This window comes from Stenella coeruleoalba (genome assembly GCF_951394435.1).
Source record: "Stenella coeruleoalba genome assembly, contig: scaffold_47, whole genome shotgun sequence".
In the NCBI taxonomy this organism is placed as follows: domain Eukaryota; kingdom Metazoa; phylum Chordata; class Mammalia; order Artiodactyla; family Delphinidae; genus Stenella; species Stenella coeruleoalba.
In genome coordinates, this window is record NW_027646269.1 from 5,783 (window position 1) to 149,961 (window position 144,179).

The window sequence follows — 144,179 nt, forward strand, 5'->3', positions numbered from 1 at the left end:
TATATATTCAGGTGTTTTACCTGGGACGGGTGGGAATAGTTCAGCAGCAACTGGCCTGGGGCTCAGCTCACGTTTACTCACAGATGCCTCGGCACGGTGCCCCAGCTTTGCAATGAGGACGCTTGTTGCGTGGGGGCTGCTGGCTGAATGGGAGACGATTCCCCACCACTGACCAACTTCAGAATTGTTTACAACTGGAGCAAGTGCCCTGATACGGTTTTCCTCTGTGTAACTGGTGGGTTCTGTGTTTTTTTTCTCTTTTTCGTTTTTGGTTCAAGGTAGATTTTATTCCTCTTTTTTGTATTTACAGATATAAGCATGGAAATAATTTATTCATATAAATACATGTATGTGCAGGGAATAATTGTTTTTTCTGTTTTATTTTTTAAATTTTACTTCTTTTTAATTTTGAATTTTATTTTATATTTTTATACAGCAGGTTCTTATTGGTTATCTATTTTATACATATAAATGTATACATGCCAATCCCAGTCTCTCAACTCCTCCCACCACCACCCCCCCAACAGCTTTCCCCCCTTGTTGTCCATACGTTTGTTGTCTACATCTGTTGCTCTATTTATGCCTTGCAAAATGGTTAATCTGTACAGTTTTTCTAGGTTCCACATATATGCATGAATATACAAGATTTGTTTTTCTCTTTCTGACTTACTTCACTCTGTATGACAGTCTCTAGATCCATCGACGTCTCTACAAATGACCCAATTTCATTCCTTTTCATGGCTTAGTAATATTCCATTTTATATATGTACCACAGCTTTATGCATTCGTCTGTCTGTGGGCATTTAGGTTGCTTCCATTACCTCGATATTGTAAATAGTGATGCAATGAACATTGCGGTGAATGACTCTTTTTGATTTATGGTTTTGTCTGGGTATATGTCCAGTACTGGGATTGCTGTATCATATGGTAATTCTATTGTTAGTTTCTTAAGAAATTCCATATTGTTCTCCATAATGACTGTATCAATTTATATTCCCAACAATAGTGGAAGAGGGTTCCTTTTCTCCACACCCTTTCCAGCATTTTTTGTTTGTAGATTTTCAATGATGCCTATTCTACCAGGTGTGAGGTGATACCTCATTGTTGAATCCATTTCGTTGAGCAAGGGGTAGCTCTTGTCTATTACATATTTGGCTTATGGAACGGTATCTGTGCTAATTTCAAACTCTGCTTTTATGCAGCACCGCAACTCACCTTCCCCCTTAAGCAGGCATAAGTTGGTTTTCTAAACTTGAGACCCTGTTCTGTTTTGTAATTCAGTTCATATGTAGCCAAGTTCACATTCGGTGTATTAGTGATACCTTATGATGTTTCTTTTTCTGTGTGACTTATTTCACTTACAATCATCGTGCCTCAATCCACTCATTATGCTGGTACGGGCCTGGTGACATAGATTTCATTGCTGAGTGGTATTCTGTTGTACAGAAGTACCGCAACTTCTTTATCCATTATTTGCTCTCTGGGATATTTAACTTGTGCCATAGAAGAGATTCCTGTAAAAAGAGCCGTCCCAAATTTTGGGGTTGCTGTGTCTTTTTGATATTAATTTCCCTAAGCTATAGGACCATAAGTGGAAGTGCCCTAGGCTCTGTTGCTTTGTTTTTTAGATGTTTCAGGAAACACCATACACTTCTCCCGAGTGTCTGTTGGCAATTTACATCCCGCCCATCAGCATAAGAAGGCTCCCAGTTCTCCATGGCCTGTCCTGCCTTTCTGGATTTTACACTTTATTCTGATGGCCCTTTTGACCGGGGGGAAGTGAGACTTCATTGTAGTGCAGATTTCCTTTGCAAGCTTGCTTGGTTGGCCAAAAAGGGCGTATGCGTTTTTTCCTGAATATATTCAGGAAAAAACGCATACGCCCTTTTTGGCCAAGTGCATCATTGTGGACGTTCTGCCTCTTTTCCTATGCTTTCAATGCAATTCCAGTCTACCTCCTGAAATCGGTTTCCTGCAATTCTGCCCCGCTTTCAAGTCCTCTTGGCAGCCTTACTTCAGTCTATTTTTGGACGATAGCTGTCATTTATAACTCTGCAGGTTTGTGAATTACAGTGCCCCTGAGCTCCTTTCTTCAACTCGCTTTCTTGTGAGCTGGCCGCAACACCGCAGGATGGCTTCAGGCCCTAATCTGGTTCCGGCCCGGCAAGCTGAGCCTTTGGTTAATTCCTCTTCCTGGTGGGAAATGAGAGTTAAATTTGCCCGTCCAGACACCTCCAGCTAGCCTCTCATTGGTTCTCGCTATTCCTGTTCATCTTCCGCAGAAATTGCAAACTGGGCCAAACAGGAGGTTAAAGGGACTGACTCTCCAAGTCGGGAGAGTGTTAGTAAAGCGTCTGGAATGTTGCACCCGAGTACCAGGGGAGGAAAACTGAGACATATTTGAACACGTCTCCCGATCACATGGTTGATCATACTCTAGGTTCCACATGCATGTTTTAGCTGAAGGAAGAATACCTTAAACCTGGGTAGTTAAAACCCGTGGAATGGGTACCATGCAATATGACTTCAATGGGTCTTCATTTGCTCACCGAATCTCTCCAATCCTATCACTGCTGCGTTTATGACCCTTGTACACACGCTTGATTCTCTTTTGGAGACATAGCAATCCATAAGTTTTAAGATACTTACTAGTCAGGTACATTCTTAGGCGTTTAATATGGGGTGTGGAGTCCATTTCGTTGAGCAAGGAGTAGCTCTTGTCTATTCCATATTTGGCTTAAGGAACTTTATCTGTGCTCATTTCAATCTCTGGTTTTATGGAGCACCCCAACTCACCTTTCCCCTTAAGCAAGCATAAGTTAGTTTTCAAAATTTGAGACCCTGTTCTCTTTTGTAATTCAGTTCCTCTGTAGCCAAGTTTAAATTCCATGTATTAGTGATATTTTTTGATGTTTCTTTTTCTGTGTGACTTATTTCAGTTAGAATCACCATACCTGAATCCACTCATAATGCGGCTATGGGCCTGGTGACATAGATTTCATTGCTGAGTGATATTGCATTGTACATGAGTACCACAACTTCTTTATCCATTTTTCACTTTCTGTGATATTGAACTTGTACGGTAAATGAGGTTCTTGTAAACAGAGGCGTCCCAAACTTTGGGGTGGATGTGTCTTTTTTATTTTAATTTCCCTAAGCTATAGGACCATAAGTGGAAGTGCCCTAGGCTCTGTTGCTTTGTTTTTTAGATGTTTCAGGAAACACCATACACTTCTCCCGAGTGGCTGTTGGCAATTTACATCCCGCCGATCAGCATAACAAGGCTCCCAGTTCTCCATGGCCTGTCCTGCCTTTCTGGATTTTACACTTTTTTCAGATGGCCCTTTTGACCGGGGGAAAGTGAGACTTCATTGTAGTGCAGATTTCCTTTGCAAGCTTGCTTGGTTGGCCAAAAAGTGCGTATGCGTTTTTTCCTGAATATATTAAGGAAAAAACGCATACGCCCTTTTTGGCCAAGTGCATCACTGTGGTCGTTCTGCCTCTTTTCCCATGCTTGAAATGCAATTCCTGTCTACCTCCTGAAATCGGTTTCCTGCAATTCTGCCCCGCTTTCAAGTCCTCTAGGCAACCTTACTTCAGTGTATTTTTGGACGATAGCTGTCATTTATAACTCTGCAGGTTTGTGAATTACAGTGCCCCTGAGCTCCTTTCTTCAACTCGCTTTCTTGTGATCTGGCCGCAACACCGCAGGATGGCTTCAGGCCCTAATGTGGTTCCGGCATGGCACGCTGAGCCTTTGTTTAATTCCTCTTCCTGGTGGGAAATGAGAGTTAAATTTGCCCGTTCAGACACCTCCAGGGAGTCTCTCATTGGTTCTCGCTATTCCTGTTCATCTTCCGCAGAAATTGCAAACTGGGGCAAACAGGAGGTTAAAGGCGCTGACTCTCCAAGTCGGGAGAGTGTTAGTAAAGCATCTGGAATGTTGCACCCGAGTACCAGGGGAGGAAAACTGAGACATATTTGAACACGTCTCCCGTTCACACGGTTGATCATACTCTGGGTTCCACATGCATGTTTTAGCTGAAGGAAGAATACCTTAAACCTGGAGAGTTGAGACCCGTGTAATGGGTACCATGCAATATGACTTCAAAGGGTCTTCATTTGCTCACCGAACCTCTCCAATCCTATCACTGCTGCGTTTATGCCCCTGTACACATGCTTGATTCTCTTTCAGAGACATAGCAATCCATAGGTTTTAAGATACTTACTAGTCAGGTACATTCTTCGGCGTTTAATATGCGGTGTTGAGTTCATTTCGTTGAGCAAGGAGTAGCTCTTGTCTATTCCATATTTGGCTTAAGGAACTTTATCTGTGCTCATTTCAATCTCTGATTTTATGCATCAACCCAACTCACCTTTCCCCTTAAGCAAGCATAAGTTGGTTTTCTAAATTTGAGACCCTGTTCTGTTCTGTAATTCAGTTCCTGTGTAGCCAAGTTTCCGTTCCGTGTATTACTGATATCTTTTAATGTTTCTTTTTCTGTGTGACTTATTTCAGTTAGAATCATCATACCTGAATCCACTCATTGTGCTGCTAAGGGCCTTGTGACACAGATTTCATTGCTGAGTGATGTTGCTTTGTAAGTAAATACCACCACTTCTTTATCCATTTTTCACTTTCTGCGATGTTGAACTTGTACTGTAAACGAGGTTCTTGTAAACAGAGCCGATCCAAACTTTGGGGTGGCTGTGTCTTTTTGATTTTAATTTCCCTAAGCTATAGGACCATAAGTGGAAGTGCCCTAGGTTCTGTTGCTTTGTTTTTTAGATGTTTCAGGAAACACCATACACTTCTCCCAAGTGGTTGTTGGCAATTTACATCCCGCCCATCAGCATAACAAGGCTCCCAGTTCTCCATGGCCTGTCCTGCCTTTCTGGATTTTACACTTTTTTCAGATGGCCCTTTTGACCGGGGGGAAGTGAGACTTCATTGTAGTGCAGATTTCCTTTGCAAGCTTGCTTGGTTGGCCAAAAAGTGTGTATGCGTTTTTTCCTGAATATATTCAGGAAAAAACGCATACGCCCTTTTTGGCCAAGTGCATCATTGTGGACGTTCTGCCTCTTTTCCTATGCTTTCAATGCAATTCCAGTCTACCTCCTGAAATCGGTTTCCTGCAATTCTGCCCCGCTTTCAAGTCCTCTTAGCAGCCTTACTTCAGTATATTTTTGGACGATAGCTGTCATTTATAACTCTGCAGGTTTGTGAATTACAGTGCCCCTGAGCTCCTTTCTTCAACTCGCTTTCTTTTGAGCTCACCGCAACACCGCAGGATGGCTTCAGGCCCTAATCTGGTTCTGGTACGGCACGCTGAGCCTTTGGTTATTTCCTCTTCCTTGTGGGAAATGAGAGTTAAATTTGCCCGTCCAGACACCTCCAGCTAGCCTCTCATTGGTCCTCGCTATTGCTGTTCAACTTCGGCAGAAATTGCAAACTGTGCCAAACAGGAGGTTAAAGGCGCTGACTCTCCAAGTGGGGAGAGTGTTAGTAAAGCGTCTGGAATGTTGCACCCGAGTACCAGGGGAGGAAAACTGAGACATATTTGAACACGTCTCCCGATCACATGGTTGATCATACTCTGGGTTCCACATGCATGTTTTAGCTGAAGGAAGAATACCTTAAACCTGGGTAGTTGAAACCCGTGGAATGGGTACCATGCAATATGACTTCAAAGGGTCTTCATTTGCTCACGAACCTCTCCAATCCTATCACTGCTGCGTTTATGCCCCTGTACACATGCTTGATTCTCTTTCGGAGACATAGCAATCCATAGGTTTTAAGATACTTACTAGTCAGGTACATTCTTAGGCGTTTAATATGCGGTGTTGAGTCCATTTCGTTGAGCAAGGAGTAGCTCTTGTCTATTCCATATTTGGCTTAAGGAACTTTATCTGTGCTCATTTCAATCTCTGGTTTTATGCAGCACCCCAACTCACCTTTCCCCTTAAGCAAGCATAAGTTGGTTTTCTAAATTTGAGACCCTGTTCTGTTCTGTAATTCAGTTCCTGTGTAGCCAAGTTTACATTCCGTGTATTACTGATATCTTATGATGTTTCTTTTTCTGTGTGACTTATTTCAGTTAGAATCATCATACCTGAATCCACTTGTGCTGCTAAGGGCCTGATGACACAGATTTCATTGCTGAGTGATATTGCTTTGTAAGTAAATACCACAACTTCTTTATCCATTTTTCACTTTCTGCGATGTTGAACTTGTACTGTAAACGAGGTTCTTGTAAACAGAGCTGTTCCAAACTTTGGGGTGGCTGTGTCTTTTTGATTTTAATTTCCCTAAGCTATAGGACCATAAGTGGAAGTGCCCTAGGCTCTGTTGCTTTGTTTTTTAGATGTTTCAGGAAACACCATACACTTCTCCCAAGTGTCTGTTGGCAATTTACATCCCGCCCATCAGCATAACAAGGCTCCCAGTTCTCAATGGCCTGTTGCCTTTCTGGATTTTACACTTTTTTCAGATGGCCCTTTTGACCGGGGGGAAGTGAGACTTCATTGTAGTGCAGATTTCCTTTGCAAGCTTGCTTGGTTGGCCAAAAAGGGCGTATGCGTTTTTACCTGAATATATTCAGGAAAAAACGCATACGCCCTTTTTGGCCAAGTGCATCATTGTGGACGTTCTGCCTCTTTTCCTATGCTTTCAATGCAATTCCAGTCTACCTCCTGAAATCGGTTTCCTGCAATTCTGCCCCGCTTTCAAGTCCTCTTGGCAGCCTTACTTCAGTCTATTTTTGGACGATAGCTGTCATTTATAACTCTGCAGGTTTGTGAATTACAGTGCCCCTGAGCTCCTTTCTTCAACTCGCTTTCTTGTGACCTGGCCGCAACACCGCAGTATGGCTTCAGGCCCTAATCTGGTTCCGGCCGGCACGCTGAGCCTTTGGTTATTTCCTCTTCCTGGTGGGAAATGAGAGTTAAATTTGCCCGTCCAGACACCTCCAGCTAGCCTCTCATTGGTTTACGCTATTACTGTTCATCTTCCGCAGAAATTGGAAACTGGGCCAAACATGAGGTTAAAGGGACTGACTCTCCAAGTCGGGAGAGTGTTAGTAAAGCGTCTGGAATGTTGCACCCGAGTACCAGGGTACGAAAACTGAGACATATTTGAACACATCTCCCGATCACATGGTTGATCATACTCTAGGTTCCACATGCATGTTTTAGCTGAAGGAAGAATACCTTAAACCTGGGTAGTTGAAACCCGTGGAATGGGTACCATGCAATATGACTTCAAAGGGTCTTCATTTGCTCACCAAACCTCTCCAATCCTATCACTGCTGCGTTTATGCCCCTGTACACATGCTTGATTCTCTTTCGGAGACATAGCAATCCATAGGTTTTAAGATACTTAGTAGTCAGGTACATTCTTAGGCGTTTAATATGCGGTGTTGAGTCCATTTCGTTGAGCAAGGAGTAGCTCTTGTCTATTCCATATTTGGCTTAAGGAACTTTATCTGTGCTCATTTCAATCTCTGGTTTTATGCAGCACCCCAATTCACCTTTCCCCTTAAGCAAGCATAAGTTGGTTTTCTAAATTTGAGACCCTGTTCTGTTCTGTAATTCAGTTCCTGTGTAGCCAAGTTTACATTCCGTGTATTACTGATATCTTATGATGTTTCTTTTTCTGTGTGACTTATTTCAGTTAGAATCATCATACCTGAATCCACTCATTGTGCTGCTAAGGGCCTGATGACACAGATTTCATTGCTGAGTGATATTGCTTTGTAAGTAAATACCACAACTTCTTTATCCATTTTTCACTTTCTGCGATGTTGAACTTGTACTGTAAATGAGGTTCTTGTAAACAAAGCCGTTCGAAACTTTGGGGTGGCTGTGTCTTTTTGATTTTAAATTCCCTAAGCTATAGGACCATAAGTGGAAGTGCCCTAGGCTCTGTTACTTTGTTTTTTAGATGTTTCAGGAAACACCATACACTTCTCCCAAGTGTCTGTTGGTAATTTACATCCCGCCCATCAGCATAACAAGGCTCCCAGTTCTCAATGGCCTGTTGCCTTTCTGGATTTTACACTTTTTTCAGATGGCCCTTTTGACCAGGGGGAAGTGAGACTTCATTGTAGTGCAGATTTCCTTTGCAAGCTTGCTTGGTTGGCCAAAAAGGGCGTATGCGTTTTTTCCTGAATATATTCAGGAAAAAACGCATATGCCCTTTTTGGCCAAGTGCATCATTGTGGACGTTCTGCCTCTTTTCCTATGCTTTCAATGAAATTCCAGTCTACCTCCTGAAATCGGTTTCCTGCAATTCTGCCCCGCTTTCAAGTCCTCTTGGCAGCCTTACTTCAGTCTATTTTTGGGCGATAGCTGTCATTTATAACTCTGCAGATTTGTGAATTACAGTGCCCCTGAGCTCCTTTCTTCAACTTGCTTTCTTGTGACCTGGCCGCAACACCGCAGGATGGCTTCAGGCCCTAATCTGGTTCCGGCCCGGCATGCTGAGCCTTTCGTTAATTCCTCTTCCTGGTGGGAAATGAGAGTTAAATTTGCCCGTCCAGACACCTCCAGCTAGCCTCTCATTGGTTCTCGCTATTCCTGTTCATCTACCGGAGAAATTGCAAACTGGGCCAAACAGGAAGTTAAAGGGACTGACTCTCCAAGTCGGGAGAGTGTTAGTAAAGCGTCTGGAATGTTGCACCCGAGTACCAGGGGAGGAAAACTGAGACATATTTGAACACATCTCCCGTTCACATGGTTGATCATACTCTGGGTTCCACATGCATGTTTTAGCTGAAGGAAGAATACCTTAAACCTGGAGAGTTGAGACCCGTGTAATGGGTACCATGCAATATGACTTCAAAGGGTCTTCATTTGCTCACCGAACCTCTCCAATCCTATCACTGCTGCGTTTATGCCCCTGTACACACGCTTGATTCTCTTTTGGAGACATAGCAATCCATAGGTTTTAAGATACTTACTAGTCAGGTACATTCTTAGGCGTTTAATATGGGGTTTTGAGTCCATTTCGTTGAGCAAGGAGTAGCTCTTGTCTATTCCATATTTGGCTTAAGGAACTTTATCTGTGCTCATTTCAATCTCTGGTTTTATGCAGCACCCCAACTCACCTTTCCCCTTAAGCAAGCATAAGGTGGTTTTCTAAATTTGAGACCCTGTTCTGTTTTGGAATGCAGTTCCTCTGTAGCCAAGTTTACATTCCGTGTATTAGTGATATCTTATGATGTTTCTTTTTCTGTGTGACTTATTTCAGTTAGAATCATCGTACCTGAATCCACTCATTATGCTGCTAGGGGCCTGATGACATAGATTTCATTGCTGAGTGATACTGCATTGTACGTAAGTACCACAAGTTCTTTATCCATTTTTCACTTTCTGTGATATTGAACTTGTACGGTAAACGAGGTTCTTGTAAACGGAGGCGTCCCAAACTTTGGGGTGGCTGTGTCTTTTTGATTTTAATTTCCCTAAGCTATAGGACCATAAGTGGAAGTGCCCTAGGCTCTGTTGCTTTGTTTTTTAGATGTTTCAGGAAACACCATACACTTCTCCCGAGTGTCTGTTGGCAATTTACATCCCGCCCATCAGCATAACAAGGCTCCCAGTTCTCCATGGCCTGTCCTGCCTTTCTGGATTTTACACTTTTTTCAGATGGCCCTTTTGACCGGGGAGAAGTGAGACTTCATTGTAGTGCAGATTTCCTTTGCAAGCTTGCTTGGTTGGCCAAAAAGGGCGTATGCGTTTTTACCTGAATATATTCAGGAAAAAACGCATACGCCCTTTTTGGCCAAGTGCATCATTGTGGACGTTCTGCCTCTTTTCCTATGCTTTCAATGCAATTCCAGTCTACCTCCTGAAATCGGTTTCCTGCAATTCTGCCCCGCTTTCAAGTCCTCTTGGCAGCCTTACTTCAGTCTACTTTTGGACGATAGCTGTCATTTATAACTCTGCAGGTTTGTGAATTACAGTGCCCCTGAGCCTCTTTCTTCAACTCGCTTTCTTGTGACCTGGCCGCAACACCGCAGTATGGCTTCAGGCCCTAATCTGGTTCCGGCCGGCACGCTGAGCCTTTGGTTATTTCCTCTTCCTGGTGGGAAATGAGAGTTAAATTTGCCCGTCCAGACACCTCCAGCTAGCCTCTCATTGGTTTACGCTATTCCTGTTCATCTTCCGCAGAAATTGGAAACTGGGCCAAACATGAGGTTAAAGGGACTGACTCTCCAAGTCGGGAGAGTGTTAGTAAAGCGTCTGGAATGTTGCACCCGAGTACCAGGGTACGAAAACTGAGATATATTTGAACACATCTCCCGATCACATGGTTGATCATACTCTAGGTTCCACATGCATGTTTTAGCTGAAGGAAGAATACCTTAAACCTGGGTAGTTGAAACCCGTGGAATGGGTACCATGCAATATGACTTCAAAGGGTCTTCATTTGCTCACCAAACCTCTCCAATCCTATCACTGCTGCGTTTATGCCCCTGTACACATGCTTGATTCTCTTTCGGAGACATAGCAATCCATAGGTTTTAAGATACTTACTAGTCAGGTACATTCTTAGGCGTTTAATATGCGGTGTTGAGTCCATTTCGTTGAGCAAGGAGTAGCTCTTGTCTATTCCATATTTGACTTAAGGAACTTTATCTGTGCTCATTTCAATCTCTGGTTTTATGCAGCACCCCAATTCACCTTTCCCCTTAAGCAAGCATAAGTTGGTTTTCTAAATTTGAGACCCTGTTCTGTTCTGTAATTCAGTTCCTGTGTAGCCAAGTTTACATTCCGTGTATTACTGATATCTTATGATGTTTCTTTTTCTGTGTGACTTATTTCAGTTAGAATCATCATACCTGAATCCACTCATTGTGCTGCTAAGGGCCTGATGACACAGATTTCATTGCTGAGTGATATTGCTTTGTAAGTAAATACCACAACTTCTTTATCCATTTTTCACTTTCTGCGATGTTGAACTTGTACTGTAAACGAGTTTCTTGTAAACAAAGCCGTTCGAAACTTTGGGGTGGCTGTGTCTTTTTGATTTTAAATTCCCTAAGCTATAGGACCATAAGTGGAAGTGCCCTAGGCTCTGTTGCTTTGTTTTTTAGATGTTTCAGGAAACACCATACACTTCTCCCGAGTGGTTGTTGGCAATTTACATCCCGCCCTTCAGCATAACAAGGCTCCCAGTTCTCCATGGCCTGTCCTGCCTTTCTGGATTTTACACTTTTTTCAGATGGCCCTTTTGACCGGGGGGAAGTGAGACTTCATTGTAGTGCAGATTTCCTTTGCAAGCTTGCTTGGTTGGCCAAAAAGGGCGTATGCGTTTTTTCCTGAATATATTCAGGAAAAAACGCATACGCCCTTTTTGGCCAAGTGCATCATTGTGGACGTTCTGCCTCTTTTCCTATGCTTTCAATGCAATTCCAGTCTACCTCCTGAAATCGGTTTCCTGCAATTCTGCCCCGCTTTCAAGTCCTCTTGGCAGCCTTACTTCAGTATATTTTTGGACGATAGCTGTCATTTATAACTCTGCAGGTTTGTGAATTACAGTGCCCCTGAGCTCCTTTCTTCAACTCGCTTTCTTTTGAGCTGCCCGCAACACCGCAGGATGGCTTCAGGCCCTAATCTGGTTCCGGTACGGCACGCTGAGCCTTTGGTTATTTCCTCTTCCTGGTGGGAAATGAGAGTTAAATTTGCCCGTCCAGACACCTCCAGCTAGCCTCTCATTGGTTCTCGCTATTCCTGTTCATCTTCTGCAGAAATTGCAAACTGGGCCAAACAGGAGGTTAAAGGCACTGACTCTCCAAGTCGGGAGAGTGTTAGTAAAGCGTCTGGAATGTTGCACCCGAGTACCAGGGTAGGAAAACTGAGACATATTTGAACACGTCTACCGATCACATGGTTGATCATACTCTGGGTTCCACATGCATGTTTTAGCTGAAGGAAGAATACCTAAAACCTGGGTAGTTGAAACCCGTGGAATGAGTACAATGCAATATGACTTCAAAGGGTCTTCATTTGCTCACCGAACCTCTCCAATCGTATCACTGCTGCGTTTATGGCCCTGTACACATGCTTGATTCTCTTTCGGAGACATAGCAATCTATAGGTTTTAAGATACTTACAAGTCAGGTACATTCTTAGGCGTTTAATATGCGGTGTTGAGTCCATTTCGTTGAGCAAGGAGTAGCTCTTGTCTATTCCATATTTGGCTTAAGGAACTTTATCTGTGCTCATTTCAATCTCTGGTTTTATGCAGCACCCCAACTCACCTTTCCCCTTAAGCAAGCATAAGTTGGTTTTCTAAATATGAGACCCTGTTCTGTTCTGTAATTCAGTTCCTGTGTAGCCAAGTTTACTTTCCGTGTATTACTGATATCTTATGATGTTTCTTTTTCTGTGTGACTTATTTCAGTTAGAATCATCATACCTGAATCCACTCATTGTGCTGCTAAGGGCCTGATGACACAGATTTCATTGCTGAGTGATATTGTTTTGTAATTAAATACCACAACTTCTTTCTCCATTTTTCACTTTCTGCGATGTTGAACTTGTACTGTAAACGAGGTTCTTGTAAACAGAGCCGTTCCAAACTTTGGGGTGGCTGTGTCTTTTTGATTTTAATCTCCCTAAGCTATAGGACCATAAGTGGAAGTGCCCTAGGTTCTGTTGCTTTGTTTTTTAGATGTTTCAGGAAACACCATACACTTCTCCAGAGTGGCTGTTGGCAATTTACATCCCGCCCATCAGCATAACAAGGCTCCCAGTTCTCCATGGCCTGTCCTGCCTTTCTGGATTTTACACTTTTTTCAGATGGCCCTTTTGACCGGGGGGAATTGAGACTTCATTGTAGTGCAGATTTCCTTTGCAAGCTTGCTTGGTTGGCCAAAAAGGGCGTATGCGTTTTTTTCCTGAATATATTCAGGAAAAAACGCATACGCCCTTTTGGGCCAAGTGCATCATTGTGGACGTTCTGCCTCTTTTCCTATGCTTTCAATGCAATTCCAGTCTACCTCCTGAAATCGGTTTCCTGCAATTCTGCCCCGCTTTCAAGTCCTCTTGGCAGCCTTACTTCAGTCTATTTTTGGACGATAGCTGTCATTTATAACTCTGCAGGTTTGTGAATTACAGTGCCCCTGAGCTCCTTTCTTCAACTCGCTTTCTTGTGACCTGGCCGCAACACCGCAGGAGGTCTTCAGGCCCTAATCTGGTTCTGGCACGGCACGCTGAGCCTTTGGTTAATTCCTCTTCCTGGTGGGAAATGAGAGTTAAATTTGCCCGTCCAGACACCTCCAGCTAGTCTCTCATTGGTTCTCGCTATTCCTGTTCATCTTCCGCAGAAATTGCAAACTTGGCCAAACAGGAGGTTAAAGGCGCTGACTCTCCAAGTGGGGAGAGTGTTAGTAAAGCGTCTGGAATGTTGCACCCGAGTACCAGGGGAGGAAAACTGAGACATATTTGAACACGTCTCCCGTTCACATGGTTGATCATACTTGGGTTCCACATGCATGTTTTAGCTGAAGGAAGAATACCTTAAACCTGGAGAGATAAGACCCGTGTAATGGGTACCATGCAATATGACTTCAAAGGGCCTTCATTTGCTCACCGAACCTCTCCAATCCTATCACTGCTGCTTTTATGCCCCTGTACACATGCTTGATTCTCTTTCAGAGACATAGGAATCCATAGGTTTTAAGATACTTACTAGTCAGGTACATTCTTAGGCGTTTAATATGCGGTGTTGAGTCCATTTCGTTGAGCAAGGAGTAGGTCTTGTCTATTCCATATTTGACTTAAGGAACTTTATCTGTGCTCATTTCAATCTCTGGTTTTATGCAGCACCCCACTCACCTTTACCCTTAAGCAAGCATAAGTTGGTTTTCTAATTTTGAGACCCTGTTCTGTTCTGTAATTCAGTTCCTGTGTAGGCAAGTTTACATTCCGTGTATTACTGATATCTTATGATGTTTCTTTTTCTGTGTGACTTATTTCAGTTAGAATCATCATACCTGAATCCACTCATTGTGCTGCTAAGGGCCTGATGACACAGATATCATTGCTGAGTGATATTGCTTTGTAAGTAAATACCACAACTTCTTTATCCATTTTTCACTTTCTGCGATGTTGAACTTGTACTGTAAACGAGGTTCTTGTAAACAGAGCCATTCGAAACTTTGGGGTGGCTGTGTCTTTTTGATTTTAATTTCCCTAAGCTATAGGACCATAAGTGGAAGTGTCCTAGGTTCTGTTGCTTTGTTTTTTAGATGTTTCAGGAAACACCATACACTTCTCCCGAGTGGTTGTTGGCAATTTACATCCCGCCCATCAGCATAACAAGGCTCCCAGTTCTCCATGGCCTGTCCTGCCTTTCTGGATTTTACACTTTTTTCAGATGGCCCTTTTGACCGGGGGGAAGTGAGACTTCATTGTAGTGCAGATTTCCTTTGCAAGCTTGCTTGGTTGGCCAAAAAGGGCGTATGCGTTTTTTCCTGAATATATTCAGGAAAAAACGCATACGCCCTTTTTGGCCAAGTGCATCATTGTGGACGTTCTGCCTCTTTTCCTATGCTTTCAATGCAATTCCAGTCTACCTCCTGAAATCGGTTTCCTGCAATTCTGCCCCGCTTTCAAGTCCTCTTGGCAGCCTTACTTCAGTCTATTTTTGGACGATAGCTGTCATTTATAACTCTGCAGGTTTGTGAATTACAGTGCCCCTGAGCTCCTTTCTTCAACTCGCTTTCTTGTGAGCTGGCCGCAACACCGCAGGAGGTCTTCAGGCCCTAATCTGGTTCTGGCACGGCACGATGAGCCTTTGGTTAATTCCTCTTCCTGGTGGGAAATGAGAGTTAAATTTGCCCATCCAGACACCTCCAGCTAGTCTCTCATTGGTTCTCGCTATTCCTGTTCATCTTCCGCAAAAATTGCAAACTGGGCCAAAGAGGAGGTTAAAGGCGCTGACTCTCCAAATGGGGAGAGTGTTAGTAAAGCGTCTGGAATGTTGCACCCGAGTACCAGGGGAGGAAAACTGAGACATATTTGAACACGTCTCCCGTTCACACGGTTGATCATACTCTGGGTTCCACATGCATGTTTTAGCTGAAGGAAGAATACCTTAAACCTGGAGAGTTGAGACCCGTGGAATGGGTACCATGCAATATGACTTCAAAGGGTCTTCATTTGCTCACCGAACCTCTCCAATCCTATCACTGCTGCGTTTATGCCCCTGTACACACGCTTGATTCTCTTTTGGAGACATAGCAATCCATAGGTTTTAAGATACTTACTAGTCAGGTACATTCTTAGGCGTTTAATATGGGGTGTTGAGTCCATTTCGTTGATCAAGGAGTAGCTCTTGTCTATTCCATATTTGGCTTAAGGAACTTTATCTGTGCTCATTTCAATCTCTGGTTTTATGCAGCACCACAACTCACCTTTACCCTTAAGCAAGCATAAGTTGGTTTTCTAAACTTGAGACACTGTTCTGTTTTGTAATTCAGTTCCTGTGTAGCCAAGTCGACATTCTGTGTATTAATGATACCTTATGATGTTTCTTTTCTGTGTGACTTATTTCAGTTCGAATCATCATACCTTAATCCACTCATTATGCTGCTACAGGCCTGATGACATAGATTTCATTGCTGAGTGATATTGCATTGTACGTAAGTACCACAAGTTCTTTATCCATTTTTCACTTTCTGCAATATTGAACTTGTACGGTAAACGAGGTTCTTGTAAACAGAGCCGTTCCAAACTTTGGGGTGGCTGTGTCTTTTTGATTTTAATTTCCCTAAGCTATAGGACCATAAGTGGAAGTGCCCTAGGCTCTGTTGCTTTGTTTTTTAGATGTTTCAGGAAACACCATACACTTCTCCAGAGTGGCTGTTGGCAATTTACATCCCGCCCATCAGCATAAGAAGGCTCCCAGTTCTCCATGGCCTGTCGTGCCTTTATGGATTTTACACTTTTTTCAGATGGCCCTTTTGACCAGGTGGAAGTGAGACTTCATTGTAGTGCAGATTTCCTTTGCAAGCTTGCTTGGTTGGCCAAAAAGGGCGTATGCGTTTTTTCCTGAATATATTCAGGAAAAAACGCATACGCCCTTTTTGGCCAAGTGCATCATTGTCGAGTTTCTGACTCTCTTCATATGTTTTCAATGCAATTCCAGTCTACCTCCTGAAATCGGTTTCCTGCAATTCTGCCTTGCTTTCAATGCCTCTTCATAGCCTTACCTCAATATATTTTTTAAAAATAGTTGGCCTTTATAACTCTGCAGGTTTTTGAATTGCAGTGGCCCTTAGCTCCATTTTTTAGCTCTTATTTTTGTGGTCTTGCCCCGTAACCACAGGATTCCTTGAAGCCCTATTTTTCTTCTGGGGCACCTTGCTGTGCCTTTGGTTAATTCTTCTTACTGATGTGATATTAGAGTGACATGTGCCCATTGAAACCGCTACAGCTAGTTTCTCACTGGTTCCCCCTATTCCCATTCATCCTCTGCACTAACTGCAGACTGTGCGATACCAGAACTTAAAGGCATTGACTCCATGTGGGGATGTTGTTAGTAAAGCGGCTGGAATGTCGATCCGGAGCCCCAGGAGAGGAAAAATGAGGTGCGTTTTAGAAACCTTACCCGATCATATGGTATACCAGTCGCTGGGTTTCCCAAGCATGGTTTAGCTGTAGGAAGATTCCCTTCAACCTGGAGTGTTGGGACCCTTGGACTGAGTAGCATGAAGTATTGCATTAAACTTTCGGCAGTTGCTCACCAAAGCTCACCAATCCTGTCAGCCCCAAGTGTCCAGCCTTATGTCTTATCCAGCTTTGGGTTTATATGTGGTCAATCCAGGTTGCATCACAGCCCCTGAGCGAATTTTGTAAGAATTTTTCTCTCTTTCATTGTTTCAGCGTTTTGTTTTTAAAATTTATTTCTATAATGGGGTTTAGCTCCTTTTCACTGCTGTGTTTGTGCCGCTCTGCACACACTTGATTCCCTTATGGAGATATATCAATACATGGGTTTTAAGATTCTTATTCCTCAGATATATTTCTCTGCGGTGTATAGGGTGTGTTGAGGCCAGTTCATTGAGCAAGGTGTAGATCTTGTCTAATACCTATTTGGTTTATTGAACGGTATCTGTGCTAATTTCAAACTCTGGTTTTATGCATCACCCCACCTCTCCTTTCCCCTTAAGCTGACATAAGTGTGTTTTCTAAATGTGAGACACTGTTCTGTTCTGTAATTCATTTCTTGTGCAGCCATATTTACCCTCCCTCTATAAGTGATATCTTATGATATGTTTCTTTTTCTGTTTGACTTATTTCAAGTAGTATTATCGGACCTAAATCCACTCTTTATCCTTCTACTAGCCTTATTACATTGATTTCATGGTGAAGAGATATTCCATTGTACATAAGTACCACATCTTCTTTATCCATTGTTCTCTTTCCTGGGATATTTAAGGTGTACTGAAGTTGAGGTTCTTGTAAACAGAGTAGCCCTAAACTGTGGTGTGCTTGTGTCTTGTTGATTTTTAGACTTCCCTAGATATACTCCCATGATTGGAAGTGTCCTATGCTCTGTAGCTCTGTTTTTTAGATGATTTAGGAACCACCATACACTTCTCCAGAGTGGCTCTCGGCAGTTCACACACTGCCCATCAGCGTATAAAGGCTCCCTGTTCTCCATGGCCTGTCCTGCATTTCTGGTTTTTACAATTTTTTAGGATGGCCCTTTTGACCGGTGGGAAGTGAGACTTCTTTGTTGTGCACATTTGCATTGCTTGCTTGCTTCGTTGCCCATAAAGTGCGTATGCGTTTTTTCCTGGATATAATCAGGAAAAAACGCATACGCCCTTTTGGGCCAACTGCATCATTGTCGAAATTCTGCCGCTTTTCATGTGCGTTAAAGACGAGTCCAATCTATCTCTTGAAATCTGTTTCTTGCAATTCTGTCTTGCATTCAGATCCTCTTCTTTGCCTTACCTCAACATATTTTTGGACGTTAGTTTTCATTTATAACTCTGCAGGTTTGTGAATTGCAGTGACCCTGAGCTCCATTTTTTAAGTTGCTCTTTTGTGAGCTGGCCTCAAACCCGCAGGATTGCTTCAGGCCCTATTTTGGCTCCGGCGAGGCAGGCTGAGCCTTTCTTTAATTCTTATTCTTAATGGGAAATTAGAGTGATATGTGCCCGTCCAAACCCCTACAACTCTTCTCTCATTGGTTCCCCCTCTTCCCGTTCATCCTCCTCACAATTTGCAAAATGTGTGAAACAGAAGTTTAAATGTGCTGATTCTCCAAGTGGGGAGATTCTAAGTAGCGTGGCTGGAATGGTGAACAGGAGCACCAGGAGAGGATAAATGAGGTGCATTTTAGACACATCTCCCGATCACATGGTGTACAGTCCTCTGGGTTTTCCATGCATGTTTTAGCTGTAGGAAGATCCCTTGAACCTGCAGATTTGGGACCCATTGAATGGGTACCAGGTAGTATTACTTTAAAGGGTGTGCATTTCCTCACCCAACCTCACATTTCTCTTAGCGCAAACAGTTTCCAGCCTTATGTCTCATCCTGCTGTGGGTCTAGATGTGTTCAATCCATGTTGCATCACCGTCCCTGAGGAAAAGTTGTAAGAGGTTTTCTCTGTCTCTCTGTCGTTTATTTTTTTCAATTTATTACTATATTGGTTACAGCTGATTTTCAAAGCTCTGTTTCTTGCTGCTGTACATCCACTTGATTCACGTACAGAGAGACATCAATAAATTCTTTTTCAGATTCTTACCAGTCGTATATATTCTTTTCCGGTGACTTGAGTGTGCTGAGTGCAGTTCTTTTAGCTACCGTGTAGGCCTTGTTGATTATCAGTTTGGTATTTGGAATGGTATCTTTGCTAATTTCAACCTCCTGGATGATGCCTCACCCCTCCCCACCTTTCCCGTTTAGCAGCCTTATGCGTGTTTTCTACATATTTGACTATGTTTTTGTTTTGTAATTTATTTCATGTGTAGCCATTTTGGATTCCACCTTTAAGTGATATCTTATGATATGTGTCTTTTTCTTTTTGAATTCTGTCACTTAGAATGATCATACGTAACTCCTCCGGAGTTGTTACAACTGGCCATATTTCATTGATTTCCAGGCTGAATAATATTCCACTCTACCTAAGTACCACATCTCTATCCATTTTTTCCCTCCAGAGACATTTAAGTTATATCCTAGTCGAGGATCTTTTAAACAGAGAGGGGGTAAACATTGGGGTGCCTGTGTCCTCTCGATTTTTGTTTTTCCCAAGATATACGCCCATGAGTGCAAGTGCCCTATGCTCTATAGCTCATTTTTTAGTTGCTTTAGTAAACACAATACACTTCTCCAGAATGGCCGTTGGCAATATACATTTCCACTATAAGTCTCACAGGGCTCCCTCTTCTCGTTGCCCTGTCCTGCATTTCTGTTGTTTACGCTTTATGAGGATGGCTCTTCTGACTGATGCGAAGTGATATCTTTTGTGGTATTGACTTCCAGTGCCCACCTGTTTGGTTGGCTAAAAAAGTGTATGCCCTTTTCTTGAATATATACAGAAAAGAACGCATACACCCTTTTTGGCCAACTGCAATGTTGGCAATGTTCAGCTCCTTTTCTTGTGCTTAATGGCGAGTCCTTTCTACCTCCTCAAATCCCTTTCCTGCCATTCTCCCTTGCTTACAAGTCCTTTTCTCTGACTCTCCTCAAGACATTTTTCAGTGATGGATATTTTCAACTCTGCAGTTTTGTGAATTTTACTGCCCCTGAGTTCCATTGTTCAACTCGTGTTTATGGGAACTGGCCACAAAGCAGCGGGATTTCCTCAAGCCCTATACTGTTTCCATGGGCAACCCTAGCCTTTGGTCAATTCGTCTTCCTGATTGGAAATTAGAGTGACATGTGCCTGTCTGAACACCTAGGACTTGTCTCTCATTGTTCCTCATCCTTCCGCTTCATCCTCTGGACAAATTCCAAACTGTACGCAACAGGATGTTGACAGTGCTGACATCTCCAAGTGGGGAGACTGTTAGTAAAGACGCTGGAGGGGTGAACCCGAGCACCAGGAGATGAGGAGATGAGATGCCTTTTCCAAACTCTTCCCGATCAGACGGTATACCATCCTCTGGGTGTGACAGACATGTTTTAGCAGTAGGAAGAGTCCCATTCATGTAAGGAGAACACCAGGGCTTTTTCAAAATCACTGTCTCCCCGAAACCCAAACTGGGGAATTTTTTAAGCTACGGCTACACATATGTTCATTAAGGGCCTTGGGAAGTAGGCAGAGTCCAAACTTTAGATGATTGAAGTCTTCAGGGTCAGGAGCACTCACCACCAGCTTCCCTTAGGCTACACTTTAACTGTCATTGATAGATGATGTCAATAAAAATATCTATTCTTTTTCAGATTATTTCCCCTTATAGGTTATTGCAAAATGTTGAGTGTAGTTCCCTGTGCTATACAGTAGTTCCTTGTTGATGATCTATTTTATACATAGCAGTGTGTATGTGTTCATTCCAAACTGTTAATTTATCCCTCCTCCCACCTTTCCCCTTTGGTAATAATAAATTATAAGATTTTATACTTCTCAGAAATGGGGGAGCTGAAAGAGAGGTATCATTTTCAATGGAAAAGCATTTAAAACAAGATTGAAGGTTTAACCAAGATTATTAGATGTACATCCTTGGAAAGAAATCACTTCGTTTCTCTGTTTCTCTAATATTGACCTGACAAATAAGACAAACCTTTTCACTGAACTTGCTTATAAAAAGTGATGGAAATATCAAATGGAAGTGTTAAAAACATCTTATTTTACCCGAGCCTTATACACTGTTCTATGTTAACTACAGTTTGGCTCACACATCTGTTCATTGAGGTTACAATAGTCTCAATTTCTGTTACTGATCCTCCAGAGTGGACCCCAACAAGTGTCCCCCTGCCCAGTGTCATTGGGGCCAACAGATCGAGACTGAGTTTGGTTCACAAGCAAAGGAAACTTTATATTTTGATCAGAGAATGGAGAGGTGAGAGCATGCACTACCCCGTGGGCTGTGGGCTGGGCTGCTGTGTAGAGATCCTGTCAGAGTCAGTGGGAGGGAGGGAGGCGGCGGAGCTCTCGAGGGCCGGGTTGGCTGTAGCTCAGGCTCTATATCGTGGAGTCTGCACTGGGCCCCAGGAGCTGAGGTGTCGACCCAGCCATTCTGCACTAGGAAATCTGGTCTGAAGTGCCGGGTGTGGAACCTCTGCATGCGGGACCCTAGGAGCACGTGAAATTAGACAAAGCACAAAGGATAAAAAAGGTTAGACTTGACTTTATTGCCCAGATTCTATTTTTATCTCCCAGGGATTTTTAATGGGCTTTGCTGGGGACAAACCCCTCCTCTGCCTTTTGTCCCGTTCCTCATTCTTGGAGTGCTGAGGGTGCAGACCCTTCTTCTGTAACTGCTGAGTGCTGAGTTGGGAGCCCTCATACCCTGGGGCGAGGGTCAGAGCTTCTCCCCAGCAGCCTCCCGGTGACGTTGATTGTCCCCAGGACCCCTGCCTCCCTGCTCGTCCACCTGAGCACCAGCATTGGAAGTGTTATAGATTCTAATGACCTTTAAGGGTCCAGGAAAGAGATGTGCAGAGACGCTGTGGGGGCCGGTTTCACCCCGCCCCACATTTGTTCGGCCACCTTAGGCTGACCGTCTCTGCCAGCCTAGATGCTCTGACCAGTAGTCTGCGCTTTCTTCAATTAGGCCCCTGAATTAACGTACAAACAGCACCAGGTGTCAGAGCCCTGCCCGCTCAACTCCCAGACAGTCCAGGGTCAGTGGTGATCAAGGACCATGATGGCTACTGAGTCAACAGCCTTTTGAAGTAAACAGGAGTCCAGCCGGTCTTATTGGCCACCATCATCACGGTGTCTGTAGGCTTTTCTATGGTGACAGTGTGGTATACTGTTCCCCCGCCAAGATTATTAGCTCCCCTCTGGGTGCAGTAAGTCCTGCAAGCAGTAGTCTACTCTTTTGGGACACACTCTTGTTGTTTTATGAGAGAAACTCCAGGTCAAGTGATGTTCACACGAGTCGTCATGGTGCCCTGTTGCCCCTGGTTATCTCTCTGGATGTTGGAGTTGGAGGGCCTCCTCACTCGAGGTCGGTGTGCCCACGGAGCGAACCCTGCAACTTCAGGGCATGGTTGGTGGTTAGGATCACCACGTGGGGTCCTTTTCCCTTAGGAGGGAGGTGGCCTTTTGGGCTGCTGATTTCCAGGTTTTTAGATACCGCCAGTATCTTGGCCAGATGTGGCAGTGGGCCAAGCCCCTTAGTGACCGTAGTTTATCCTACCTGGATGGCATTCTTGCATTGTTCCATTTCAAGTGGTCCCAGTTTTTGCACTAATTCTCCAATGGCGATTCACCTTTCACCGGGAATGTAAAGGTCAAAGGGTTTAGCTAAATTAGGGAGTTCCAGGGCAAGGGTCTGAATTGACTGCTCTTTCCATTCTTGAAAGGCCACTTCTGGATTCTATTCAAAAGGATCATCATCTTTTCCTTTCAGTGTTTCATATAGAGGCCCAGCTAGTAGACTGTAGTTAGGGATCCAGAAGCAGCAAACCCTGGCCTCCCCAGGAACCCCTAAGCTGTCTTCTAGTTTTAGAAAGGGGTAAGGCTGAAAATGGTTTCTTCCCTTTCCTGGGATGGGCTTCTCTGACCTTCTGTGAGAATGAAGCCCAGGCAGGTCACCGCAGTCTGTGATATTTGAGCTTTTTCTTGGACAACTTCTATCCTTTATTGGCTTGGTAGTTCAGAGGCCTCCTTAGTAGGGCTGGTGATCAGAATGTCGTCTGCATATTGAAGGAGGGTTTCCTTTTCCAGAGGTAGAACTTTTAGGTCTTTAGCTAAGCTTTCCCCAAAGATGGTGTGGGAATTTTTGCACCCTTGGGGCCAGACGGCCCGGAAGTATTGTTTTAGTTGTATGTTGAGTCCTGCCACTCACAAGCCAAAATTTCTTGTGACTCTGGGACTAATGGAATACAAAAGAAGGCATCATTGAAGACTAATACAGAATACCATGTCCTGGTGGTTGGTAGAATGACCAGCAGGGTGTAGGAATTAGGAGCAACTGGAGGTATATCCTCGGTGGCTTCACTGACTGTCCTGACATCCTTTACCAGGTCCCCAGCAGCCCATGGGGCTCTCGTGGTCAGACCAATCCCAGAATATGGAGCTCACCTGGGCAGGTACCCCACCCCCACCCCAGCCCACGGGGCTCTCGTGGTCAGGCCCCTCCCAGGATACAGAGCTACCCTTGCAGGTACCGTGGCAGGGCTGGGCACACAGGAACCGTGCACATAGCCCTCATTGCAGAGCACCCCCAGCTCACCTGTCGCTCAGAGCTGACACAGAGCACCTCAGAGCAGGACTGGAACTAACAAACAGCAGCTGTGACAGGTCTGTGACCCTGGGCATCACTCCGTGAGGCCTCCCTCCACCTGGTCTTCCAGAGACTTCCACTGCACCCGGGGCACCAGGCCTCTGTCTCCAACCACCACCCACCCCTCCTCTCCCTGACTCCTGGGTTCCTCTCATTAGGAGAGGGTTTTCTTGAAGTTGTCTCCCACTCATGGGCCAGACAAAATGATTAGAAAACAAGCCAAAGCTGCAGCCCCTTGTCTATCCTGACTCTCAGGAGCCCACACCTGTTCCTTGGACCTGGCCGGTTCAGCAAGTTCCATTTTCTGCAACTGTGAGCCCCTGAGGGGTGATGATTGGCTGACCTGGGCAGCCTTACCGTGCCGGCCAGCCCTCCCCAGGTGTGCCTGGGTTGAGATCAATATAAATACCACTCCAGGCAGCAAGAGCCCCTGCAGCCGTGCCTGACGCCATTTTCTCTGCCCTGTCAGCAGTCTCGGGGCTGGGCTGGTGGGAGGGAGTGAGAGGCCACGGCTTTGTGGGTGGCCCAGTGTGAGTGGGGCTCTGCTGGACTTTCTGCAGCAGTTGCCAGGCTGCCACCTGCTAAAGAAGAGGATGTGTCACCCATACCTGCTGCTGGAATTTCTCCCTGGGCAGAGGTGAGGAAGGAAAAAAGCAGTGGGGGCAGGGACAGGACGGGTATCTCAGGCAGGGAAATGGAAATCTTCCAGAAGAGCACCCAGGGCCAGGACCATCCTGGCTGGCCTGCAGGCACCAAGTCGGCCGGCATGCTGTCACTCGTGTGGCTCTATGGCCCTTCCTCTAGGCTTTCAAGTCCTTGTATATATTCAGGTGTTTTACCTGGGACGGGTGGGAATAGTTCAGCAGCAACTGGCCTGGGGCTCAGCTCACGTTTACTCACAGATGCCTCGGCACGGTGCCCCAGCTTTGCAATGAGGACGCTTGTTGCGTGGGGGCTGCTGGCTGAATGGGAGACGATTCCCCACCACTGACCAACTTCAGAATTGTTTACAACTGGAGCAAGTGCCCTGATACGGTTTTCCTCTGTGTAACTGGTGGGTTCTGTGTTTTTTTTCTCTTTTTCGTTTTTGGTTCAAGGTAGATTTTATTCCTCTTTTTTGTATTTACAGATATAAGCATGGAAATAATTTATTCATATAAATACATGTATGTGCAGGGAATAATTGTTTTTTCTGTTTTATTTTTTAAATTTTACTTCTTTTTAATTTTGAATTTTATTTTATATTTTTATACAGCAGGTTCTTATTGGTTATCTATTTTATACATATAAATGTATACATGCCAATCCCAGTCTCTCAACTCCTCCCACCACCACCCCCCCAACAGCTTTCCCCCCTTGTTGTCCATACGTTTGTTGTCTACATCTGTTGCTCTATTTATGCCTTGCAAAATGGTTAATCTGTACAGTTTTTCTAGGTTCCACATATATGCATGAATATACAAGATTTGTTTTTCTCTTTCTGACTTACTTCACTCTGTATGACAGTCTCTAGATCCATCGACGTCTCTACAAATGACCCAATTTCATTCCTTTTCATGGCTTAGTAATATTCCATTTTATATATGTACCACAGCTTTATGCATTCGTCTGTCTGTGGGCATTTAGGTTGCTTCCATTACCTCGATATTGTAAATAGTGATGCAATGAACATTGCGGTGAATGACTCTTTTTGATTTATGGTTTTGTCTGGGTATATGTCCAGTACTGGGATTGCTGTATCATATGGTAATTCTATTGTTAGTTTCCTAAGAAATTCCATATTGTTCTCCATAATGACTGTATCAATTTATATTCCCAACAATAGTGGAAGAGGGTTCCTTTTCTCCACACCCTTTCCAGCATTTTTTGTTTGTAGATTTTCAATGATGCCTATTCTACCAGGTGTGAGGTGATACCTCATTGTTGAATCCATTTCGTTGAGCAAGGGGTAGCTCTTGTCTATTACATATTTGGCTTATGGAACGGTATCTGTGCTAATTTCAAACTCTGCTTTTATGCAGCACCCCAACTCACCTTCCCCCTTAAGCAGGCATAAGTTGGTTTTCTAAACTTGAGACCCTGTTCTGTTTTGTAATTCAGTTCATGTGTAGCCAAGATCACATTCCGTGTATTAGTGATACCTTATGATGTTTCTTTTTCTGTGTGACTTATTTCACTTAGAATCATCGTGCCTCAATCCACTCATTATGCTGGTATGGGCCTGGTGACATAGATTTCATTGCTGAGTGGTATTCTGTTGTACATAAGTACCGCAACTTCTTTATCCATTATTTGCTCCCTGGGATATTTAACTTGTGCCGTAGAAGAGATTCCTGTAAAAAGAGCCGTCCCAAATTTTGGGGTTGCTGTGTCTTTTTGATATTAATTTCCCTAAGCTATAGGACCATAAGTGGAAGTGCCCTAGGCTCTGTTGCTTTGTTTTTTAGATGTTTCAGGAAACACCATACACTTCTCCCGAGTGTCTGTTGGCAATTTACATCCCACCCATCAGCATAACAAGGCTCCCAGTTCTCCATGGCCTGTCCTGCCTTTCTGGATTTTACACTTTATTCTGATGGCCCTTTTGACCGGGGGAAAGTGAGACTTCATTGTAGTGCAGATTTCCTTTGCAAGCTTGCTTGGTTGGCCAAAAAGGGCGTATGCGTTTTTTCCTGAATATATTCAGGAAAAAACGCATACGCCCTTTTTGGCCTAGTGCATCACTGTGGACGTTCTGCCTCATTTCCTATGCTTGAAATGCAATTCCTGTCTACCTCCTGAAATCGGTTTCCTGCAATTCTGCCCCGCTTTCAAGTCCTCTTGGCAGCCTTACTTCAGTCTATTTTTGGACGATAGCTGTCATTTATAACTCTGCAGGTTTGTGAATTACAGTGCCCCTGAGCTCCTTTCTTCAACTCGCTTTCTTGTGACCTGGCCGCAACACCGCAGGATGGCTTCAGGCCCTAATCTGGTTCCTGCACGGCACGCTGAGCCTTTGGTTAATTCCTCTTCCTGGTGGGAAATGAGAGTTAAATTTGCCCGTCCAGACACCTCCAGCTAGTCTCTCATTGGTTCTCGCTATTCCTGTTCATCTTCCGCAGAAATTGCAAACTGGGCCAAAGAGGAGGTTAAAGGCGCTGACTCTCCAAGTGGGGAGAGTGTTAGTAAAGCGTCTGGAATGTTGCACCCGAGTACCAGGGGAAGAAAACTGAGACATATTTGAACACGTCTCCCGTTCACATGGTTGATCATACTCTGGGTTCCACATGCATGTTTTAGCTGAAGGAAGAATACCTTAAACCTGGAGAGTTGAGACCCGTGGAATGGGTACCATGCAATATGTCTTCAAAGGGTCTTCATGTGCTCACCGAACTTCTCCAATCCTATCACTGCTGCGTTTATGCCCCTGTACACATGCTTGATTCTCTTTCGGAGACATAGCAATCCATAGGTTTTAAGATACTTACTAGTCAGGTACATTCTTAGACGTTTAATATGCGGTGTTGAGTCCATTTCGTTGAGCAAGGAGTAGCTCTTGTCTATTCCATATTTGGCTTAAGGAACTTTATCTGTGCTCATTTCAATCTCTGGTTTTATGCAGCACCCCAACTCACCTTTCCCCTTAAGCAAGCATAAGTTGGTTTTCTAAATTTGAGACCCTGTTCTGTTCTGTAATTCAGTTCCTGTGTAGCCAAGTTTCCATTCCGTTTATTAGTGAAATCTTATGATGTTTCTTTTTCTGTGTGACTTATTTCAGTTAGAATCATCGTACCTGAATCCACTCATTGCGCTGCTAATGGCCTGATGACATAGATTTCATTGCTGAGTGATATTGCTTTGTAAGTAAATACCACAACTTCTTTATCCATTTTTCACTTTCTGCGATGTTGAACTTGTACTGTAAACGAGGTTCTTGTAAACAGAGCCGTTCCAAACTTTGGGGTGGCTGTGTCTTTTTGATTTTAATTTCCCTAAGCTATAGGACCATAAGTGGAAGTGCCATAGGCTCTGTTGCTTTGTTTTTTAGATGTTTCAGGAAACACCATACACTTCTCCCGAGTGTCTGTTGGCAATTTACATGCCGCCCATCAGCATAACAAGGCTCCCAGTTCTCCATGGCCTGTCCTGCCTTTCTGGATTTTACACTTTTTTCAGATGGCCCTTTTGACCGGGGGGAAGTGAGACTTCATTGTAGTGCAGATTTCCTTTGCAAGCTTGCTTGGTTGGCCAAAAAGCGCGTATGTGTGTTTTCCTGAATATATTCAGGAAAAAACGCATATGCCCTTTTTGACGAAGTGCATCACTGTGGACGTTCTGCCTCTTTTCCTATGCTTGAAATGCAATTCCTGTCTACCTCCTGAAATCGGTTTCCTGCAATTCTGCCCCGCTTTCAAGTCCTCTTGGCAGCCTTACTTCAGTATATTTTTGGACGATAGCTGTCATTTATAACTCTGCAGGTTTGTGAATTACAGTGCCCCTGAGCTCCTTTCTTCAACTCGCTTTCTTGTGAGCTGGCCGCAACACCGCAAGATGTCTTCAGGCCCTAATGTGGTTCCGGCATGGCACGCTGAGCCTTTGGTTAATTCCTCTTCCTGGTGGGAAATGAGAGTTAAATTTGCCCGTCCAGACACCTCCAGGTAGTCTCTCATTGGTTCTCGCTATTCCTGTTCATCTTCCGCAGAAATTGCAAACTGGGGCAAACAGGAGGTAAAGGCACTGACTCTCCAAGTAGGGAGAGTGTTAGTAAAGCATCTGGAATGTTGCACCCGAGTACCAGGGGAGGACAACTGAGACATATTTGAACACGTCTCCCGTTCACACCGTTGATCATACTCTGGGTTCCACATGCATGTTTTAGCTGAAGGAAGAATACCTTAAACCTGGAGAGTTGAGACCCGTGTAATGGGTACCATGCAATATGACTTCAAAGGGTCTTCATTTGCTCACCGAACCTCTCCAATCCTATCACTGCTGCGTTTATGCCCCTGTACTCACACTTGATTCTCTTTTGGAGACATAGCAATCCATAGGTTTTAAGATACTTACTAGTCAGGTACATTCTTAGGCGTTTAATATGGGGTGTTGAGTCCATTTCGTTGAGCAAGGAGTAGCTCTTGTCTATTCCATATTTGGCTTAAGGAACTTTATCTGTGCTCATTTCAACCTCTGGTTTTATGCAGCACCCCAACTCACCTTCCCCGTTACGCAAGCATAAGCTGGTTTTCTAAACTTGAGACACTGTTCTGTTTTGTAATTCAGTTCATGTGTAGCCAAGTTCACATTCTGTGTATTAGTGATACCTTATGATGTTTCTTTTCTGTGTGACTTATTTCAGTTCGAATCATCATACCTGAATCCACTCATTATGCTGCTACGGGCCTGATGACATAGATTTCATTGCTTAGTGATATTGCATTGTACGTAAGTACCACAAGTTCTTTATCCATTTTTCACTTTCTGTGATATTGAACTTGTACGGTAAACGAGGTTCTTGTAAACAGAGGCGTCCCAAACTTTGGGGTGGCTGTGTCTTTTTGATTTTAATTTCCCTAAGCTATAGGACCATAAGTGGCAGTGCCCTAGGCTCTGTTGCTTTGTTTTTTAGATGTTTCAGGAAACACCATACACTTCTCCAGAGTGGCTGTTGGCAATTTACATCCCGCCCATCAGCATAAGAAGGCTCCCAGTTCTCCATGGCCTGTCGTGCCTTTATGGGTTTTACACTTTTTTCAGATGGCCCTTTTGACCAGGTGGAAGTGAGACTTCATTGTAGTGCAGATTTCCTTTGCAAGCTTGCTTGGTTGGCCAAAAAGAGCGTATGTGTTTTTTCCTGAATATATTCAGGAAAAAACACATACGCCCTTTTTGGCCAAGTGCATCATTGTCGAGTTTCTCACTCTCTTCATATGTTTTCAATGCAATTCCAGTCTACCTCCTGAAATCGGTTTCATGCAATTCTGCCTTGCTTTCAATGCCTCTTCATAGCCTTACCTCAATATATTTTTTAAAAATCGTTGGCCTTTATAACTCTGCAGGTTTTTGAATTGCAGTGGCCCTTAGCTCCATTTTTTAGCTCTTATTTTTGTGGTCTTGCCCCGTAACCACAGGATTCCTTGAAGCCCTATTTTTCTTCTGGGGCACCTGGCTGTGCCTTTGGTTAATTCTTCTTACTGATGTGATATTAGAGTGACATGTGCCCATTGAAACCGCTACAGCTAGTTTCTCACTGGTTCCCCCTATTCCCATTCATCCTCTGCACTAACTGCAGACTGTGCGATACCAGAACTTAAAGGCATTGACTCCATGTGGGGATGTTGTTAGTAAAGCGGCTGGAATGTCGATCCGGAGCCCCAGGAGAGGAAAAATGAGGTGCGTTTTAGAAACCTTTCCCGATCATATGGTATACCAGTCGCTGGGTTTCCCAAGCATGGTTTAGCTGTAGGAAGATTCCCTTCAACCTGGAGTGTTGGGACCCTTGGACTGAGTAGCATGAAGTATTGCATTAAACTTTCGGCAGTTGCTCACCAAAGCTCACCAATCCTGTCAGCCCCAAGTGTCCAGCCTTATGTCTTATCCAGCTGTGGGTTTATATGTGGTCAATCCAGGTTGCATCACAGCCCCTGAGCGAATTTTGTAAGAATTTTTCTCTCTTTCATTGTTTCAGCGTTTTGTTTTTAAAATTTATTTCTATAATGGGGTTTAGCTCATTTTCACTGCTGTGTTTGTGCCGCTCTGCACACACTTGATTCCCTTATGGAGATATATCAATACATGGGTTTTAAGATTCTTATTACTCAGATATATTTCTCTGCGGTGTATAGGGTGTGTTGAGGCCAGTTCATTGAGCAAGGTGTAGATCTTGTCTAATACCTATTTGGTTTATTGAACGGTATCTGTGCTAATTTCAAACTCTGGTTTTATGCATCACCCCACCTCTCCTTTCCCCTTAAGCTGACATAAGTGTGTTTTCTAAATGTGAGACACTGTTCTGTTCTGTAATTCATTTCTTGTGCAGCCATATTTACCCTCCCTCTATAAGTGATATCTTATGATATGTTTCTTTTTCTGTTTGACTTATTTCAAGTAGTATTATCGGACCTAAATCCACTCTTTATCCTTCTACTAGCCTTATTACATTGATTTCATGGTGAAGAGATATTCCATTGTACATAAGTACCACATCTTCTTTATCCGTTGTTCTCTTTCCTGGGATATTTAAGGTGTACTGAAGTTGAGGTTCTTGTAAACAGAGTAGCCCTAAACTGTGGTGTGCTTGTGTCTTGTTGATTTTTAGACTTCCCTAGATATACTCCCATGATTGGAAGTGTCCTATGCTCTGTAGCTCTGTTTTTTAGATGATTTAGGAACCACCATACACTTCTCCAGAGTGGCTCTCGGCAGTTCACACACTGCCCATCAGCGTATAAAGGCTCCCTGTTCTCCATGGCCTGTCCTGCATTTCTGGTTTTTACAATTTTTTAGGATGGCCCTTTTGACCGGTGGGAAGTGAGACTTCTTTGTTGTGCACATTTGTATTGCTTGCTTGCTTCGTTGCCCATAAAGTGCGTATGCGTTTTTTCCTGGATATAATCAGGAAAAAACGCATACGCCCTTTTGGGCCAACTGCATCATTGTCGAAATTCTGCCGCTTTTCATGTGCGTTAAAGACGAGTCCAATCTATCTCTTGAAATCTGTTTCTTGCAATTCTGTCTTGCATTCAGATCCTCTTCTTTGCCTTACCTCAACATATTTTTGGACGTTAGTTTTCATTTATAACTCTGCAGGTTTGTGAATTGCAGTGACCCTGAGCTCCATTTTTTAAGTTGCTCTTTTGTGAGCTGGCCTCAAACCCGCAGGATTGCTTCAGGCCCTATTTTGGCTCCGGTGAGGCAGGCTGAGCCTTTCTTTAATTCTTATTCTTAATGGGAAATTAGAGTGATATGTGCCCGTCCAAACCCCTACAACTCTTCTCTCATTGGTTCCCCCTCTTCCCGTTCATCCTCCTCACAATTTGCAAAATGTGTGAAACAGAAGTTTAAATGTGCTGATTCTCCAAGTGGGGAGATTCTAAGTAGCGTGGCTGGAATGGTGAACAGGAGCACCAGGAGAGGATAAATGAGGTGCATTTTAGACACATCTCCCGATCACATGGTGTACAGTCCTCTGGGTTTTCCATGCATGTTTTAGCTGTAGGAAGATCCCTTGAACCTGCAGATTTGGGACCCATTGAATGGGTACCAGGTAGTATTACTTTAAAGGGTGTGCATTTCCTCACCCAACCTCACATTTCTCTTAGCGCAAACAGTTTCCAGCCTTATGTCTCATCCTGCTGTGGGTCTAGATGTGTTCAATCCATGTTGCATCACCGTCCCTGAGGAAAAGTTGTAAGAGGTTTTCTCTGTCTCTCTGTCGTTTATTTTTTTCAATTTATTACTATATTGGTTACAGCTGATTTTCAAAGCTCTGTTTCTTGCTGCTGTACATCCACTTGATTCACGTACAGAGAGACATCAATAAATTCTTTTTCAGATTCTTACCAGTCGTATATATTCTTTTCCGGTGACTTGAGTGTGCTGAGTGCAGTTCTTTTAGCTACCGTGTAGGCCTTGTTGATTATCAGTTTGGTATTTGGAATGGTATCTTTGCTAATTTCAACCTCCTGGATGATGCCTCACCCCTCCCCACCTTTCCCGTTTAGCAGCCTTATGCGTGTTTTCTACATATTTGACTATGTTTTTGTTTTGTAATTTATTTCATGTGTAGCCATTTTGGATTCCACCTTTAAGTGACATCTTATGATATGTGTCTTTTTCTTTTTGAATTCTGTCACTTAGAATGATCATACGTAACTCCTCCGGAGTTGTTACAACTGGCCATATTTCATTGATTTCCAGGCTGAATAATATTCCACTCTACCTAAGTACCACATCTCTATCCATTTTTTCCCTCCAGAGACATTTAAGTTATATCCTAGTCGAGGATCTTTTAAACAGAGAGGGGGTAAACATTGGGGTGCCTGTGTCCTCTCGATTTTTGTTATTCCCAAGATATACGCCCATGAGTGCAAGTGCCCTATGCTCTGTAGCTCATTTTGTAGATGCTTTAGTAAACACAATACACTTCTCCAGAATGGCCGTTGGCAATATACATTTCCACTATAAGTCTCACAGGGCTCCCTCTTCTCGTTGCCCTGTCCTGCATTTCTGTTGTTTACGCTTTATGAGGATGGCTCTTCTGACTGATGCGAAGTGATATCTTTTGTGGTATTGACTTCCAGTGCCCACCTGTTTGGTTGGCTAAAAAAGTGTATGCCCTTTTCTTGAATATATACAGAAAAGAACGCATACACCCTTTTTGGCCAACTGCAATGTTGGCAATGTTCAGCTCCTTTTCTTGTGCTTAATGGCGAGTCCTTTCTACCTCCTCAAATCCCTTTCCTGCCATTCTCCCTTGCTTACAAGTCCTTTTCTCTGACTTTCCTCAAGACATTTTTCAGTGATGGATATTTTCAACTCTGCAGTTTTGTGAATTTTACTGCCCCTGAGTTCCATTGTTCAACTCGTGTTTATGGGAACTGGCCACAAAGCAGCGGGATTTCCTCAAGCCCTATACTGTTTCCATGGGCAACCCTAGCCTTTGGTCAATTCGTCTTCCTGATTGGAAATTAGAGTGACATGTGCCTGTCTGAACACCTAGGACTTGTCTCTCATTGTTCCTCATCCTTCCGCTTCATCCTCTGGACAAATTCCAAACTGTACGCAACAGGATGTTGACAGTGCTGACATCTCCAAGTGGGGAGACTGTTAGTAAAGACGCTGGAGGGGTGAACCCGAGCACCAGGAGATGAGGAGATGAGATGCCTTTTCCAAACTCTTCCCGATCAGACGGTATACCATCCTCTGGGTGTGACAGACATGTTTTAGCAGTAGGAAGAGCCCCATTCATGTAAGGAGAACACCAGGGCTTTTTCAAAATCAGTGTCTCCCCGAAACCCAAACTGGGGAATTTTTTAAGCTACGGCTACACATATGTTCATTAAGGGCCTTGGGAAGTAGGCAGAGTCCAAACTTTAGATGATTGAAGTCTTCAGGGTCAGAAGCACTCACCACCAGATTCCCTTAGGCTACACTTTAACTGTCATTGATAGATGATGTCAATAAAAATATCTATTCTTTTTCAGATTATTTCCCCTTATAGGTTATTGCAAAATGTTGAGTGTAGTTCCCTGTGCTATACAGTAGTTCCTTGTTGATGATCTATTTTATACATAGCAGTGTGTATGTGTTCATTCCAAACTGTTAATTTATCCCTCCTCCCACCTTTCCCCTTTGGTAATAATAAATTATAAGATTTTATACTTCTCAGAAATGGGGGAGCTGAAAGAGAGGTATCATTTTCAATGGAAAAGCATTTAAAACAAGATTGAAGGTTTAACCAAGATTATTAGATGTACATCCTTGGAAAGAAATCACTTCGTTTCTCTAATATTGACCTGACAAATAAGACAAACCTTTTCACTGAACTTGCTTATAAAAAGTGATGGAAATATCAAATGGAAGTGTTAAAAACATCTTATTTTACCCGAGCCTTATACACTGTTCTATGTTAACTACAGTTTGGCTCACACATCTGTTCATTGAGGTTACAATAGTCTCAATTTCTGTTACTGATCCTCCAGAGTGGACCCCAACAAGTGTCCCCCTGCCCAGTGTCATTGGGGCCAACAGATCGAGACTGAGTTTGGTTCACAAGCAAAGGAAACTTTATATTTTGATCAGAGAATGGAGAGGTGAGAGCATGCACTACCCCGTGGGCTGTGGGCTGGGCTGCTGTGTAGAGATCCTGTCAGAGTCAGTGGGAGGGAGGGAGGCGGCGGAGCTCTCGAGGGCCGGGTTGGCTGTAGCTCAGGCTCTATATCGTGGAGTCTGCACTGGGCCCCAGGAGCTGAGGTGTCGACCCAGCCATTCTGCACTAGGAAATCTGGTCTGAAGTGCCGGGTGTGGAACCTCTGCATGCGGGACCCTAGGAGCACGTGAAATTAGACAAAGCACAAAGGATAAAAAAGGTTAGACTTGACTTTATTGCCCAGATTCTATTTTTATCTCCCAGGGATTTTTAATGGGCTTTGCTGGGGACAAACCCCTCCTCTGCCTTTTGTCCCGTTCCTCATTCTTGGAGTGCTGAGGGTGCAGACCCTTCTTCTGTAACTGCTGAGTGCTGAGTTGGGAGCCCTCATACCCTGGGGCGAGGGTCAGAGCTTCTCCCCAGCAGCCTCCCGGTGACGTTGATTGTCCCCAGGACCCCTGCCTCCCTGCTCGTCCACCTGAGCACCAGCATTGGAAGTGTTATAGATTCTAATGACCTTTAAGGGTCCAGGAAAGAGATGTGCAGAGACGCTGTGGGAGCCGGTTTCACCCCGCCCCACATTTGTTCGGCCACCTTAGGCTGACCGTCTCTGCCAGCCTAGATGCTCTGACCAGTAGTCTGCGCTTTCTTCAGTTAGGCCCCTGAATTAACGTACAAACAGCACCAGGTGTCAGAGCCCTGCCCGCTCAACTCCCAGACAGTCCAGGGTCAGTGGTGACCAAGGACCATGATGGCTACTGAGTCAACAGCCTTTTGAAGTAAACAGGAGTCCAGCCGGTCTTATTGGCCACCATCATCACGGTGTCTGTAGGCTTTTCTATGGTGACAGTGTGGTATACTGTTCCCCCGCCAAGATTATTAGCTCCCCTCTGGGTGCAGTAAGTCCTGCAAGCAGTAGTCTACTCTTTTGGGACACACTCTTGTTGTTTTATGAGAGAAACTCCAGGTCAAGTGATGTTCACACGAGTCGTCATGGTGCCCTGTTGCCCCCGGTTATCTCTCTGGATGTTGGAGTTGGAGGGCCTCCTCACTCGAGGTCGGTGTGCCCACGGAGCGAACCCTGCAACTTCAGGGCATGGTTGGTGGTTAGGATCACCACGTGGGGTCCTTTTCCCTTAGGAGGGAGGTGGCCTTTTGGGCTGCTGATTTCCAGGTTTTTAGATACCGCCAGTATCTTGGCCAGATGTGGCAGTGGGCCAAGCCCCTTAGTGACCGTAGTTTATCCTACCTGGATGGCATTCTTGCATTGTTCCATTTCAAGTGGTCCCAGTTTTTGCACTAATTCTCCAATGGCGATTCACCTTTCACCGGGAATGTAAAGGTCAAAGGGTTTAGCTAAATTAGGGAGTTCCAGGGCAAGGGTCTGAATTGACTGCTCTTTCCATTCTTGAAAGGCCATTTATGGATTCTATTCAAAAGGATCATCATCTTTTCCTTTCAGTGTTTCATATAGAGGCCCAGCTAGTAGACTGTAGTTAGGGATCCAGAAGCAGCAAACCCTGGCGTCCCCAGGAACCCCTAAGCTGTCTTCTAGTTTTAGAAAGGGGTAAGGCTGAAAATGGTTTCTTCCCTTTCCTGGGATGGGCTTCTCTGACCTTCTGTGAGAATGAAGCCCAGGCAGGTCACCGCAGTCTGTGATATTTGAGCTTTTTCTTGGACAACTTCTATCCTTTATTGGCTTGGTAGTTCAGAGGCCTCCTTAGTAGGGCTGGTGATCAGAATGTCGTCTGCATATTGAAGGAGGGTTTCCTTTTCCAGAGGTAGAACTTTTAGGTCTTTAGCTAAGCTTTCCCCAAAGATGGTGTGGGAATTTTTGCACCCTTGGGGCCAGACGGCCCGGAAGTATTGTTTTAGTTGTATGTTGAGTCCTGCCACTCACAAGCCAAAATTTCTTGTGACTCTGGGACTAATGGAATACAAAAGAAGGCATCATTGAAGACTAATACAGAATACCATGTCCTGGTGGTTGGTAGAATGACCAGCAGGGTGTAGGAATTAGGAGCAACTGGAGGTATATCCTCAGTGGCTTCACTGACTGTCCTGACATCCTTTACCAGGTCCCCAGCGGCCCATGGGGCTCTCGTGGTCAGAACAATCCCAGAATATGGAGCTCACCTGGGCAGGTACCCCACCCCCACCCCAGCCCACGGGGCTCTCGTGGTCAGGCCCCTCCCAGGATACAGAGCTACCCTTGCAGGTACCGTGGCAGGGCTGGGCACACAGGAACTGTGCACATAGCCCTCATTGCAGAGCACCCCCAGCTCACCTGTCGCTCAGAGCTGACACAGAGCACCTCAGAGCAGGACTTGAACTAACAAACAGCAGCTGCGACAGGTCTGTGACCCTGGGCATCACTCCGTGAGGCCTCCCTCCACCTGGTCTTCCAGAGACTTCCACTGCACCCGGGGCACCAGGCCTCTGTCTCCAACCACCACCCACCCCTCCTCTCCCTGACTCCTGGGTTCCTCTCATTAGGAGAGGGTTTTCTTGAAGTTGTCTCCCACTCATGGGCCAGACAAAATGATTAGAAAACAAGCCAAAGCTGCAGCCCCTTGTCTATCCTGACTCTCAGGAGCCCACACCTGTTCCTTGGACCTGGCCGGTTCAGCAAGTTCCATTTTCTGCAACTGTGAGCCCCTGAGGGGTGATGATTGGCTGACCTGGGCAGCCTTACCGTGCCGGCCAGCCCTCCTCAGGTGTGCCTGGGTTGAGATCAATATAAATACCACTCCAGGCATCAAGAGCCCCTGCAGCCGTGCCTGACGCCATTTTCTCTGCCCTGTCACCAGTCTCGGGGCTGGGCTGGTGGGAGGGAGTGAGAGGCCACGGCTTTGTGGGTGGCCCAGTGTGAGTGGGGCTCTGCTGGACTTTCTGCAGCAGTTGCCAGGCTGCCACCTGCTAAAGGAGAGGGTGTGTCACCCATACCTGCTGCTGGAATTTCTCCCTGGGCAGAGGTGAGGAAGGAAAAAAGCAGTGGGGGCAGGGACAGGACGGGTATCTCAGGCAGGGAAATGGAAATCTTCCAGAAGAGCACCCAGGGCCAGGACCATCCTGGCTGGCCTGCAGGCACCAAGTCGGCCGGCATGCTGTCACTCGTGTGGCTCTATGGCCCTTCCTCTAGGCTTTCAAGTCCTTGTATATATTCAGGTGTTTTACCTGGGACGGGTGGGAATAGTTCAGCAGCAACTGGCCTGGGGCTCAGCTCACGTTTACTCACAGATGCCTCGGCACGGTGCCCCAGCTTTGCAATGAGGACGCTTGTTGCGTGGGGGCTGCTGGCTGAATGGGAGACGATTCCCCACCACTGACCAACTTCAGAATTGTTTACAACTGGAGCAAGTGCCCTGATACGGTTTTCCTCTGTGTAACTGGTGGGTTCTGTGTTTTTTTTCTCTTTTTCGTTTTTGGTTCAAGGTAGATTTTATTCCTCTTTTTTGTATTTACAGATATAAGCATGGAAATAATTTATTCATATAAATACATGTATGTGCAGGGAATAATTGTTTTTTCTGTTTTATTTTTTAAATTTTACTTCTTTTTAATTTTGAATTTTATTTTATATTTTTATACAGCAGGTTCTTATTGGTTATCTATTTTATACATATAAATGTATACATGCCAATCCCAGTCTCTCAACTCCTCCCACCACCACCCCCCCAACAGCTTTCCCCCCTTGTTGTCCATACGTTTGTTGTCTACATCTGTTGCTCTATTTATGCCTTGCAAAATGGTTAATCTGTACAGTTTTTCTAGGTTCCACATATATGCATGAATATACAAGATTTGTTTTTCTCTTTCTGACTTACTTCACTCTGTATGACAGTCTCTAGATCCATCGACGTCTCTACAAATGACCCAATTTCATTCCTTTTCATGGCTTAGTAATATTCCATTTTATATATGTACCACAGCTTTATGCATTCGTCTGTCTGTGGGCATTTAGGTTGCTTCCATTACCTCGATATTGTAAATAGTGATGCAATGAACATTGCGGTGAATGACTCTTTTTGATTTATGGTTTTGTCTGGGTATATGTCCAGTACTGGGATTGCTGTATCATATGGTAATTCTATTGTTAGTTTCTTAAGAAATTCCATATTGTTCTCCATAATGACTGTATCAATTTATATTCCCAACAATAGTGGAAGAGGGTTCCTTTTCTCCACACCCTTTCCAGCATTTTTTGTTTGTAGATTTTCAATGATGCCTATTCTACCAGGTGTGAGGTGATACCTCATTGTTGAATCCATTTCGTTGAGCAAGGGGTAGCTCTTGTCTATTACATATTTGGCTTATGGAACGGTATCTGTGCTAATTTCAAACTCTGCTTTTATGCAGCACCGCAACTCACCTTCCCCCTTAAGCAGGCATAAGTTGGTTTTCTAAACTTGAGACCCTGTTCTGTTTTGTAATTCAGTTCATATGTAGCCAAGTTCACATTCGGTGTATTAGTGATAACTTATGATGTTTCTTTTTCTGTGTGACTTATTTCACTTACAATCATCGTGCCTCAATCCACTCATTATGCTGGTACGGGCCGGGTGACATAGATTTCATTGCTGAGTGGTATTCTGTTGTACAGAAGTACCGCAACTTCTTTATCCATTATTTGCTCTCTGGGATATTTAACTTGTGCCGTAGAAGAGATTCCTGTAAAAAGAGCCGTCCCAAATTTTGGGGTTGCTGTGTCTTTTTGATATTAATTTCCCTAAGCTATAGGACCATACGTGGAAGTGCCCTAGGCTCTGTTGCTTTGTTTTTTAGATGTTTCAGGAAACACCATACACTTCTCCCGAGTGTCTGTTGGCAATTTACATCCCGCCCATCAGCATAACAAGGCTCCCAGTTCTCCATGGCCTGTCCTGCCTTTCTGGATTTTACACTTTATTCTGATGGCCCTTTTGACCGGGGGGAAGTGAGACTTCATTGTAGTGCAGATTTCCTTTGCAAGCTTGCTTGGTTGGCCAAAAAGGGCGTATGCGTTTTTTCCTGAATATATTCAGGAAAAAACGCATATTCCCTTTTGGCAAAGTGCATCATTGTGGACGTTCTGCCTCTTTTCCTATGCTTTCAATGCAAATCCAGTCTACCTCCTGAAATCGGTATCCTGCAATTCTGCCCCGCTTTCAAGTCCTCTTGGCAGCCTTCCTTCAGTATATTTTTGGACGATAGCTGTCATTTATAACTCTGCAGGTTTGTGAATTACAGAGCCCCTGAGCTCCTTTCTTCAACTCACTTTCTTGTGAGCTGGCCGCAACACCGCAGGATGGCTTCAGGCCCTAATCTGTTTCCGGCACGGCATGCTGAGCCTTTGGTTAATTCCTCTTCCTAGTGGGAAATGAGAGTTAAATTTGCCCGTTCAGACACCTCCAGCTAGTCTCTCATTGGTTCTCCCTATTCCTGTTCATCTTCCGCAGAAATTGCAAACTGTGTCAAACAGGAGGTTAAATACGCTGACTCTCCAAGTAGGAAGAGTGTTAGTAAAGCGTCTGGAATGTTGCACCCGAGTACCAGGGGAAGAAACCTGAGACATATTTGAACACGTCTCCCGATCACATGGTTGATCATACTCTAGGTTCCACATGCATATTTTAGCTGAAGGAAGAATACCTGAAACCTGGGTAGTTGAAACCCGTGGAATGGGTACCATGCAATATGCTTCAAAGGGTCTTCATTTGCTCACCGAACCTCTCCAATCCTATCACTGCTGCGTTTATGCCCCTGTACACATGCTTGATTCTCTTTCAGAGACATAGCAATCCATAGGTTTTAAGATACTTACTAGTCAGGTACATTCTTAGGCGTTTAATATGCGGTGTAGAGTCCATTTCGTTGAGCAAGGAGTAGCTCTTGTCTATTCCATATTTGGCTTAAGGAACTTTATCTGTGCTCATTTCAATCTCTGGTTTTATGCAGCACCCCAACTCACCTTTCCCCTTAAGCAAGCATAAGTTGGTTTTCTAAATTTGAGAACCTGTTCTGTTTTGGAATTCAGTTCCTGTGTAGCCAAGTTTACATTCCGTGTATTAGTGATATCTTATGATGTTTCTTTTTCTGTGTGACTTATTTCAGTTAGAATCATCGTACCTGAATCCACTCATTATGCTGCTACGGGCCTGATGACATAGATTTCATTGCTGAGTGATACTGCATTGTACGTAAGTACCACAAGTTCTTTATCCATTTTTCACTTTCTGTGATATTGAACTTGTACGGTAAACGAGGTTCTTGTAAACAGAGGCGTCCCAAACTTTGAGGTGGCTGTGTCTTTTTGATTTTAATTTCCCTAAGCTATAGGACCATAAGTGGAAGTGCCCTAGGCTCTGTTGCTTTGTTTTTTAGATGTTTCAGGAAACACCATACACTTCTCCCTAGTGTCTGTTGGCAATTTACATCCCGCCCATCAGCATAACAAGGCTCCCAGTTCTCCATGGCCTGTTGCCTTTCTGGATTTTACACTTTTTTCAGATGGCCCTTTTGACGGGGGGGAAGTGAGACTTCATTGTAGTGCAGATTTCCTTTGCAAGCTTGCTTGGTTGGCCAAAAAGGGCGTATGCGTTTTTTCCTGAATATATTCAGGAAAAAACGCATACGCCCTTTTTGGCCAAGTGCATCATTGTGGACGTTCTGCCTCTTTTCCTATGCTTTCAATGCAATTCCAGTCTACCTCCTGAAATCGGTTTCCTGCAATTCTGCCCCGCTTTCAAGTCCTCTTGGCAGCCTTACTTCAGTCTATTTTTGGACGATAGCTGTCATTTATAACTCTGCAGGTTTGTAAATTACAGTGCCCCTGAGCTCCTTTCTTCAACTCGCTTTCTTGTGACCTGGCTGCAACACCGCAGGATGGCTTCAGGCCCTAATCTGGTTCCGGCCCGGCAAGCTGAGCCTTTGGTTAATTCCTCTTCCTGGTGGGAAATGAGAGTTAAATTTGCCCGTGCAGACACCTCCAGCTAGCCTCTCATTGGTTCTCGCTATTCCTGTTCATCTTCCGCAGAAATTGCAAACTGGGCCAAACAGGAGGTTAAAGGGACTGACTCTCCAAGTCGGGAGAGTGTTAGTAAAGCGTCTGGAATGTTGCACCCGAGTACCAGGGTACGAAAACTGAGACATATTTGAACACGTCTCCCGATCACATGGTTGATCATACTCTAGGTTCCACATGCATGTTTTAGCTGAAGGAAGAATACCTTAAACCTGGGTAGTTAAAACCCGTGGAATGGGTACCATGCAATATGACTTCAATGGGTCTTCATTTGCTCACCGAATCTCTCCAATCCTATCACTGCTGCGTTTATGACCCTTGTACACACGCTTGATTCTCTTTTGGAGACATAGCAATCCATAGGTTTTAAGATACTTACTAGTCAGGTATATTCTTAGCCGTTTAATATGGGGTGTGGAGTCCATTTCTTTGAGCAAGGAGTAGCTCTTGTCTATTCCATATTTGGCTTAAGGAACTTTATCTGTGCTCATTTCAATCTCTGGTTTTATGCAGCACCCCAACTCACCTTTCCCCTTAAGCAAGCATAAGTTAGTTTTCAAAATTTGAGACCCTGTTCTGTTTTGTAATTCAGTTCCTCTGTAGCCAAGTTTAAATTCCATGTATTAGTAATATTTTTTGATGTTTCTTTTTCTGTGTGACTTATTTCAGTTAGAATCACCATACCTGAATCCACTCATTATGCGGCTATGGGCCTGGTGACATAGATTTCATTGCTGAGTGATATTGCATTGTACATGAGTACCACAACTTCTTTATACATTTTTCACTTTCTGTGATATTGAACTTGTACGGTAAACGAGGTTCTTGTAAACAGAGGCGTCCCAAACTTTGGGGTGGCTGTGTCTTTTTGATTTTAATTTCCCTAAGCTATAGGACCATAAGTGGAAGTGCACTAGGCTCTGTTGCTTTGTTTTTTAAATGTTTCAGGAAACACCATACACTTCTCCGGAGTGGCTGTTGGCAATTTACATCCCGCCCATCAGCATAACAAGGCTCCCAGTTCTCCATGTCCTGTCCTGCCTTTGTGGATTTTACACTTTTTTCAGATGGCCCTTTTGACCGGGGGAAAGTGAGACTTCATTGTAGTGCAGATTTCCTTTGCAAGCTTGTTTGGTTAGCCAAAAAGTGCGTATGCGTTTTTTCCTGAATATATTAAGGAAAAAACGCATACGCCCTTTTTGGCCAAGTGCATCATTGTGGACGTTCTGCCTCTTTTCCTATGCTTTCAATGCAATTCCTGTCTACCTCCTGAAATCGGTTTCCTGCAATTCTGCCCCGCTTTCAAGTCCTCTTGGCAACCTTACTTCAGTATATTTTTGGACGATAGCTGTCATTTATAACTCTGCAGGTTTGTGAATTACAGTGCCCCTGAGCTCCTTTCTTCAACTCGCTTTCTTGTGATCTGGCCGCAACACCGCAGGATGGCTTCAGGCCCTAATGTGGTTCCGGCATGGCACGCTGAGCCTTTGCTTAATTCCTCTTCCTGGTGGGAAATGAGAGTTAAATTTGCCCGTTCAGACACCTCCAGGTAGTCTCTCATTGGTTCTCGCTATTCCTGTTCATCTTCCGCAGAAATTGCAAACTGTGCCAAACAGGAGGTTAAAGGCGCTTACTCTCCAAGTCGGGAGAGTGTTAGTAAAGCATCTGGAATGTTGCACCCGAGTACCAGGGGAGGAAAACTGAGACATATTTGAACACGTCTCCCGTTCACACGGTTGATCATACTCTGGGTTCCACATGCATGTTTTAGCTGAAGGAAGAATACCTTAAACATGGAGAGTTGAGACCCGTGTAATGGGTACCATGCAATATGACTTCAAAGGGTCTTCATTTGCTCACCGAACCTCTCCAATCCTATCACTGCTGCGTTTATGCCCCTGTACACATGCTTGATTCTCTTTCAGAGACATAGCAATCCATAGGTTTTAAGATACTTACTAGTCAGGTACATTCTTAGGCGTTTAATATGCGGTGTTGAGTCCATTTCGTTGAGCAAGGAGTAGCTCTTGTCTATTCCATATTTGGCTTAAGGAACTTTATCTGTGCTCATTTCAATCTCTGATTTTATGCAGCAACCCAAATCACCTTTCCCCTTAAGCAAGCATAAGTTGGTTTTCTAAATTTGAGACCCTGTTCTGTTCTGTAATTCAGTTCCTGTGTAGCCAAGTTTCCGTTCCGTGTATTACTGATATCTTATGATGTTTCTTTTTCTGTGTGACTTATTTCAGTTAGAATCATCATACCTGAATCCACTCATTGTGCTGCTAAGGGCCTTGTGACACAGATTTCATTGCTGAGTGATGTTGCTTTGTAAGTAAATACCACAACTTCTTTATCCATTTTTCACTTTCTGCGATGTTGAACTTGTACTGTAAACGAGGTTCTTGTAAACAGAGCCGTTCCAAACTTTGGGGTGGCTGTGTCTTTTTGATTTTAATTTCCCTAAGCTATAGGACCATAAGTGGAAGTGCCCTAGGTTCTGTTGCTTTGTTTTTTAGATGTTTCAGGAAACACCATACACTTCTCCCAAGTGGTTGTTGGCAATTTACATCCCGCCCATCAGCATAACAAGGCTCCCAGTTCTCCATGGCCTGTCCTGCCTTTCTGGATTTTACACTTTTTTAAGATGGCCCTTTTGACCGGGGGGAAGTGAGACTTCATTGTAGTGCAGATTTCCTTTGCAAGCTTGCTTGGTTGGCCAAAAAGGGTGTATGCGTTTTTTCCTGAATATATTCAGGAAAAAACGCATACACCCTTTTTGGCCAAGTGCATCATTGTGGACGTTCTGCCTCTTTTCCTATGCTTTCAATGCAATTCCAGTCTACCTCCTGAAATCGGTTTCCTGCAATTCTGCCCCGCTTTCAAGTCCTCTTGGTAGCCTTACTTCAGTATATTTTTGGACGATAGCTGTCATTTATAACTCTGCACGTTTATAAATTACAGTGTCCCTGAGCTCCTTTCTTCAACTCGCTTTCTTTTGAGCTCGCCGCAACACCGCAGGATGGCTTCAGGCCCTAATCTGGTTCCGGTACGGCACGCTGTGCCTTTGGTTATTTCCTCTTCCTGGTGGGAAATGAGAGTTAAATTTGCCCGTCCAGACACCTCCAGCTAGCCTCTCGTTGGTTCTCGCTATTCCTGTTCAACTTCCGTAGAAATTGCAAACTGTGCCAAACAGGAGGTTAAAGGCGCTGACTCTTCAAGTGGGGAGAGTGTTAGTAAAGCGTCTGGAATGTTGCACCCGAGTACCAGGGGAGGTAACCTGAGACATATTTGAACACGTCTCCCGTTCACATGGTTTCTCATACTCTGGGTTCCACATGCATGTTTTAGCTGAAGGAAGAATACCTTAAACCTGGAGAGTTGAGACCCGTGTAATGGGTACCATGCAATATGACTTCAAAGGGTCTTCATTTGCTCACCGAACCTCTCCAATCCTATCACTGCTGTGTTTATGCCCCTGTACACACGCTTGATTCTCTTTTGGAGACATAGCAATCCATAGGTTTTAAGATACTTACTAGTCAGGTACATTCTTAGGCGTTTAATATGGGGTTTTGATTTTCCTGAATATATTCAGGAAAATCTGGAGAGTTAAGACCCGTGTAAAGGGTACCATGCAATATGACTTCAAAGCGTCTTCATTTGCTCACCGAACCTCTCCAATCCTATCACTGCTGCGTTTATGCCCCTGTACACACGCTTGATTCTCTTTTGGAGACATAGCAATCCATAGGTTTTATGATACTTATTAGTCAGGTACATTCTTAGGCGTTTAATATGGGGTTTTGAGTCCATTTCGTTGAGCAAGGAGTAGCTCTTGTCTATTCCATATTTGGCTTAAGGAACTTTATCTGTGCTCATTTCAATCTCTGGTTTTATGCAGCACCCCAACTCACCTTTACCCTTAAGCAAGCATAAGTTGGTTTTCTAAATTTGAGACCCTGTTCTGTTCTGTAATTCAGTTCCTGTGTAGCCAAGTTTACATTCCGTGTATTACTGATATCTTATGATGTTTCTTTTTCTGTGTGACTTATTTCAGTTAGAATCATCATACCTGAATCCACTCATTGTGATGCTAAGGGCCTGATGACACAGATTTCATTGCTGAGTGATATTGCTTTGTAAGTAAATACCACAACTTCTTTATCCATTTTTCACTTTCTGCGATGTTGAACTTGTACTGTAAACGAGGTTCTTGTAAACAGAGCCGTTCCAAACTTTGGGGTGGCTGTGTCTTTTTGATTTTAATTTCCCTAAGCTATAGGACCATAAGTGGAAGTGCCCTAGGTTCTGTTGCTTTGTTTTTTAGATGTTTCAGAAAACACCATACACTTCTCCCGAGTGGTTGTTGGCAATTTACATCCCGCCCATCAGTATAACAAGGCTCCCAGTTCTCAATGGCCTGTCCTGCCTTTCTGGATTTTACACTTTTTTCAGATGGCCCTTTTGACCGGGGGAAGTGAGACTTCATTGTAGTGCAGATTTCCTTTGCAAGCTTGCTTGGTTGGCCAAAAAGGGCGTATGCGTTTTTTCCTGAATATATTCAGGAAAAAACGCATACGCCCTTTTTGGCCAAGTGCATCATTGTGGACGTTCTGCCTCTTTTCCTATGCTTTCAATGCAATTCCAGTCTACCTCCTGAAATCGGTTTCCTGCAATTCTGCCCCGCTTTCAAGTCCTCTTGGCAGCCTTACTTCAGTCTATATTTGGACGATAGCTGTCATTTATAACTCTGCAGGTTTGTGAATTACAGTGCCCCTGAGCTCCTTTCTTCAACTCGCTTTCTTTTTAGCTGGCCGAAACACCGCAGGATGGCTTCAGGGCCTAATCTGGTTCCGGCACGAAACACTGAGCCTTTGGTTATTTCCTCTTCCTGGTGGGAAATGAGAGTTAAATTTGCCCGTCCAGACACCTCCAGCTAGTCTCTCATTGGTTCTCGCTATTCCTGTTCATCTTCCGCAGAAATTGCAAACTGGGCCAAACAGGAGGTTAAAGGTACTGACTCTCCAAGTCGGGAGAGTGTTAGTAAAGCGTCTGGAATGTTGCACCCGAATACCAGGGTACGAAAACTGAGACATATTTGAACACGTCTCCCGATCACATGGTTGATCATACTCTAGGTTCCACATGCATGTTTTAGCTGAAGGAAGAATACCTTAAACCTGGGTAGTTGAAACCCGTGGAATGGGTACCATGCAATATGACTTCAAAGGGTCTTCATTTGCTCACCGAACCTCTCCAATCCTATCACTGCTGCGTTTATGCCCCTGTACACATGCTTGATTCTCTTTCGGAGACATAGCAATCCATAGGTTTTAAGATACTTACAAGTCAGGTACATTCTTAGGCATTTAATATGCGGTGTTGAGTCCATTTCGTTGAGCAAGGAGTAGCTCTTGTCTATTCCATATTTGGCTTAAGGAACTTTATCTGTGCTCATTTCAATCTCTGGTTTTATGCAGCACCCCAACTCACCTTTACCCTTAAGCAAGCATAAGTTGTTTTTCTAAATTTGAAACCCTCTTCTGTTCTGTAATTCAGTTCCTGTGTAGCCAAGTCTACATTCCGTGTATTAGTGATATCTTATGATGTTTCTTTTTCTGTGTGACTTATTTCAGTTAGAATCATCATACCTGAATCCACTCATTGTGCTGCTAAGGGTCTGATGACACAGATTTCATTGCTGAGTGATATTGCTTTGTAAGTAAATACCACAACTTCTTTATCCATTTTTCACTTTCTGCGATGTTGAACTTGTACTGTAAACGAGGTTCTTGTAAACAGAGGCGTCCCAAACTTTGGGGTGGCTGTGTCTTTTTGATTTTAATTTCCCTAAGCTATAGGATCATAAGTGGAAGTGCCCTAGGCTCTGTTGCTTTGTTTTTTAGATGTTTCAGGAAACACCATACACTTCTCCTGAGTGTCTGTTGGCAATTTACATCCCGCCCATCAGCATAACAAGGCTCCCAGTTCTCCATGGCCTGTCCTGCCTTTCTGGATTTTACACTTTTTTCAGATGGCCCTTTTGACCGGGGAGAAGTGAGACTTCATTGTAGTGCAGATTTCCTTTGCAAGCTTGCTTGGTTGGCCAAAAAGGGCGTATGCGTTTTTTCCTGAATATATTCAGGAAAAAACGCATACGCCCTTTTTGGCCAAGTGCATCATTGTGGACGTTCTGCCTCTTTTCCTATGCTTTCAATGCAATTCCAGTCTACCTCCTGAAATCGGTTTCCTGCAATTCTGCCCCGCTTTCAAGTCCTCTTGGCAGCCTTACTTCAGTCTATTTTTGGACGATAGCTGTCATTTATAACTCTGCAGGTTTGTGAATTACAGTGCCCCTGAGCTCCTTTCTTCAACTCACTTTCTTTTGAGCTGCCCGCAACACCGCAGGATGGCTTCAGGCCCTAATCTGGTTCCGGCACGGCACGCTGAGCCTTTGGTTATTTCCTCTTCCTGGTGGGAAATGAGAGTTAAATTTGCCCGTCCAGACACCTCCAGCTAGCCTCTCATTGGTTCTCGCTATTTCTGTTCATCTTCCGCAGAAATTGCAAACTGTGCCAAACAGGAGGTTAAAGGCGCTGACTCTCCAAGTGGGGAGAGTGTTAGTAAAGCATCTGGAATGTTGCACCCGAGTACCAGGGGAGGAAAACTGAGACATATTTGAACACGTCTCCCGTTCACATGGTTGATCATACTTGGGTTCCACATGCATGTTTTAGCTGAAGGAAGAATACCTTAAACCTGGAGAGTTGAGACCCGTGGAATGGGTACCATGCAATATGACTTCAAAGGGTCTTCATTTGCTCACTGAACCTCTCCAATCCTATCACTGCTGTGTTTATGCCCCTGTACACATGCTTGATTCTCTTTTGGAGACATTGCAATCCATAGGTTTTACGATACTTACAAGTCAGGTACATTCTTAGGCGTTTAATATGCGGTGTTGAGTCCATTTCGTTGAGCACGGAGTAGCTCTTGTCTATTCCATATTTGACTTAAGGAACTTTATCTCTGCTCATTTCAATCTCTGGTTTTATGAAGCACCCCAAGTCACCTTTACCCTTAAGCAAGCATAAGTTGGTTTTCTAAATTTGAGACCCTGTTCTGTTCTGTAATTCAGTTCCTGTGTAGCCAAGTTTCCATTCCGTGTATTACTGATATCTTATGATGTTTCTTTTTCTGTGTGACTTATTTCAGTTAGAATCATCGTACCTGAATCTACTCATTATGCTGCTACGGGCCTGATGACATAGATTTCATTGCTGAGTGATATTGCTTTGTAAGTAAATACCACAACTTCTTTATCCATTTTTCACTTTCTGCGATGTTGAACTTGTACTGTAAACGAGGTTCTTGTAAACAGAGGCGTCCCAAACTTTGGGGTGGCTGTGTCTTTTTGATTTTAATTTCCCTAAGCTATAGGACCATAAGTGGCAGTGCACTAGGCTCTGTTGCTTTGTTTTTTAGATGTTTCAGGAAACACCATACACTTCTCCTGAGTGTCTGTTGGCAATTTACATCCCGCCCATCAGCATAACAAGGCTCCCAGTTCTCCATGGCCTGTCCTGCCTTTCTGGATTTTACACTTTTTTCAGATGGCCCTTTTGACCGGGGGGAAGTGAGACTTCATTGTAGTGCAGATTTCCTTTGCAAGCTTGCTTGGTTGGTCAAAAAGGGCGTATGCGTTTTTTCCTGAATATATTCAGGAAAAAACGCATACGCCCTTTTTGGCCAAGTGCATCATTGTGGACGTTCTGCCTCTTTTCCTATGCTTTCAATGCAATTCCAGTCTACCTCCTGAAATCGGTTTCCTGCAATTCTGCCCCACTTTCAAGTCCTCTTGGCAGCCTTACTTCAGTCTATTTTTGGACGATAGCTGTCATTTATAACTCTGCAGGTTTGTGAATTACAGTGCCCCTGAGCTCCTTTCTTCAACTCGCTTTCTTGTGACCTGGCCGCAACACCGCAGGATGGCTTCAGGCCCTAATCTGGTTCCGGCCCGGCATGCTGAGCCTTTGGTTAATTCCTCTTCCTGGTGGGAAATGAGAGTTAAATTTGCCCGTCCAGACACCTCCAGCTAGCCTCTCATTGGTTCTCGCGATTCCTGTTCATCTTCCGCAGAAATTGCAAACTGGGCCAAACAGGAGGTTAAAGGGACTGACTCTCCAAGTGGGGAGAGTGTTAGTAAAGCGTCTGGAATGTTGCACCCGAGTACCAGGGGAGGAAAACTGAGACATATTTGAACACGTCTCCCGATCACATGGTTGATCATACTCTAGGTTCCACATGCATGTTTTAGCTGAAGGAAGAATACCTTAAACCTGGGTATTTGAAACCCGTGGAATGGGTACCATGCAATATGACTTCAAAGGGTCTTCATTTGCTCACCGAACCTCTCCAATCCTATCACTGCTGCGTTTATGTCCCTGTACACATGCTTGATTCTCTTTCGGAGACATAGCAATCCATAGGTTTTAAGATACTTACTAGTCAGGTACATTCTTAGGCGTTTAATATTGGGTGTGGAGACCATTTCGTTGAGCAAGGAGTAGCTCTTGTCTATTCCATATTTGGCTTAAGGAACTTTATCTGTGCTCATTTCAATCTCTGGTTTTATGCAGCACCCCAACTCACCTTTCCCCTTAAGCAAGCATAAGTTGGTTTTCTAAATTTGAGACCCTGTTCTGTTCTGTAATTCAGTTCCTGTGTAGCCAAGTTTACATTCCGTGTATTACTGATATCTTATGATGTTTCTTTTTCTGTGTGACTTACTTCAGTTAGAATCATCATACCTGAATCCACTCATTGTGCTGCTAAGGGCCTGATGACACAGATTTCATTGCTGAGTGATATTGCTTTGTAAGTAAATACCACAACTTCTTTATCCATTTTTCACTTTCTGCGATGTTGAACTTGTACTGTAAACGAGGTTCTTGTAAACAGAGCCGTTCCAAACTTTGGGGTGGCTGTGTCTTTTTGATTTTAATTTCCCTAAGCTATAAGACCATAAGTGGAAGTGCCCTAGGTTCTGTTGCTTTGTTTTTTAGATGTTTCAGGAAACACCATACACTTCTCCCGAGTGGTTGTTGGCAATTTACATCCCGCCCATCAGCATAACAAGGCTCCCAGTTCTCCATGGCCTGTCCTGCCTTTCTGGATTTTACACTTTTTTCAGATGGCCCTTTTGACCGGGGGGAAGTGAAACTTCATTGTAGTGCAGATTTCCTTTGCAAGCTTGCTTGGTTGGCCAAAAAGGGCATATGCGTTTTTTCCTGAATATATTCAGGAAAAAACGCATACGCCCTTTTTGGCCAAGTGCATCATTGTGGACGTTCTGCCTCTTTTCCTATGCTTTCAATGCAATTCCAGTCTACCTCCTGAAATCGGTTTCCTGCAATTCTGCCCCACTTTCAAGTCCTCTTGGCAGCCTTACTTCAGTCTATTTTTGGACGATAGCTGTCATTTATAACTCTGCAGGTTTGTGAATTGCAGTGCCCCTGAGCTCCTTTCTTCAACTCGCTTTCTTTGGAGCTGGCCGCAACACCGCAGGATGGCTTCAGGCCCTAATCTGGTTCCGGCCCGGCACGCTGAGCCTTTGGTTATTTCCTCTTCCTGGTGGGAAATGAGAGTTAAATTTGCCCGTCCAGACACCTCCAGCTAGCCTCTCATTGGTTCTCGCTATTCCTGTTCATCTTCCGCAGAAATTGCAAACTGGGCCAAACAGGAGGTTAAAGGCGCTGACTCTCCAAGTGGGGAGAGTGTTAGTAAAGCGTCTGGAATGTTGCACCCGAGTACCAGGGTACGAAAACTGAGACATATTTGAACACGTCTCCCGTTCACATGGTTGATCATACTTGGGTTCCACATGCATGTTTTAGCTGAAGGAAGAATACCTTAAACCTGGAGAGTTGAGACCCGTGTAATGGGTACCATGCAATATGATTTCAAAGGGTCTTCATTTGCTCACCGAACCTCTGCAATCCTATCACTGCTGCGTTTATGCCCCTGTACACATGCTTGATTCTCTTTTGGAGACATAGCAATCCATAGGTTTTACGATACTTACTAGTCAGGTACATTCTTAGGCGTTTAATATGCGGTGTTGAGTCCATTTCGTTGAGCAAGGAGTAGCTCTTGTCTATTCCATATTTGACTTAAGGAACTTTATCTGTGCTCATTTCAATCTCTGGTTTTATGCAGCACCCCAACTCACCTTTACCCTTAAGCAAGCATAAGTTGGTTTTCTAAATTTGAGACCCTGTTCTGTTCTGTAATTCAGTTCCTGTGTAGCCAAGTTTACATTCCGTGTATTACTGATATCTTATGATGTTTCTTTTTCTGTGTGACTTACTTCAGTTAGGATCATCATACCTGAATCCACTCATTGTGCTGCTGAGGGCCTGATGACACAGATTTCATTGCTGAGTGATATTGCTTTGTAAGTAAATACCACAACTTCTTTATCCATTTTTCACTTTCTGCGATGTTGAACTTGTACTGTAAAGGAGGTTCTTGTAAACAGAGCCGTTCCAAACATTGGGGTGGCTGTGTCTTTTTGATTTTAATTTCCCTAAGCTATAGGACCATAAGTGGAAGTGCCCTAGGTTCTGTTGCTTTGTTTTTTAGATGTTTCAGGAAACACCATACACTTCTCCCGAGTGGTTGTTGGCAATTTACATCCCGCCCATCAGCATAACAAGGCTCCCAGTTCTCCATGACCTGTCCTGCCTTTCTGGATTTTACACTTTTTTCAGATGGCCCTTTTGACCGGGGGGAAGTGAGACTTCATTGTAGTGCAGATTTCCTTTGCAAGCTTGCTTGGTTGGCCAAAAAGGGCGTATGTGTTTTTTCCTGAATATATTCAGGAAAAAACGCATACGCCCTTTTTGGCCAAGTGCATCATTGTGGACGTTCTGCCTCTTTTCCTATGCTTTCAATGCAATTCCAGTCTACCTCCTGAAATCGGTTTCCTGCAATTCTGCCCCGCTTTCAAGTCCTCTTGGCAGCCTTACTTCAGTATATTTTTGGACGATAGCTGTCATTTATAACTCTGGAGTTTTGTGAATTACAGTGCCCCTGAGCTCCTTTCTTCAACTCGCTTTCTTTTGAGCTGGCCGCAACACCGCAGGATGGCTTCAGGCCTTAATCTGGTTCTGGTACGGCACGCTGAGCCTTTGGTTATTTCCTCTTCCTGGTGGGAAATGAGAGTTAAATTTGCCCGTCCAGACACCTCCAGCGAGCCTCTCATTGGTTCTCACTATTCCTGTTCATCTTCCGCAGAAATTGCAAACTGGGCCAAACAGGAGGTTAAAGGGACTGACTCTCCAAGTGGGGAGAGTGTTAGTAAAGCGTCTGGAATGTTGCACCCGAGTACCAGGGGAGGAAAACTGAGACATATTTGAACACGTCTCCCGTTCACATGGTTGATCATACTTGGGTTCCACATGCATGTTTTAGCTGAAGGAAGAATACCTTAAACCTGGAGAGTTGAGACCCGTGTAATGGGTACCATGCAATATGACTTCAAAGGGTCTTCATTTGCTCACCGAACCTCTCCAATCCTATCACTGCTGCGTTTATGCCCCTGTACACATGCTTGATTCTCTTTTGGAGACATAGCAATCCATAGGTTTTACGATACTTACTAGTCAGGTACATTCTTAGGCGTTTAATATGCGGTGTTGAGTCCATTTCGTTGAGCAAGGAGTAGCTCTTGTCTATTCCATATTTGACTTAAGGAACTTTATCTGTGCTCATTTCAATCTCTGGTTTTATGCAGCACCCCAACTCACCTTTCCCCTTAAGCAAGCATAAGTTGGTTTTCTAAATTTGAGACCCTGTTCTGTTCTGTAATTCAGTTCCTGTGTAGCCAAGTTTACATTCCGTGTATTACTGATATCTTATGATGTTTCTTTTTCTGTGTGACTTATTTCAGTTAGAATCATCATACCTGAATCCACTCATTGTGATGCTAAGGGCCTGATGACATAGATTTCATTGCTGAGTGATATTGCTTTGTAAGTAAATACCACAACTTCTTTATCCATTTTTCACTTTCTGCGATGTTGAACTTGTACTGTAAACGAGGTTCTTGTAAACAGAGCCGTTCCAAACTTTGGGGTGGCTGTGTCTTTTTGATTTTAATTTCCCTAAGCTATAGGAACATAAGTGGCAGTGCCCTAGGCTCTGTTGCTTTGTTTTTTAGATGTTTCAGGAAACACCATACACTTCTCCCGAGTGTCTGTTGGCAATTTACATCCCGCCCATCAGCATAACAAGGCTCCCAGTTCTCCATGGCCTGTCCTGCCTTTCTGGATTTTACACTTTTTTCAGATGGCCCTTTTGCCCGGGGGGAAGTGAGACTTCATTGTAGTGCAGATTTCCTTTGCAAGCTTGCTTGGTTGGCCAAAAAGGGCGTATGCGTTTTTTCCTGAATATATTCAGGAAAAAACGCATACGCCCTTTTTGGCCAAGTGCATCATTGTGGACGTTCTGCCTCTTTTCCTATGCTTTCAATGCAATTCCAGTCTACCTCCTGAAATCGGTTTCCTGCAATTCTGCCCCGCTTTCAAGTCCTCTTGGCAGCCTTACTTCAGTCTATTTTTGGACGATAGCTGTCATTTATAACTCTGCAGGTTTGTGAATTACAGTGCCCCTGAGCTCCTTTCTTCAACTCGCTTTCTTGTGACCTGGCCGCAACACCGCAGGATGGCTTCAGGCCCTAATCTGGTTCCGGCCCGGCATGCTGAGCCTTTGGTTAATTCCTCTTCCTGGTGGGAAATGAGAGTTAAATTTGCCCGTCCAGACACCTCCAGCTAGCCTCTCATTGGTTCTCGCTATTCCTGTTCATCTTCCGCAGAAATTGCAAACTGGGCCAAACAGGAGGTTAAAGGGACTGACTCTCCAAGTGGGGAGAGTGTTAGTAAAGCGTCTGGAATGTTGCACCCGAGTACCAGGGGAGGAAAACTGAGACATATTTGAACACGTCTCCCGATCACATGGTTGATCATACTCTAGGTTCCACATGCATGTTTTAGCTGAAGGAAGAATACCTTAAACCTGGGTATTTGAAACCCGTGGAATGGGTACCATGCAATATGACTTCAAAGGGTCTTCATTTGCTCACCGAACCTCTCCAATCCTATCACTGCTGCGTTTATGTCCCTGTACACATGCTTGATTCTCTTTCGGAGACATAGCAATCCATAGGTTTTAAGATACTTACTAGTCAGGTACATTCTTAGGCGTTTAATATTGGGTGTGGAGACCATTTCGTTGAGCAAGGAGTAGCTCTTGTCTATTCCATATTTGGCTTAAGGAACTTTATCTGTGCTCATTTCAATCTCTGGTTTTATGCAGCACCCCAACTCACCTTTCCCCTTAAGCAAGCATAAGTTGGTTTTCTAAATTTGAGACCCTGTTCTGTTCTGTAATTCAGTTCCTGTGTAGCCAAGTTTACATTCCGTGTATTACTGATATCTTATGATGTTTCTTTTTCTGTGTGACTTACTTCAGTTAGAATCATCATACCTGAATCCACTCATTGTGCTGCTAAGGGCCTGATGACACAGATTTCATTGCTGAGTGATATTGCTTTGTAAGTAAATACCACAACTTCTTTATCCATTTTTCACTTTCTGCGATGTTGAACTTGTACTGTAAACGAGGTTCTTGTAAACAGAGCCGTTCCAAACTTTGGGGTGGCTGTGTCTTTTTGATTTTAATTTCCCTAAGCTATAGGACCATAAGTGGAAGTGCCCTAGGTTCTGTTGCTTTGTTTTTTAGATGTTTCAGGAAACACCATACACTTCTCCCGAGTGGTTGTTGGCAATTTACATCCCGCCCATCAGCATAACAAGGCTCCCAGTTCTCCATGGCCTGTCCTGCCTTTCTGGATTTTACACTTTTTTCAGATGGCCCTTTTGACCGGGGGGAAGTGAGACTTCATTGTAGTGCAGATTTCCTTTGCAAGCTTGCTTGGTTGGCCAAAAAGGGCGTATGCGTTTTTTCCTGAATATATTCAGGAAAAAACGCATACGCCCTTTTTGGCCAAGTGCATCATTGTGGACGTTCTGCCTCTTTTCCTATGCTTTCAATGCAATTCCAGTCTACCTCCTGAAATCGGTTTCCTGCAATTCTGCCCCACTTTCAAGTCCTCTTGGCAGCCTTACTTCAGTCTATTTTTGGACGATAGCTGTCATTTATAACTCTGCAGGTTTGTGAATTGCAGTGCCCCTGAGCTCCTTTCTTCAACTCGCTTTCTTTGGAGCTGGCCGCAACACCGCAGGATGGCTTCAGGCCCTAATCTGGTTCCGGCCCGGCACGCTGAGCCTTTGGTTATTTCCTCTTCCTGGTGGGAAATGAGAGTTAAATTTGCCCGTCCAGACACCTCCAGCGAGCCTCTCATTGGTTCTCGCTATTCCTGTTCATCTTCCGCAGAAATTGCAAACTGGGCCAAACAGGAGGTTAAAGGGACTGACTCTCCAAGTGGGGAGAGTGTTAGTAAAGCGTCTGGAATGTTGCACCCGAGTACCAGGGGAGGAAAACTGAGACATATTTGAACACGTCTCCCGTTCACATGGTTGATCATACTTGGGTTCCACATGCATGTTTTAGCTGAAGGAAGAATACCTTAAACCTGGAGAGTTGAGACCCGTGTAATGGGTACCATGCAATATGACTTCAAAGGGTCTTCATTTGCTCACCGAACCTCTCCAATCCTATCACTGCTGCGTTTATGCCCCTGTACACATGCTTGATTCTCTTTTGGAGACATAGCAATCCATAGGTTTTACGATACTTACTAGTCAGGTACATTCTTAGGCGTTTAATATGCGGTGTTGAGTCCATTTCGTTGAGCAAGGAGTAGCTCTTGTCTATTCCATATTTGACTTAAGGAACTTTATCTGTGCTCATTTCAATCTCTGGTTTTATGCAGCACCCCAACTCACCTTTCCCCTTAAGCAAGCATAAGTTGGTTTTCTAAATTTGAGACCCTGTTCTGTTCTGTAATTCAGTTCCTGTGTAGCCAAGTTTACATTCCGTGTATTACTGATATCTTATGATGTTTCTTTTTCTGTGTGACTTACTTCAGTTAGAATCATCATACCTGAATCCACTCATTGTGCTGCTAAGGGCCTGATGACACAGATTTCATTGCTGAGTGATATTGCTTTGTAAGTAAATACCACAACTTCTTTATCCATTTTTCACTTTCTGCGATGTTGAACTTGTACTGTAAACGAGGTTCTTGTAAACAGAGCCGTTCCAAACTTTGGGGTGGCTGTGTCTTTTTGATTTTAATTTCCCTAAGCTATAAGACCATAAGTGGAAGTGCCCTAGGTTCTGTTGCTTTGTTTTTTAGATGTTTCAGGAAACACCATACACTTCTCCCGAGTGGTTGTTGGCAATTTACATCCCGCCCATCAGCATAACAAGGCTCCCAGTTCTCCATGGCCTGTCCTGCCTTTCTGGATTTTACACTTTTTTCAGATGGCCCTTTTGACCGGGGGGAAGTGAAACTTCATTGTAGTGCAGATTTCCTTTGCAAGCTTGCTTGGTTGGCCAAAAAGGGCATATGCGTTTTTTCCTGAATATATTCAGGAAAAAACGCATACGCCCTTTTTGGCCAAGTGCATCATTGTGGACGTTCTGCCTCTTTTCCTATGCTTTCAATGCAATTCCAGTCTACCTCCTGAAATCGGTTTCCTGCAATTCTGCCCCACTTTCAAGTCCTCTTGGCAGCCTTACTTCAGTCTATTTTTGGACGATAGCTGTCATTTATAACTCTGCAGGTTTGTGAATTGCAGTGCCCCTGAGCTCCTTTCTTCAACTCGCTTTCTTTGGAGCTGGCCGCAACACCGCAGGATGGCTTCAGGCCCTAATCTGGTTCCGGCCCGGCACGCTGAGCCTTTGGTTATTTCCTCTTCCTGGTGGGAAATGAGAGTTAAATTTGCCCGTCCAGACACCTCCAGCTAGCCTCTCATTGGTTCTCGCTATTCCTGTTCATCTTCCGCAGAAATTGCAAACTGGGCCAAACAGGAGGTTAAAGGCGCTGACTCTCCAAGTGGGGAGAGTGTTAGTAAAGCGTCTGGAATGTTGCACCCGAGTACCAGGGTACGAAAACTGAGACATATTTGAACACGTCTCCCGTTCACATGGTTGATCATACTTGGGTTCCACATGCATGTTTTAGCTGAAGGAAGAATACCTTAAACCTGGAGAGTTGAGACCCGTGTAATGGGTACCATGCAATATGATTTCAAAGGGTCTTCATTTGCTCACCGAACCTCTCCAATCCTATCACTGCTGCGTTTATGCCCCTGTACACATGCTTGATTCTCTTTTGGAGACATAGCAATCCATAGGTTTTACGATACTTACTAGTCAGGTACATTCTTAGGCGTTTAATATGCGGTGTTGAGTCCATTTCGTTGAGCAAGGAGTAGCTCTTGTCTATTCCATATTTGACTTAAGGAACTTTATCTGTGCTCATTTCAATCTCTGGTTTTATGCAGCACCCCAACTCACCTTTACCCTTAAGCAAGCATAAGTTGGTTTTCTAAATTTGAGACCCTGTTCTGTTCTGTAATTCAGTTCCTGTGTAGCCAAGTTTACATTCCGTGTATTACTGATATCTTATGATGTTTCTTTTTCTGTGTGACTTACTTCAGTTAGGATCATCATACCTGAATCCACTCATTGTGCTGCTGAGGGCCTGATGACACAGATTTCATTGCTGAGTGATATTGCTTTGTAAGTAAATACCACAACTTCTTTATCCATTTTTCACTTTCTGCGATGTTGAACTTGTACTGTAAAGGAGGTTCTTGTAAACAGAGCCGTTCCAAACATTGGGGTGGCTGTGTCTTTTTGATTTTAATTTCCCTAAGCTATAGGACCATAAGTGGAAGTGCCCTAGGTTCTGTTGCTTTGTTTTTTAGATGTTTCAGGAAACACCATACACTTCTCCCGAGTGGTTGTTGGCAATTTACATCCCGCCCATCAGCATAACAAGGCTCCCAGTTCTCCATGACCTGTCCTGCCTTTCTGGATTTTACACTTTTTTCAGATGGCCCTTTTGACCGGGGGGAAGTGAGACTTCATTGTAGTGCAGATTTCCTTTGCAAGCTTGCTTGGTTGGCCAAAAAGGGCGTATGTGTTTTTTCCTGAATATATTCAGGAAAAAACGCATACGCCCTTTTTGGCCAAGTGCATCATTGTGGACGTTCTGCCTCTTTTCCTATGCTTTCAATGCAATTCCAGTCTACCTCCTGAAATCGGTTTCCTGCAATTCTGCCCCGCTTTCAAGTCCTCTTGGCAGCCTTACTTCAGTATATTTTTGGACGATAGCTGTCATTTATAACTCTGGAGTTTTGTGAATTACAGTGCCCCTGAGCTCCTTTCTTCAACTCGCTTTCTTTTGAGCTGGCCGCAACACCGCAGGATGGCTTCAGGCCTTAATCTGGTTCTGGTACGGCACGCTGAGCCTTTGGTTATTTCCTCTTCCTGGTGGGAAATGAGAGTTAAATTTGCCCGTCCAGACACCTCCAGCGAGCCTCTCATTGGTTCTCACTATTCCTGTTCATCTTCCGCAGAAATTGCAAACTGGGCCAAACAGGAGGTTAAAGGGACTGACTCTCCAAGTGGGGAGAGTGTTAGTAAAGCGTCTGGAATGTTGCACCCGAGTACCAGGGGAGGAAAACTGAGACATATTTGAACACGTCTCCCGTTCACATGGTTGATCATACTTGGGTTCCACATGCATGTTTTAGCTGAAGGAAGAATACCTTAAACCTGGAGAGTTGAGACCCGTGTAATGGGTACCATGCAATATGACTTCAAAGGGTCTTCATTTGCTCACCGAACCTCTCCAATCCTATCACTGCTGCGTTTATGCCCCTGTACACATGCTTGATTCTCTTTTGGAGACATAGCAATCCATAGGTTTTACGATACTTACTAGTCAGGTACATTCTTAGGCGTTTAATATGCGGTGTTGAGTCCATTTCGTTGAGCAAGGAGTAGCTCTTGTCTATTCCATATTTGACTTAAGGAACTTTATCTGTGCTCATTTCAATCTCTGGTTTTATGCAGCACCCCAACTCACCTTTCCCCTTAAGCAAGCATAAGTTGGTTTTCTAAATTTGAGACCCTGTTCTGTTCTGTAATTCAGTTCCTGTGTAGCCAAGTTTACATTCCGTGTATTACTGATATCTTATGATGTTTCTTTTTCTGTGTGACTTATTTCAGTTAGAATCATCATACCTGAATCCACTCATTGTGATGCTAAGGGCCTGATGACATAGATTTCATTGCTGAGTGATATTGCTTTGTAAGTAAATACCACAACTTCTTTATCCATTTTTCACTTTCTGCGATGTTGAACTTGTACTGTAAACGAGGTTCTTGTAAACAGAGCCGTTCCAAACTTTGGGGTGGCTGTGTCTTTTTGATTTTAATTTCCCTAAGCTATAGGAACATAAGTGGCAGTGCCCTAGGCTCTGTTGCTTTGTTTTTTAGATGTTTCAGGAAACACCATACACTTCTCCCGAGTGTCTGTTGGCAATTTACATCCCGCCCATCAGCATAACAAGGCTCCCAGTTCTCCATGGCCTGTCCTGCCTTTCTGGATTTTACACTTTTTTCAGATGGCCCTTTTGACCGGGGGGAAGTGAGACTTCATTGTAGTGCAGATTTCCTTTGCAAGCTTGCTTGGTTGGCCAAAAAGGGCGTATGCGTTTTTTCCTGAATATATTCAGGAAAAAACGCATACGCCCTTTTTGGCCAAGTGCATCATTGTGGACGTTCTGCCTCTTTTCCTATGCTTTCAATGCAATTCCAGTCTACCTCCTGAAATCGGTTTCCTGCAATTCTGCCCCGCTTTCAAGTCCTCTTGGCAGCCTTACTTCAGTCTATTTTTGGACGATAGCTGTCATTTATAACTCTGCAGGTTTGTGAATTACAGTGCCCCTGAGCTCCTTTCTTCAACTCGCTTTCTTGTGACCTGGCCGCAACACCGCAGGATGGCTTCAGGCCCTAATCTGGTTCCGGCCCGGCATGCTGAGCCTTTGGTTAATTCCTCTTCCTGGTGGGAAATGAGAGTTAAATTTGCCCGTCCAGACACCTCCAGCTAGCCTCTCATTGGTTCTCGCTATTCCTGTTCATCTTCCGCAGAAATTGCAAACTGGGCCAAACAGGAGGTTAAAGGGACTGACTCTCCAAGTGGGGAGAGTGTTAGTAAAGCGTCTGGAATGTTGCACCCGAGTACCAGGGGAGGAAAACTGAGACATATTTGAACACGTCTCCCGATCACATGGTTGATCATACTCTAGGTTCCACATGCATGTTTTAGCTGAAGGAAGAATACCTTAAACCTGGGTATTTGAAACCCGTGGAATGGGTACCATGCAATATGACTTCAAAGGGTCTTCATTTGCTCACCGAACCTCTCCAATCCTATCACTGCTGCGTTTATGTCCCTGTACACATGCTTGATTCTCTTTCGGAGACATAGCAATCCATAGGTTTTAAGATACTTACTAGTCAGGTACATTCTTAGGCGTTTAATATTGGGTGTGGAGACCATTTCGTTGAGCAAGGAGTAGCTCTTGTCTATTCCATATTTGGCTTAAGGAACTTTATCTGTGCTCATTTCAATCTCTGGTTTTATGCAGCACCCCAACTCACCTTTCCCCTTAAGCAAGCATAAGTTGGTTTTCTAAATTTGAGACCCTGTTCTGTTCTGTAATTCAGTTCCTGTGTAGCCAAGTTTACATTCCGTGTATTACTGATATCTTATGATGTTTCTTTTTCTGTGTGACTTACTTCAGTTAGAATCATCATACCTGAATCCACTCATTGTGCTGCTAAGGGCCTGATGACACAGATTTCATTGCTGAGTGATATTGCTTTGTAAGTAAATACCACAACTTCTTTATCCATTTTTCACTTTCTGCGATGTTGAACTTGTACTGTAAACGAGGTTCTTGTAAACAGAGCCGTTCCAAACTTTGGGGTGGCTGTGTCTTTTTGATTTTAATTTCCCTAAGCTATAGGACCATAAGTGGAAGTGCCCTAGGTTCTGTTGCTTTGTTTTTTAGATGTTTCAGGAAACACCATACACTTCTCCCGAGTGGTTGTTGGCAATTTACATCCCGCCCATCAGCATAACAAGGCTCCCAGTTCTCCATGGCCTGTCCTGCCTTTCTGGATTTTACACTTTTTTCAGATGGCCCTTTTGACCGGGGGGAAGTGAGACTTCATTGTAGTGCAGATTTCCTTTGCAAGCTTGCTTGGTTGGCCAAAAAGGGCGTATGCGTTTTTTCCTGAATATATTCAGGAAAAAACGCATACGCCCTTTTTGGCCAAGTGCATCATTGTGGACGTTCTGCCTCTTTTCCTATGCTTTCAATGCAATTCCAGTCTACCTCCTGAAATCGGTTTCCTGCAATTCTGCCCCACTTTCAAGTCCTCTTGGCAGCCTTACTTCAGTCTATTTTTGGACGATAGCTGTCATTTATAACTCTGCAGGTTTGTGAATTGCAGTGCCCCTGAGCTCCTTTCTTCAACTCGCTTTCTTTGGAGCTGGCCGCAACACCGCAGGATGGCTTCAGGCCCTAATCTGGTTCCGGCCCGGCACGCTGAGCCTTTGGTTATTTCCTCTTCCTGGTGGGAAATGAGAGTTAAATTTGCCCGTCCAGACACCTCCAGCTAGCCTCTCATTGGTTCTCGCTATTCCTGTTCATCTTCCGCAGAAATTGCAAACTGGGCCAAACAGGAGGTTAAAGGCGCTGACTCTCCAAGTGGGGAGAGTGTTAGTAAAGCGTCTGGAATGTTGCACCCGAGTACCAGGGTACGAAAACTGAGACATATTTGAACACGTCTCCCGTTCACATGGTTGATCATACTTGGGTTCCACATGCATGTTTTAGCTGAAGGAAGAATACCTTAAACCTGGAGAGTTGAGACCCGTGTAATGGGTACCATGCAATATGATTTCAAAGGGTCTTCATTTGCTCACCGAACCTCTCCAATCCTATCACTGCTGCGTTTATGCCCCTGTACACATGCTTGATTCTCTTTTGGAGACATAGCAATCCATAGGTTTTACGATACTTACTAGTCAGGTACATTCTTAGGCGTTTAATATGCGGTGTTGAGTCCATTTCGTTGAGCAAGGAGTAGCTCTTGTCTATTCCATATTTGACTTAAGGAACTTTATCTGTGCTCATTTCAATCTCTGGTTTTATGCAGCACCCCAACTCACCTTTAACCTTAAGCAAGCATAAGTTGGTTTTCTAAATTTGAGACCCTGTTCTGTTCTGTAATTCAGTTCCTGTGTAGCCAAGTTTACATTCCGTGTATTACTGATATCTTATGATGTTTCTTTTTCTGTGTGACTTACTTCAGTTAGGATCATCATACCTGAATCCACTCATTGTGCTGCTGAGGGCCTGATGACACAGATTTCATTGCTGAGTGATATTGCTTTGTAAGTAAATACCACAACTTCTTTATCCATTTTTCACTTTCTGCGATGTTGAACTTGTACTGTAAAGGAGGTTCTTGTAAACAGAGCCGTTCCAAACATTGGGGTGGCTGTGTCTTTTTGATTTTAATTTCCCTAAGCTATAGGACCATAAGTGGAAGTGCCCTAGGTTCTGTTGCTTTGTTTTTTAGATGTTTCAGGAAACACCATACACTTCTCCCGAGTGGTTGTTGGCAATTTACATCCCGCCCATCAGCATAACAAGGCTCCCAGTTCTCCATGACCTGTCCTGCCTTTCTGGATTTTACACTTTTTTCAGATGGCCCTTTTGACCGGGGGGAAGTGAGACTTCATTGTAGTGCAGATTTCCTTTGCAAGCTTGCTTGGTTGGCCAAAAAGGGCGTATGTGTTTTTTCCTGAATATATTCAGGAAAAAACGCATACGCCCTTTTTGGCCAAGTGCATCATTGTGGACGTTCTGCCTCTTTTCCTATGCTTTCAATGCAATTCCAGTCTACCTCCTGAAATCGGTTTCCTGCAATTCTGCCCCGCTTTCAAGTCCTCTTGGCAGCCTTACTTCAGTATATTTTTGGACGATAGCTGTCATTTATAACTCTGGAGTTTTGTGAATTACAGTGCCCCTGAGCTCCTTTCTTCAACTCGCTTTCTTTTGAGCTGGCCGCAACACCGCAGGATGGCTTCAGGCCTTAATCTGGTTCTGGTACGGCACGCTGAGCCTTTGGTTATTTCCTCTTCCTGGTGGGAAATGAGAGTTAAATTTGCCCGTCCAGACACCTCCAGCGAGCCTCTCATTGGTTCTCGCTATTCCTGTTCATCTTCCGCAGAAATTGCAAACTGGGCCAAACAGGAGGTTAAAGGGACTGACTCTCCAAGTGGGGAGAGTGTTAGTAAAGCGTCTGGAATGTTGCACCCGAGTACCAGGGGAGGAAAACTGAGACATATTTGAACACGTCTCCCGTTCACATGGTTGATCATACTTGGGTTCCACATGCATGTTTTAGCTGAAGGAAGAATACCTTAAACCTGGAGAGTTGAGACCCGTGTAATGGGTACCATGCAATATGACTTCAAAGGGTCTTCATTTGCTCACCGAACCTCTCCAATCCTATCACTGCTGCGTTTATGCCCCTGTACACATGCTTGATTCTCTTTTGGAGACATAGCAATCCATAGGTTTTACGATACTTACTAGTCAGGTACATTCTTAGGCGTTTAATATGCGGTGTTGAGTCCATTTCGTTGAGCAAGGAGTAGCTCTTGTCTATTCCATATTTGACTTAAGGAACTTTATCTGTGCTCATTTCAATCTCTGGTTTTATGCAGCACCCCAACTCACCTTTCCCCTTAAGCAAGCATAAGTTGGTTTTCTAAATTTGAGACCCTGTTCTGTTCTGTAATTCAGTTCCTGTGTAGCCAAGTTTACATTCCGTGTATTACTGATATCTTATGATGTTTCTTTTTCTGTGTGACTTATTTCAGTTAGAATCATCATACCTGAATCCACTCATTGTGATGCTAAGGGCCTGATGACATAGATTTCATTGCTGAGTGATATTGCTTTGTAAGTAAATACCACAACTTCTTTATCCATTTTTCACTTTCTGCGATGTTGAACTTGTACTGTAAACGAGGTTCTTGTAAACAGAGCCGTTCCAAACTTTGGGGTGGCTGTGTCTTTTTGATTTTAATTTCCCTAAGCTATAGGAACATAAGTGGCAGTGCCCTAGGCTCTGTTGCTTTGTTTTTTAGATGTTTCAGGAAACACCATACACTTCTCCCGAGTGTCTGTTGGCAATTTACATCCCGCCCATCAGCATAACAAGGCTCCCAGTTCTCCATGGCCTGTCCTGCCTTTCTGGATTTTACACTTTTTTCAGATGGCCCTTTTGACCGGAGGGAAGTGAGACTTCATTGTAGTGCAGATTTCCTTTGCAAGCTTGCTTGGTTGGCCAAAAAAGGCGTATGCGTTTTTTCCTGAATATATTCAGGAAAAAACGCATACACACTTTTTGGCCAAGTCCATCATTGTGGACGTTCTGCCTCTTTTCCTATGCTTTCAATGCAATTCCAGTCTACCTCCTGAAATCGGTTTCCTGCAATTCTGCCCCGCTTTCAAGTCCTCTTGGCAGCCTTACTTCAGTCTATTTTTGGACGATAGCTGTCATTTATAACTCTGCAGGTTTGTGAATTACATTGCCCCTGAGCTCCTTTCTTCAACTCGCTTTCTTGTGACCTGGCCGCAACACCGCAGGATGGCTTCAGGCCCTAATCTGGTTCCGGACCGGCATGCTGAGCCTTTGGTTAATTCCTCTTCCTGGTGGGAAATGAGAGTTAAATTTGCCCGTCCAGACACCTCCAGCGAGCCTCTCATTGGTTCTCGCTATTCCTGTTCATCTTCCGCAGAAATTGCAAACTGGGCCAAACAGGAGGTTAAAGGGACTGACTCTCCAAGTGGGGAGAGTGTTAGTAAAGCGTCTGGAATGTTGCACCCGAGTACCAGGGGAGGAAAACTGAGACATATTTGAACACATCTCCCGTTCACGTGGTTGATCATACTCTGGGTTCCACATGCATGTTTTAGCTGAAGGAAGAATACCTAAAACCTGGGTAGTTGAAACCCGTGGAATGGGTACCATGCAATATGACTTCAAAGGGTCTTCATTTGCTCACCGAACCTCTCCAATCCTATCACTGCTGCGTTTATGCCCCTGTACACATGCTTGATTCTCTTTCGGAGACATAGCAATCTATAGGTTTTAAGATACTTACTAGTCAGGTACATTCTTAGGCGTTTAATATGCGGTGTTGAGTCCATTTCGTTGAGCAAGGAGTAGCTCTTGTCTATTCCATATTTGGCTTAAGGAACTTTATCTGTGCTCATTTCAATCTCTGGTTTTATGCAGCACCCCAACTCACCTTTCCCCTTAAGCAAGCATAAGTTGGTTTTCTAAATTTGAGACCCTGTTCTGTTCTGTAATTCAGTTCCTGTGTAGCCAAGTTTACATTCCGTGTATTACTGATATCTTATGATGTTTCTTTTTCTGTGTGACTTATTTCAGTTAGAATCATCATACCTGAATCCACTCATTGTGATGCTAAGGGCCTGATGACACAGATTTCATTGCTGAGTGATATTGCTTTGTAAGTAAATACCACAACTTCTTTATCCATTTTTCACTTTCTGCGATGTTGAACTTGTACTGTAAACGAGGTTCTTGTAAACAGAGCCGTTCCAAACTTTGGGGTGGCTGTGTCTTTTTGATTTTAATTTCCCTAAGCTATAGGACCATAAGTGGAAGTGCCCTAGGTTCTGTTGCTTTGTTTTTTAGATGTTTCAGGAAACACCATACACTTCTCCCGAGTGGTTGTTGGCAATTTACATCCCGCCCATCAGCATAACAAGGCTCCCAGTTCTCCATGGCCTGTCCTGCCTTTCTGGATTTTACACTTTTTTCAGATGGCCCTTTTGACCGGGGGGAAATGAGACTTCATTGTAGTGCAGATTTCCTTTGCAAGCTTGCTTGGTTGGCCAAAAAGGGCGTATGCGTTTTTTCCTGAATATATTCAGGAAAAAACTCATACGCCCTTTTTGGCCAAGTGCATCATTGTGGACGTTCTGCCTCTTTTCCTATGCTTTCAATGCAATTCCAGTCTACCTCCTGAAATCGGTTTCCTGCAATTCTGCCCCGCTTTCAAGTCCTCTTGGCAGCCTTACTTCAGTCTATTTTTGGACGATAGCTGTCATTTATAACTCTGCAGTTTTGTCAATTACAGTGCCCCTGAGCTCCTTTCTTCAACTCGCTTTCTTTTGAGCTGGCCGCAACACCGCAGGATGGCTTCAGGCCCTAATCTGGTTCCGGCACGGCACGCTGAGCCTTTGGTTATTTCCTCTTCCTGGTGGGAAATGAGAGTTAAATTTGCCCGTCCAGACACCTCCAGCTAGCCTCTCATTGGTTCTCGCTATTCCTGTTCATCTTCCGCAGAAATTGCAAACTGTGCCAAACAGGAGGTTAAAGGCGCTGACTCTCCAAGTGGGGAGAGTGTTAGTAAAGCGTCTGGAATGTTGCACCCGAGTACCAGGGGAGGAAAACTGAGACATATTTGAACACGTCTCCCGTTCACATGGTTGATCATACTTGGGTTCCACATGCATGTTTTAGCTGAAGGAAGAATACCTTAAACCTGGAGAGTTGAGACCCGTGTAATGGGTACCATGCAATATGACTTCAAAGGGTCTTCATTTGCTCACCGAACCTCTCCAATCCTATCACTGCTGCGTTTATGCCCCTGTACACATGCTTGATTCTCTTTCGGAGACATAGCAATCCATAGGTTTTAAGATACTTACTAGTCAGGTACATTCTTAGGCGTTTAATATGCGGTGTTGAGTCCATTTCGTTGAGCAAGGAGTAGCTCTTGTCTATTCCATATTTGACTTAAGGAACTTTATCTGTGCTCATTTCAATCTCTGGTTTTATGCAGCACCCCAACTCACCTTTACCCTTAAGCAAGCATAAGTTGGTTTTCTAAATTTGAGACCCTGTTCTGTTCTGTAATTCAGTTCCTGTGTAGCCAAGTTTACATTCCATGTATTACTGATATCTTATGATGTTTCTTTTTCTGTGTGACTTATTTCAGTTAGAATCATCATACCTGAATCCACTCATTGTGATGCTAAGGGCCTGTTGACATAGATTTCATTGCTGAGTGATATTGCTTTGTAAGTAAATACCACAACTTCTTTATCCATTTTTCACTTTCTGCGATGTTGAACTTGTACTGTAAACGAGGTTCTTGTAAACAGAGGCGTCCCAAATTTTGGGGTGGCTGTGTCTTTTTGATTTTAATTTCCCTAAGCTATAGGACCATAAGTGGCAGTGCCCTAGGCTCTGTTGCTTTGTTTTTTAGATGTTTCAGGAAACACCATACACTTCTCCCGAGTGTCTGTTGGCAATTTACATCCCGCCCATCAGCATAACAAGGCTCCCAGTTCTCCATGGCCTGTCCTGCCTTTCTGGATTTTACACTTTTTTCAGATGGCCCTTTTGACCGGGGGGAAGTGAGACTTCATTGTAGTGCAGATTTCCTTTGCAAGCTTGCTTGGTTGGCCAAAAAGGGCGTATGCGTTTTTTCCTGAATATATTCAGGAAAAAACGCATACGCCCTTTTTGGCCAAGTGCATCATTGTGGACGTTCTGCCTCTTTTCCTATGCTTTCAATGCAATTCCAGTCTACCTCTTGAAATCGGTTTCCTGCAATTCTGCCCTGCTTTCAAGTCCTCTTGGCGGCCTTACTTCAGTCTATTTTTGGACGATAGCTGTCATTTATAACTCTGCAGGTTTGTGAATTACAGTGTCCCTGAGCTCCTTTCTTCAACTCGCTTTCTTGGGACCTAGCCGCAACACCGCAGGATGGCTTCAGGCCCTAATCTGGTTCCGGCCCGGCATGATGAGCCTTTGGTTAATTCCTCTTCCTGGTGGGAAATGAGAGTTAAATTTGCCCGTCCAGACACCTCCAGCTAGCCTCTCATTGGTTCTCGCTATTCCTGTTCATCTTCCGCAGAAATTGCAAACTGGGCCAAACAGGAGGTTAAAGGGACTGACTCTCCAAGTGGGGAGAGTGTTAGTAAAGCGTCTGGAATGTTGCACCCGAGTACCAGGGGAGGAAAACTGAGACATATTTGAACACGTCTCCCGATCACATGGTTGATCATACTCTAGGTTCCACATGCATATTTTAGCTGAAGGAAGAATACCTTAAACCTGGGTAGTTGAAACCCGTGGAATGGGTACCATGCAATATGACTTCAAAGGGTCTTCATTTGCTCACCGAACCTCTCCAATCCTATCACTGCTGCATTTATTCCCCTGTACACATGCTTGATTCTCTTTCGGAGACATAGCAATCCATAGGTTTTAAGATACTTACTAGTCAGGTACATTCTTAGGCGTTTAATATGGGGTGTTGAGTCCATTTCGTTGAGCAAGGAGTAGCTCTTGTCTATTCCATATTTGGCTTAAGGAACTTTATCTGTGCTCATTTCAATCTCTGGTTTTATGCAGCACCCCAACTCACCTTTACCCTTAAGCAAGAATAAGTTGGTTTTCTAAATTTGAGACCCTGTTCTGTTCTGTAATTCAGTTCCTGTGTAGCCAAGTTTACATTCCGTGTATTACTGATATCTTATGATGTTTCTTTTTCTGTGTGACTTATTTCAGTTAGAATCATCATACCTAAATCCACTCATTGTGCTGCTAAGGGCCTGATGACACAGATTTCATTGCTGAGTGATATTGCTTTGTAAGTAAATACCACAACTTCTTTATCCATTTTTCACTTTCTGTGATGTTGAACTTGTACTGTAAACGAGGTTCTTGTAAACAGAGCCGTTCCAAACTTTGGGGTGGCTGTGTCTTTTTGATTTTAATTTCCCTAAGCTATAGGACCATAAGTGGAAGTGCCCTAGGTTCTGTTGCTTTGTTTTTTAGATGTTTCAGGAAACAACATACACTTCTCCCGAGTGGTTGTTGGCAATTTACATCCCGCCCATCAGCATAACAAGGCTCCCAGTTCTCCATGGCCTGTCCTGCCTTTCTGGATTTTACACTTTTTTCAGATGGCCCTTTTGACCGGGGGGAAGTGAGACTTCATTGTAGTGCAGATTTCCTTTGCAAGCTTGCTTGGTTGGCCAAAAAGGGCGTATGCGTTTTTTCCTGAATATATTCAGGAAAAAACGCATACGCCCTTTTTGGCCAAGTGCATCATTGTGGACGTTCTGCCTCTTTTCCTATGCTTTCAATGCAATTCCAGTCTACCTCTTGAAATCGGTTTCCTGCAATTCTGCCCTGCTTTCAAGTCCTCTTGGCGGCCTTACTTCAGTCTATTTTTGGACGATAGCTGTCATTTATAACTCTGCAGGTTTGTGAATTACAGTGTCCCTAAGCTCCTTTCTTCAACTCGCTTTCTTGTGACCTAGCCGCAACACCGCAGGATGGCTTCAGGCCCTAATCTGGTTCCGGCCCGGCATGCTGAGCCTTTGGTTAATTCCTCTTCCTGGTGGGAAATGAGAGTTAAATTTGCCCGTCCAGACACCTCCAGCTACCCTCTCATTGGTTCTCGCTATTCCTGTTCATCTTCCGCAGAAATTGCAAACTGGGCCAAACAGGAGGTTAAAGGGACTGACTCTCCAAGTGGGGAGAGTGTTAGTAAAGCGTCTGGAATGTTGCACCCGAGTACCAGGGGAGGAAAACTGAGACATATTTGAACACGTCTCCCGATCACATGGTTGATCATACTGTAGGTTCCACATGCATATTTTAGCTGAAGGAAGAATACCTTAAACCTGGGTAGTTGAAACCCGTGGAATGGGTACCATGCAATATGACCTCAAAGGGTCTTCATTTGCTCACCGAACCTCTCCAATCCTATCACTGCTGCGTTTATGCCCCTGTACACATGCTTGATTCTCTTTCGGAGACATAGCAATCCATAGGTTTTAAGGTACTTACTAGTCAGGTACATTCTTAGGCGTTTAATATGGGGTGTTGAGTCCATTTCGTTGAGCAAGGAGTAGCTCTTGTCTATTCCATATTTGGCTTAAGGAACTTTATCTGTGCTCATTTAAATCTCTGGTTTTATGCAGCACCCCAACTCACCTTTACCCTTAAGCAAGAATAAGTTGGTTTTCTAAATTTGAGACCCTGTTCTGTTCTGTAATTCAGTTCCTGTGTAGCCAAGTTTCCATTCCGTGTATTACTGATATCTTATGATGTTTCTTTTTCTGTGTGACTTATTTCAGTTAGAACCATCATACCTGAATCCACTCATTGTGCTGCTAAGGGCCTGATGACACAGATTTCATTGCTGAGTGATATTGCTTTGTAAGTAAATACCACAACTTCTTTATCCATTTTTCACTTTCTGCGATGTTGAACTTGTACTGTAAACGAGGTTCTTGTAAACAGAGCAGTTCCAAATTTTGGGGTGGCTGTGTCTTTTTGATTTTAATTTCCCTAAGCTATAGGACCATAAGTGGAAGTGCCCTAGGTTCTGTTGCTTTGTTTTTTAGATGTTTCAGGAAACACCGTACACTTCTCCCGAGTGGTTGTTGGCAATTTACATCCCGCCCATCAGCATAACAAGGCTCCCAGTTCTCCATGGCCTGTCCTGCCTTTCTGGATTTTACACTTTTTTCAGATGGCCCTTTTGACCGGGGGGAAGTGAGACTTCATTGTAGTGCAGATTTCCTTTGCAAGCTTGCTTGGTTGGCCAAAAAGGGCGTATGCGTTTTTTCCTGAATATATTCAGGAAAAAACGCATACGCCCTTTTTGGCCAAGTGCATCATTGTGGACGTTCTGCCTCTTTTCCTATGCTTTCAATGCAATTCCAGTCTACCTCTTGAAATCGGTTTCCTGCAATTCTGCCCTGCTTTCAAGTCCTCTTGGCGGCCTTACTTCAGTCTATTTTTGGACGATAGCTGTCATTTATAACTCTGCAGGTTTGTGAATTACAGTGTACCTGAGCTCCTTTCTTCAACTCGCTTTCTTGTGACCTAGCCGCAACACCGCAGGATGGCTTCAGGCCCTAATCTGGTTCCGGCCCGGCATGCTGAGCCTTTGGTTAATTCCTCTTCCTGGTGGGAAATGAGAGTTAAATTTGCCCGTCCAGACACCTCCAGCTAGCCTCTCATTGGTTCTCGCTATTCCTGTTCATCTTCCGCAGAAATTGCAAACTGGGCCAAACAGGAGGTTAAAGGGACTGACTCTCCAAGTGGGGAGAGTGTTAGTAAAGCGTCTGGAATGTTGCACCCGAGTACCAGGGGAGGAAAACTGAGACATATTTGAACACGTCTCCCGATCACATGGTTGATCATACTCTAGGTTCCACATGCATATTTTAGCTGAAGGAAGAATACCTTAAACCTGGGTAGTTGAAACCCGTGGAATGGGTACCATGCAATATGACTTCAAAGGGTCTTCATTTGCTCACCGAACCTCTCCAATCCTATCACTGCTGCGTTTATACCCCTGTACACATGCTTGATTCTCTTTCGGAGACATAGCAATCCATAGGTTTTAAGATACTTACTAGTCAGGTACATTCTTAGGCGTTTAATATGGGGTGTTGAGTCCATTTCGTTGAGCAAGGAGTAGCTCTTGTCTATTCCATATTTGGCTTAAGGAACTTTATCTGTGCTCATTTAAATCTCTGGTTTTATGCAGCACCCCAACTCACCTTTACCCTTAAGCAAGAATAAGTTGGTTTTCTAAATTTGAGACCCTGTTCTGTTCTGTAATTCAGTTCCTGTGTAGCCAAGTTTACATTCCGTGTATTACTGATATCTTATGATGTTTCTTTTTCTATGTGACTTATTTCAGTTAGAACCATCATACCTGAATCCACTCATTGTGCTGCTAAGGGCCTGATGACACAGATTTCATTGCTGAGTGATATTGCTTTGTAAGTAAATACCACAACTTCTTTATCCATTTTTCACTTTCTGCGATGTTGAACTTGTACTGTAAACGAGGTTCTTGTAAACAGAGCAGTTCCAAACTTTGGGGTGGCTGTGTCTTTTTGATTTTAATTTCCCTAAGCTATAGGACCATAAGTGGAAGTGCCCTAGGTTCTGTTGCTTTGTTTTTTAGATGTTTCAGGAAACACCATACACTTCTCCCGAGTGATTGTTGGCAATTTACATCCCGCCCATCAGCATAACAAGGCTCCCAGTTCTCCATGGCCTGTCCTGCCTTTCTGGATTTTACACTTTTTTCAGATGGCCCTTTTGACCGGGGGGAAGTGAGACTTCATTGTAGTGCAGATTTCCTTTGCAAGCTTGCTTGGTTGGCCAAAAAGGGCGTATGCGTTTTTTCCTGAATATATTCAGGAAAAAACGCATACGCCCTTTTTGGCCAAGTGCATCATTGTGGACGTTCTGCCTCTTTTCCTATGCTTTCAATGCAATTCCAGTCTACCTCCTGAAATCGGTTTCCTGCAATTCTGCCCCGCTTTCAAGTCCTCTTGGCAGCCTTACTTCAGTCTATTTTTGGACGATAGCTGTCATTTATAACTCTGCAGGTTTGTGAATTACAGTGCCCCTGAGCTCCTTTCTTCAACTCGCTTTCTTGTGACCTGGCCGCAACACCGCAGGATGGCTTCAGGCCCTAATCTGGTTCCGGCCCGGCATGCTGAGCCTTTGGTTAATTCCTCTTCCTGGTGGGAAATGAGAGTTAAATTTGCCCGTCCAGACACCTCCAGCTAGCCTCTCATTGGTTCTCGCTATTCCTGTTCATCTTCCGCAGAAATTGCAAACTGGGCCAAACAGGAGGTTAAAGGGACTGACTCTCCAAGTGGGGAGAGTGTTAGTAAAGCGTCTGGAATGTTGCACCCGAGTACCAGGGGAGGAAAACTGAGACATATTTGAACACGTCTCCCATTCACATGGTTGATCATACTCTGGGTTCCACATGCATGTTTTAGCTGAAGGAAGAATACCTTAAACATGGAGAGTTGAGACCCGTGGAATGGGTACCATGCAATATGACTTCAAAGGGTCTTCATTTGCTCACCGAACCTCTCCAATCCTATCACTGCTGCATTTATACCCCTGTACACATGCTTGATTCTCTTTTGGAGACATAGCAATCCATAAGTTTTTAGATACTTACTAGTCAGGTACATACTTAGGCGTTTAATATGGGGTGTTGAGTCCATTTCGTTGAGCAAGGAGTAGCTCTTGTCTATTCCATATTTGGCTTAAGGAACTTTATCTGTGCTCATTTCAATCTCTGGTTTTATGCAGCACCCCAACTCACCTTTCCCTTTAAGCAAGCATAAGTTGGTTTTCTAAATTTGAGACCCTGTTCTGTTTTGGAATGCAGTTCCTGTGTAGCCAAGTTTACATTCCGTGTATTAGTGATATCTTATGATGTTTCTTTTTCTGTGTGACTTATTTCAGTTAGAATCATCGTACCTAAATCCACTCATTATGCTGCTACGGGCCTGATGACATAGATTTCATTGCTGAGTGATACTGCATTGTACGTAAGTACCACAAGTTCTTTATCCATTTTTCACTTTCTGTGATGTTGAACTTGTACTGTAAACGAGGTTCTTGTAAACAGAGGCGTCCCAAACTTTGGGGTGGCTGTGTCTTTTTGATTTTAATTTCCCTAAGCTATAGGACCATAAGTGGAAGTGCCCTAGGTTCTGTTGCTTTGTTTTTTAGATGTTTCAGGAAACACCATACACTTCTCCCGAGTGGTTGTTGGCAATTTACATCCCGCCCATCAGCATAACAAGGCTCCCAGTTCTCAATGGCCTGTCCTGCCTTTCTGGATTTTACACTTTTTTCAGATGGCCCTTTTGACCGGGGGGAAGTGAGACTTCATTGTAGTGCAGAGTTCCTTTGCAAGCTTGCTGGTAGGCCAAAAAGGGCGTATGCGTTTTTTCCTGAATATATTCAGGAAAAAACGCATACGCCCTTTTTGGCCAAGTGCATCATTGTGGACGTTCTGCCTCTTTTCCTATGCTTTCAATGCAATTCCAGTCTACCTCCTGAAATCGGTTTCCTGCAGTTCTGCCGTGCTTTCAAGTCCTCTTGGCGGCCTTACTTCAGTCTATTTTTGGACGATAGCTGTCATTTATAACTCTGCAGGTTTGTGAATTACAGTGCCCCTGAGCTCCTTTCTTCAACTTGCTTTCTTGTGACCTGGCCGCAACACCGCAGGATGGCTTCAGGCCCTAATCTGGTTCTGGCACGGCACGCTGAGCCTTTGGTTATTTCCTCTTCCTGGTGGGAAATGAGAGTTAAATTTGCCCGTCCAGACACCTCCAGCTACTCTCTCATTGGTTCTCGCTATTCCTGTTCATCTTCCGCAGAAATTGCAAACTGGGCCAAACAGTAGGTTAAAGGCGCTGACTCTCCAAGTGGGGAGAGTGTTAGTAAAGCGTCTGGAATGTTGCACCCGAGTACCAGGGGAGGAAAACTGAGACATATTTGAACACGTCTCCCGTTCACATGGTTGATCATACTTGGGTTCCACATGCATGTTTTAGCTGAAGGAAGAATACCTTAAACCTGGAGAGTTAAGACCCGTGTAATGGGTACCATGCAATATGACTTCAAAGGGTCTTCATTTGCTCACCGAACCTCTCCAATCCTATCACTGCTGCGTTTATGCCCCTGTACACATGCTTGATTCTCTTTCGGAGACATAGCAATCCATAGGTTTTAAGATACTTACTAGTCAGGTACATTCTTAGGCGTTTAATATGCGGTGTTGAGTCCATTTCGTTGAGCAAGGAGTAGCTCTTGTCTATTCCATATTTGACTTAAGGAACTTTATCTGTGCTCATTTCAATCTCTGGTTTTATGCAGCACCCCTACTCACCTTTACCCTTAAGCAAGCATATGTTGGTTTTCTAAATTTGAGACCCTGTTCTGTTCTGTAATTCAGTTCCTGTGTAGCCAAGTTTACATTCCGTGTATTACTGATATCTTATGATGTTTCTTTTTCTGTGTGACTTACTTCAGTTAGAATCATCATACCTGAATCCACTCATTGTGCTGCTAAGGGCCTGATGACACAGATTTCATTGCTGAGTGATATTGCTTTGTAAGTAAATACCACAACTTCTTTATCCATTTTTCACTTTCTGCGATGTTGAACTTGTACTGTAAACGAGGTTCTTGTAAACAGAGCCATTCCAAACTTTGGGGTGGCTGTGTCTTTTTGATTTTAATTTCCCTAAGCTATAGGACCATAAGTGGAAGTGCCCTAGGTTCTGTTGCTTTGTTTTTTAGATGTTTCAGGAAACACCATACACTTCTCCCGAGTGGTTGTTGGCAATTTACATCCCACCCATCAGCATAACAAGGCTCCCAGTTCTCCATGGCCTGTCCTGCCTTTCTGGATTTTACACTTTTTTCAGATGGCCCTTTTGACCGGGGGGAAGTGAGACTTCATTGTAGTGCAGATTTCCTTTGCAAGCTTGCTTGGTTGGCCAAAAAGGGTGTATGCGTTTTTTCCTGAATATATTCAGGAAAAAACGCATACGCCCTTTTTGGCCAAGTGCATCATTGTGGACGTTCTGCCTCTTTTCCTATGCTTTCAATGCAATTCCAGTCTACCTCCTGAAATCGGTTTCCTGCAATTCTGCCCCGCTTTCAAGTCCTCTTGGCGGCCTTACTTCAGTCTATTTTTGGACGATAGCTGTCATTTATAACTCTGCAGGTTTGTGAATTACAGTGCCCCTGAGCTCCTTTCTTCAACTCGCTTTCTTTTGAGCTGGCCGCAACACCGCAGGATGGCTTCAGGCCCTAATCTGGTTCCGGTACGGCATGCTGAGCCTTTGGGTATTTCCTCTTCCTGGTGGGAAATGAGAGTTAAATTTGCCCGTCCAGACACCTCCAGCTAGCCTCTCATTGGTTCTCACTATTCCTGTTCATCTTCCGCAGAAATTGCAAACTGGGCCAAACAGGAGGTTAAAGGCGCTGACTCTCCAAGTGGGGAGAGTGTTAGTAAAGCGTCTGGAATGTTGCACCCGAGTACCAGGGGAGGAAAACTGAGACATATTTGAACACGTCTCCCGTTCACATGGTTGATCATACTTGGGTTCCACATGCATGTTTTAGCTGAAGGAAGAATACCTTAAACCTGGAGAGTTGAGACCCGTGTAATGGGTACCATGCAATATGACTTCAAAGGGTATTCATTTGCTCACCGAACCTCTCCAATCCTATCACTGCTGTGTTTATGCCCCTGTACACATGCTTGATTCTCTTTCGGAGACATAGCAATCCATAGGTTTTAAGATACTTACTAGTCAGGTACATTCTTAGGCGTTTAATATGCGGTGTTGAGTCCATTTCGTTGAGCAAGGAGTAGCTCTTGTCTATTCCATATTTGACTTAAGGAACTTTATCTGTGCTCATTTCAATCTCTGGTTTTATGCAGCACCCCAACTCACCTTTACCCTTAAGCAAGCATAAGTTAGTTTTCTAAATTTGAGACCCTGTTCTGTTCTGTAATTCAGTTCCTGTGTAGCCAAGTTTACATTCCGTGTATTAGTGATATCTTATGATGTTTCTTTTTCTGTGTGACTTATTTCAGTTAGAATCATCATACCTGAATCCACTCATTGTGATGCTAAGGGCCTGATGACATAGATTTCATTGCTGAGTGATATTGCTTTGTAAGTAAATACCACAAGTTCTTTATCCATTTTTCACTTTCTGCGATGTTGAACTTGTACTGTAAACGAGGTTCTTGTAAACAGAGGCGTCCCAAACTTTGGGGTGGCTGTGTCTTTTTGATTTTAATTTCCCTAAGCTATAGGACCATAAGTGGAAGTGCCCTAGGTTCTGTTGCTTTGTTTTTTAGATGTTTCAGGAAACACCATACACTTCTCCGGAGTGGTTGTTGGCAATTTACATCCCGCCCATCAGCATAACAAGGCTCCCAGTTCTCCATGGCCTGTCCTGCCTTTCTGGATTTTACACTTTTTTCAGATGGCCCTTTTGACCGGGGGGAAGTGAGACTTCATTGTAGTGCAGATTTCCTTTGCAAGCTTGCTTGGTTGGCCAAAAAGTGTGTATGCGTTTTTTCCTGAATATATTCAGGAAAAAACGCATACGCCCTTTTTGGCCAAGTGCATCATTGTGGACGTTCTGCCTCTTTTCCTATGCTTTCAATGCAATTCCAGTCTACCTCCTGAAATCGGTTTCCTGCAATTCTGCCCCGCTTTCAAGTCCTCTTGGCAGCCTTACTTCAGTCTATTTTTGGACGATAGCTGTCATTTATAACTCTGCAGGTTTGTGAATTACAGTGCCCCTGAGCTCCTTTCTTCAACTCGCTTTCTTTTGAGCTGGCCGCAACACCGCAGGATGGCTTCAGGCCCTAATCTGGTTCCGGTACGGGATGCTGAGCCTTTGGTTATTTCCTCTTCCTGGTGGGAAATGAGAGTTAAATTTGCCCGTCCAGACACCTCCAGCTAGCCTCTCATTGGTTCTCACTATTCCTGTTCATCTTCCGCAGAAATTGCAAACTGGGCCAAACAGGAGTTTAAAGGCGGTGACTCTCCAAGTGGGGAGAGTGTTAGTAAAGCGTCTGGAATGTTGCACCCGAGTACCAGGGGAGGAAAACTGAGACATATTTGAACACGTCTCCCATTCACATGGTTGATCATACTCTGGGTTCCACATGCATGTTTTAGCTGAAGGAAGAATACCTTAAACATGGAGAGTTGAGACCCGTGGAATGGGTACCATGCAATATGACTTCAAAGGGTCTTCATTTGCTCACCGAACCTCTCCAATCCTATCACTGCTGCGTTTATGCCCCTGTACACATGCTTGATTCTCTTTCGGAGACATAGCAATCCATAGGTTTTAAGATACTTACTAGTCAGGTACATTCTTAGGCGTTTAATATGGGGTGTTGAGTCCATTTCGTTGAGCAAGGAGTAGCTCTTGTCTATTCCATATTTGACTTAAGGAACTTTATCTGTGCTCATTTCAATCTCTGGTTTTATGCAGCACCCCAACTCACCTTTACCCTTAAGCAAGCATAAGTTGGTTTTCTAAATTTGAGACCCTGTTCTGTTTTGGAATGCAGTTCCTGTGTAGCCAAGTTTACATTCCGTGTATTAGTGATATCTTATGATGTTTCTTTTTCTGTGTGACTTATTTCAGTTAGAATCATCATACCTGAATCCACTCATTGTGCTGCTAAGGGCCTGATGACACAGATTTCATTGCTGAGTGATATTGCTTTGTAAGTAAATACCACAACTTCTTTATCCATTTTTCACTTTCTGCGATGTTGAACTTGTACTGTAAACGAGGTTCTTGTAAACAGAGCCATTCCAAACTTTGGGGTGGCTGTGTCTTTTTGATTTTAATTTCCCTAAGCTATAGGACCATAAGTGGAAGTGCCCTAGGTTCTGTTGCTTTGTTTTTTAGATGTTTCAGGAAACACCATACACTTCTCCCGAGTGGTTGTTGGCAATTTACATCCCGCCCATCAGCATAACAAGGCTCCCAGTTCTCCATGGCCTGTCCTGCCTTTCTGGATTTTACACTTTTTTCAGATGGCCCTTTTGACCAGGGGGAAGTGAGACTTCATTGTAGTGCAGATTTCCTTTGCAAGCTTGCTTGGTTGGCCAAAAAGGGCGTATGCGTTTTTTCCTGAATATATTCAGGAAAAAACGCATACGCCCTTTTTGGCCAAGTGCATCATTGTGGACGTTCTGCCTCTTTTCCTATGCTTTCAATGCAATTCCAGTCTACCTCCTGAAATCGGTTTCCTGCAATTCTGCCCCGCTTTCAAGTCCTCTTGGCAGCCTTACTTCAGTCTATTTTTGGACGATAGCTGTCACTTATAACTCTGCAGGTTTGTGAATTACAGTGCCCCTGAGCTCCTTTCTTCAACTCGCTTTCTTGTGACCTGGCCGCAACACCGCAGGATGGCTTCAGGCCCTAATCTGGTTCCGGCCCGGCATGCTGAGCCTTTGGTTAATTCCTCTTCCTGGTGGGAAATGAGAGTTAAATTTGCCCGTCCAGACACCTCCAGCTAGCCTCTCATTGGTTCTCGCTATTCCTGTTCATCTTCCGCAGAAATTGCAAACTGGGCCAAACAGGAGGTTAAAGGGACTGACTCTCCAAGTGGGGAGAGTGTTAGTAAAGCGTCTGGAATGTTGCACCCGAGTACCAGGGGAGGAAAACTGAGACATATTTGAACACGTCTCCCATTCACATGGTTGATCATACTCTGGGTTCCACATGCATGTTTTAGCTGAAGGAAGAATACCTTAAACATGGAGAGTTGAGACCCGTGGAATGGGTACCATGCAATATGACTTCAAAGGGTCTTCATTTGCTCACCGAACCTCTCCAATCCTATCACTGCTGCATTTATACCCCTGTACACATGCTTGATTCTCTTTTGGAGACATAGCAATCCATAAGTTTTTAGATACTTACTAGTCAGGTACATACTTAGGCGTTTAATATGGGGTGTTGAGTCCATTTCGTTGAGCAAGGAGTAGCTCTTGTCTATTCCATATTTGGCTTAAGGAACTTTATCTGTGCTCATTTCAATCTCTGGTTTTATGCAGCACCCCAACTCACCTTTCCCTTTAAGCAAGCATAAGTTGGTTTTCTAAATTTGAGACCCTGTTCTGTTTTGGAATGCAGTTCCTGTGTAGCCAAGTTTACATTCCGTGTATTAGTGATATCTTATGATGTTTCTTTTTCTGTGTGACTTATTTCAGTTAGAATCATCGTACCTAAATCCACTCATTATGCTGCTACGGGCCTGATGACATAGATTTCATTGCTGAGTGATACTGCATTGTACGTAAGTACCACAAGTTCTTTATCCATTTTTCACTTTCTGTGATGTTGAACTTGTACTGTAAACGAGGTTCTTGTAAACAGAGGCGTCCCAAACTTTGGGGTGGCTGTGTCTTTTTGATTTTAATTTCCCTAAGCTATAGGACCATAAGTGGAAGTGCCCTAGGTTCTGTTGCTTTGTTTTTTAGATGTTTCAGGAAACACCATACACTTCTCCCGAGTGGTTGTTGGCAATTTACATCCCGCCCATCAGCATAACAAGGCTCCCAGTTCTCAATGGCCTGTCCTGCCTTTCTGGATTTTACACTTTTTTCAGATGGCCCTTTTGACCGGGGGGAAGTGAGACTTCATTGTAGTGCAGAGTTCCTTTGCAAGCTTGCTGGTAGGCCAAAAAGGGCGTATGCGTTTTTTCCTGAATATATTCAGGAAAAAACGCATACGCCCTTTTTGGCCAAGTGCATCATTGTGGACGTTCTGCCTCTTTTCCTATGCTTTCAATGCAATTCCAGTCTACCTCCTGAAATCGGTTTCCTGCAGTTCTGCCGTGCTTTCAAGTCCTCTTGGCGGCCTTACTTCAGTCTATTTTTGGACGATAGCTGTCATTTATAACTCTGCAGGTTTGTGAATTACAGTGCCCCTGAGCTCCTTTCTTCAACTTGCTTTCTTGTGACCTGGCCGCAACACCGCAGGATGGCTTCAGGCCCTAATCTGGTTCTGGCACGGCACGCTGAGCCTTTGGTTATTTCCTCTTCCTGGTGGGAAATGAGAGTTAAATTTGCCCGTCCAGACACCTCCAGCTACTCTCTCATTGGTTCTCGCTATTCCTGTTCATCTTCCGCAGAAATTGCAAACTGGGCCAAACAGTAGGTTAAAGGCGCTGACTCTCCAAGTGGGGAGAGTGTTAGTAAAGCGTCTGGAATGTTGCACCCGAGTACCAGGGGAGGAAAACTGAGACATATTTGAACACGTCTCCCGTTCACATGGTTGATCATACTTGGGTTCCACATGCATGTTTTAGCTGAAGGAAGAATACCTTAAACCTGGAGAGTTAAGACCCGTGTAATGGGTACCATGCAATATGACTTCAAAGGGTCTTCATTTGCTCACCGAACCTCTCCAATCCTATCACTGCTGCGTTTATGCCCCTGTACACATGCTTGATTCTCTTTCGGAGACATAGCAATCCATAGGTTTTAAGATACTTACTAGTCAGGTACATTCTTAGGCGTTTAATATGGGGTGTTGAGTCCATTTCGTTGAGCAAGGAGTAGCTCTTGTCTATTCCATATTTGACTTAAGGAACTTTATCTGTGCTCATTTCAATCTCTGGTTTTATGCAGCACCCCTACTCACCTTTACCCTTAAGCAAGCATATGTTGGTTTTCTAAATTTGAGACCCTGTTCTGTTCTGTAATTCAGTTCCTGTGTAGCCAAGTTTACATTCCGTGTATTACTGATATCTTATGATGTTTCTTTTTCTGTGTGACTTACTTCAGTTAGAATCATCATACCTGAATCCACTCATTGTGCTGCTAAGGGCCTGATGACACAGATTTCATTGCTGAGTGATATTGCTTTGTAAGTAAATACCACAACTTCTTTATCCATTTTTCACTTTCTGCGATGTTGAACTTGTACTGTAAACGAGGTTCTTGTAAACAGAGCCATTCCAAACTTTGGGGTGGCTGTGTCTTTTTGATTTTAATTTCCCTAAGCTATAGGACCATAAGTGGAAGTGCCCTAGGTTCTGTTGCTTTGTTTTTTAGATGTTTCAGGAAACACCATACACTTCTCCCGAGTGGTTGTTGGCAATTTACATCCCACCCATCAGCATAACAAGGCTCCCAGTTCTCCATGGCCTGTCCTGCCTTTCTGGATTTTACACTTTTTTCAGATGGCCCTTTTGACCGGGGGGAAGTGAGACTTCATTGTAGTGCAGATTTCCTTTGCAAGCTTGCTTGGTTGGCCAAAAAGGGTGTATGCGTTTTTTCCTGAATATATTCAGGAAAAAACGCATACGCCCTTTTTGGCCAAGTGCATCATTGTGGACGTTCTGCCTCTTTTCCTATGCTTTCAATGCAATTCCAGTCTACCTCCTGAAATCGGTTTCCTGCAATTCTGCCCCGCTTTCAAGTCCTCTTGGCGGCCTTACTTCAGTCTATTTTTGGACGATAGCTGTCATTTATAACTCTGCAGGTTTGTGAATTACAGTGCCCCTGAGCTCCTTTCTTCAACTCGCTTTCTTTTGAGCTGGCCGCAACACCGCAGGATGGCTTCAGGCCCTAATCTGGTTCCGGTACGGCATGCTGAGCCTTTGGGTATTTCCTCTTCCTGGTGGGAAATGAGAGTTAAATTTGCCCGTCCAGACACCTCCAGCTAGCCTCTCATTGGTTCTCACTATTCCTGTTCATCTTCCGCAGAAATTGCAAACTGGGCCAAACAGGAGGTTAAAGGCGCTGACTCTCCAAGTGGGGAGAGTGTTAGTAAAGCGTCTGGAATGTTGCACCCGAGTACCAGGGGAGGAAAACTGAGACATATTTGAACACGTCTCCCGTTCACATGGTTGATCATACTTGGGTTCCACATGCATGTTTTAGCTGAAGGAAGAATACCTTAAACCTGGAGAGTTGAGACCCGTGTAATGGGTACCATGCAATATGACTTCAAAGGGTATTCATTTGCTCACCGAACCTCTCCAATCCTATCACTGCTGTGTTTATGCCCCTGTACACATGCTTGATTCTCTTTCGGAGACATAGCAATCCATAGGTTTTAAGATACTTACTAGTCAGGTACATTCTTAGGCGTTTAATATGCGGTGTTGAGTCCATTTCGTTGAGCAAGGAGTAGCTCTTGTCTATTCCATATTTGACTTAAGGAACTTTATCTGTGCTCATTTCAATCTCTGGTTTTATGCAGCACCCCAACTCACCTTTACCCTTAAGCAAGCATAAGTTAGTTTTCTAAATTTGAGACCCTGTTCTGTTCTGTAATTCAGTTCCTGTGTAGCCAAGTTTACATTCCGTGTATTAGTGATATCTTATGATGTTTCTTTTTCTGTGTGACTTATTTCAGTTAGAATCATCATACCTGAATCCACTCATTGTGATGCTAAGGGCCTGATGACATAGATTTCATTGCTGAGTGATATTGCTTTGTAAGTAAATACCACAAGTTCTTTATCCATTTTTCACTTTCTGCGATGTTGAACTTGTACTGTAAACGAGGTTCTTGTAAACAGAGGCGTCCCAAACTTTGGGGTGGCTGTGTCTTTTTGATTTTAATTTCCCTAAGCTATAGGACCATAAGTGGAAGTGCCCTAGGTTCTGTTGCTTTGTTTTTTAGATGTTTCAGGAAACACCATACACTTCTCCGGAGTGGTTGTTGGCAATTTACATCCCGCCCATCAGCATAACAAGGCTCCCAGTTCTCCATGGCCTGTCCTGCCTTTCTGGATTTTACACTTTTTTCAGATGGCCCTTTTGACCGGGGGGAAGTGAGACTTCATTGTAGTGCAGATTTCCTTTGCAAGCTTGCTTGGTTGGCCAAAAAGTGTGTATGCGTTTTTTCCTGAATATATTCAGGAAAAAACGCATACGCCCTTTTTGGCCAAGTGCATCATTGTGGACGTTCTGCCTCTTTTCCTATGCTTTCAATGCAATTCCAGTCTACCTCCTGAAATCGGTTTCCTGCAATTCTGCCCCGCTTTCAAGTCCTCTTGGCAGCCTTACTTCAGTCTATTTTTGGACGATAGCTGTCATTTATAACTCTGCAGGTTTGTGAATTACAGTGCCCCTGAGCTCCTTTCTTCAACTCGCTTTCTTTTGAGCTGGCCGCAACACCGCAGGATGGCTTCAGGCCCTAATCTGGTTCCGGTACGGGATGCTGAGCCTTTGGTTATTTCCTCTTCCTGGTGGGAAATGAGAGTTAAATTTGCCCGTCCAGACACCTCCAGCTAGCCTCTCATTGGTTCTCACTATTCCTGTTCATCTTCCGCAGAAATTGCAAACTGGGCCAAACAGGAGTTTAAAGGCGGTGACTCTCCAAGTGGGGAGAGTGTTAGTAAAGCGTCTGGAATGTTGCACCCGAGTACCAGGGGAGGAAAACTGAGACATATTTGAACACGTCTCCCATTCACATGGTTGATCATACTCTGGGTTCCACATGCATGTTTTAGCTGAAGGAAGAATACCTTAAACATGGAGAGTTGAGACCCGTGGAATGGGTACCATGCAATATGACTTCAAAGGGTCTTCATTTGCTCACCGAACCTCTCCAATCCTATCACTGCTGCGTTTATGCCCCTGTACACATGCTTGATTCTCTTTCGGAGACATAGCAATCCATAGGTTTTAAGATACTTACTAGTCAGGTACATTCTTAGGCGTTTAATATGGGGTGTTGAGTCCATTTCGTTGAGCAAGGAGTAGCTCTTGTCTATTCCATATTTGACTTAAGGAACTTTATCTGTGCTCATTTCAATCTCTGGTTTTATGCAGCACCCCAACTCACCTTTACCCTTAAGCAAGCATAAGTTGGTTTTCTAAATTTGAGACCCTGTTCTGTTTTGGAATGCAGTTCCTGTGTAGCCAAGTTTACATTCCGTGTATTAGTGATATCTTATGATGTTTCTTTTTCTGTGTGACTTATTTCAGTTAGAATCATCATACCTGAATCCACTCATTGTGCTGCTAAGGGCCTGATGACACAGATTTCATTGCTGAGTGATATTGCTTTGTAAGTAAATACCACAACTTCTTTATCCATTTTTCACTTTCTGCGATGTTGAACTTGTACTGTAAACGAGGTTCTTGTAAACAGAGCCATTCCAAACTTTGGGGTGGCTGTGTCTTTTTGATTTTAATTTCCCTAAGCTATAGGACCATAAGTGGAAGTGCCCTAGGTTCTGTTGCTTTGTTTTTTAGATGTTTCAGGAAACACCATACACTTCTCCCGAGTGGTTGTTGGCAATTTACATCCCGCCCATCAGCATAACAAGGCTCCCAGTTCTCCATGGCCTGTCCTGCCTTTCTGGATTTTACACTTTTTTCAGATGGCCCTTTTGACCAGGGGGAAGTGAGACTTCATTGTAGTGCAGATTTCCTTTGCAAGCTTGCTTGGTTGGCCAAAAAGGGCGTATGCGTTTTTTCCTGAATATATTCAGGAAAAAACGCATACGCCCTTTTTGGCCAAGTGCATCATTGTGGACGTTCTGCCTCTTTTCCTATGCTTTCAATGCAATTCCAGTCTACCTCCTGAAATCGGTTTCCTGCAATTCTGCCCCGCTTTCAAGTCCTCTTGGCAGCCTTACTTCAGTCTATTTTTGGACGATAGCTGTCACTTATAACTCTGCAGGTTTGTGAATTACAGTGCCCCTGAGCTCCTTTCTTCAACTCGCTTTCTTTTGAGCTGGCCGCAACACCGCAGGATGGCTTCAGGCCCTAATCTGGTTCCGGTATGGCACGCTGAGCCTTTGGTTATTTCCTCTTCCTGGTGGGAAATGAGAGTTAAATTTGCCCGTCCAGACACCTCCAGCTAGCCTCTCATTGGTTCTCGCTATTCCTGTTCATCTTCCGCAGAAATTGCAAACTGGGCCAAACAGGAGGTTAAACGCGCTGACTCTCCAATTGGGGAGAGTGTTAGTAAAGCGTCTGGAATGTTGCACCCGAGTACCAGGGGAGGAAAACTGAGACATATTTGAACACGTCTCCCGTTCACATGGTTGATCATACTTGGGTTCCACATGCATGTTTTAGCTGAAGGAAGAATACCTTAAACCTGGAGAGTTGAGACCCGTGTAATGGGTACCATGCAATATGACTTCAAAGGGTATTCATTTGCTCACCGAACCTCTCCAATCCTATCACTGCTGTGTTTATGCCCCTGTACACATGCTTGATTCTCTTTCGGAGACATAGCAATCCATAGGTTTTAAGATACTTACTAGTCAGGTACATTCTTAGGCGTTTAATATGCGGTGTTGAGTCCATTTCGTTGAGCAAGGAGTAGCTCTTGTCTATTCCATATTTGACTTAAGGAACTTTATCTGTGCTCATTTCAATCTCTGGTTTTATGCAGCACCCCAACTCACCTTTACCCTTAAGCAAGCATAAGTTAGTTTTCTAAATTTGAGACCCTGTTCTGTTCTGTAATTCAGTTCCTGTGTAGCCAAGTTTACATTCCGTGTATTACTGATATCTTATGATGTTTCTTTTTCTGTGTGACTTATTTCAGTTAGAATCATCATACCTGAATCCACTCATTGTGATGCTAAGGGCCTGATGACATAGATTTCATTGCTGAGTGATATTGCTTTGTAAGTAAATACCACAAGTTCTTTATCCATTTTTCACTTTCTGCGATGTTGAACTTGTACTGTAAACGAGGTTCTTGTAAACAGAGGCGTCCCAAACTTTGGGGTGGCTGTGTCTTTTTGATTTTAATTTCCCTAAGCTATAGGACCATAAGTGGAAGTGCCCTAGGTTCTGTTGCTTTGTTTTTTAGATGTTTCAGGAAACACCATACACTTCTCCGGAGTGGTTGTTGGCAATTTACATCCCGCCCATCAGCATAACAAGCCTCCCAGTTCTCCATGGCCTGTCCTGCCTTTCTGGATTTTACACTTTTTTCAGATGGCCCTTTTGACCGGGGGGAAGTGAGACTTCATTGTAGTGCAGATTTCCTTTGCAAGCTTGCTTGGTTGGCCAAAAAGTGCGTATGCGTTTTTTCCTGAATATATTCAGGAAAAAACGCATACGCCCTTTTTGGCCAAGTGCATCATTGTGGACGTTCTGCCTCTTTTCCTATGCTTTCAATGCAATTCCAGTCTAACTCCTGAAATCGGTTTCCTGCAATTCTGCCCCGCTTTCAAGTCCTCTTGGCAGCCTTACTTCAGTCTATTTTTGGACGATAGCTGTCACTTATAACTCTGCAGGTTTGTGAATTACAGTGCCCCTGAGCTCCTTTCTTCAACTCGCTTTCTTTTGAGCTGGCCGCAACACCGCAGGATGGCTTCAGGCCCTAATCTGGTTCCGGTATGGCACGCTGAGCCTTTGGTTATTTCCTCTTCCTGGTGGGAAATGAGAGTTAAATTTGCCCGTCCAGACACCTCCAGCTAGCCTCTCATTGGTTCTCGCTATTCCTGTTCATCTTCCGCAGAAATTGCAAACTGGGCCAAACAGGAGGTTAAACGCGCTGACTCTCCAATTGGGGAGAGTGTTAGTAAAGCGTCTGGAATGTTGCACCTGAGTACCAGGGGAGGAAAACTGAGACATATTTGAACACGTCTCCCGTTCACATGGTTGATCATACTTGGGTTCCACATGCATGTTTTAGCTGAAGGAAGAATACCTTAAACCTGGAGAGTTGAGACCCGTGTAATGGGTACCATGCAATATGACTTCAAAGGGTCTTCATTTGCTCACCGAACCTCTCCAATCCTATCACTGCTGTGTTTATGCCCCTGTACACATGCTTGATTCTCTTTCGGAGACATAGCAATCCATAGGTTTTAAGATACTTACTAGTCAGGTACATTCTTAGGCGTTTAATATGCGGTGTTGAGTCCATTTCGTTGAGCAAGGAGTAGCTCTTGTCTATTCCATATTTGACTTAAGGAACTTTATCTGTGCTCATTTCAATCTCTGGTTTTATGCAGCACCCCAACTCACCTTTACCCTTAAGCAAGCATAAGTTGTTTTTCTAAATTTGAAACCCTCTTCTGTTCTGTAATTCAGTTCCTGTGTAGCCAAGTTTACATTCCGTGTATTACTGATATCTTATGATGTTTCTTTTTCTGTGTGACTTACTTCAGGTAGAATCATCATACCTGAATCCACTCATTGTGCTGCTAAGGGCCTGATGACACAGATTTCATTGCTGAGTGATATTGCTTTGTAAGTAAATACCACAACTTCTTTATCCATTTTTCACTTTCTGCGATGTTGAACTTGTACTGTAAACGAGGTTCTTGTAAACAGAGCCGTTCCAAACTTTGGGGTGGCTGTGTCTTTTTGATTTTAATTTCCCTAAGCTATAGGACCATAAGTGGAAGTGCCCTAGGTTCTGTTGCTTTGTTTTTTAGATGTTTCAGGAAACACCATACACTTCTCCCGAGTGGTTGTTGGCAATTTACATCCCGCCCATCAGCATAACAAGGCTCCCAGTTCTCCATGGCCTGTCCTGCCTTTCTGGATTTTACACTTTTTTCAGATGGCCCTTTTGACCGGGGGAAGTGAGACTTCATTGTAGTGCAGATTTCCTTTGCAAGCTTGCTTGGTTGGCCAAAAAGGGCGTATGCGTTTTTTCCTGAATATATTCAGGAAAAAACGCATACGCCCTTTTTGGCCAAGTGCATCATTGTGGACGTTCTGCCTCTTTTCCTATGCTTTCAATGCAATTCCAGTCTACCTCCTGAAATCGGTTTCCTGCAATTCTGCCCCGCTTTCAAGTCCTCTTGGCAGCCTTACTTCAGTCTATTTTTGGACGATAGCTGTCATTTATAACTCTGCAGGTTTGTGAATTACAGTGCCCCTGAGCTCCTTTCTTCAACTCGCTTTCTTGTGACCTGGCCGCAACACTGCAGGATGGCTTCAGGCCCTAATCTGGTTCCGGCCCGGCATGCTGAGCCTTTGGTTAATTCCTCTTCCTGGTGGGAAATGAGAGTTAAATTTGCCCGTCCAGACACCTCCAGCTAGCCTCTCATTGGTTCTCGCTATTCCTGTTCATCTTCCGCAGAAATTGCAAACTGGGCCAAACAGGAGGTTAAAGGGACTGACTCTCCAAGTGGGGAGAGTGTTAGTAAAGCGTCTGGAATGTTGCACCCGAGTACCAGGGGAGGAAAACTGAGACATATTTGAACACGTCTCCCGATCACATGGTTGATCATACTCTAGGTTTCACATGCATGTTTTAGCTGAAGGAAGAATACCTTAAACCTGGGTAGTTGAAACCCGTGGAATGGGTACCATGCAATATGACTTCAAAGGGTCTTCATTTGCTCACCGAACCTCTCCAATCCTATCACTGCTGCGTTTATGCCCCTGTACACATGCTTGATTCTCTTTCGGAGACATAGCAATCCATAGGTTTTAAGATACTTACTAGTCAGGTACATTCTTAGGTGTTTAATATGCGGTGTTGAGTCCATTTCATTGAGCAAGGAGTAGCTCTTGTCTATTCCATATTTGACTTAAGGAACTTTATCTGTGCTCATTTCAATCTCTGGTTTTATGCAGCACCCCAACTCACCTTTACCCTTAAGCAAGCATAAGTTAGTTTTCTAAATTTGAGACCCTGTTCTGTTCTGTAATTCAGTTCCTGTGTAGCCAAGTTTCCATTCCGTGTATTACTGATATCTTATGATGTTTCTTTTTCTGTGTGACTTATTTCAGTTAGAATCATCATACCTGAATCCACTCATTGTGATGCTAAGGGCCTGATGACATAGATTTCATTGCTGAGTGATATTGCTTTGTAAGTAAATACCACAAGTTCTTTATCCATTTTTCACTTTCTGCGATGTTGAACTTGTACTGTAAACGAGGTTCTTGTAAACAGAGGCGTCCCAAACTTTGGGGTGGCTGTGTCTTTTTGATTTTAATTTCCCTAAGCTATAGGACCATAAGTGGAAGTGCCCTAGGTTCTGTTGCTTTGTTTTTTAGATGTTTCAGGAAACACCATACACTTCTCCGGAGTGGTTGTTGGCAATTTACATCCCGCCCATCAGCATAACAAGCCTCCCAGTTCTCCATGGCCTGTCCTGCCTTTCTGGATTTTACACTTTTTTCAGATGGCCCTTTTGACCGGGGGGAAGTGAGACTTCATTGTAGTGCAGATTTCCTTTGCAAGCTTGCTTGGTTGGCCAAAAAGGGCGTATGCGTTTTTTCCTGAATATATTCAGGAAAAAACGCATACGCCCTTTTTGGCCAAGTGCATCATTGTGGACGTTCTGCCTCTTTTCCTATGCTTTCAATGCAATTCCAGTCTACCTCCTGAAATCGGTTTCCTGCAATTCTGCCCCGCTTTCAAGTCCTCTTGGCAGCCTTACTTCAGTCTATTTTTGGACGATAGCTGTCACTTATAACTCTGCAGGTTTGTGAATTACAGTGCCCCTGAGCTCCTTTCTTCAACTCGCTTTCTTTTGAGCTGGCCGCAACACCGCAGGATGGCTTCAGGCCCTAATCTGGTTCCGGTATGGCACGCTGAGCCTTTGGTTATTTCCTCTTCCTGGTGGGAAATGAGAGTTAAATTTGCCCGTCCAGACACCTCCAGCTAGCCTCTCATTGGTTCTCGCTATTCCTGTTCATCTTCCGCAGAAATTGCAAACTGGGCCAAACAGGAGGTTAAACGCGCTGACTCTCCAATTGGGGAGAGTGTTAGTAAAGCGTCTGGAATGTTGCACCTGAGTACCAGGGGAGGAAAACTGAGACATATTTGAACACGTCTCCCGTTCACATGGTTGATCATACTTGGGTTCCACATGCATGTTTTAGCTGAAGGAAGAATACCTTAAACCTGGAGAGTTGAGACCCGTGTAATGGGTACCATGCAATATGACTTCAAAGGGTCTTCATTTGCTCACCGAACCTCTCCAATCCTATCACTGCTGTGTTTATGCCCCTGTACACATGCTTGATTCTCTTTCGGAGACATAGCAATCCATAGGTTTTAAGATACTTACTAGTCAGGTACATTCTTAGGCGTTTAATATGCGGTGTTGAGTCCATTTCGTTGAGCAAGGAGTAGCTCTTGTCTATTCCATATTTGACTTAAGGAACTTTATCTGTGCTCATTTCAATCTCTGGTTTTATGCAGCACCCCAACTCACCTTTACCCTTAAGCAAGCATAAGTTGTTTTTCTAAATTTGAAACCCTCTTCTGTTCTGTAATTCAGTTCCTGTGTAGCCAAGTTTACATTCCGTGTATTACTGATATCTTATGATGTTTCTTTTTCTGTGTGACTTACTTCAGGTAGAATCATCATACCTGAATCCACTCATTGTGCTGCTAAGGGCCTGATGACACAGATTTCATTGCTGAGTGATATTGCTTTGTAAGTAAATACCACAACTTCTTTATCCATTTTTCACTTTCTGCGATGTTGAACTTGTACTGTAAACGAGGTTCTTGTAAACAGAGCCGTTCCAAACTTTGGGGTGGCTGTGTCTTTTTGATTTTAATTTCCCTAAGCTATAGGACCATAAGTGGAAGTGCCCTAGGTTCTGTTGCTTTGTTTTTTAGATGTTTCAGGAAACACCATACACTTCTCCCGAGTGGTTGTTGGCAATTTACATCCCGCCCATCAGCATAACAAGGCTCCCAGTTCTCCATGGCCTGTCCTGCCTTTCTGGATTTTACACTTTTTTCAGATGGCCCTTTTGACCGGGGGAAGTGAGACTTCATTGTAGTGCAGATTTCCTTTGCAAGCTTGCTTGGTTGGCCAAAAAGGGCGTATGCGTTTTTTCCTGAATATATTCAGGAAAAAACGCATACGCCCTTTTTGGCCAAGTGCATCATTGTGGACGTTCTGCCTCTTTTCCTATGCTTTCAATGCAATTCCAGTCTACCTCCTGAAATCGGTTTCCTGCAATTCTGCCCCGCTTTCAAGTCCTCTTGGCAGCCTTACTTCAGTCTATTTTTGGACGATAGCTGTCATTTATAACTCTGCAGGTTTGTGAATTACAGTGCCCCTGAGCTCCTTTCTTCAACTCGCTTTCTTGTGACCTGGCCGCAACACTGCAGGATGGCTTCAGGCCCTAATCTGGTTCCGGCCCGGCATGCTGAGCCTTTGGTTAATTCCTCTTCCTGGTGGGAAATGAGAGTTAAATTTGCCCGTCCAGACACCTCCAGCTAGCCTCTCATTGGTTCTCGCTATTCCTGTTCATCTTCCGCAGAAATTGCAAACTGGGCCAAACAGGAGGTTAAAGGGACTGACTCTCCAAGTGGGGAGAGTGTTAGTAAAGCGTCTGGAATGTTGCACCCGAGTACCAGGGGAGGAAAACTGAGACATATTTGAACACGTCTCCCGATCACATGGTTGATCATACTCTAGGTTTCACATGCATGTTTTAGCTGAAGGAAGAATACCTTAAACCTGGGTAGTTGAAACCCGTGGAATGGGTACCATGCAATATGACTTCAAAGGGTCTTCATTTGCTCACCGAACCTCTCCAATCCTATCACTGCTGCGTTTATGCCCCTGTACACATGCTTGATTCTCTTTCGGAGACATAGCAATCCATAGGTTTTAAGATACTTACTAGTCAGGTACATTCTTAGGTGTTTAATATGCGGTGTTGAGTCCATTTCGTTGAGCAAGGAGTAGCTCTTGTCTATTCCATATTTGACTTAAGGAACTTTATCTGTGCTCATTTCAATCTCTGGTTTTATGCAGCACCCCAACTCACCTTTACCCTTAAGCAAGCATAAGTTAGTTTTCTAAATTTGAGACCCTGTTCTGTTCTGTAATTCAGTTCCTGTGTAGCCAAGTTTACATTCCGTGTATTACTGATATCTTATGATGTTTCTTTTTCTGTGTGACTTATTTCAGTTAGAATCATCATACCTGAATCCACTCATTGTGATGCTAAGGGCCTGATGACATAGATTTCATTGCTGAGTGATATTGCTTTGTAAGTAAATACCACAAGTTCTTTATCCATTTTTCACTTTCTGCGATGTTGAACTTGTACTGTAAACGAGGTTCTTGTAAACAGAGGCGTCCCAAACTTTGGGGTGGCTGTGTCTTTTTGATTTTAATTTCCCTAAGCTATAGGACCATAAGTGGAAGTGCCCTAGGTTCTGTTGCTTTGTTTTTTAGATGTTTCAGGAAACACCATACACTTCTCCGGAGTGGTTGTTGGCAATTTACATCCCGCCCATCAGCATAACAAGGCTCCCAGTTCTCCATGGCCTGTCCTGCCTTTCTGGATTTTACACTTTTTTCAGATGGCCCTTTTGACCGGGGGGAAGTGAGACTTCATTGTAGTGCAGATTTCCTTTGCAAGCTTGCTTGGTTGGCCAAAAAGTGCGTATGCGTTTTTTCCTGAATATATTCAGGAAAAAACGCATACGCCCTTTTTGGCCAAGTGCATCATTGTGGACGTTCTGCCTCTTTTCCTATGCTTTCAATGCAATTCCAGTCTACCTCCTGAAATCGGTTTCCTGCAATTCTGCCCCGCTTTCAAGTCCTCTTGGCAGCCTTACTTCAGTCTATTTTTGGACGATAGCTGTCATTTATAACTCTGCAGGTTTGTGAATTACAGTGCCCCTGAGCTCCTTTCTTCAACTCGCTTTCTTTTGAGCTGGCCGCAACACCGCAGGATGGCTTCAGGCCCTAATCTGGTTCCGGTACGGCATGCTGAGCCTTTGGTTATTTCCTCTTCCTGGTGGGAAATGAGAGTTAAATTTGCCCGTCCAGACACCTCCAGCTAGCCTCTCATTGGTTCTCACTATTCCTGTTCATCTTCCACAGAAATTGCAAACTGGGCCAAACAGGAGTTTAAAGGCGGTGACTCTCCAAGTGGGGAGAGTGTTAGTAAAGCGTCTGGAATGTTGCACCCGAGTACCAGGGGAGGAAAACTGAGACATATTTGAACACGTCTCCCATTCACATGGTTGATCATACTCTGGGTTCCACATGCATGTTTTAGCTGAAGGAAGAATACCTTAAACATGGAGAGTTGAGACCCGTGGAATGGGTACCATGCAATATGACTTCAAAGGGTCTTCATTTGCTCACCGAACCTCTCCAATCCTATCACTGCTGCGTTTATGCCCCTGTACACATGCTTGATTCTCTTTCGGAGACATAGCAATCCATAGGTTTTAAGATACTTACTAGTCAGGTACATTCTTAGGCGTTTAATATGGGGTGTTGAGTCCATTTCGTTGAGCAAGGAGTAGCTCTTGTCTATTCCATATTTGACTTAAGGAACTTTATCTGTGCTCATTTCAATCTCTGGTTTTATGCAGCACCCCAACTCACCTTTACCCTTAAGCAAGCATAAGTTGGTTTTCTAAATTTGAGACCCTGTTCTGTTTTGGAATGCAGTTCCTGTGTAGCCAAGTTTACATTCCGTGTATTAGTGATATCTTATGATGTTTCTTTTTCTGTGTGACTTATTTCAGTTAGAATCATCATACCTGAATCCACTCATTGTGCTGTTAAGGGCCTGATGACACAGATTTCATTGCTGAGTGATATTGCTTTGTAAGTAAATACCACAACTTCTTTATCCATTTTTCACTTTCTGCGATGTTGAACTTGTACTGTAAACGAGGTTCTTGTAAACAGAGCCATTCCAAACTTTGGGGTGGCTGTGTCTTTTTGATTTTAATTTCCCTAAGCTATAGGACCATAAGTGGAAGTGCCCTAGGTTCTGTTGCTTTGTTTTTTAGATGTTTCAGGAAACATCATACACTTCTCCCGAGTGGTTGTTCGCAATTTACATCCCGCCCATCAGCATAACAAGGCTCCCAGTTCTCCATGGCCTGTCCTGCCTTTCTGGATTTTACACTTTTTTCAGATGGCCCTTTTGACCGGGGGGAAGTGAGACTTCATTGTAGTGCAGATTTCCTTTGCAAGCTTGCTTGGTTGGCCAAAAAGGGCGTATGCGTTTTTTCCTGAATATATTCAGGAAAAAACGCATACGCCCTTTTTGGCCAAGTGCATCATTGTGGACGTTCTGCCTCTTTTCCTATGCTTTCAATGCAATTCCAGTCTACCTCCTGAAATCGGTTTCCTGCAATTCTGCCCCGCTTTCAAGTCCTCTTGGCAGCCTTACTTCAGTCTATTTTTGGACGATAGCTGTCATTTATAACTCTGCAGGTTTGTGAATTACAGTGCCCCTGAGCTCCTTTCTTCAACTCGCTTTCTTTTGAGCTGGCCGCAACACCGCAGGATGGCTTCAGGCCCTAATCTGGTTCCGGTATGACACGCTGAGCCTTTGGTTATTTCCTCTTCCTGGTGGGAAATGAGAGTTAAATTTGCCCGTCCAGACACCTCCAGCTAGCCTCTCATTGGTTCTCGCTATTCCTGTTCATCTTCCGCAGAAATTGCAAACTGGGCCAAACAGGAGGTTAAACGCGCTGACTCTCCAATTGGGGAGAGTGTTAGTAAAGCGTCTGGAATGTTGCACCCGAGTACCAGGGGAGGAAAACTGAGACATATTTGAACACGTCTCCCGTTCACATGGTTGATCATACTTGGGTTCCACATGCATGTTTTAGCTGAAGGAAGAATACCTTAAACCTGAAGAGTTGAGACCCGTGTAATGGGTACCATGCAATATGACTTCAAAGGGTCTTCATTTGCTCACCGAACCTCTCCAATCCTATCACTGCTGTGTTTATGCCCCTGTACACATGCTTGATTCTCTTTCGGAGACATAGCAATCCATAGGTTTTAAGATACTTACTAGTCAGGTACATTCTTAGGCGTTTAATATGCGGTGTTGAGTCCATTTCGTTGAGCAAGGAGTAGCTCTTGTCTATTCCATATTTGACTTAAGGAACTTTATCTGTGCTCATTTCAATCTCTGGTTTTATGCAGCACCCCAACTCACCTTTACCCTTAAGCAAGCATAAGTTGGTTTTCTAAATTTGAGACCCTGTTCTGTTCTGTAATTCAGTTCCTGTGTAGCCAAGTTTACATTCCGTGTATTACTGATATCTTATGATGTTTCTTTTTCTGTGTGACTTACTTCAGGTAGAATCATCATACCTGAATCCACTCATTGTGCTGCTAAGGGCCTGATGACACAGATTTCATTGCTGAGTGATATTGCTTTGTAAGTAAATACCACAACTTCTTTATCCATTTTTCACTTTCTGCGATGTTGAACTTGTACTGTAAACGAGGTTCTTGTAAACAGAGCCGTTCCAAACTTTGGGGTGGCTGTGTCTTTTTGATTTTAATTTCCCTAAGCTATAGGACCATAAGTGGAAGTGCCCTAGGTTCTGTTGCTTTGTTTTTTAGATGTTTCAGGAAACACCATACACTTCTCCCGAGTGGTTGTTGGCAATTTACATCCCGCCCATCAGCATAACAAGGCTCCCAGTTCTCCATGGCCTGTCCTGCCTTTCTGGATTTTACACTTTTTTCAGATGGCCCTTTTGACCGGGGGAAGTGAGACTTCATTGTAGTGCAGATTTCCTTTGCAAGCTTGCTTGGTTGGCCAAAAAGGGCGTATGCGTTTTTTCCTGAATATATTCAGGAAAAAACGCATACGCCCTTTTTGGCCAAGTGCATCATTGTGGACGTTCTGCCTCTTTTCCTATGCTTTCAATGCAATTCCAGTCTACCTCCTGAAATCGGTTTCCTGCAATTCTGCCCCGCTTTCAAGTCCTCTTGGCAGCCTTACTTCAGTCTATTTTTGGACGATAGCTGTCATTTATAACTCTGCAGGTTTGTGAATTACAGTGCCCCTGAGCTCCTTTCTTCAACTCGCTTTCTTGTGACCTGGCCGCAACACTGCAGGATGGCTTCAGGCCCTAATCTGGTTCCGGCCCGGCATGCTGAGCCTTTGGTTAACTCCTCTTCCTGGTGGGAAATGAGAGTTAAATTTGCCCGTCCAGACACCTCCAGCTAGCCTCTCATTGGTTCTCGCTATTCCTGTTCATCTTCCGCAGAAATTGCAAACTGGGCCAAACAGGAGGTTAAAGGGACTGACTCTCCAAGTGGGGAGAGTGTTAGTAAAGCGTCTGGAATGTTGCACCCGAGTACCAGGGGAGGAAAACTGAGACATATTTGAACACGTCTCCCGATCACATGGTTGATCATACTCTAGGTTTCACATGCATGTTTTAGCTGAAGGAAGAATACCTTAAACCTGGGTAGTTGAAACCCGTGGAATGGGTACCATGCAATATGACTTCAAAGGGTCTTCATTTGCTCACCGAACCTCTCCAATCCTATCACTGCTGCGTTTATGCCCCTGTACACATGCTTGATTCTCTTTCGGAGACATAGCAATCCATAGGTTTTAAGATACTTACTAGTCAGGTACATTCTTAGGTGTTTAATATGCGGTGTTGAGTCCATTTCGTTGAGCAAGGAGTAGCTCTTGTCTATTCCATATTTGACTTAAGGAACTTTATCTGTGCTCATTTCAATCTCTGGTTTTATGCAGCACCCCAACTCACCTTTACCCTTAAGCAAGCATAAGTTGGTTTTCTAAATTTGACACCCTGTCCTGTTCTGTAATTCAGTTCCTGTGTAGCCAAGTTTACATTCCGTGTATTACTGATATCTTATGATGTTTCTTTTTCTGTGTGACTTACTTCAGTTAGAATCATCATACCTGAATCCACTCATTGTGCTGCTAAGGGCCTGATGACACAGATTTCATTGCTGAGTGATATTGCTTTGTAAGTAAATACCACAACTTCTTTATCCATTTTTCACTTTCTGCGATGTTGAACTTGTACTGTAAACGAGGTTCTTGTAAACAGAGCCGTTCCAAACTTTGGGGTGGCTGTGTCTTTTTGATTTTAATTTCCCTAAGCTATAGGACCATAAGTGGAAGTGCCCTAGGTTCTGTTGCTTTGTTTTTTAGATGTTTCAGGAAACACCATACACTTCTCCCGAGTGGTTGTTGGCAATTTACATCTCGCCCATCAGCATAACAAGGCTCCCAGTTCTCCATGGCCTGTCCTGCCTTTCTGGATTTTACACTTTTTTCAGATGGCCCTTTTGACCGGGGGGAAGTGAGACTTCATTGTAGTGCAGATTTCCTTTGCAAGCTTGCTTGGTTGGCCAAAAAGGGCGTATGCGTTTTTTCCTGAATATATTCAGGAAAAAACGCATACGCCCTTTTTGGCCAAGTGCATCATTGTGGACGTTCTGCCTCTTTTCCTATGCTTTCAATGCAATTCCAGTCTACCTCCTGAAATCGGTTTCCTGCAATTCTGCCCCGCTTTCAAGTCCTCTTGGCAGCCTTACTTCAGTCTATTTTTGGACGATAGCTGTCATTTATAACTCTGCAGGTTTGTGAATTACAGTGCCCCTGAGCTCCTTTCTTCAACTCGCTTTCTTTTGAGCTGGCCGCAACTCCGCAGGATGGCTTCAGGCCCTAATCTGGTTCCGCTACGGCACGCTGAGCATTTGGTTATTTCCTCTTCCTGGTGGGAAATGAGAGTTAAATTTGCCCGTCCAGACACCTCCAGCTAGACTCTCATTGGTTCTCGCTATTCCTGTTCATCTTCCGCAGAAATTGCAAAATGGGCCAAACAGGAGGTTAAAGGGACTGACTCTCCAAGTGGGGAGAGTGTTAGTAAAGCGTCTGGAATGTTGCACCCGAGTACCAGGGGAGGACAACTGAGACATATTTGAACACGTCTCCCGTTCACATGGTTGATCATACTTGGGTTCCACATGCATGTTTTAGCTGAATGAAGAATACCTTAAACCTGGAGAGTTAAGACCCGTGTAATGGGTACCATGCAATATGACTTCAAAGGGTCTTCATTTGCTCACCGAACCTCTCCAATCCTATCACTGCTGCGTTTATGCCCCTGTACACATGCTTGATTCTCTTTCGGAGACATAGCAATCCATAGGTTTTAAGATACTTACTAGTCAGGTACATTCTTAGGCGTTTAATATGCGGTGTTGAGTCGATTTCGTTGAGCAAGGAGTAGCTCTTGTCTATTCCATATTTGACTTAAGGAACTTTATCTGTGCTCATTTCAATCTCTGGTTTTATGCAGCACCCCAACTCACCTTTACCCTTAAGCAAGCATAAGTTGGTTTTCTAAATTTGAGACCCTGTCCTGTTCTGTAATTCAGTTCCTGTGTAGCCAAGTTTACATTCCGTGTATTACTGATATCTTATGATGTTTCTTTTTCTGTGTGACTTACTTCAGTTAGAATCATCATACCTGAATCCACTCATTGTGCTGCTAAGGGCCTGATGACACAGATTTCATTGCTGAGTGATATTGCTTTGTAAGTAAATACCACAACTTCTTTATCCATTTTTCACTTTCTGCGATGTTGAACTTGTACTGTAAACGAGGTTCTTGTAAACAGAGCCGTTCCAAACTTTGGGGTGGCTGTGTCTTTTTGATTTTAATTTCCCTAAGCTATAGGACCATAAGTGGAAGTGCCCTAGGTTCTGTTGCTTTGTTTTTTAGATGTTTCAGGAAACACCATACACTTCTCCCGAGTGGTTGTTGGCAATTTACATCCCGCCCATCAGCATAACAAGGCTCCCAGTTCTCCATGGCCTGTCCTGCCTTTCTGGATTTTACACTTTTTTCAGATGGCCCTTTTGACCGGGGGAAGTGAGACTTCATTGTAGTGCAGATTTCCTTTGCAAGCTTGCTTGGTTGGCCAAAAAGGGCGTATGCGTTTTTTCCTGAATATATTCAGGAAAAAACGCATACGCCCTTTTTGGCCAAGTGCATCATTGTGGACGTTCTGCCTCTTTTCCTATGCTTTCAATGCAATTCCAGTCTACCTCCTGAAATCGGTTTCCTGCAATTCTGCCCCGCTTTCAAGTCCTCTTGGCAGCCTTACTTCAGTCTATTTTTGGACGATAGCTGTCATTTATAACTCTGCAGGTTTGTGAATTACAGTGCCCCTGAGCTCCTTTCTTCAACTCGCTTTCTTGTGACCTGGCCGCAACACTGCAGGATGGCTTCAGGCCCTAATCTGGTTCCGGCCCGGCATGCTGAGCCTTTGGTTAACTCCTCTTCCTGGTGGGAAATGAGAGTTAAATTTGCCCGTCCAGACACCTCCAGCTAGCCTCTCATTGGTTCTCGCTATTCCTGTTCATCTTCCGCAGAAATTGCAAACTGGGCCAAACAGGAGGTTAAAGGGACTGACTCTCCAAGTGGGGAGAGTGTTAGTAAAGCGTCTGGAATGTTGCACCCGAGTACCAGGGGAGGAAAACTGAGACATATTTGAACACGTCTCCCGATCACATGGTTGATCATACTCTAGGTTTCACATGCATGTTTTAGCTGAAGGAAGAATACCTTAAACCTGGGTAGTTGAAACCCGTGGAATGGGTACCATGCAATATGACTTCAAAGGGTCTTCATTTGCTCACCGAACCTCTCCAATCCTATCACTGCTGCGTTTATGCCCCTGTACACATGCTTGATTCTCTTTCGGAGACATAGCAATCCATAGGTTTTAAGATACTTACTAGTCAGGTACATTCTTAGGTGTTTAATATGCGGTGTTGAGTCCATTTCGTTGAGCAAGGAGTAGCTCTTGTCTATTCCATATTTGACTTAAGGAACTTTATCTGTGCTCATTTCAATCTCTGGTTTTATGCAGCACCCCAACTCACCTTTACCCTTAAGCAAGCATAAGTTAGTTTTCTAAATTTGAGACCCTGTTCTGTTCTGTAATTCAGTTCCTGTGTAGCCAAGTTTACATTCCGTGTATTACTGATATCTTATGATGTTTCTTTTTCTGTGTGACTTACTTCAGTTAGAATCATCATACCTGAATCCACTCATTGTGCTGCTAAGGGCCTGATGACACAGATTTCATTGCTGAGTGATATTGCTTTGTAAGTAAATACCACAACTTCTTTATCCATTTTTCACTTTCTGCGATGTTGAACTTGTACTGTAAACGAGGTTCTTGTAAACAGAGCCGTTCCAAACTTTGGGGTGGCTGTGTCTTTTTGATTTTAATTTCCCTAAGCTATAGGACCATAAGTGGAAGTGCCCTAGGTTCTGTTGCTTTGTTTTTTAGATGTTTCAGGAAACACCATACACTTCTCCCGAGTGGTTGTTGGCAATTTACATCCCGCCCATCAGCATAACAAGGCTCCCAGTTCTCCATGGCCTGTCCTGCCTTTCTGGATTTTACACTTTTTTCAGATGGCCCTTTTGACCGGGGGGAAGTGAGACTTCATTGTAGTGCAGATTTCCTTTGCAAGCTTGCTTGGTTGGCCAAAAAGGGCGTATGCGTTTTTTCCTGAATATATTCAGGAAAAAACGCATACGCCCTTTTTGGCCAAGTGCATCATTGTGGACGTTCTGCCTCTTTTCCTATGCTTTCAATGCAATTCCAGTCTACCTCCTGAAATCGGTTTCCTGCAATTCTGCCCCGCTTTCAAGTCCTCTTGGCAGCCTTACTTCAGTCTATTTTTGGACGATAGCTGTCATTTATAACTCTGCAGGTTTGTGAATTACAGTGCCCCTGAGCTCCTTTCTTCAACTCGCTTTCTTGTGACCTGGCCGCAACACCGCAGGATGGCTTCAGGCCCTAATCTGCTTCCGGCCCGGCATGCTTAGCCTTTGGTTAATTCCTCTTCCTGGTGGGAAATGAGAGTTAAATTTGCCCGTCCAGACACCTCCAGCTAGCCTCTCATTGGTTCTCGCTATTCCTGTTCATCTTCCGCAGAAATTGCAAACTGGGCCAAACAGGAGGTTAAAGGGACTGACTCTCCAAGTGGGGAGAGTGTTAGTAAAGCGTCTGGAATGTTGCACCCGAGTACCAGGGGAGGAAAACTGAGACATATTTGAACACGTCTCCCGGTCACATGGTTGATCATACTTGGGTTCCACATGCATGTTTTAGCTGAATGAAGAATACCTTAAACCTGGAGAGTTAAGACCCGTGTAATGGGTACCATGCAATATGACTTCAAAGGGTCTTCATTTGCTCACCGAACCTCTCCAATCCTATCACTGCTGCGTTTATGCCCCTGTACACATGCTTGATTCTCTTTCGGAGACATAGCAATCCATAGGTTTTAAGATACTTACTAGTCAGGTACATTCTTAGGTGTTTAATATGCGGTGTTGAGTCCATTTCGTTGAGCAAGGAGTAGCTCTTGTCTATTCCATATTTGACTTAAGGAACTTTATCTGTGCTCATTTCAATCTCTGGTTTTATGCAGCACCCCAACTCACCTTTACCCTTAAGCAAGCATAAGTTGGTTTTCTAAATTTGAGACCCTGTCCTGTTCTGTAATTCAGTTCCTGTGTAGCCAAGTTTACATTCCGTGTATTACTGATATCTTATGATGTTTCTTTTTCTGTGTGACTTACTTCAGTTAGAATCATCATACCTGAATCCACTCATTGTGCTGCTAAGGGCCTGATGACACAGATTTCATTGCTGAGTGATATTGCTTTGTAAGTAAATACCACAACTTCTTTATCCATTTTTCACTTTCTGCAATGTTGAACTTGTATTGTAAACGAGGTTCTTGTAAACAGAGCCGTTCCAAACTTTGGGGTGGCTGTGTCTTTTTGATTTTAATTTCCCTAAGCTATAGGACCATAAGTGGAAGTGCCCTAGGTTCTGTTGCTTTGTTTTTTAGATGTTTCAGGAAACACCATACACTTCTCCCGAGTGGTTGTTGGCAATTTACATCCCGCCCATCAGCATAACAAGGCTCCCAGTTCTCCATGGCCTGTCCTGCCTTTCTGGATTTTACACTTTTTTCAGATGGCCCTTTTGACCGGGGGGAAGTGAGACTTCATTGTAGCGCAGATTTCCTTTGCAAGCTTGCTTGGTTGGCCAAAAAGGGCGTATGCGTTTTTTCCTGAATATATTCAGGAAAAAACGCATACGCCCTTTTTGGCCAAGTGCATCATTGTGGACGTTCTGCCTCTTTTCCTATGCTTTCAATGCAATTCCAGTCTACCTCCTGAAATCGGTTTCCTGCAATTCTGCCCCGCTTTCAAGTCCTCTTGGCAGCCTTACTTCAGTCTATTTTTGGACGATAGCTGTCATTTATAACTCTGCAGGTTTGTGAATTACAGTGCCCCTGAGCTCCTTTCTTCAACTCGCTTTCTTGTGACCTGGCCGCAACACCGCAGGATGGCTTCAGGCCCTAATCTGGTTCCAGTACGGCACGCTGAGCCTTTGGTTATTTCCTCTTCCTGGTGGGAAATGAGAGTTAAATTTGCCCGTCCAGACACCTCCAGCTAGCCTCTCATTGGTTCTCGCTATTCCTGTTCATCTTCCGCAGAAATTGCAAACTGGGCCAAACAGGAGGTTAAAGGCGCTGACTCTCCAAGTGGGGAGAGTGTTAGTAAAGCGTCTGGAATGTTGCACCTGAGTACCAGGGGAGGAAAACTGAGACATATTTGAACACGTCTCTCGTTCACATGGTTGATCATCCTTGGGTTCCACATGCATGTTTTAGCTGAAGGAAGAATACCTTAAACCTGGAGAGTTAAGACCCATGTAATGGGTACCATGCAATATGACTTCAAAGGGTCTTCATTTGCTCACCGAACCTCTCCAATCCTATCACTGCTGCGTTTATGCCCCTGTACACATGCTTGATTCTCTTTCGGAGACATAGCAATCCATAGGTTTTAAGATACTTACTAGTCAGGTACATTCTTAGGCGTTTAATATGCGGTGTTGAGTCCATTTCGTTGAGCAAGGAGTAGCTCTTGTCTATTCCATATTTGACTTAAGGAACTTTATCTGTGCTCATTTCAATCTCTGGTTTTATGCAGCACCCCAACTCACCTTTACCCTTAAGCAAGCATAAGTTGGTTTTCTAAATTTGAGACCCTGTCCTGTTCTGTAATTCAGTTCCTGTGTAGCCAAGTTTACATTCCGTGTATTACTGATATCTTATGATGTTTCTTTTTCTGTGTGACTTACTTCAGTTAGAATCATCATACCTGAATCCACTCATTGTGCTGCTAAGGGCCTGATGACACAGATTTCATTGCTGAGTGATATTGCTTTGTAAGTAAATACCACAACTTCTTTATCCATTTTTCACTTTCTGCAATGTTGAACTTGTACTGTAAACGAGGTTCTTGTAAACAGAGCCGTTCCAAACTTTGGGGTGGCTGTGTCTTTTTGATTTTAATTTCCCTAAGCTATAGGACCATAAGTGGAAGTGCCTTAGGTTCTGTTGCTTTGTTTTTTAGATGTTTCAGGAAACACCATACACTTCTCCGGAGTGGTTGTTGGCAATTTACATCCCGCCCATCAGCATAACAAGGCTCCCAGTTCTCCATGGCCTGTCCTGCCTTTCTGGATTTTACACTTTTTTCAGATGGCCCTTTTGACCGGGGGGAAGTGAGACTTCATTGTAGTGCAGATTTCCTTTGCAAGCTTGCTTGGTTGGCCAAAAAGGGCGTATGCGTTTTTTCCTGAATATATTCAGGAAAAAACGCATACGCCCTTTTTGGCCAAGTGCATCATTGTGGACGTTCTGCCTCTTTTCCTATGCTTTCAATGCAATTCCAGTCTACCTCCTGAAATCGGTTTCCTGCAATTCTGCCCCGCTTTCAAGTCCTCTTGGCAGCCTTACTTCAGTCTATTTTTGGACGATAGCTGTCATTTACAACTCTGCAGGTTTGTGAATTACAGTGCCCCTGAGCTCCTTTCTTCAACTCGCTTTCTTTTGAGCTGGCCGCAACACCGCAGGATGGCTTCAGGCCCTAATCTGGTTCCGGTACGGCATGCTGAGCCTTTGGTTATTTCCTCTTCCTGGTGGGAAATGAGAGTTAAATTTGCCCGTCCAGACACCTCCAGCTAGCCTCTCATTGGTTCTCACTATTCCTGTTCATCTTCCGCAGAAATTGCAAACTGGGCCAAACAGGAGTTTAAAGGCGGTGACTCTCCAAGTGGGGAGAGTGTTAGTAAAGCGTCTGGAATGTTGCACCCGAGTACCAGGGGAGGAAAACTGAGACATATTTGAACACGTCTCCCATTCACATGGTTGATCATACTCTGGGTTCCACATGCATGTTTTAGCTGAAGGAAGAATACCTTAAACATGGAGAGTTGAGACCCGTGGAATGGGTACCATGCAATATGACTTCAAAGGGTCTTCATTTGCTCACCGAACCTCTCCAATCCTATCACTGCTGCGTTTATGCCCCTGTACACATGCTTGATTCTCTTTCGGAGACATAGCAATCCATAGGTTTTAAGATACTTACTAGTCAGGTACATTCTTAGGCGTTTAATATGGGGTGTTGAGTCCATTTCGTTGAGCAAGGAGTAGCTCTTGTCTATTCCATATTTGACTTAAGGAACTTTATCTGTGCTCATTTCAATCTCTGGTTTTATGCAGCACCCCAACTCACCTTTACCCTTAAGCAAGCATAAGTTGGTTTTCTAAATTTGAGACCCTGTTCTGTTTTGGAATGCAGTTCCTGTGTAGCCAAGTTTACATTCCGTGTATTAGTGATATCTTATGATGTTTCTTTTTCTGTGTGACTTATTTCAGTTAGAATCATCATACCTGAATCCACTCATTGTGCTGCTAAGGGCCTGATGACACAGATTTCATTGCTGAGTGATATTGCTTTGTAAGTAAATACCACAACTTCTTTATCCATTTTTCACTTTCTGCGATGTTGAACTTGTACTGTAAACGAGGTTCTTGTAAACAGAGCCATTCCAAACTTTGGGGTGGCTGTGTCTTTTTGATTTTAATTTCCCTAAGCTATAGGACCATAAGTGGAAGTGCCCTAGGTTCTGTTGCTTTGTTTTTTAGATGTTTCAGGAAACACCATACACTTCTCCCGAGTGGTTGTTGGCAATTTACATCCCGCCCATCAGCATAACAAGGCTCCCAGTTCTCCATGGCCTGTCCTGCCTTTCTGGATTTTACACTTTTTTCAGATGGCCCTTTTGACCGGGGGGAAGTGAGACTTCATTGTAGTGCAGATTTCCTTTGCAAGCTTGCTTGGTTGGCCAAAAAGGGCGTATGCGTTTTTTCCTGAATATATTCAGGAAAAAACGCATACGCCCTTTTTGGCCAAGTGCATCATTGTGGACGTTCTGCCTCTTTTCCTATGCTTTCAATGCAATTCCAGTCTACCTCCTGAAATCGGTTTCCTGCAATTCTGCCCCGCTTTCAAGTCCTCTTGGCAGCCTTACTTCAGTCTATTTTTGGACGATAGCTGTCATTTATAACTCTGCAGGTTTGTGAATTACAGTGCCCCTGAGCTCCTTTCTTCAACTCGCTTTCTTTTGAGCTGGCCGCAACACCGCAGGATGGCTTCAGGCCCTAATCTGGTTCCGGTACGGCACGCTGAGCCTTTGGTTATTTCCTCTTCCTGGTGGGAAATGAGAGTTAAATTTGCCCGTCCAGACACCTCCAGCTAGCCTCTCATTGGTTCTCGCTATTCCTGTTCATCTTCCGCAGAAATTGCAAACTGGGCCAAACAGGAGGTTAAAGGGACTGACTCTCCAAGTGGGGAGAGTGTTAGTAAAGCGTCTGGAATGTTGCACCCGAGTACCAGGGGAGGAAAACTGAGACATATTTGAACATGTCTCCCGATCACATGGTTGATCATACTCTAGGTTCCACATGCATGTTTTAGCTGAAGGAAGAATACCTTAAACCTGGGTATTTGAAACCCGTGGAATGGGTACCATGCAATATGACTTCAAAGGGTCTTCATTTGCTCACCGAACCTCTCCAATCCTATCACTGCTGCGTTTATGCCCCTGTACACATGCTTGATTCTCTTTTGGAGACATAGCAATCCATAGGTTTTAAGATACTTACTAGTCAGGTACATTCTTAGGTGTTTAATATGCGGTGTTGAGTCCATTTCGTTGAGCAAGGAGTAGCTCTTGTCTATTCCATATTTGACTTAAGGAACTTTATCTGTGCTCATTTCAATCTCTGGTTTTATGCAGCACCCCAACTCACCTTTACCCTTAAGCAAGCATAAGTTGGTTTTCTAAATTTGAGACACTGTTCTGTTCTGTAATTCAGTTCCTGTGTAGCCAAGTTTACATTCCGTGTATTACTGATATCTTATGATGTTTCTTTTTCTGTGTGACTTACTTCAGTTAGAATCATCATACCTGAATCCACTTATTGTGCTGCTAAGGGCCTGATGACACAGATTTCATTGCTGAGTGATATTGCTTTGTAAGTAAATACCACAACTACTTTATCCATTTTTCACTTTCTGCGATGTTGAACTTGTACTGTAAACTAGGTTCTTGTAAACAGAGGCGTCCCAAACTTTGGGGTGGCTGTGTCTTTTTGATTTTAATTTCCCTAAGCTATAGGACCATAAGTGGAAGTGCCCTAGGTTCTGTTGCTTTGTTTTTTAGATGTTTCAGGAAACACCATACACTTCTCCGGAGTGGTTGTTGGCAATTTACATCCCGCCCATCAGCATAACAAGGCTCCCAGTTCTCCATGGCCTGTCCTGCCTTTCTGGATTTTACACTTTTTTCAGATGGCCCTTTTGACCGGGGGGAAGTGAGACTTCATTGTAGTGCAGATTTCCTTTGCAAGCTTGCTTGGTTGGCCAAAAAGTGCGTATGCGTTTTTTCCTGAATATATTCAGGAAAAAACGCATACGCCCTTTTTGGCCAAGTGCATCATTGTGGACGTTCTGCCTCTTTTCCTATGCTTTCAATGCAATTCCAGTCTACCTCCTGAAATCGGTTTCCTGCAATTCTGCCCTGCTTTCAAGTCCTCTTGGCAGCCTTACTTCAGTATATTTTTGGACGATAGCTGTCATTTATAACTCTGCAGGTTTGTGAATTACAGTGCCCCTGAGCTCCTTTCTTCAACTCGCTTTCTTTTGAGCTGGCCGCAACACCGCAGGATGGCTTCAGGCCCTAATCTGGTTCCGGTACGGCATGCTGAGCCTTTGGTTATTTCCTCTTCCTGGTGGGAAATGAGAGTTAAATTTGCCCGTCCAGACACCTCCAGCTAGCCTCTCATTGGTTCTCACTATTCCTGTTCATCTTCCGCAGAAATTGCAAACTGGGCCAAACAGGAGTTTAAAGGCGGTGACTCTCCAAGTGGGGAGAGTGTTAGTAAAGCGTCTGGAATGTTGCACCCGAGTACCAGGGGAGGAAAACTGAGACATATTTGAACACGTCTCCCATTCACATGGTTGATCATACTCTGGGTTCCACATGCATGTTTTAGCTGAAGGAAGAATACCTTAAACATGGAGAGTTGAGACCCGTGGAATGGGTACCATGCAATATGACTTCAAAGGGTCTTCATTTGCTCACCGAACCTCTCCAATCCTATCACTGCTGCGTTTATGCCCCTGTACACATGCTTGATTCTCTTTCGGAGACATAGCAATCCATAGGTTTTAAGATACTTACTAGTCAGGTACATTCTTAGGCGTTTAATATGGGGTGTTGAGTCCATTTCGTTGAGCAAGGAGTAGCTCTTGTCTATTCCATATTTGACTTAAGGAACTTTATCTGTGCTCATTTCAATCTCTGGTTTTATGCAGCACCCCAACTCACCTTTACCCTTAAGCAAGCATAAGTTGGTTTTCTAAATTTGAGACCCTGTTCTGTTTTGGAATGCAGTTCCTGTGTAGCCAAGTTTACATTCCGTGTATTAGTGATATCTTATGATGTTTCTTTTTCTGTGTGACTTATTTCAGTTAGAATCATCATACCTGAATCCACTCATTGTGCTGCTAAGGGCCTGATGACACAGATTTCATTGCTGAGTGATATTGCTTTGTAAGTAAATACCACAACTTCTTTATCCATTTTTCACTTTCTGCGATGTTGAACTTGTACTGTAAACGAGGTTCTTGTAAACAGAGCCATTCCAAACTTTGGGGTGGCTGTGTCTTTTTGATTTTAATTTCCCTAAGCTATAGGACCATAAGTGGAAGTGCCCTAGGTTCTGTTGCTTTGTTTTTTAGATGTTTCAGGAAACACCATACACTTCTCCCGAGTGGTTGTTGGCAATTTACATCCCGCCCATCAGCATAACAAGGCTCCCAGTTCTCCATGGCCTGTCCTGCCTTTCTGGATTTTACACTTTTTTCAGATGGCCCTTTTGACCGGGGGGAAGTGAGACTTCATTGTAGTGCAGATTTCCTTTGCAAGCTTGCTTGGTTGGCCAAAAAGGGTGTATGCGTTTTTTCCTGAATATATTCAGGAAAAAACGCATACGCCCTTTTTGGCCAAGTGCATCATTGTGGACGTTCTGCCTCTTTTCCTATGCTTTCAATGCAATTCCAGTCTACCTCCTGAAATCGGTTTCCTGCAATTCTGCCCCGCTTTCAAGTCCTCTTGGCAGCCTTACTTCAGTCTATTTTTGGACGATAGCTGTCATTTATAACTCTGCAGGTTTGTGAATTACAGTGCCCCTGAGCTCCTTTCTTCAACTCGCTTTCTTGTGACCTGGCCGCAACACTGCAGGATGGCTTCAGGCCCTAATCTGGTTCCGGCCCGGCATGCTGAGCCTTTGGTTAATTCCTCTTCCTGGTGGGAAATGAGAGTTAAATTTGCCCGTCCAGACACCTCCAGCTAGCCTCTCATTGGTTCTCGCTATTCCTGTTCATCTTCCGCAGAAATTGCAAACTGGGCCAAACAGGAGGTTAAAGGGACTGACTCTCCAAGTGGGGAGAGTGTTAGTAAAGCGTCTGGAATGTTGCACCCGAGTACCAGGGGAGGAAAACTGAGACATATTTGAACACGTCTCCCGATCACATGGTTGATCATACTCTAGGTTTCACATGCATGTTTTAGCTGAAGGAAGAATACCTTAAACCTGGGTAGTTGAAACCCGTGGAATGGGTACCATGCAATATGACTTCAAAGGGTCTTCATTTGCTCACCGAACCTCTCCAATCCTATCACTGCTGCGTTTATGCCCCTGTACACATGCTTGATTCTCTTTCGGAGACATAGCAATCCATAGGTTTTTAGATACTTACTAGTCAGGTACATTCTTAGGTGTTTAATATGCGGTGTTGAGTCCATTTCGTTGAGCAAGGAGTAGCTCTTGTCTATTCCATATTTGACTTAAGGAACTTTATCTGTGCTCATTTCAATCTCTGGTTTTATGCAGCACCCCAACTCACCTTTACCCTTAAGCAAGCATAAGTTAGTTTTCTAAATTTGAGACCCTGTTCTGTTCTGTAATTCAGTTCCTGTGTAGCCAAGTTTACATTCCGTGTATTACTGATATCTTATGATGTTTCTTTTTCTGTGTGACTTATTTCAGTTAGAATCATCATACCTGAATCCACTCATTGTGATGCTAAGGGCCTGATGACATAGATTTCATTGCTGAGTGATATTGCTTTGTAAGTAAATACCACAAGTTCTTTATCCATTTTTCACTTTCTGCGATGTTGAACTTGTACTGTAAACGAGGTTCTTGTAAACAGAGGCGTCCCAAACTTTGGGGTGGCTGTGTCTTTTTGATTTTAATTTCCCTAAGCTATAGGACCATAAGTGGAAGTGCCCTAGGTTCTGTTGCTTTGTTTTTTAGATGTTTCAGGAAACACCATACACTTCTCCCGAGTGGTTGTTGGCAATTTACATCCCGCCCATCAGCATAACAAGCCTCCCAGTTCTCCATGGCCTGTCCTGCCTTTCTGGATTTTACACTTTTTTCAGATGGCCCTTTTGACCGGGGGGAAGTGAGACTTCATTGTAGTGCAGATTTCCTTTGCAAGCTTGCTTGGTTGGCCAAAAAGGGCGTATGCGTTTTTTCCTGAATATATTCAGGAAAAAACGCATACGCCCTTTTTGGCCAAGTGCATCATTGTGGACGTTCTGCCTCTTTTCCTATGCTTTCAATGCAATTCCAGTCTACCTCCTGAAATCGGTTTCCTGCAATTCTGCCCCGCTTTCAAGTCCTCTTGGCAGCCTTACTTCAGTCTATTTTTGGACGATAGCTGTCACTTATAACTCTGCAGGTTTGTGAATTACAGTGCCCCTGAGCTCCTTTCTTCAACTCGCTTTCTTTTGAGCTGGCCGCAACACCGCAGGATGGCTTCAGGCCCTAATCTGGTTCCGGTATGGCACGCTGAGCCTTTGGTTATTTCCTCTTCCTGGTGGGAAATGAGAGTTAAATTTGCCCGTCCAGACACCTCCAGCTAGCCTCTCATTGGTTCTCGCTATTCCTGTTCATCTTCCGCAGAAATTGCAAACTGGGCCAAACAGGAGGTTAAACGCGCTGACTCTCCAATTGGGGAGAGTGTTAGTAAAGCGTCTGGAATGTTGCACCCGAGTACCAGGGGAGGAAAACTGAGACATATTTGAACACGTCTCCCGTTCACATGGTTGATCATACTTGGGTTCCACATGCATGTTTTAGCTGAAGGAAGAATACCTTAAACCTGGAGAGTTGAGACCCGTGTAATGGGTACCATGCAATATGACTTCAAAGGGTCTTCATTTGCTCACCGAACCTCTCCAATCCTATCACTGCTGTGTTTATGCCCCTGTACACATGCTTGATTCTCTTTCGGAGACATAGCAATCCATAGGTTTTAAGATACTTACTAGTCAGGTACATTCTTAGGCGTTTAATATGCGGTGTTGAGTCCATTTCGTTGAGCAAGGAGTAGCTCTTGTCTATTCCATATTTGACTTAAGGAACTTTATCTGTGCTCATTTCAATCTCTGGTTTTATGCAGCACCCCAACTCACCTTTACCCTTAAGCAAGCATAAGTTGGTTTTCTAAATTTGAGACCCTGTTCTGTTCTGTAATTCAGTTCCTGTGTAGCCAAGTTTACATTCCGTGTATTACTGATATCTTATGATGTTTCTTTTTCTGTGTGACTTACTTCAGGTAGAATCATCATACCTGAATCCACTCATTGTGCTGCTAAGGGCCTGATGACACAGATTTCATTGCTGAGTGATATTGCTTTGTAAGTAAATACCACAACTTCTTTATCCATTTTTCACTTTCTGCGATGTTGAACTTGTACTGTAAACGAGGTTCTTGTAAACAGAGCCGTTCCAAACTTTGGGGTGGCTGTGTCTTTTTGATTTTAATTTCCCTAAGCTATAGGACCATAAGTGGAAGTGCCCTAGGTTCTGTTGCTTTGTTTTTTAGATGTTTCAGGAAACACCATACACTTCTCCCGAGTGGTTGTTGGCAATTTACATCCCGCCCATCAGCATAACAAGGCTCCCAGTTCTCCATGGCCTGTCCTGCCTTTCTGGATTTTACACTTTTTTCAGATGGCCCTTTTGACCGGGGGAAGTGAGACTTCATTGTAGTGCAGATTTCCTTTGCAAGCTTGCTTGGTTGGCCAAAAAGGGCGTATGTGTTTTTTCCTGAATATATTCAGGAAAAAACGCATACGCCCTTATTGGCCAAGTGCATCATTGTGGACGTTCTGCCTCTTTTCCTATGCTTTCAATGCAATTCCAGTCTACCTCCTGAAATCGGTTTCCTGCAATTCTGCCCCGCTTTCAAGTCCTCTTGGCAGCCTTACTTCAGTCTATTTTTGGACGATAGCTGTCATTTATAACTCTGCAGGTTTGTGAATTACAGTGCCCCTGAGCTCCTTTCTTCAACTCGCTTTCTTGTGACCTGGCCGCAACACTGCAGGATGGCTTCAGGCCCTAATCTGGTTCCGGCCCGGCATGCTGAGCCTTTGGTTAATTCCTCTTCCTGGTGGGAAATGAGAGTTAAATTTGCCCGTCCAGACACCTCCAGCTAGCCTCTCATTGGTTCTCGCTATTCCTGTTCATCTTCCGCAGAAATTGCAAACTGGGCCAAACAGGAGGTTAAAGGGACTGACTCTCCAAGTGGGGAGAGTGTTAGTAAAGCGTCTGGAATGTTGCACCCGAGTACCAGGGGAGGAAAACTGAGACATATTTGAACACGTCTCCCGATCACATGGTTGATCATACTCTAGGTTTCACATGCATGTTTTAGCTGAAGGAAGAATACCTTAAACCTGGGTAGTTGAAACCCGTGGAATGGGTACCATGCAATATGACTTCAAAGGGTCTTCATTTGCTCACCGAACCTCTCCAATCCTATCACTGCTGCGTTTATGCCCCTGTACACATGCTTGATTCTCTTTCGGAGACATAGCAATCCATAGGTTTTAAGATACTTACTAGTCAGGTACATTCTTAGGTGTTTAATATGCGGTGTTGAGTCCATTTCGTTGAGCAAGGAGTAGCTCTTGTCTATTCCATATTTGACTTAAGGAACTTTATCTGTGCTCATTTCAATCTCTGGTTTTATGCAGCACCCCAACTCACCTTTACCCTTAAGCAAGCATAAGTTAGTTTTCTAAATTTGAGACCCTGTTCTGTTCTGTAATTCAGTTCCTGTGTAGCCAAGTTTACATTCCGTGTATTACTGATATCTTATGATGTTTCTTTTTCTGTGTGACTTATTTCAGTTAGAATCATCATACCTGAATCCACTCATTGTGCTGCTAAGGGCCTGATGACATAGATTTCATTGCTGAGTGATATTGCTTTGTAAGTAAATACCACAAGTTCTTTATCCATTTTTCACTTTCTGCGATGTTGAACTTGTACTGTAAACGAGGTTCTTGTAAACAGAGGCGTCCCAAACTTTGGGGTGGCTGTGTCTTTTTGATTTTAATTTCCCTAAGCTATAGGACCATAAGTGGAAGTGCCCTAGGTTCTGTTGCTTTGTTTTTTAGATGTTTCAGGAAACACCATACACTTCTCCGGAGTGGTTGTTGGCAATTTACATCCCGCCCATCAGCATAACAAGCCTCCCAGTTCTCCATGGCCTGTCCTGCCTTTCTGGATTTTACACTTTTTTCAGATGGCCCTTTTGACCGGGGGGAAGTGAGACTTCATTGTAGTGCAGATTTCCTTTGCAAGCTTGCTTGGTTGGCCAAAAAGTGCGTATGCGTTTTTTCCTGAATATATTCAGGAAAAAACGCATACGCCCTTTTTGGCCAAGTGCATCATTGTGGACGTTCTGCCTCTTTTCCTATGCTTTCAATGCAATTCCAGTCTACCTCCTGAAATCGGTTTCCTGCAATTCTGCCCCGCTTTCAAGTCCTCTTGGCAGCCTTACTTCAGTCTATTTTTGGACGATAGCTGTCATTTATAACTCTGCAGGTTTGTGAATTACAGTGCCCCTGAGCTCCTTTCTTCAACTCGCTTTCTTTTGAGCTGGCCGCAACACCGCAGGATGGCTTCAGGCCCTAATCTGGTTCCGGTACGGCATGCTGAGCCTTTGGTTATTTCCTCTTCCTGGTGGGAAATGAGAGTTAAATTTGCCCGTCCAGACACCTCCAGCTAGCCTCTCATTGGTTCTCACTATTCCTGTTCATCTTCCGCAGAAATTGCAAACTGGGCCAAACAGGAGTTTAAAGGCGGTGACTCTCCAAGTGGGGAGAGTGTTAGTAAAGCGTCTGGAATGTTGCACCCGAGTACCAGGGGAGGAAAACTGAGACATATTTGAACACGTCTCCCATTCACATGGTTGATCATACTCTGGGTTCCACATGCATGTTTTAGCTGAAGGAAGAATACCTTAAACATGGAGAGTTGAGACCCGTGGAATGGGTACCATGCAATATGACTTCAAAGGGTCTTCATTTGCTCACCGAACCTCTCCAATCCTATCACTGCTGCGTTTATGCCCCTGTACACATGCTTGATTCTCTTTCGGAGACATAGCAATCCATAGGTTTTAAGATACTTACTAGTCAGGTACATTCTTAGGCGTTTAATATGGGTTGTTGAGTCCATTTCGTTGAGCAAGGAGTAGCTCTTGTCTATTCCATATTTGACTTAAGGAACTTTATCTGTGCTCATTTCAATCTCTGGTTTTATGCAGCACCCCAACTCACCTTTACCCTTAAGCAAGCATAAGTTGGTTTTCTAAATTTGAGACCCTGTTCTGTTTTGGAATGCAGTTCCTGTGTAGCCAAGTTTACATTCCGTGTATTAGTGATATCTTATGATGTTTCTTTTTCTGTGTGACTTATTTCAGTTAGAATCATCATACCTGAATCCACTCATTGTGCTGCTAAGGGCCTGATGACACAGATTTCATTGCTGAGTGATATTGCTTTGTAAGTAAATACCACAACTTCTTTATCCATTTTTCACTTTCTGCGATGTTGAACTTGTACTGTAAACGAGGTTCTTGTAAACAGAGCCATTCCAAACTTTGGGGTGGCTGTGTCTTTTTGATTTTAATTTCCCTAAGCTATAGGACCATAAGTGGAAGTGCCCTAGGTTCTGTTGCTTTGTTTTTTAGATGTTTCAGGAAACACCATACACTTCTCCCGAGTGGTTGTTCGCAATTTACATCCCGCCCATCAGCATAACAAGGCTCCCAGTTCTCCATGGCCTGTCCTGCCTTTCTGGATTTTACACTTTTTTCAGATGGCCCTTTTGACCGGGGGGAAGTGAGACTTCATTGTAGTGCAGATTTCCTTTGCAAGCTTGCTTGGTTGGCCAAAAAGGGCGTATGCGTTTTTTCCTGAATATATTCAGGAAAAAACGCATACGCCCTTTTTGGCCAAGTGCATCATTGTGGACGTTCTGCCTCTTTTCCTATGCTTTCAATGCAATTCCAGTCTACCTCCTGAAATCGGTTTCCTGCAATTCTGCCCCGCTTTCAAGTCCTCTTGGCAGCCTTACTTCAGTCTATTTTTGGACGATAGCTGTCACTTATAACTCTGCAGGTTTGTGAATTACAGTGCCCCTGAGCTCCTTTCTTCAACTCGCTTTCTTTTGAGCTGGCCGCAACACCGCAGGATGGCTTCAGGCCCTAATCTGGTTCCGGTATGGCACGCTGAGCCTTTGGTTATTTCCTCTTCCTGGTGGGAAATGAGAGTTAAATTTGCCCGTCCAGACACCTCCAGCTAGCCTCTCATTGGTTCTCGCTATTCCTGTTCATCTTCCGCAGAAATTGCAAACTGGGCCAAACAGGAGGTTAAAGGGACTGACTCTCCAAGTCGGGAGAGTGTTAGTAAAGCGTCTGGAATGTTGCACCCGAGTACCAGGGTACGAAAACTGAGACATATTTGAACACGTCTCCCGATCACATGGTTGATCATACTCTAGGTTTCACATGCATGTTTTAGCTGAAGGAAGAATACCTTAAACCTGGGTAGTTGAAACCCGTGGAATGGGTACCATGCAATATGACTTCAAAGGGTCTTCATTTGCTCACCGAACCTCTCCAATCCTATCACTGCTGCGTTTATGCCCCTGTACACATGCTTGATTCTCTTTCGGAGACATAGCAATCCATAGGTTTTAAGATACTTACTAGTCAGGTACATTCTTAGGTGTTTAATATGCGGTGTTGAGTCCATTTCGTTGAGCAAGGAGTAGCTCTTGTCTATTCCATATTTGACTTAAGGAACTTTATCTGTGCTCATTTCAATCTCTGGTTTTATGCAGCACCCCAACTCACCTTTACCCTTAAGCAAGCATAAGTTGGTTTTCTAAATTTGACACCCTGTCCTGTTCTGTAATTCAGTTCCTGTGTAGCCAAGTTTACATTCCGTGTATTACTGATATCTTATGATGTTTCTTTTTCTGTGTGACTTACTTCAGTTAGAATCATCATACCTGAATCCACTCATTGTGCTGCTAAGGGCCTGATGACACAGATTTCATTGCTGAGTGATATTGCTTTGTAAGTAAATACCACAACTTCTTTATCCATTTTTCACTTTCTGCGATGTTGAACTTGTACTGTAAACGAGGTTCTTGTAAACAGAGCCGTTCCAAACTTTGGGGTGGCTGTGTCTTTTTGATTTTAATTTCCCTAAGCTATAGGACCATAAGTGGAAGTGCCCTAGGTTCTGTTGCTTTGTTTTTTAGATGTTTCAGGAAACACCATACACTTCTCCCGAGTGGTTGTTGGCAATTTACATCTCGCCCATCAGCATAACAAGTCTCCCAGTTCTCCATGGCCTGTCCTGCCTTTCTGGATTTTACACTTTTTTCAGATGGCCCTTTTGACCGGGGGGAAGTGAGACTTCATTGTAGTGCAGATTTCCTTTGCAAGCTTGCTTGGTTGGCCAAAAAGGGCGTATGCGTTTTTTCCTGAATATATTCAGGAAAAAACGCATACGCCCTTTTTGGCCAAGTGCATCATTGTGGACGTTCTGCCTCTTTTCCTATGCTTTCAATGCAATTCCAGTCTACCTCCTGAAATCGGTTTCCTGCAATTCTGCCCCGCTTTCAAGTCCTCTTGGCAGCCTTACTTCAGTCTATTTTTGGACGATAGCTGTCATTTATAACTCTGCAGGTTTGTGAATTACAGTGCCCCTGAGCTCCTTTCTTCAACTCGCTTTCTTTTGAGCTGGCCGCAACTCCGCAGGATGGCTTCAGGCCCTAATCTGGTTCCGGTACGGCACGCTGAGCCTTTGGTTATTTCCTCTTCCTGGTGGGAAATGAGAGTTAAATTTGCCCGTCCAGACACCTCCAGCTAGACTCTCATTGGTTCTCGCTATTCCTGTTCATCTTCCGCAGAAATTGCAAAATGGGCCAAACAGGAGGTTAAAGGGACTGACTCTCCAAGTGGGGAGAGTGTTAGTAAAGCGTCTGGAATGTTGCACCCGAGTACCAGGGGAGGAAAACTGAGACATATTTGAACACGTCTCCCGTTCACATGGTTGATCATACTTGGGTTCCACATGCATGTTTTAGCTGAATGAAGAATACCTTAAACCTGGAGAGTTAAGACCCGTGTAATGGGTACCATGCAATATGACTTCAAAGGGTCTTCATTTGCTCACCGAACCTCTCCAATCCTATCACTGCTGCGTTTATGCCCCTGTACACATGCTTGATTCTCTTTCGGAGACATAGCAATCCATAGGTTTTAAGATACTTACTAGTCAGGTACATTCTTAGGCGTTTAATATGCGGTGTTGAGTCCATTTCGTTGAGCAAGGAGTAGCTCTTGTCTATTCCATATTTGACTTAAGGAACTTTATCTGTGCTCATTTCAATCTCTGGTTTTATGCAGCACCCCAACTCACCTTTACCCTTAAGCAAGCATAAGTTGGTTTTCTAAATTTGAGACCCTGTTCTGTTCTGTAATTCAGTTCCTGTGTAGCCAAGTTTACATTCCGTGTATTACTGATATCTTATGATGTTTCTTTTTCTGTGTGACTTACTTCAGTTAGAATCATCATACCTGAATCCACTCATTGTGCTGCTAAGGGCCTGATGACACAGATTTCATTGCTGAGTGATATTGCTTTGTAAGTAAATACCACAACTTCTTTATCCATTTTTCACTTTCTGCGATGTTGAACTTGTACTGTAAACGAGGTTCTTGTAAACAGAGCCGTTCCAAACTTTGGGGTGGCTGTGTCTTTTTGATTTTAATTTCCCTAAGCTATAGGACCATAAGTGGAAGTGCCCTAGGTTCTGTTGCTTTGTTTTTTAGATGTTTCAGGAAACACCATACACTTCTCCCGAGTGGTTGTTGGCAATTTACATCCCGCCCATCAGCATAACAAGGCTCCCAGTTCTCCATGGCCTGTCCTGCCTTTCTGGATTTTACACTTTTTTCAGATGGCCCTTTTGACCGGGGGGAAGTGAGACTTCATTGTAGTGCAGATTTCCTTTGCAAGCTTGCTTGGTTGGCCAAAAAGGGCGTATGCGTTTTTTCCTGAATATATTCAGGAAAAAACGCATACGCCCTTTTTGGCCAAGTGCATCATTGTGGACGTTCTGCCTCTTTTCCTATGCTTTCAATGCAATTCCAGTCTACCTCCTGAAATCGGTTTCCTGCAATTCTGCCCCGCTTTCAAGTCCTCTTGGCAGCCTTACTTCAGTCTATTTTTGGACGATAGCTGTCATTTATAACTCTGCAGGTTTGTGAATTACAGTGCCCCTGAGCTCCTTTCTTCAACTCGCTTTCTTGTGACCTGGCCGCAACACCGCAGGATGGCTTCAGGCCCTAATCTGCTTCCGGCCCGGCATGCTTAGCCTTTGGTTAATTCCTCTTCCTGGTGGGAAATGAGAGTTAAATTTGCCCGTCCAGACACCTCCAGCTAGCCTCTCATTGGTTCTCGCTATTCCTGTTCATCTTCCGCAGAAATTGCAAAATGGGCCAAACAGGAGGTTAAAGGGACTGACTCTCCAAGTGGGGAGAGTGTTAGTAAAGCGTCTGGAATGTTGCACCCGAGTACCAGGGGAGGAAAACTGAGACATATTTGAACACGTCTCCCGATCACATGGTTGATCATACTCTAGGTTCCACATGCATGTTTTAGCTGAAGGAAGACTACCTTAAACCTGTGTAGTTGAAACCCGTGGAATGGGTACCATGCAATATGACTTCAAAGGGTCTTCATTTGCTCACCGAACCTCTCCAATCCTATCACTGCTGCGTTTATGCCCCTGTACACATGCTTGATTCTCTTTCGGAGACATAGCAATCCATAGGTTTTAAGATACTTACTAGTCAGGTACATTCTTAGGTGTTTAATATGCGGTGTTGAGTCCATTTCGTTGAGCAAGGAGTAGCTCTTGTCTATTCCATATTTGACTTAAGGAACTTTATCTGTGCTCATTTCAATCTCTGGTTTTATGCAGCACCCCAACTCACCTTTACCCTTAAGCAAGCATAAGTTGGTTTTCTAAATTTGAGACCCTGTCCTGTTCTGTAATTCAGTTCCTGTGTAGCCAAGTTTACATTCCGTGTATTACTGATATCTTATGATGTTTCTTTTTCTGTGTGACTTACTTCAGTTAGAATCATCATACCTGAATCCACTCATTGTGCTGCTAAGGGCCTGATGACACAGATTTCATTGCTGAGTGATATTGCTTTGTAAGTAAATACCACAACTTCTTTATCCATTTTTCACTTTCTGCAATGTTGAACTTGTACTGTAAACGAGGTTCTTGTAAACAGAGCCGTTCCAAACTTTGGGGTGGCTGTGTCTTTTTGATTTTAATTTCCCTAAGCTATAGGACCATAAGTGTAAGTGCCCTAGGTTCTGTTGCTTTGTTTTTTAGATGTTTCAGGAAACACCATACACTTCTCCCGAGTGGTTGTTGGCAATTTACATCCCGCCCATCAGCATAACAAGGCTCCCAGTTCTCCATGGCCTGTCCTGCCTTTCTGGATTTTACACTTTTTTCAGATGGCCCTTTTGACCGGGGGGAAGTGAGACTTCATTGTAGCGCAGATTTCCTTTGCAAGCTTGCTTGGTTGGCCAAAAAGGGCGTATGCGTTTTTTCCTGAATATATTCAGGAAAAAACTCATACGCCCTTTTTGGCCAAGTGCATCATTGTGGACGTTCTGCCTCTTTTCCTATGCTTTCAATGCAATTCCAGTCTACCTCCTGAAATCGGTTTCCTGCAATTCTGCCCCGCTTTCAAGTCCTCTTGGCAGCCTTACTTCAGTCTATTTTTGGACGATAGCTGTCATTTATAACTCTGCAGGTTTGTGAATTACAGTGCCCCTGAGCTCCTTTCTTCAACTCGCTTTCTTGTGACCTGGCCGCAACACCGCAGGATGGCTTCAGGCCCTAATCTGGTTCCGGTACGGCACGCTGAGCCTTTGGTTATTTCCTCTTCCTGGTGGGAAATGAGAGTTAAATTTGCCCGTCCAGACACCTCCAGCTAGCCTCTCATTGGTTCTCGCTATTCCTGTTCATCTTCCGCAGAAATTGCAAACTGGGCCAAACAGGAGGTTAAAGGGACTGACTCTCCAAGTGGGGAGAGTGTTAGTAAAGCGTCTGGAATGTTGCACCCGAGTACCAGGGGAGGAAAACTGAGACATATTTGAACACGTCTCCCGGTCACATGGTTGATCATACTTGGGTTCCACATGCATGTTTTAGCTGAATGAAGAATACCTTAAACCTTGAGAGTTAAGACCCGTGTAATGGGTACCATGCAATATGACTTCAAAGGGTCTTCATTTGCTCACCGAACCTCTCCAATCCTATCACTGCTGCGTTTATGCCCCTGTACACATGCTTGATTCTCTTTCGGAGACATAGCAATCCATAGGTTTTAAGATACTTACTAGTCAGGTACATTCTTAGGTGTTTAATATGCGGTGTTGAGTCCATTTCGTTGAGCAAGGAGTAGCTCTTGTCTATTCCATATTTGACTTAAGGAACTTTATCTGTGCTCATTTCAATCTCTGGTTTTATGCAGCACCCCAACTCACCTTTACCCTTAAGCAAGCATAAGTTGGTTTTCTAAATTTGAGACCCTGTCCTGTTCTGTAATTCAGTTCCTGTGTAGCCAAGTTTACATTCCGTGTATTACTGATATCTTATGATGTTTCTTTTTCTGTGTGACTTACTTCAGTTAGAATCATCATACCTGAATCCACTCATTGTGCTGCTAAGGGCCTGATGACACAGATTTCATTGCTGAGTGATATTGCTTTGTAAGTAAATACCACAACTTCTTTATCCATTTTTCACTTTCTGCAATGTTGAACTTGTACTGTAAACGAGGTTCTTGTAAACAGAGCCGTTCCAAACTTTGGGGTGGCTGTGTCTTTTTGATTTTAATTTCCCTAAGCTATAGGACCATAAGTGTAAGTGCCCTAGGTTCTGTTGCTTTGTTTTTTAGATGTTTCAGGAAACACCATACACTTCTCCCGAGTGGTTGTTGGCAATTTACATCCCGCCCATCAGCATAACAAGGCTCCCAGTTCTCCATGGCCTGTCCTGCCTTTCTGGATTTTACACTTTTTTCAGATGGCCCTTTTGACCGGGGGGAAGTGAGACTTCATTGTAGCGCAGATTTCCTTTGCAAGCTTGCTTGGTTGGCCAAAAAGGGCGTATGCGTTTTTTCCTGAATATATTCAGGAAAAAACTCATACGCCCTTTTTGGCCAAGTGCATCATTGTGGACGTTCTGCCTCTTTTCCTATGCTTTCAATGCAATTCCAGTCTACCTCCTGAAATCGGTTTCCTGCAATTCTGCCCCGCTTTCAAGTCCTCTTGGCAGCCTTACTTCAGTCTATTTTTGGACGATAGCTGTCATTTATAACTCTGCAGGTTTGTGAATTACAGTGCCCCTGAGCTCCTTTCTTCAACTCGCTTTCTTGTGACCTGGCCGCAACACCGCAGGATGGCTTCAGGCCCTAATCTGGTTCCGGTACGGCACGCTGAGCCTTTGGTTATTTCCTCTTCCTGGTGGGAAATGAGAGTTAAATTTGCCCGTACAGACACCTCCAGCTAGCCTCTCATTGGTTCTCGCTATTCCTGTTCATCTTCCGCAGAAATTGCAAACTGGGCCAAACAGGAGGTTAAAGGCGCTGACTCTCCAAGTGGGGAGAGTGTTAGTAAAGCGTCTGGAATGTTGCACCCGAGTACCAGGGGAGGAAAACTGAGACATATTTGAACACGTCTCCCGTTCACATGGTTGATCATACTTGGGTTCCACATGCATGTTTTAGCTGAAGGAAGAATACCTTAAACCTGGAGAGTTAAGACCCATGTAATGGGTACCATGCAATATGACTTCAAAGGGTCTTCATTTGCTCACCGAACCTCTCCAATCCTATCACTGCTGCGTTTATGCCCCTGTACACATGCTTGATTCTCTTTCGGAGACATAGCAATCCATAGGTTTTAAGATACTTACTAGTCAGGTACATTCTTAGGTGTTTAATATGCGGTGTTGAGTCCATTTCGTTGAGCAAGGAGTAGCTCTTGTCTATTCCATATTTGACTTAAGGAACTTTATCTGTGCTCATTTCAATCTCTGGTTTTATGCAGCACCCCAACTCACCTTTACCCTTAAGCAAGCATAAGTTGGTTTTCTAAATTTGAGACACTGTTCTGTTCTGTAATTCAGTTCCTGTGTAGCCAAGTTTACATTCCGTGTATTACTGATATCTTATGATGTTTCTTTTTCTGTGTGACTTACTTCAGTTAGAATCATCATACCTGAATCCACTTATTGTGCTGCTAAGGGCCTGATGACACAGATTTCATTGCTGAGTGATATTGCTTTGTAAGTAAATACCACAACTTCTTTATCCATTTTTCACTTTCTGCAATGTTGAACTTGTACTGTAAACGAGGTTCTTGTAAACAGAGCCGTTCCAAACTTTGGGGTGGCTGTGTCTTTTTGATTTTAATTTCCCTAAGCTATAGGACCATAAGTGGAAGTGCCTTAGGTTCTGTTGCTTTGTTTTTTAGATGTTTCAGGAAACACCATACACTTCTCCCGAGTGGTTGTTGGCAATTTACATCCCGCCCATCAGCATAACAAGGCTCCCAGTTCTCCATGGCCTGTCCTGCCTTTCTGGATTTTACACTTTTTTCAGATGGCCCTTTTGACCGGGGGGAAGTGAGACTTCATTGTAGTGCAGATTTCCTTTGCAAGCTTGCTTGGTTGGCCAAAAAGGGCGTATGCGTTTTTTCCTGAATATATTCAGGAAAAAACGCATACGCCCTTTTTGGCCAAGTGCATCATTGTGGACGTTCTGCCTCTTTTCCTATGCTTTCAATGCAATTCCAGTCTACCTCCTGAAATCGGTTTCCTGCAATTCTGCCCCGCTTTCAAGTCCTCTTGGCAGCCTTACTTCAGTCTATTTTTGGACGATAGCTGTCATTTATAACTCTGCAGGTTTGTGAATTACAGTGCCCCTGAGCTCCTTTCTTCAACTCGCTTTCTTTTGAGCTGGCCGCAACACCGCAGGATGGCTTCAGGCCCTAATCTGGTTCCGATACGGCACGCTGAGCCTTTGGTTATTTCCTCTTCCTGGTGGGAAATGAGAGTTAAATTTGCCCGTCCAGACACCTCCAGCTAGCCTCTCATTGGTTCTCGCTATTCCTGTTCATCTTCCGCAGAAATTGCAAACTGGGCCAAACAGGAGGTTAAAGGCGCTGACTCTCCAAGTGGGGAGAGTGTTAGTAAAGCGTCTGGAATGTTGCACCCGAGTACCAGGGGAGGAAAACTGAGACATATTTGAACACGTCTCCCGTTCACATGGTTGATCATACTCTGGGTTCCACATGCATGTTTTAGCTGAAGGAAGAATACCTTAAACCTGGAGAGTTAAGACCCATGTAATGGGTACCATGCAATATGACTTCAAAGGGTCTTCATTTGCTCACCGAACCTCTCCAATCCTATCACTGCTGCGTTTATGCCCCTGTACACATGCTTGATTCTCTTTCAGAGACATAGCAATCCATAGGTTTTAAGATACTTACTAGTCAGGTACATTCTTAGGTGTTTAATATGCGGTGTTGAGTCCATTTCGTTGAGCAAGGAGTAGCTCTTGTCTATTCCATATTTGACTTAAGGAACTTTATCTGTGCTCATTTCAATCTCTGGTTTTATGCAGCACCCCAACTCACCTTTACCCTTAAGCAAGCATAAGTTGGTTTTCTAAATTTGAGACCCTGTCCTGTTCTGTAATTCAGTTCCTGTGTAGCCAAGTTTACATTCCGTGTATTACTGATATCTTATGATGTTTCTTTTTCTGTGTGACTTACTTCAGTTAGAATCATCATACCTGAATCCACTCATTGTGCTGCTAAGGGCCTGATGACACAGATTTCATTGCTGAGTGATATTGCTTTGTAAGTAAATACCACAACTTCTTTATCCATTTTTCACTTTCTGTGATGTTGAACTTGTACTGTAAACGAGGTTCTTGTAAACAGAGCCGTTCCAAACTTTGGGGTGGCTGTGTCTTTTTGATTTTAATTTCCCTAAGCTATAGGACCATAAGTGTAAGTGCCCTAGGTTCTGTTGCTTTGTTTTTTAGATGTTTCAGGAAACACCATACACTTCTCCCGAGTGGTTGTTGGCAATTTACATCCCGCCCATCAGCATAACAAGGCTCCCAGTTCTCCATGGCCTGTCCTGCCTTTCTGGATTTTACACTTTTTTCAGATGGCCCTTTTGACCGGGGGGAAGTGAGACTTCATTGTAGTGCAGATTTCCTTTGCAAGCTTGCTTGGTTGGCCAAAAAGGGCGTATGCGTTTTTTCCTGAATATATTCAGGAAAAAACGTATACGCCCTTTTTGGCCAAGTGCATCATTGTGGACGTTCTGCCTCTTTTCCTATGCTTTCAATGCAATTCCAGTCTACCTCCTGAAATCGGTTTCCTGCAATTCTGCCCCGCTTTCAAGTCCTCTTGGCAGCCTTACTTCAGTCTATTTTTGGACGATAGCTGTCATTTATAACTCTGCAGGTTTGTGAATTACAGTGCCCCTGAGCTCCTTTCTTCAACTCGCTTTCTTTTGAGCTGGCCGCAACACCGCAGGATGGCTTCAGGCCCTAATCTGGTTCCGGTATGGCACGCTGAGCCTTTGGTTATTTCCTCTTCCTGGTGGGAAATGAGAGTTAAATTTGCCCGTCCAGACACCTCCAGCTAGCCTCTCATTGGTTCTCGCTATTCCTGTTCATCTTCCGCAGAAATTGCAAACTGGGCCAAACAGGAGGTTAAAGGGACTGACTCTCCAAGTGGGGAGAGTGTTAGTAAAGCGTCTGGAATGTTGCACCCGAGTACCAGGGGAGGAAAACTGAGACATATTTGAACACGTCTCCCGATCACATGGTTGATCATACTCTAGGTTCCACATGCATGTTTTAGCTGAAGGAAGAATACCTTAAACCTGGGTAGTTGAAACCCGTGGAATGGGTACCATGCAATATGACTTCAAAGGGTCTTCATTTGCTCACCGAACCTCTCCAATCCTATCACTGCTGCGTTTATGCCCCTGTACACATGCTTGATTCTCTTTTGGAGACATAGCAATCCATAGGTTTTAAGATACTTACTAGTCAGGTACATTCTTAGGTGTTTAATATGCGGTGTTGAGTCCATTTCGTTGAGCAAGGAGTAGCTCTTGTCTATTCCATATTTGACTTAAGGAACTTTATCTGTGCTCATTTCAATCTCTGGTTTTATGCAGCACCCCAACTCACCTTTACCCTTAAGCAAGCATAAGTTGGTTTTCTAAATTTGAGACACTGTTCTGTTCTGTAATTCAGTTCCTGTGTAGCCAAGTTTACATTCCGTGTATTACTGATATCTTATGATGTTTCTTTTTCTGTGTGACTTACTTCAGTTAGAATCATCATACCTGAATCCACTTATTGTGCTGCTAAGGGCCTGATGACACAGATTTCATTGCTGAGTGATATTGCTTTGTAAGTAAATACCACAACTACTTTATCCATTTTTCACTTTCTGCGATGTTGAACTTGTACTGTAAACGAGGTTCTTGTAAACAGAGGCGTCCCAAACTTTGGGGTGGCTGTGTCTTTTTGATTTTAATTTCCCTAAGCTATAGGACCATAAGTGGCAGTGCCCTAGGCTCTGTTGCTTTGTTTTTTAGATGTTTCAGGAAACACCATACACTTCTCCCGAGTGTCTGTTGGCAATTTACATCCCGCCCATCAGCATAACAAGGCTCCCAGTTCTCCATGGGCTGTCCTGCCTTTCTGGATTTTACACTTTTTTCAGATGGCCCTTTTGACCGGGGGGAAGTGAGACTTCATTGTAGTGCAGATTTCCTTTGCAAGCTTGCTTGGTTGGCCAAAAAGGGCGTATGCGTTTTTTCCTGAATATATTCAGGAAAAAACACATACGCCCTTTTTGGCCAAGTGCATCATTGTGGACGTTCTGCCTCTTTTCCTATGCTTTCAATGCAATTCCAGTCTACCTCCTGAAATCGGTTTCCTGCAATTCTGCCCCGCTTTCAAGTCCTCTTGGCAGCCTTACTTCAGTCTATTTTTGGACGATAGCTGTCATTTATAACTCTGCAGGTTTGTGATTTACAGTGCCCCTGAGCTCCTTTCTTCAACTCGCTTTCTTGTGACCTGGCCGCAACACCGCAGGATGGCTTCAGGCCCTAATCTGGTTCCGGTACGGCACGCTGAGCCTTTGGTTATTTCCTCTTCCTGGTGGGAAATGAGAGTTAAATTTGCCCGTCCAGACACCTCCAGCTAGCCTCTCATTGGTTCTCGCTATTCCTGTTCATCTTCCGCAGAAATTGCAAACTGGGCCAAACAGGAGGTTAAAGGCGCTGACTCTCCAAGTGGGGAGAGTGTTAGTAAAGCGTCTGGAATGTTGCACCCGAGTACCAGGGGAGGAAAACTGAGACATATTTGAACACGTCTCCCGTTCACATGGTTGATCATACTTGGGTTCCACATGCATGTTTTAGCTGAAGGAAGAATACCTTAAACCTGGAGAGTTAAGACCCATGTAATGGGTACCATGCAATATGACTTCAAAGGGTCTTCATTTGCTCACCGAACCTCTCCAATCCTATCACTGCTGCGTTTATGCCCCTGTACACATGCTTGATTCTCTTTCGGAGACATAGCAATCCATAGGTTTTAAGATACTTACTAGTCAGGTACATTCTTAGGTGTTTAATATGCGGTGTTGAGTCCATTTCGTTGAGCAAGGAGTAGCTCTTGTCTATTCCATATTTGACTTAAGGAACTTTATCTGTGCTCATTTCAATCTCTGGTTTTATGCAGCACCCCAACTCACCTTTACCCTTAAGCAAGCATAAGTTGGTTTTCTAAATTTGAGACCCTGTCCTGTTCTGTAATTCAGTTCCTGTGTAGCCAAGTTTACATTCCGTGTATTACTGATATCTTATGATGTTTCTTTTTCTGTGTGACTTACTTCAGTTAGAATCATCATACCTGAATCCACTCATTGTGCTGCTAAGGGCCTGATGACACAGATTTCATTGCTGAGTGATATTGCTTTGTAAGTAAATACCACAACTTCTTTATCCATTTTTCACTTTCTGCAATGTTGAACTTGTACTGTAAACGAGGTTCTTGTAAACAGAGCCGTTCCAAACTTTGGGGTGGCTGTGTCTTTTTGATTTTAATTTCCCTAAGCTATAGGACCATAAGTGTAAGTGCCCTAGGTTCTGTTGCTTTGTTTTTTAGATGTTTCAGGAAACACCATACACTTCTCCCGAGTGGTTGTTGGCAATTTACATCCCGCCCATCAGCATAACAAGGCTCCCAGTTCTCCATGGCCTGTCCTGCCTTTCTGGATTTTACACTTTTTTCAGATGGCCCTTTTGACCGGGGGGAAGTGAGACTTCATTGTAGCGCAGATTTCCTTTGCAAGCTTGCTTGGTTGGCCAAAAAGGGCGTATGCGTTTTTTCCTGAATATATTCAGGAAAAAACGCATACGCCCTTTTTGGCCAAGTGCATCATTGTGGACGTTCTGCCTCTTTTCCTATGCTTTCAATGCAATTCCAGTCTACCTCCTGAAATCGGTTTCCTGCAATTCTGCCCCGCTTTCAAGTCCTCTTGGCAGCCTTACTTCAGTCTATTTTTGGACGATAGCTGTCATTTATAACTCTGCAGGTTTGTGAATTACAGTGCCCCTGAGCTCCTTTCTTCAACTCGCTTTCTTTTGAGCTGGCCGCAACACCGCAGGATGGCTTCAGGCCCTAATCTGGTTCCGGTACGGCACGCTGAGCCTTTGGTTATTTCCTCTTCCTGGTGGGAAATGAGAGTTAAATTTGCCCGTCCAGACACCTCCAGCTAGCCTCTCATTGGTTCTCGCTATTCCTGTTCATCTTCCGCAGAAATTGCAAACTGGGCCAAACAGGAGGTTAAAGGGACTGACTCTCCAAGTGGGGAGAGTGTTAGTAAAGCATCTGGAATGTTGCACCCGAGTACCAGGGGAGGAAAACTGAGACATATTTGAACACGTCTCCCGGTCACATGGTTGATCATACTCTAGGTTCCACATGCATGTTTTAGCTGAAGGAAGAATACCTTAAACCTGGGTATTTGAAACCCGTGGAATGGGTACCATGCAATATGACTTCAAAGGGTCTTCATTTGCTCACCGAACCTCTCCAATCCTATCACTGCTGCGTTTATGCCCCTGTACACATGCTTGATTCTCTTTTGGAGACATAGCAATCCATAGGTTTTAAGATACTTACTAGTCAGGTACATTCTTAGGTGTTTAATATGCGGTGTTGAGTCCATTTCATTGAGCAAGGAGTAGCTCTTGTCTATTCCATATTTGACTTAAGGAACTTTATCTGTGCTCATTTCAATCTCTGGTTTTATGCAGCACCCCAACTCACCTTTACCCTTAAGCAAGCATAAGTTGGTTTTCTAAATTTGAGACACTGTTCTGTTCTGTAATTCAGTTCCTGTGTAGCCAAGTTTACATTCCGTGTATTACTGATATCTTATGATGTTTCTTTTTCTGTGTGACTTACTTCAGTTAGAATCATCATACCTGAATCCACTCATTGTGCTGCTAAGGGCCTGATGACACAGATTTCATTGCTGAGTGATATTGCTTTGTAAGTAAATACCACAACTTCTTTATCCATTTTTCTCTTTCTGCGATGTTGAACTTGTACTGTAAACGAGGTTCTTGTAAACAGAGGCGTCCCAAACTTTGGGGTGGCTGTGTCTTTTTGATTTTAATTTCCCTAAGCTATAGGACCATAAGTGGCAGTGCCCTAGGCTCTGTTGCTTTGTTTTTTAGATGTTTCAGGAAACACCATACACTTCTCCCGAGTGTCTGTTGGCAATTTACATCCCGCCCATCAGCATAACAAGGCTCCCAGTTCTCCATGGCCTGTCCTGCCTTTCTGGATTTTACACTTTTTTCAGATGGCCCTTTTGACCGGGGGGAAGTGAGACTTCATTGTAGTGCAGATTTCCTTTGCAAGCTTGCTTGGTTGGCCAAAAAGGGCGTATGCGTTTTTTCCTGAATATATTCAGGAAAAAACGCATACGCCCTTTTTGGCCAAGTGCATCATTGTGGACGTTCTGCCTCTTTTCCTATGCTTTCAATGCAATTCCAGTCTACCTCCTGAAATCGGTTTCCTGCAATTCTGCCCCGCTTTCAAGTCCTCTTGGCAGCCTTACTTCAGTCTATTTTTGGACGATAGCTGTCATTTATAACTCTGCAGGTTTGTGAATTACAGTGCCCCTGAGCTCCTTTCTTCAACTCGCTTTCTTGTGACCTGGCCGCAACACCGCAGGATGGCTTCAGGCCCTAATCTGGTTCCGGCCCGGCATGCTGAGCCTTTGGTTAATTCCTCTTCCTGGTGGGAAATGAGAGTTAAATTTGCCCGTCCAGACACCTCCAGCTAGCCTCTCATTGGTTCTCGCTATTCCTGTTCATCTTCCGCAGAAATTGCAAACTGGGCCAAACAGGAGGTTAAAGGGACTGACTCTCCAAGTGGGGAGAGTGTTAGTAAAGCGTCTGGAATGTTGCACCCGAGTACCAGGGGAGGAAAACTGAGACATATTTGAACACGTCTCCCGATCACATGGTTGATCATACTCTAGGTTCCACATGCATGTTTTAGCTGAAGGAAGAATACCTTAAACCTGGGTAGTTGAAACCCGTGGAATGGGTACCATGCAATATGACTTCAAAGGGTCTTCATTTGCTCACCGAACCTCTCCAATCCTATCACTGCTGCGTTTATGCCCCTGTACACATGCTTGATTCTCTTTCGGAGACATAGCAATCCATAGGTTTTAAGATACTTACTAGTCAGGTACATTCTTAGGTGTTTAATATGCGGTGTTGAGTCCATTTCGTTGAACAAGGAGTAGCTCTTGTCTATTCCATATTTGACTTAAGGAACTTTATCTGTGCTCATTTCAATCTCTGGTTTTATGCAGCACCCCAACTCACCTTTACCCTTAAGCAAGCATAAGTTGGTTTTCTAAATTTGAGACCCTGTTCTGTTCTGTAATTCAGTTCCTCTGTAGCCAAGTTTACATTCCGTTTATTACTGATATCTTATGATGTTTCTTTTTCTGTGTGACTTACTTCAGTTAGAATCATCATACCTGAATCCACTCATTGTGCTGCTAAGGGCCTGATGACACAGATTTCATTGCTGAGTGATATTGCTTTGTAAGTAAATACCACAACTTCTTTATCCATTTTTCACTTTCTGCAATGTTGAACTTGTACTGTAAACGAGGTTCTTGTAAACAGAGCCGTTCCAAACTTTGGGGTGGCTGTGTCTTTTTGATTTTAATTTCCCTAAGCTATAGGACCATAAGTGGAAGTGCCCTAGGTTCTGTTGCTTTGTTTTTTAGATGTTTCAGGAAACACCATACACTTCTCCCGAGTGGTTGTTGGCAATTTACATCCCGCCCATCAGCATAACAAGGCTCCCAGTTCTCCATGGCCTGTCCTGCCTTTCTGGATTTTACACTTTTTTCAGATGGCCCTTTTGACCGGGGGGAAGTGAGACTTCATTGTAGCGCAGATTTCCTTTGCAAGCTTGCTTGGTTGGCCAAAAAGGGCGTATGCGTTTTTTCCTGAATATATTCAGGAAAAAACGCATACGCCCTTTTTGGCCAAGTGCATCATTGTGGACGTTCTGCCTCTTTTCCTATGCTTTCAATGCAATTCCAGTCTACCTCCTGAAATCGGTTTCCTGCAATTCTGCCCCGCTTTCAAGTCCTCTTGGCAGCCTTACTTCAGTCTATTTTTGGATGATAGCTGTCATTTATAACTCTGCAGGTTTGTGAATTACAGTGCCCCTGAGCTCCTTTCTTCAACTCGCTTTCTTTTGAGCTGGCCGCAACACCGCAGGATGGCTTCAGGCCCTAATCTGGTTCCGGTACGGCACGCTGAGCCTTTGGTTATTTCCTCTTCCTGGTGGGAAATGAGACTTAAATTTGCCCGTCCAGACACCTCCAGCTAGCCTCTCATTGGTTCTCGCTATTCCTGTTCATCTTCCGCAGAAATTGCAAACTGGGCCAAACAGGAGGTTAAAGGCGCTGACTCTCCAAGTGGGGAGAGTGTTAGTAAAGCGTCTGGAATGTTGCACCCGAGTACCAGGGGAGGAAAACTGAGACATATTTGAACACGTCTCCCGTTCACATGGTTGATCATACTTGGGTTCCACATGCATGTTTTAGCTGAAGGAAGAATACCTTAAACCTGGAGAGTTGAGACCCGTGTAATGGGTACCATGCAATATGATTTCAAAGGGTCTTCATTTGCTCACCGAACCTCTCCAATCCTATCACTGCTGCGTTTATGCCCCTGTACACATGCTTGATTCTCTTTCGGAGACATAGCAATCCATAGGTTTTAAGATACTTACTAGTCAGGTACATTCTTAGGCATTTAATATGGGGTGTTGAGTCCATTTCGTTGAGCAAGGAGTAGCTCTTGTCTATTCCATATTTGGCTTAAGGAACTTTATCTGTGCTCATTTCAATCTCTGGTTTTATGCAGCACCCCAACTCACCTTTACCCTTAAGCAAGAATAAGTTGGTTTTCTAAATTTGAGACCCTGTTCTGTTCTGTAATTCAGTTCCTGTGTAGCCAAGTTTACATTCCGTGTATTACTGATATCTTATGATGTTTCTTTTTCTGTGTGACTTATTTCAGTTAGAATCATCATACCTGAATCCACTCATTGTGCTGCTGAGGGCTTGATGACACAGATTTCATTGCTGAGTGATATTGCTTTGTAAGTAAATACCACAACTTCTTTATCCATTTTTCACTTTCTGCGATGTTGAACTTGTACTGTAAACGAGGTTCTTGTAAACAGAGCCGTTCCAAACTTTGGGGTGGCTGTGTCTTTTTGATTTTAATTTCCCTAAGCTATAGGACCATAAGTGGCAGTGCCCTAGGCTCTGTTGCTTTGTTTTTTAGATGTTTCAGGAAACACCATACACTTCTCCCGAGTGTCTGTTGGCAATTTACATCCCGCCCATCAGCATAACAAGGCTCCCAGTTCTCCATGGCCTGTCCTGCCTTTCTGGATTTTACACTTTTTTCAGATGGCCCTTTTGACCGGGGGGAAGTGAGACTTCATTGTAGTGCAGATTTCCTTTGCAAGCTTGCTTGGTTGGCCAAAAAGGGCGTATGCGTTTTTTCCTGAATATATTCAGGAAAAAACGCATACGCCCTTTTTGGCCAAGTGCATCATTGTGGACGTTCTGCCTCTTTTCCTATGCTTTCAATGCAATTCCAGTCTACCTCCTGAAATCGGTTTCCTGCAATTCTGCCCCGTTTTCAAGTCCTCCTGGCAGCCTTACTACAGTCTATTTTTGGACGATAGCTGTCATTTATAACTCTGCAGGTTTGTGAATTACAGTGCCCCTGAGCTCCTTTTTATAACTCGTTTTCTTTTGAGCTGGCCGCAACACCGCAGGATGGCTTCAGGCCCTAATCTGGTTCCGGCCCGGCATGCTGAGCCTTTGGTTAATTCCTCTTCCTGGTGGGAAATGAGAGTTAAATTTGCCCGTCCAGACACCTCCAGCTAGCCTATCATTTGTTCTCGCTATTCGTGTTCATCTTCCGCAGAAATTGCAAACTGGGCCAAACAGGAGGTTAAAGGGACTGACTCTCCAAGTCGGGAGAGTGTTAGTAAAGCATCTGGAATGTTTCACCCGAGTACCAGGGGAGGAAAACTGAGACATATTTGAACACGTCTCCCGATCACATGGTTGATCATACTCTAGGTTCCACATGCATGTTTTAGCTGAAGGAAGAATACCTTAAACCTGGGTAGTTGAAACCCGTGGAATGGGTACCATGCAATATGACTTCAAAGGGTCTTCATTTGCTCACCGAACCTCTCCAATCCTATCACTGCTGCATTTATGCCCCTGTACACACGCTTGATTCTCTTTTGGAGACATAGCAATCCATAGGTTTTAAGATACTTACTAGTCAGGTACATTCTTAGGCGTTTAATATGGGGTGTTGAGTCCATTTCGTTGAGCAAGGAGTAGCTCTTGTCTATTCCATATTTGGCTTAAGGAACTTTATCTGTGCTCATTTCAATCTCTGGTTTTATGCAGCACCCCAACTCACCTTTACCCTTAAGCAAGCATAAGTTGGTTTTCTAAATTTGAGACCCTGTTCTGTTTTGGAATGCAGTTCCTGTGTAGCCAAGTTTACATTCCGTGTATTAGTGATATCTTATGATGTTTCTTTTTCTGTGTGACTTATTTCAGTTAGAATCATCGTACCTGAATCCACTCATTATGCTGCTACGGGCCTGATGACATAGATTTCACTGCTGAGTGATACTGCATTGTACGTAAGTACCACAAGTTCTTTATCCATTTTTCACTTTCTGTGATATTGAACTTGTACGGTAAACGAGGTTCTTGTAAACGGTGGCGTCCCAAACTTTGGGGTGGCTGTGTCTTTTTGATTTTAATTTCACTAAGGTATAGGACCATAAGTGGAAGTGCCCTAGGCTCTGGTGCTTTGTTTTTTAGATGTTTCAGGAAACACCATACACTTCTCCCGAGTGGTTGTTGGCAATTTACATCCCGCCCATCAGCATAACAAGGCTCCCAGTTCTCCATGGCCTGTCTTGCCTTTCTGGATTTTACACTTTTTTCAGATGGCCCTTTTGACCGGGGGGAAGTGAGACTTCACTGTAGTGCAGATTTCCTTTGTAAGCTTGCTTGGTTGGCCAAAAAGGGCGTATGCGTTTTTTCCTGAATATATTCAGGAAAAAACGCATACGCCCTTTTTGGCCAAGTGCATCATTGTGGACGTTCTGCCTCTTTTCCTATGCTTTCAATGCAATTCCAGTCTACCTCCTGAAATCGGTTTCCTGCAATTCTGCCCCGCTTTCAAGTCCTCTTGGCAGCCTTACTTCAGTCTATTTTTGGACGATAGCTGTCATTTATAACTCTGCAGGTTTGTGAATTACAGTGCCCCTGAGCTCCTATCTTCAACTCGCTTTCTTGTGATCTGGCCGCAACACCGCAGTATGGCTTAAGGCCCTAATCTGGTTCCGGCACGGCACGCTGAGCCTTTGGTTATTTCCTCTTCCTGGTGGGAAATGAGAGTTAAATTTGCCCGTCCAGACACCTCCAGCTAGTCTCTCATTGGTTCTCGCTATTCCTGTTCATCTTCCGCAGAAATTGCAAACTGGGCCAAACAGGAGGTTAAAGGCGCTGACTCTCCAAGTGGGGAGAGTGTTAGTAAAGCGTCTGGAATGTTGCACCCGAGTACCAGGGGAGGAAAACTGAGACATATTTGAACACGTCTCCCGTTCAGATGGTTGATCATACTTGGGTTCCACATGCATGTTTTAGCTGAAGGAAGAATACCTTAAACCTGGAGAGTTAAGACCCGTGTAATGGGTACCATGCAATATGACTTCAAAGGGTCTTCATTTGCTCACCGAACCTCTCCAATCCTATCACTGCTGCATTTATGCCCCTGTACACATGCTTGATTCTCTTTCGGAGACATAGCAATCCATAGGTTTTACGATACTTACTAGTCAGGTACATTCTTAGGCGTTTAATATGGGGTGTTGAGTCCATTTCGTTGAGCAAGGAGTAGCTCTTGTCTATTCCATATTTGACTTAAGGAACTTTATCTGTGCTCATTTCAATCTCTGGTTTTATGCAGCACCCCAACTCATCTTTACCCTTAAGCAAGCATAAGTTGGTTTTCTAAATTTGAGACCCTGTTCTGTTCTGTAATTCAGTTCCTGTGTAGCCAAGTTTACATTCCGTGTATTACTGATATCTTATGATGTTTCTTTTTCTGTGTGACTTACTTCAGTTAGAATCATCATACCTGAATCCACTCATTGTGCTGCTAAGGGCCTGATGACACAGATTTCATTGCTGAGTGATATTGCTTTGTAAGTAAATAGCACAACTTCTTTATCCATTTTTCACTTTCTGCGATGTTGAACTTGTACTGTAAACGAGGTTCTTGTAAACAGAGCCGTTCCAAACTTTGGGGTGGCTGTGTCTTTTTGATTTTAATTTCCCTAAGCTATAGGACCATAAGTGGAAGTGCCCTAGGTTCTGTTGGTTTGTTTTTTAGATGTTTCAGGAAACACCATACACTTCTCCCGAGTGGTTGTTGGCAATTTACATCCCGCCCATCAGCATAACAAGGCTCCCAGTTCTCCATGGCCTGTCCTGCCTTTCTGGATTTTACACTTTTTTCAGATGGCCCTTTTGACCGGGGGGAAGTGAGACTTCATTGTAGTGCAGATTTCCTTTGCAAGCTTTCTTGGTTGGCCAAAAAGGGCGTATGCGTTTTTACCTGAATATATTCAGGAAAAAACGCATACGCCCTTTTTGGCCAAGTGCATCATAGTGGACGTTCTGCCTCTTTTCCTATGCTTTCAATGCAATTCCAGTCTACCTCCTGAAATCGGTTTCCTGCAATTCTGCCCCGCTTTCAAGTCCTCTTGGCAGCCTGACTTCAGTCTATTTTTGGACGATAGCTGTCATTTATAACTCTGCAGGTTTGTGAATTACAGTGCCCCTGAGCTCCTTTCTTCAACTCGCTTTCTTTTGAGCTGGCCGCAACACCGCAGGATGGCTTCAGGCCCTAATCTGGTTCCGGTACGGCACGCTGAGCCTTTGGTTATTTCCTCTTCCTGGTGGGAAATGAGAGTTAAATTTGCCCGTCCAGACACCTCCAGCTAGCCTCTCATTGGTTCTCGCTATTCCTGTTCATCTTCCGCAGAAATTGCAAACTGGGCCAAACTGGAGGTTAAAGGCGCTGACTCTCCAAGTGGGGAGAGTGTTAGTAAAGCGTCTGGAATGTTGCACCCGAGTACCAGGGGAGGAAAACTGAGACATATTTGAACACGTCTCCCGTTCACATGGTTGATCATACTTGGGTTCCACATGCATGTTTTAGCTGAAGGAAGAATACCTTAAACTTGGAGAGTTGAGACCCGTGTAATGGGTACCATGCAATATGACTTCAAAGGGTCTTCATTTGCTCACCGAACCTCTCCAATCCTATCACTGCTGCGTTTATGCCTCTGCACACATGCTTGATTCTCTTTTGGAGACATAGCAATCCATAGGTTTTACGATACTTACTAGTCAGGTACATTCTTAGGCGTTTAATATGCGGTGTTGAGTCCATTTCGTTGAGCAAGGAGTAGCTCTTGTCTATTCCATATTTGACTTAAGGAACTTTATCTGTGCTCATTTCAATCTCTGGTTTTATGCAGCACCCCAACTCATCTTTACCCTTAAGCAAGCATAAGTTGGTTTTCTAAATTTGAGACCCTGTTCTGTTCTGTAATTCAGTGCCTGTGTAGCCAAGTTTACATTCCGTGTATTACTGATATCTTATGATGTTTCTTTTTCTGTGTGACTTACTTCAGTTAGAATCATCATACCTGAATCCACTCATTGTGCTGCTAAGGGCCTGATGACACAGATTTCATTGCTGAGTGATATTGCTTTGTAAGTAAATACCACAACTTCTTTATCCATTTTTCACTTTCTGCGATGTTGAACTTGTACTGTAAACGAGGTTCTTGTAAACAGAGCCGTTCCAAACTTTGGGGTGGCTGTGTCTTTTTGATTTTAATTTCCCTAAGCTATAGGACCATAAGTGGAAGTGCCCTAGGTTCTGTTGCTTTGTTTTTTAGATGTTTCAGGAAACACCATACACTTCTCCCGAGTGGTTGTTGGCAATTTACATCCCGCCCATCAGCATAACAAGGCTCCCAGTTCTCCATGGCCTGTCCTGCCTTTCTGGATTTTACACTTTTTTCAGATGGCCCTTTTGACCGGGGGGAAGTGAGACTTCATTGTAGTGCAGATTTCCTTTGCAAGCTTGCTTGGTTGGCCAAAAAGGGCGTATGCGTTTTTTCCTGAATATATTCAGGAAAAAACGTATACGCCCTTTTTGGCCAAGTGCATCATTGTGGACGTTCTGCCTCTTTTCCTATGCTTGCAATGCAATTCCAGTCTAGCTCCTGAAATCGGTTTCCTGCAATTCTGCCCCGCATTCAAGTCCTCTTGGCAGCCTTACTTCAGTCTATTTTTGGACGATAGCTGTCATTTATAACTCTGCAGGTTTGTGAATTACAGTGCCCCTGAGCTCCTTTCTTCAACTCGCTTTCTTTTGAGCTGGCCGCAACACCGCAGGATGGCTTCAGGCCCTAATCTGGTTCTGGTATGGCACGCTCAGCCTTTGGTTATTTCCTCTTCCTGGTGGGAAATGAGAGTTAAATTTGCCCGTCCAGACACCTCCAGCTAGCCTCTCATTGGTTCTCGCTATTCCTGTTCATCTTCCGCAGAAATTGCAAACTGGGCCAAACAGGAGGTTAAAGGCGCTGACTCTCCAAGTGGGGAGAGTGTTAGTAAAGCGTCTGGAATGTTGCACCCGAGTACCAGGGGAGGAAAACTGAGACATATTTGAACACGTCTCCCATTCACATGGTTGATCATACTTGGGTTCCTCATGCATGTTTTAGCTGAAGGAAGAATACCTTAAACCTGGAGAGTTGAGACCCGTGTAATGGGTACCATGCAATATGACTTCAAAGGGTCTTCATTTGCTCACCGAACCTCTCCAATCCTATCACTGCTGTGTTTATGCCCCTTTACACATGCTTGATTCTCTTTCGGAGACATAGCAATCCATAGGTTTTAAGATACTTACTAGTCAGGTACATTCTTAGGCGTTTAATATGCGGTGTTGAGTCCATTTCGTTGAGCAAGGAGTAGCTCTTGTCTATTCCATATTTGACTTAAGGAACTTTATCTGTGCTCATTTCAATCTCTGGTTTTATGCAGCACCCCAACTCACCTTTACCCTTAAGCAAGCATAAGATGGTTTTCTAAATTTGAGACCCTGTTCTGTTCTGTAATTCAGTTCCTGTGTAGCCAAGTTTACATTCCGTGTATTACTGATATCTTATGATGTTTCTTTTGCTGTGTGACTTACTTCAGTTAGAATCATCATACCTGAATCCACTCATTGTGCTGCTAAGGGCCTGATGACACAGATTTCATTGCTGAGTGATATTGCTTTGTAAGTAAATACCACAACTTCTTTATCCATTTTTCACTTTCTGCGATGTTGAACTTGTACTGTAAACGAGGTTCTTGTAAACAGAGCCGTTCCAAACTTTGAGGTGGCTGTGTCTTTTTGATTTTAATTTCCCTAAGCTATAGGACCATAAGTGGAAGTGCCCTAGGTTCTGTTGCTTTGTTTTTTAGATGTTTCAGGAAACACCATACACTTCTCCCGAGTGGTTGTTGGCAATTTACATCCCGCCCATCAGCATAACAAGGCTCCCAGTTCTCCATGGCCTGTCCTGCCTTTCTGGATTTTACACTTTTTTCAGATGGCCCTTTTGACCGGGGGGAAGTGAGACTTCATTGTAGTGCAGATTTCCTTTGCAAGCTTTCTTGGTTGGCCAAAAAGGGCGTATGCGTTTTTACCTGAATATATTCAGGAAAAAACGCATACGCCCTTTTTGGCCAAGTGCATCATAGTGGACGTTCTGCCTCTTTTCCTATGCTTTCAATGCAATTCCAGTCTACCTCCTGAAATCGGTTTCCTGCAATTCTGCCCCGCTTTCAAGTCCTCTTGGCAGCCTGACTTCAGTCTATTTTTGGACGATAGCTGTCATTTATAACTCTGCAGGTTTGTGAATTACAGTGCCCCTGAGCTCCTTTCTTCAACTCGCTTTCTTTTGAGCTGGCCGCAACACCGCAGGATGGCTTCAGGCCCTAATCTGGTTCCGGTACGGCACGCTGAGCCTTTGGTTATTTCCTCTTCCTGGTGGGAAATGAGAGTTAAATTTGCCCGTCCAGACACCTCCAGCTAGCCTCTCATTGGTTCTCGCTATTCCTGTTCATCTTCCGCAGAAATTGCAAACTGGGCCAAACTGGAGGTTAAAGGCGCTGACTCTCCAAGTGGGGAGAGTGTTAGTAAAGCGTCTGGAATGTTGCACCCGAGTACCAGGGGAGGAAAACTGAGACATATTTGAACACGTCTCCCGTTCACATGGTTGATCATACTTGGGTTCCACATGCATGTTTTAGCTGAAGGAAGAATACCTTAAACTTGGAGAGTTGAGACCCGTGTAATGGGTACCATGCAATATGACTTCAAAGGGTCTTCATTTGCTCACCGAACCTCTCCAATCCTATCACTGCTGCGTTTATGCCCGTGTACACATGCTTGATTCTCTTTTGGAGACATAGCAATCCATAGGTTTTACGATACTTACTAGTCAGGTACATTCTTAGGCGTTTAATATGCGGTGTTGAGTCCATTTCGTTGAGCAAGGAGTAGCTCTTGTCTATTCCATATTTGACTTAAGGAACTTTATCTGTGCTCATTTCAATCTCTGGTTTTATGCAGCACCCCAACTCATCTTTACCCTTAAGCAAGCATAAGTTGGTTTTCTAAATTTGAGACCCTGTTCTGTTCTGTAATTCAGTGCCTGTGTAGCCAAGTTTACATTCCGTGTATTACTGATATCTTATGATGTTTCTTTTTCTGTGTGACTTACTTCAGTTAGAATCATCATACCTGAATCCACTCATTGTGCTGCTAAGGGCCTGATGACACAGATTTCATTGCTGAGTGATATTGCTTTGTAAGTAAATACCACAACTTCTTTATCCATTTTTCACTTTCTGCGATGTTGAACTTGTACTGTAAACGAGGTTCTTGTAAACAGAGCCGTTCCAAACTTTGGGGTGGCTGTGTCTTTTTGATTTTAATTTCCCTAAGCTATAGGACCATAAGTGGAAGTGCCCTAGGTTCTGTTGGTTTGTTTTTTAGATGTTTCAGGAAACACCATACACTTCTCCCGAGTGGTTGTTGGCAATTTACATCCCGCCCATCAGCATAACAAGGCTCCCAGTTCTCCATGGCCTGTCCTGCCTTTCTGGATTTTACACTTTTTTCAGATGGCCCTTTTGACCGGAGGGAAGTGAGACTTCATTGTAGTGCAGATTTCCTTTGCAAGCTTGCTTGGTTGGCCAAAAAGGGCGTATGCGTTTTTTCCTGAATATATTCAGGAAAAAACGTATACGCCCTTTTTGGCCAAGTGCATCATTGTGGACGTTCTGCCTCTTTTCCTATGCTTGCAATGCAATTCCAGTCTAGCTCCTGAAATCGGTTTCCTGCAATTCTGCCCCGCATTCAAGTCCTCTTGGCAGCCTTACTTCAGTCTATTTTTGGACGATAGCTGTCATTTATAACTCTGCAGGTTTGTGAATTACAGTGCCCCTGAGCTCCTTTCTTCAACTCGCTTTCTTTTGAGCTGGCCGCAACACCGCAGGATGGCTTCAGGCCCTAATCTGGTTCTGGTATGGCACGCTCAGCCTTTGGTTATTTCCTCTTCCTGGTGGGAAATGAGAGTTAAATTTGCCCGTCCAGACACCTCCAGCTAGCCTCTCATTGGTTCTCGCTATTCCTGTTCATCTTCCGCAGAAATTGCAAACTGGGCCAAACAGGAGGTTAAAGGCGCTGACTCTCCAAGTGGGGAGAGTGTTAGTAAAGTGTCTGGAATGTTGCACCCGAGTACCAGGGGAGGAAAACTGAGAGATATTTGAACACGTCTCCCGATCACATGGTTGATCATACTCTAGGTTCCACATGCATGTTTTAGCTGAAGGAAGAATGCCTTAAAACTGGGTAGTTGAAACCCGTGGAATGGGTACCATGCAATATGACTTCAAAGGGTCTTCATTTGCTCACCGAACCTCTCCAATCCTATCACTGCTGTGTTTATGCCCCTGTACACATGCTTGATTCTCTTTCGGAGACATAGCAATCCATAGGTTTTAAGATACTTACTAGTCAGGTACATTCTTAGGCATTTAATATGCGGTGTTGAGTCCATTTCGTTGAGCAAGGAGTAGCTCTTGTCTATTCCATATTTGACTTAAGGAACTTTATCTGTGCTCATTTCAATCTCTGGTTTTATGCAGCACCCCAACTCACGTTTACCCTTAAGCAAGCATAAGTTAGTTTTCTAAATTTGAGACCCTGTTCTGTTCTGTAATTCAGTTCCTGTGTAGCCAAGTTTACATTCCGTGTATTACTGATATCTTATGATGTTTCTTTTTCTGTGTGACTTATTTCAGTTAGAATCATCATACCTGAATCCACTCATTGTGCTGCTAAGGGCCTGATGACACAGATTTCATTGCTGAGTGATATTGCTTTGTAAGTAAATACCACAACTTCTTTATCCATTTTTCACTTTCTGTGATGTTGAACTTGTACTGTAAACGAGGTTCTTGTAAACAGAGCCGTTCCAAACTTTGGGGTGGCTGTGTCTTTTTCATTTTAATTTCCCTAAGCTATAGGACCATAAGTGGAAGTGCCCTAGGTTCTGTTGCTTTGTTTTTTAGATGTTTCAGGAAACACCATACACTTCTCCCGAGTGGTTGTTGGCAATTTACATCCCGCCCATCACCATAACAAGGCTCCCAGTTCTCCATGGCCTGTCCTGCCTTTCTGGATTTTACACTTTTTTCAGATGGCCCTTTTGACCGGGGGGAAGTGAGACTTCATTGTAGTGTAGATTTCCTTTGCAAGCTTGCTTGGTTGGCCAAAAAGGGCGTATGCGTTTTTTCCTGAATATATTCAGGAAAAAACGCATACGCCCTTTTTGGCCAAGTGCATCATTGTGGACGTTCTGCCTCTTTTCCTATGCTTTCAATGCAATTCCAGTCTACCTCCTGAAATCGGTTTCCTGCAATTCTGCCCCGCTTTCAAGTCCTCTTGGCAGCCTTACTTCAGTCTATTTTTGGACGATAGCTGTCATTTATAACTCTGCAGGTTTGTGAATTACAGTGCCCCTGAGCTCCTTTCTTCAACTCGCTTTCTTGTGACCTGGCCGCAACACCGCAGTATGGCTTCAGGCACTAATCTGGTTCCGGCCCGGCATGCTGAGCCTTTGGTTAATTCCTCTTCCTGGTGGGAAATGAGAGTTAAATTTGCCCGTCCAGACACCTCCAGCTAGCCTCTCATTGGTTCTCGCTATTCCTGTTCATCTTCCGCAGAAATTGCAAACTGGGCCAAACAGGAGGTTAAAGGGACTGACTCTCCAAGTGGGGAGAGTGTTAGTAAAGCGTCTGGAATGTTGCACCCGAGTACCAGGGGAGGAAAACTGAGACATATTTGAACACATCTCCCGTTCACATGGTTGATCATACTCTGGGTTCCAAATGCATGTTTTAGCTGAAGGAAGAATACCTTAAACCTGGAGAGTTGAGACCCGTGGAATGGGTACCATGCAATATGACTTCAAAGGGTCTTCATTTGCTCACCGAACCTCTCCAATCCTATCACTGCTGCGTTTATTCCCCTGTACACACGCTTGATTCTCTTTCGGAGACATAGCAATCCATAGGTTTTAAGATACTTACTAGTCAGGTACATTCTTAGGGGTTTAATATGGGGTTTTGAGTCCATTTCGTTGAGCAAGGAGTAGCTCTTGTCTATTCCATATTTGGCTTAAGGAACTTTATCTGTGCTCATTTCAATCTCTGGTTTTATGCAGCACCCCAACTCACCTTTACCCTTAAGCAAGCATAAGTTAGTTTTCTAAATTTGAGACCCTGTTCTGTTCTGTAATTCAGTTCCTGTGTAGCCAAGTTTACATTCCGTGTATTACTGATATCTTATGATGTTTCTTTTTCTGTGTGACTTATTTCAGTTAGAATCATCATACCTGAATCCACTCATTGTGCTGCTAAGGGCCTGATGACACAGATTTCATTGCTGAGTGATATTGCTTTGTAAGTAAATACCACAACTTCTTTATCCATTTTTCACTTTCTGCGATGTTGAACTTGTACTGTAAACGAGGTTCTTGTAAACAGAGCCGTTCCAAACTTTGGGGTGGCTGTGTCTTTTTCATTTTAATTTCCCTAAGCTATAGGACCATAAGTGGAAGTGCCCTAGGTTCTGTTGCTTTGTTTTTTAGATGTTTCAGGAAACACCATACACTTCTCCCGAGTGGTTGTTGGCAATTTACATCCCGCCCATCACCATAACAAGGCTCCCAGTTCTCCATGGCCTGTCCTGCCTTTCTGGATTTTACACTTTTTTCAGATGGCCCTTTTGACCGGGGGGAAGTGAGACTTCATTGTAGTGTAGATTTCTTTGCAAGGTTGCTTGGTTGGCCAAAAAGGGCGTATGCGTTTTTTCCTGAATATATTCAGGAAAAAACGCATACGCCCTTTTTGGCCAAGTGCATCATTGTGGACGTTCTGCCTCTTTTCCTATGCTTTCAATGCAATTCCAGTCTACCTCCTGAAATCGGTTTCCTGCAATTCTGCCCCGCTTTCAAGTCCTCTTGGCAGCCTTACTTCAGTCTATTTTTGGACGATAGCTGTCATTTATAACTCTGCAGGTTTGTGAATTACAGTGCCCCTGAGCTCCTTTCTTCAACTCGCTTTCTTGTGACCTGGCCGCAACACCGCAGGATGGCTTCAGGCCCTAATCTGGTTCCGGCCCGGCATGCTGAGCCTTTGGTTAATTCCTCTTCCTGGTGGGAAATGAGAGTTAAATTTACCCGTCCAGACACCTCCAGCTAGCCTCTCATTGGTTCTCGCTATTCCTGTTCATCTTCCGCAGA